Source organism: Cryptomeria japonica, chromosome 7 (assembly GCF_030272615.1).
Source record: "Cryptomeria japonica chromosome 7, Sugi_1.0, whole genome shotgun sequence".
In the NCBI taxonomy this organism is placed as follows: domain Eukaryota; kingdom Viridiplantae; phylum Streptophyta; class Pinopsida; order Cupressales; family Cupressaceae; genus Cryptomeria; species Cryptomeria japonica.
This window is the reverse complement of record NC_081411.1, coordinates 608085199-608229377: the sequence shown is the minus strand read 5'-3', so window position 1 is coordinate 608229377 and position 144179 is coordinate 608085199. Positions and strand designations below refer to the sequence as shown.

At 38.0% G+C, this 144179-nt stretch overlaps 1 pseudogene; it reads left to right on the top strand.

The window, feature by feature from the left end:
• Window positions 1-51076: 51076 nt before the first annotated feature.
• LOC131060637 (uncharacterized) lies at window positions 51077-135175 on the top strand (annotated as a pseudogene).
• The last annotated feature ends 9004 nt before the right edge of the window (window positions 135176-144179 follow it).

The window sequence follows — 144179 nt, the reverse complement described above, 5'->3', positions numbered from 1 at the left end:
GATGACCATAGTGGAATATGAGGATGCCTCAAGTGCATGAAATCAGAGATATGTACTAGTTCAACAAGTGAAAGCATGATGAGCTACCGGCTGAGGTGAGATCTGAGCTAATGAAGGAGAAGGAAAAGCATAGCACTTGCAGACATGGATCTACTTTAAGATGTTGAAGTCAACCAGAATGCAGATGTAGGTTGATGCATGACAATTGAAGTTTGATGGCATGGTATCATCAAGGTTATTACCAATATATAGGAACATGTATTATCAACTAGTAAGTAGGACAATTGGTGAGCTATAAAAGAGGCAAAGTGAAAAGCTCCTATTTGATGAAGATGAGCATGTTGTGTATTGATAAGGTTGGTGACCGGGCTAATGTGATCCCACTAGCAAAATAGATGACTGCATGGTTTGAAGGTTTACCGGTTAGTGTATGTTAGGTCCCGAAGACAACTGAGAGGGGGGGGGGTGAATCAGTTGTCAAATAAATTCAAACCAAAAACAACTTGACCAACTTAATGCTTAATACCGGTAAACCAGTTTAATATGCTGGTAGATAGTTTTAACAATTAATTGCTATACCGGTAAGGATTAGTGTATGAAACATAAAGACAAAGTCATCCACAACACATAACACCAATATTTGTACGTGGAAACCCTGTAAGGGGAAAAACTACAGTGGGAAACCTTACCCACAATTAGATGATACTACTGCAGATAGTAAGTGTACATAAATGGGGTCTGCACATGCAGAAAGGCCAAGCGCCTAGAGCTCACTGCTCAATTACAAAATGGGAGTCACACTGACTATAATTGGATGGTTAAATCCAATAAGAATGTACCGCACAAAATAGCATCTTCATATGCTGGATTCAGTACCGGTGTAGTTCTGATTGTCTTCACAAAAACCCTTCTTCAATCTTCAAATGATGTCTGCATGTATAGCTCTACTTATTCTCGCATATACCTTCACACAATCCTTTTTCGCATTCCACACTTGATCTTACAAATAAGATCTTACATTTATACCATATCCTAAGACCAGTTTTAGTAGGTCAGCTCTACAAGATATTACAATAAAACATTTTACAAATAATACAATATCCAACGCAATAACCGATTCAACATGTTGGCTTAATGCATTTACAACAATAATTAATCATCTCCATAGTGTGTCATGCAGATCTGGAAAAGATAAACTTGCCGGTGTAACTTGGACCTATTTGTCGGTAACAACAAATATGCAAATGCTAATATGCCAATAAACAAAACTCCAAGACAAAGTGTCCACATGATGTCTTCGACATAACCAAGTGTTTTCCATATCATTCCAAGTGTCGGTGATCATTATATCTTGCCGGTGTACTAGATACCAGTGACTATGCATGAGTCACTTGCTTGCCGGTGAATGTTGTTGATTCTCCAAAGTGCCAGAGTTGATAAGTATTTAGTAGGTGTTGACATCAATGACAAAACCATACCAAAATACCAATAGTGTATAACCAGCAAGGTGATATGAACTGGTAGGTATATCTCGGTTGTGTGCTGTGGTCGGTGACCATGCCTGAACCGACACAGGGACCTGAGGTGGATGCTGACAAACAAGACACATAGTCTGCAAGTGGAAAATGTACAGTAGTCAATGAAGAGTGTTTTGGAAAGGTTGGTGATGAGTTGATCGACATTAAATGAAGATCTCGAATATCACGGGTCAATTGCAGGGGTTTGTGGCTCAAGACAGATCAGAGGACAAAGAGTTGATTCATTGGCATCATGATCAATGCTGAGTGTCCAAGTGTAGATCGGATTTGGTGAAGGCAACCAAGAGTTCATTTAATATGATTGACAAATGCAGGTCGAAGATCAATTTGTCCTATTTGCTAAATATAGAAAATGTGTATTGGAAGCAGCAATATTGGTAGTGATGTCTGATTGCTTGCAGGTTGTCAATCCCCATGTAGATCAGATGTGATTTGATACAGTTCATGGTCGATGGAAGGAACCCTAGCGTGCAAAAATTTGATTCTTCATTTTGGCAGGAAAGCTTGGCTATAAATATGCAGGTAGAAGACCTAAGTGATTAATGTTGCCAATTATGTTGTCATGTTGGATAAGAGTGTGTAAGTGTGCATCAGAGAGTAACTAGTCAAAGAGTTCATCAAAGATCATAGTGACTGAGTATTGGAAGGTGTAACTAGTGAGAGGGTTTAGTAGAGGTTTAACTAGTAAGGTTAAAGTAACCAGTAAGCTCCAAAAGAGTATAACAGTTGAGTGAACCGGCAAGGGATAAATGCCAAGATAGTAGCAAAGAGTCAAGAAGAGAAGGGTGAGTACTGGTGTGGATCAAGCAAGGCAGAAATAGAGCAGAAAGTGGGTTGGTAGTGTTAGAACCTTAAGAAGGCATCAGCAGTGAGCAAAGATGAACAAAGTCTAAACCGGTAGCGACAAGTTGCAGTGTGAGCAGAGAACTGGTGGAGATCAGAGAAAAGTGAATTGACAGAGAAGAGATAGAGTAATAGAAAGAGGACTCAACTGGTAAGGTTGTGGTAAAGAGTGAAGAAGAGCAGGAACGGTGTGAGTGGAGAACCGACAGAGAACAAAGAAGAGGTGAACCGGTGAAGAGATAATTACAAAGGTTATATAACTCATTTGTAACCAGGTTATTACTAATGTATTATTTACATTCATTGTAATCATTGAGTCGGTGCTCGGTGCAGGGGTTGGTTCTCCTTTGGGTTGGTGCCCATAAACAATTAGGGGTCGGTGCTCCTTGGGTTGGTGCCCTAAAATTAGAGGTTGGTGCTCCTTGGGTTGGTACCCTAAACTTTGTATTTGGTGTTTATTGTGAGGCTGGATTGGATCATTAGACTCGAGCAGCATTTCTCACTGAGGTTTTTCCCATATTGGTTTTTCCTCATATATCCAATGCTATGTGTTCTGCCCTTTGTGTGTGCTTGCATTTTTGTCTTCTCCTTATCTCACAGGTATATTCACTTTGTGTTAGATCTGCTAACCGGTACACACATTTAGGATTAAAAGGGTTAAGTTAGGAAACCACTGAGTCACCCCCCCCCCCCTCTTAGTGGCATCTTGTGTTCTAAAAAAATATGATTTTTCTTGTGGTGGATTCTCTTTGTTTTTCTTTCTTCTTCGACAGTGAGCCTTTCAGAGCAGTGAGACCATCTATAGTGAGCATATTAGTAGTAAGCCTTTCAGGTCAATGAGCCACCCATTGTAAAAATAACCTTAATCGGTGTTTATATATTGAGAATTAGCATTCTCTATGGTTTTTACATTCTTGGGTTTTCCACGTAAATTCTAGTGTCTAATTTGAATTTTGCATGTGTTTCCCAATTTTGTCAATTCTACTCAATATTTTGGATCTATGCATTAAGGTTGAAATTGTTAAATTTGTTGTTAACTAATTCAACCCCCCTCTTAGTTGCCTATATATTCAACAATTGGTATCAGAGTCATGGTTCCTTGATATAGGGCTTAACCTCTTGAGGTAGATCCTGATCCGATGGTGCACAAGTTATCCATTCCTATCTTTGAAGGATTTGATTACAGTTTTTAGAAAGTGAAGATAAGAGGTTATTTGGTTTCTCTAGGTTACAATACTTGGAAGGTTTTGGAGACTAGGTACTTTGTTCCAGAGAATGGACTCAATATTCTGGATGAAATTCAAGCTTATGAAAAAAATAAAAAAGCAAGGTATACTATATTTAGTGCATTATCAAAAATTGAATTGACTAAGGTTATCTCTTTAAATACTGCTTATGAAGCCTAGCAGAAGTTAAAAGACATCTATGAAGGGAATGAGAGGGTCAAGCTAACAAAGAGACTAACTACTAAGAGAAGATATGAGAACTTGAGGATGGAAGAAGGAGAGGATAATGTGAGCTATTTTGAGAAGGTTGATACTACAGTGAACAAGATCGGATAACTCAGAGGCACTTTGAGTGATGAAGATGTGATTGACAAGATTCTAATGACATTACCTGTAAGATAGAGTGACAAGATCTCTGCAATTGAAGAAACTTATGACCCAAACAAGTTCACCAAAGAGCAACCTATTTGGTACCCTACCTGCATTTGAAGTAAGGAAATTCGGAAAGGACAAAGACAAGTTAGAAACTGCATTCAAGGCATCTAAAGATAGTCTGGATGAGGAGGAAACCCTAGATAAGGTAGAAGAATTTTTTTTAAGTATTTTGAAGAAAGGCACTAGCAAATACAAAGGTATGTTGCCCTTTAAATGTTTTAGATGTGGTAAGATTGGTCATATTGCAACTAGATGTCCAGAAAGGGAAAATAGAAAAAAGTTTAAAGAAAAAAGAAGAAAGTTCAATAAAAAGGCATATTATATTAAGGATGGTGATGGTATCTCAAATGATGAATCAGACTATGAGGATGGTGATTGTTTGTTTTTGGTAGAGGATGTTCCTAAGTATGACATCTCTAAGACTGTTGCTAATGCATTTCATGCTAAAAGAGATAAGAATGAATGGTTGATTGATAGTGGATACTCAAATCATATGACTAGTGATAAAAAGAAGTTCATAAAGCTTGAAAGGTATGATGGAAGTGTTAGGATAATCGGTGGACAAATGGGAGGAGGAGTGAATAAGTTGTCAACAAATTATGAAACGTTAAGCACACAAAACCTTTTATCAGAATACCAGATATATCAATCAAGCACAAACATAAATCATAAACCAAATACCATGCATCCACAACACATAACACCAATATTTGTATGTGGAAAACCCAGTAAAGGGAAAAACTACGGTGGGAAACCTTGCCCACAGTCAGATGATACTTATGAAGTAAGTATGTGATTACAATAAAGGGGTATGCACATGCAGGAAAACAAACTGCCTAGAGCGCACTGCTCATCACAAAAGAGCCTCACTGACTACAGAAATATTCAGACTACAATACGAAAATAAGAGTGAACTGCAAGAATAGCATCTCCTATGCGTGAATATAGTTCCAGTTAAGATCAATACCAGAGGTCTTAAACCTCTTACTCAAACCCAATTCAATCACCTATGATTGACCAAAACCTCTGCATATGATAACAACTTTATTCGCACATATATAATCCCATAACCCATTATCTACAAAGAGATCTTACATCATATAGATATAAAAACGAGACCTAAACAATTAGGTCAACCACCTAAAAGATAATACAATAAATCCATTACATAAACCTATAAACCAATATTAACCCAAGTCGACCAGAGACCGAAACAACATTAACCAAACAATAAATCCAATCGATAACGCATCGAGAGCATCCACCAACACGTTACATAAACCGGTCCATAACCTATGAGAATAACACAAAATAGCACCAGACCTAAAATAAGTCACCATAAACCAAATGCAACACCACCGACCAACTGGAACACGAACATGATAACTATCAGCATCTGGAGAACCTTCTAGAAGCTGCACCAACACCACTTATCAAATCCATCAAAAGATCTTCAACAAATATCTATCGATAAAACCCTTACCGGTAACCAAAAGGCTTACTAGAACATATGATAGCTTCCTGATCACCAAATCCCGAACCAACTGAATGTGACATGCACATAAATGACTAAACCAAACCAATTCCACCAAACTGAACGTACCAAAGAATAGTGGAGATGATCTCCAAATCAACATCACAATCCAACCACTCTATTGGAACCTGGTAGACAACCAAACAAACTATTGTTGATATCAATGACAAACATCAATGCAACACATAATCAATTCCTCCAAATTGCCAACAATATCCCCCTTTGGCATTGATGGCAACACTAGATGTGAAAAATATCCAAATGCTAAGAAATGCCAAATAAGTCTCCCCCAATGGAAAACACCCAACAAAAGATATATCAATGAAGTTCTGAACCAATTAATCATCCATAGACCAAGCTCCCCCTGTGATTGATATCTCAGTTCAGCTCTATTTTTCACATGTATATCTCTCTTCCTTTGACATCAATGCCAGAAATCTGACATAAACATCAAAGAAAAACCATAGATCCTCTAAACCACATAGTCGACTACTCCCCCTGAGTAGTAGCACCAACTCATCAATCCAGAATGAATTATAGTTCTGATAATGCATACCAGATTGATGCCAATCGACATCACTTAAATCTCTACCGAAGGGGCAGAGACCCCAATCTATCTCTAAGACACTCAAATGATTCCTTAGGCAAAGGTTTAGTGAAGATATCTGCAATTTTCTCTTTAGTGTTCACATAAACCAATTTTTGACTTCATTTGATTCTACCTTTTCCTTCAAAAAGTTATACTTGATTGATATGTGCTTTGTCTTTGAATGAAATATCGGATTCTTTGATATGTCAATAGCAGCATAGTTATCATAGTGAATAACTACCAGTTCATCACAATCTACCCTTATATCTTTCAACATTTGCTTCATCCATAGAAATTGTGTATAGCTAGTAGTAGCAACAACATACTCAACTTCAGCAGTAGATAAAAAGTACATGACTGTTTCTTGCTTATCCATGAGACAAGTTTCTTTCCAAGAAAGAAAGCTCCATCGGATGTGCTTTTTCGATCATCTATATCTCCATCCCAATCTACATCTTTATATGCACATAGTGTAAAGTCATCATCTTTAGGATACCACAAACCATAATCAATTGTTCCTTGTAAATATTTGAAGATCCTTTTCACTGCACTCTCATGATTCTCTCTTGGATCACTTTGATATCTTGATACAATACAAACTGCATTCATTATATCCGGTCTAGTCTGAGTCAAATATAACAGACCTCCAATCATAGATTTATACCTTGTAGGATTTACCAGAGTTGATACATCTTTCTTTGTCAATTTCTCACTTGTAACCATAGGAGTATCAACCAGTTTAGAATTTTCCATACCAAATTTCTTCAACAACTCTCTAGCATACTTAGTTTGACAGATGAAAATACCTTTATCAGTCTAAGTAATCTACAAACATAAGAAAAAACGCATTTCTCCATCCATAGACATCTCAAATTCATTCTTCATATTATCAAAGAATTCCATACATAACTTTTCTTCACCTCCAAAAATGATATCATCAACAAAGACCTCAACAATCAATATGTCATCATTAGTGATCTTATAATACAAGTTACTATTAGCATTACCTTTAGTGAAACCAAGTTGCAAATGATATTTGTCCAATCTAGCATACCAAACTCTAGGGGCTTGCTTCAATTCATATAAAGCTTTCCTCAATCTGAAAACCATGTTATTGTTATCTGAAAGACAAAATCCATCAAGCTTCTCAATGTATACTTCCTCTTCAAGATCTCCATTTATAAGTGCACACTTAACATCCATCTAATAAACCTTGTATTTCTTATGGGAAGCATAAGCAAGAAATAATCTCACAGCTTCAATTCTTGCTACCAGAGCAAAAGTTTCATCATAATCAATTCATTCCTTCTAACAATATCATTTGAAGACCAATATAGCTTTTTCCTCACAACTTGTCCATCTTCATTCAATTTATTCCTAAAACCCAATTTAGTTCCAATAACATTCTTATTTTTAGGTCAGGGAACTAAAGTACATATGTTGTTCTTTTCTATCTGATCCAATTCCTCTTCCATAACTTTCATTTAACATTCATCCTTACATGCCTCAACTACTGTTGCCAGTTCAATTTGAGAAATTAAGCATACCTCTTCAGTTGTCAACTTTCTCCTTGTTATCACACCTTTTCTCTTATCTCCAATGATTTGATCTTCTGAATGATTCATCCTTACATACCTGGGAGTCTTCTGACTTTTTGTTTCTCTGCTCTGATCTTCAGTTACTATTGAATTTTGTGATACTGTTGGGGTAACTGGTTCAGCATTTTGTTCTGGTGCAGGCACTACTGGATCAGTTATGATCATTTCCACTTCCGGTTCTCTTTCATAAGTTTTGATTTGACCTTTGTACCGCTCATCCACCTTGACATTAGCACTCTCCACAATTCTCTGCAATCTTTTATTATAACATCTATATGTTTTTCTTTCATTTGAATAACCAAGAAATATCCCTTCATCACATCGATGATTAAACTTTCCAATGGAATCATCTCTTTTGATAGAGCATTTACTACCAAAGATTCTAAAGAACTTAATTGTAGGTGTATGACCAAACCATAACTCATAAGGTGTCTTACCGGTGTCTCCTTTGATATGAACTCTGTTGAATGTGTATACTGTTGTGCTCACAACTTATCTCAAATAGATATGAGGCAAATTGGCGTCCATCATCATAGATCTAGTTGCATCCAAGACAGTTCTGTTCTTTCTTTCCACAACACCATTCTATTAAGGTGTTGGGGGTGCAGACAACTGTCTCCTTATGCCATGTTTCTCACAATACTAGTAAATTCATCAGATGTGAATTAACCACCCTGATCGGATCTTAAGCATTTGATCTTTAACCCTATCTCTGTCTCAACCATAGCTTTAAAGATCTTGGACTTTTCAAAGGCTTCAGATTTTTCCCTTACAAAAGTAACCCACATCATTCTAGAATAATCATCAATGATTAGCTTGAAATATCTATCACCTTGAATGCTTCTTATTCTAGTAGGACCACACAAACTAGTATGAATAAGATCAATAATATCATTATATTTGTCTTGTATACTCTTAAAAGAAGTTCTAACTTGCTTACCCATTTGACATTCCTTACATACCGGATTATGAGGCTTCACAATCTTAGGTATATCTCTAACTGCCTTAGTTTAACTGATCTTTATAATGCAATCAAAATTCACATGACACGACCTCTTATGCCATAGCCAACTCTCATCAATATGTGCAATCAAACATGTCTTCTCACCGAAGTTCAAATGAAAGATGTTACCTCTAGTCTGAGTACCGGTTGCAATCTCCAATCCAGATCCATTGATGAGTTTGCATTTTCCATCCTTGAACTGTAATTGAAATCCCTTATCCACCAGCTATCCTATACTCAAAATATTATGCCTTAAGCCTTCTACATAATAAACATTATCAGTGGTATAGTTCCTCTTCCTCTAATCATGCATGCTTTGTCATCTCCAAATCTGACCAAACCTCCATCAAATTCTTGCAAAGATAGAAACTTCCTTTTATCTCTAGTCATATGATGTGAACATCCACTGTCTATCACCCATTCATCCTTGTCTTCAACTTTAGCAACAAGGGCCTTCTCTTCATTTTGAATGATAGGTTTCGGAGCATCTTCCTTTATAGCTAAGAATACCCATTCCTTTCCATTGTCGGACCTTCATCATCAAAATCATCAATTACACCTTCCCCATAGCATAGTAGAATAATTTGTCTTTGTTCCTCCTATACTTATGCTTGTTCTGATATTCATGGTTAGGCTTAAAATATCTTCTAGCGTTTTCTTCAAATCTTGAATTCCTCTCAGGACATCTAGATGCAAAATGACTTATATTATTACATGCAAAACATTTGAAAGGAGATTTTCCTTCATACTTACTTCCTATCGGACCTTTAGGTACCCTTCTAGCAAATAGGGCTTCAAGTTGCTCAAGCTCTTCATCTTTTATCTTCATATCCTCTAGTTCCTTTTCATATAATGCTTTCCAATCCTTCTTGTCGGTTGATGATGTAGGTGCATTGAAAGCAGATTCAATCTTTGCAACTCCTTGAGGACCGAATTCTTCAAGCTCAAAAGCAGATAACTTTCCAACCAAAATATCCCTATTGAAATAAGGGTTAGACATTGTTCTCAGCTCATTAATTGCAGTAGCCTTCATTTTGTAAGCCGGTGGCAATGCTCTCAATACTTTAGAAATAATCTCATCTTCACTCAAAGATCCACTACATCATTGAATTACCAAGACAATTTCATTGAGTCTTTCTATAAAAGCAATAATTCTTTCATCTTCCTTCATTCCCAAGCTCTCATATCTCACCCAGTAACCATCAAGTTTAGCAATTTTAACAGTAGGGTCACCTTCATTCAGAGTTTCCAACTTATCTCATATAGATTTTGTAGATGATTTATTTGTTAATCCGATTACTTGCTGATTTGAAAGGGCCCTCAAAAGGGCTTCTTTAGCTTTGCAATCATTTTTAATGTTCTTATCCAAGTCTATTGGAGGAGGATTGCCAGATGCCAGATCATAAGGAGTATAGCCTTTCTTAGTGATCTCCCAAATCTCTTTGCTAAGACATCTCAGATGAGTCTCCATCTAAAGATTCCATACTCTATAATTTGTTTCTTCAAGCCCAGGGTTGTTCTTTTGGTAAGCAATTGAAGTTGAATGATTACTAGCCATAGAATCTTCCTCAAGCAGTTAAGCTTCTGCAGAGATGACCAAACTCTAATACCAATTGTTAGGATAACCAGTGGACAATTGAGAGGGGGGGTAAATTAGTTGTCAACAGATTATGAAACTTTAAGCATACAAAACCTTTTACTGGAATGGCAAATATATCAATTAAGCACAAACATAAATCATAAACCAAATACCATGCATCCATAACACAACACCAATATTTGATGTGGAAAACCCAGTAAAGAGAAAAACCACGGTGGGAAACCCTACCCACAGTTAGATGATACTTCTTCAGTAAGTATGTGATTACAATAAAGGGGCCTACACATGCAGGAAGGCACACTGCCTAGAGCGGACTGCTCATCACAAAAGAACCTCACTGACTATAGAAATCTTCGGACTACAATCCAAAAAGAAGAGTGAACTGCAAGAATAGCATCTCCTATGCCTGAGTACAGTTTGAGTTAATCTCACTACCATAGGTCTTAAACCTCTTACTCAAACCCAATTTGATCACTTATGATCGGCCAAAACCTCTGCATATGATTACAATTTTATTCACACACAGATAATCCCATAACCCATGATCTACAAAGAGATCTTACATCATATTTATACAAACTTGGGACCTAAAGAATTAGGTCAGCCACCTAAAAGATAATACAATAAATCCATTACATAAACCCACAAACCAATGTTAAACCAAGTAGGCTAGAGACCGAAACAACATTAACCAAACAATAAATCCAACTGATAATGCATCGAGAGCATCCACCAACACGTTACATAAACTCGTCCATAACCTAGGAGAATAACACAAAATAGCACCAGACCTAAAATAGGTCACCATAAACCAAATGCAACACCACCAATCAATTGGAACACAAACATGATAACCATCAGCATCATGAGAACCTTCTAGAAGCCGCACCAACACCACTTATCTAATCCATCAAAAGATCTTCAACAAAGCTCTGTCGGTAAAACCCTTATTGGTAACCAAAAGGCTAACTAGAACATATGATAGCTTCTAGATCACCAAATCCCTTACCAACTGAATTTGACACACACATGAATGACCGAACCAAACCAATTCCACCAAACTGAAAGTACCAGAGGATACCGAAGATGATTTCTAGATCAACATCACAATCCAACCACTCTACCCAAACCTGGTAGACAACCAAACAAGATAGTGTTGACATCAATGCAACACATAATCAATTCCTCCAAATTGCCAACAAGAGGTTCAGTTAGATTTGGAGATGATCAGACAACACAAATCGTTGGTATTGGTTCAATTACCTTTGATGGAAATCATAGCACTAACATTGTTTATTATGTGAAAGGTTTGCATCATAATCTATTAAGTGTCAGACAGATGTGTGAAAATGGATACAATGTCATCTTTCAGGACAATGGATGTGAGATCTGACAAGATTCTGAAATGATTATTGCAGGTAGAAGAATGACAAATGGAAACATGTACCATTTGGAAGGAGCTACAAAACATTTCTTGATATCACAACTTGATGTCAGTTGGTTATGGCACCAAAGGATGTGCTATATCAACTTTGACAACTTGGTACAAATCAATTCAAAGAGTGCAGTAAGAGATCTTCCTAGATTGTCTAAATAGAAGAACAATATCTGTAGCGAATGTCAAATAGGAAAGCAGACCAGAAGTACATTTAGAGGAAAGAAATACTCATCTACTAGATTACTAGATTTGGTTCACATAGATCTTTGTGGTCCAACTTGGACAAGAAGCCTGTAAGGTAAGAGGTATTTCATGTTACTGATTGATGATTATTCTAGAATGACACGGGTTGAATTTCTTAGAGAAAAAATTGAAGCATTAGAAAAGTTCAAGATATTCAAGGCAAAAGTTGAGAATGAAGTTGGCAGAAAAATCAATTGATTAAGGTTTGACAAAGGAGGATAATTCATCTCAAATGAGTTCAATGACTTTTGTGAAAAGCATGGCATCAAAAGATAGTTATCAGCCCCCCATACACCTCAGTAGAACGATATAGTAGAAATAATGAACCAAACTATACAAGAAGTAGCCAGAGCCATGATAAAAGGTGCAGAGCTACCTAAAGTCTATTGGAAAGAAGCAATTCATTCAACAGCATACACACTCAACATAATTGTATCAGAGGAAGTATGGCAAGACATCTTATGAACTATGGTATGGTAGAACTCCGACAGTAAAATATTTCTTAGTTTTTGGAAGCAAGTGTTATATTAGGAGAGATGAAGATAGTCTTGGAAAGTTTGACAAAAGAGTAGATGAAGGCATGTTCTTGGGTTACTCAACAAAGAGCAAGGCATATCGATGTTTTAACAAAATATTGAATACAATTATTAAAAGTGTGAGTGTAAAAGTTGATGAGAATACTTCAAAAGAGTCTGAAATTGCAGCAGGATATGACTCAGATGAGTCTGAAGAAAAGGAAAGGAAGGAAGAAATCGGGAGTGAAGAAAAGAGTCATAGGATGCTCTAGCATCTGCATCCAAGACTCTAAGGTATGCCAAGAAGAATCACTCAAAAGAACATATCATAAGAGACAAAAGCAAAGGAGTTATCACAAGAAGCAAAGAAACATAAGAACAAGTCTTGTTGTGTATGCTATCTGAAACTGAGCCAAAGAAGGTAGAAGAAGCCTACAAAGATCAAAACTGGATGAAGGAAATGAAAGAGGCATTGGATTAGATTGGGAAAAACAAGACATGGGAATTAGTCAACAGACCAAAAGACAAGAATGTAATCAACACTAAATGGGTATTTCGGAACAAGCCAAATGAAGATGAAAAGGTAGTAAGGAACAAAGCAAGTTTGGTTTGCAAAGGATACACTCAGATTGAAGGCATTGACTTTGATGAAACTTATGCCTTAGTTGTGAGAATGGAGGCAATCCAGATGTTCCTGACATTTGTAGCATTCAAAGATTTCAAAGGTTATCAGATGGATGTGAAATTAGTATTTCTGAATGGAGAATTAAAAGAAGAAGTTGATATTGAACAACCGAAAGGATTCAAGTTGAAGGATGATCTAAACATTGTTTGCAGATTAAAAAAGGCTTTGTATGGACTAAAACAAGTTCCTAGAGCTTGGTGTGAGAGGTTAGACAAGTATCTAACTGATCAAGGATTTTAGAAGGGTTCAACGGACAATAACTTGTATTTCAAGACAAAATCAGGTAAATTTTTTATTGTGGTAGTGTATGTTGATGATATAATCTTTGGAGGAAATGAAGATACATGTAGAAAATTTGTTGTTGAGATGTGGAAAGAATTTGAGATGTCCATGATCGGTGAGTTGAATTTTTTCTTTGGATTGAAATTTAATCAGAATGATAAAGGAATTTTCATTTCTCAGTCTAAGTATGTCAAAGAACCATTGAAGAAGTTTAGGTTGGAGAATTCCAAACCGGTATGTACACCTATAACTACCAGATGCAGGTTAACTAAGGATGATAAATCACCTATGGAAGATGGAAGTTGGTATAGGTCAATGATTGGAGGACTATTATATTTGACTGCTACCAGACTAGATATCATGTATGTAGTATGCTTGGCAGCAAGTTTTCAGCAAGAATCGAAAGAATCACATGTTGTGGCAATAAAACGGATCTTCAAATATCTTAAAGGTACAAAAGAGTTTGGTTTGTGGTATCCTAGAAATTCAGATTTTAACCTCACAACTTACACAAATGCAGATTGGGTTGGAAGTGTCAATGATAGAAAAATCACAAGTGGAGGAGTATTCTTTTTTGGCTCTCGGTTAATTGCTTAGCAAAAATCAAGATTTTGTGTCCTTATCTACAACAGAGGCATAGTACATTGCAAAATCTTCTTGTTGCACTCAAATTTTATGGATGAAGAAGACTTTGGAGGACATTGGTGTGAAATTTGAGGACCCCATTCCAATCATGTGTGATAATACTAGTACAATAAAAATTTCCAAGAATCCAGTACAACATTCCAGATTAAAGCATATATCTATCAGGTATCACTTATTGAGGGAGAAAGTTCTAGATAATGAGGTCAGACTTGAGTATGTGCCTACAAAAGAGTAGATTGGAGACATTTTCACAAAGGCATTGTGCAAAGACACTTTTGACTATCTTTGGAAGAAGTTAGGGGTATTACCCCCTACCAGTTTCAATTAATGTGCATTTCGGGTGTGCATTGCTCCAATGAGCAGCGTGTACATTCTTTTCTGGACTAATTCTAATGTGCTTCCTCTCAGGGGGAGCAGGAGTAAGTTTCTTAGGGGGAGTTTTGACCACCTTTGTCATTGTTGTCAAAGGGGGAGAGAGAGATGGTTGTGCACTCAATGATTATCTTTTATTTTCCATATTATTGTCGATGGATGTTTCTAGCAATGACAAAGGGGGAGATTGTTAGCATTTCCTTATGTGTTGTCATTGATGTCAAATCCTTTGGTCCAAATTAAGTTTGCATTTGGTATGATGAGTAGGAGTGTTTGATTTAGGTATATTGTGCGCTTGAAGGTTCCCCAATTTCACTAGATGTGTTTGGTATCTCAGAAGATGTTTCTCTGTATTATCATTGGGTCTAGAGTGGTCCAGAGCTTGAGGCCTTAGACTGCATATTGAGATTGCATAGCATGTGGATACGTTTTAGGTCTGGCCTTGGTGTTTCATGTAGCGTGTTGATGTGTTCAAGGAGGAACAGTGTGATATGGTTCACTTTTCATTCCTTGCCACCACCGAAATGTTCAATGGAGACCTATTTTAGATCCCTGTTTCAGTCGACATTAAAAATTACAATTTTTGGAGATAGTATATATAGGAGTTTGATTTGATGATTATATGTGTGGCTTTTTGTGTTGAAGACATGTGAGATTGAAGGAATCCAATGATTGTGTGAGATATTTATTGGAAGCAATTTCGAGAGTATAGACTATGTTTTTCTTGTGGTGGATTCTCTTTGTCTTTCATTCTTCTTCAACAGTGAGCCCATCTGTAGTGAGCATATTGGTAGTGAGCCCACCAGCAATGAGCACATTGGTAGTGAGCCACCCATTGTAAAAATCACCTTAACCGATGTTTATATATTGAGAATTAGCATTCTCTGTGGTTTTTCCCTTCTTGGATTTTTCACATAAATTTTGGTGTCTCTTGTGTCTAATTTTAATTCTACACGTGTTTCCTATTCTATCAATTCTGCTCAATATTTCGGATCTATGCATTAAGGTTAAAAATTTTAAATTTACTGTCAATTGATTCACACCCCCCCCCCCCTCTCAGTTACACGGATATTCAACAATAACATTGATCCATCAAGCTGGACAATAGAGAAGGAAGTTTTATAGAGAAGAGTATGTGTGTATGATGAGTTTATAAATGACAAAGCATAAATACAAAGGTTCACTTAGGATCCTTATTATTTAAATCTCAATCATAGGTATACCCATAGTTATCAGGGTTGTAGCCTTGTAATCTAAATTTGGGTTGGTGTCCTATTTGAATGTAATAAGGGAATTGGGGTTTTCTTTGGATTGGTGTCCTAAAAAAAATATTATTATAAAAGGGGATTGGTGTCTCCAAAATATTGGTGTCTTTGAATTTATTGTAAACATTTGACTTATTTGTGAGGCTAGATTTAGATAGTATCCCCAAGCAACATTTTCTCACCATGGTTTTTCCCATCTTGGGTTTTCCACGTATATTCTGGTGTTATCTGTGTTGTGTGTTTGTTATGATGACTTGTATGTTTTATATTTTTGAGATTAGTTATTTGTGAATGATTGAAAATATATATATATATATATATATATATATATATATATATATATATATATATATATATATATATATATTTAAGAAGTTTTGTGATACACTGATTTACCCCCCTCTCAGTGTATTGGTGTATTCAACACTCATTACATGGGCTTATATTGATGATGTGTAAAATGATTCTTGCATGGTAGATCCCAATTGGTTAGTATCTCTCAACACATCACATCCTCTGAGATAAATATATTCAAATCAAGTCAAAGTTATGTTCATCGTCGATCTACCCCACACCAATTCTAATTGATGGTCCACATTCAAAATCAAAGAATGGCTATTTATGAACTCTTACTTCATGAGAACATGTGTAATATCACTATTGATGCCCACAACTCCTCCAACCACCATTTATTAAGGCCCAAGAGTTTTAAACACATCTTGAATACACTATAACATAAATTCAAGGAATGGGATGAGGCCCATGCCTATCTAATGATATGGACATCTCTATTTCTTGAGGTGTCCCATGTCACAGATTTTGTGGGTGATTCCTTCTCTCTTGCACTCAAATCAAGATCATCAATGCTAGGGCATGATTGAGTGACACACATGTCACTTTTGGCCTCCTTAGTAATCCAACATCACATTTGATGGGGATTCCTACTAGACATTCCAAAGGGTGCATGAAGCTAGGGTTTCAAGTTCCTGATTTTCCCTAACTTTCTTATTCACCCAACCATTGGTTAAATAGGTTGTTATTGTAAGGGTTATTCCCTTGTTCTCTGCAAAGACTTTAAATTTTTGCAGCTCCATTACTATAACTAGCTCCATGCCTCTAAATGAATAAAATTTAAATTTTCACCTCTTCTCATCTCTAGCATATTGTGCATGCTTCTTTTCCTCTATGGTTGAATAAATATCTCCATAATTTTAATATGTATATGATGTGCACTATTTATTTTCAAGGACTAATAGAGATTTCTTCTTTTTTAATTAAATTCCTTCCCTCCATATGTGTCTTCAAATATTATGAAACAAAGATAGGTGTGTGATTTATTTTGGCAACCTTCATTGATTCCCTATGTTGTAGTGGGTAGTAAGATACTATCTAATCTTGGTGAATCACCAACCCTTTTCATTTTTTGTATTCTCTCTCTCTCCCCTTTTCCTCTTGCAAGCTAATAGAATAGTATTAGGTTAGGGTTTCTTAGTGTTGGGTTCGACCAATACTGCTACATATAGATTAGAAAGGAAGGTGACCTTCTTTGGAGATTCAACCTCACTTTAGAAAGGTACCACACTTAGAGGTTGTTTTCATTGTGTAAATGGAATATTGGAGTTGGCTCTAATACGGTAAATTTCATGTGACAAGACATCCCACATGGAAAACATTAACTTCTTCCTTGTTTTGTTTCTCATGTGTATATTCTCGCTTACTCCAATCTTTATTTTGTTTATTAAGTTCTTAGTTGTCGTTGCTTTCTCTTTAAATATTATCGCATTTTTCTTCTTCCACATATGCCATATAATTATAGTTGGTATTTTCAACTACAACCCTACCCACAAGGATTCATTGTTAATTTTTGGTCATCTTTGGAAAATATTGAAATGGAATTTAAAGGGGGTCATTCCATTCCAACTTATTGCAAAAGTTAATCCAACAACCTCACACTACAAGAGAAGATGATCGATGAGGACCCTTAAAGCCATTTTTTTATGATTTATCGTTGGTTAGAATGTGATTATGTAAAGCCACCCAAGAAAAGACTCCAACATTAGCAAGTATATTAGCACCCCAACATAGTTCCTTTGACCATAAAGAAGTTGTGATTTCTCTATTGACTATTTCATAGCCAACTGTGGTGGAGATTTTGATCCACACCATACTCATTCATCATTTTTTACTATTACTATAATTTTCCTCATAGAGAGTTACTTGATTTTTGTATCACACATTGGTACATTGAGCATGCTGAATTATTTCCATGTGAAGCCGATTCTACCTTTGATTCAAGTAACTAAGACATATTCCAACACTCTTTCCCCATATATAATCATTATAGTCAAGATGGATTCTCCCAATATGTAGACAACCATCATAGGTGTATACCTATTCCAAGAGTCATGCCAAAAAGATGTGGCCTTACCATTGTTGATCCTCCATGTAAGATATTCAATGATTATTGTTTTGAATTTCATCATGAATTCCTAAATCAATGTTTCACTAGGAGGGTTGGTAGTTATTAATATTTCATCAGGGTCCTCACATTCTAGATACTTGGCTCTGATAATTTTGCTCCATTTTGTGTTGGGGTTTCGGAACATTCTCCATGTTAATTTTTCCCCTAAGGTAATGTTATGCTTCTGAAGGTCACAAATTATTGCACCACTCGAGAAATTTTTCATTTTTAACTTATCCCATGCAATCAATGAGATGAATTTTATCTCATTTTATCCTCCCACATATTTTTTTGTTTTATTCTTTTGATTATGTTAATTTTTCCCCTAAGGTAATGTTATGATTCAAAATGTCGCAAATTGTTCCACCACTCCAAAACTTATTCATTTTTAGCTTATCCCATGCAATCAATGGGATGCATTGTATCTCATTTTATCCCTTTGGCATATTTTTTGTTTTATTCCTTTGACCTTTTTAGCTTCCTTAGTTGTCAAATCTATGTAAGAAAACATGTAAACTAGGATTGCCACAATGACAACCTTAATCATTTCTTTCCAGTGTGAGTCATCGTCCTTTGTAACTTTTGATATTCTTCTTACATTTACTAATGGTATTTGTTCAAAGTTTTGTTCTTATTGATTTGCTAAAGAGAAGGATCCCAAGGTATGTGGCCAAAAGAGTGTCCACAACAAAACATACTGTGGAAGTTATCTTACACTAAGATGATCTTTTGGTGTTGAAGAAGAAGATTTGAGATTTTTCATTATTGATTTTTTGTCTGAATCTCTTAACATCATCAACTAGCATTGTCTTTATTAATTCTATTTCTTGATCTATGGGGGTAACATATAGTAGAGTGTCATCCACAAAGAGTTGATGGGATATATCTAGAATTGTTTGAGAGATTGTAATTCCTTTCCACAAACCTTGCTCCACTTTGTGATCTATTCCCCTATTAAGAGAATTTTCCATAAGTCCAAAGAGGAATGGGGATAGTGGGTCCCCTTATCAAATACCTCTTATTTCTTCAAAAAATTGCATGAGGGAGTTGTTGATCACTACAAAATATTAAGCAATAGATATGCAGTCAAAGATCTAATTTAGATATTTTTGTCAAACCCAAAAATTTCCATTATTTTCAAGAGGAATTACCAATTAATTCCATCATATTCTTTGTTAATATCTAGCTTTAGGATCATTCTCTTTAAATTGTTAGTTTTATTTTCAAATGGATGATCTCATGTGCAATATCTGTGTATAATGTTTTTCCCTGGAATGAAGCCACTTTCTTCTTGGGAAACTAGTTTAGGAAGCATGATTTTAAGTATGTTCACGATCACTCCTGAGATAATCTTGTAAATGCTATTACATAATGAAATTGGTCTATAGTCCATGAAAGAGTTACAATCCTATTTTTTTATCAAAACAATATTGGTGTTGTTGAGGTATTTAAGGATCTTTCCATTTTCCCTAGATTCTTCCACTCATTTCCCTATATCTCATCCCATAAAATCCATCCAACTTGAAAGACCAATGTTGAGAAGCTATCTATCCCTGGGGATTTGTTTTGGTGGAGTTGGAAGGTGGCCGCCACTTTAACTTCCTCTACATTGATTGAAGAATTGAGAAACTCTTTATCTTCATCTATCACCAAATATGGGATTGCTTCTATAAAGTTATTCTATAGTGATCTAGAAGAGTCATTGTTAGCTAGAAATGTTTGAAAAAACTAAACACCTTTTGTTTGAATGTCAACAATTTCAGTAAAGATTATACTATCCCTCAGTTGTACTTGAGTAATCCTATTTTATCTTTGTATTATTATGAAAAAAATTGTATTAAGATCACCTTTTGCAAACCATAATTCACAAGATTTAGCTCACTAATTTAAAACTCTTCCTTGTCAAGTATTTCAATGTACTATGTCATAAGTGCTTTCTCTTTGTGATATTCTTCCTGTGACATGCTCACCTTTATTACATTTTTTGTTTCAATTCTCCATTTAAAATTATATTCTCTCTTTTTTTTTATTGTATCTTAATTACAACTTTTTAATTTTTCTTTCAAGTATTGAAGCCTTTTATGGAACTTAAACACTTTAGATCCACTTATGGGTTGTGGGTCTTTCTGCTATTTTTCCATTAGCCCCATCAATTTGGACTTCTAAACCACATTTTGTTGAACTAAAGCTAAATTTTAAGGTGTGGGTGATCTTCCTTAAGATTCAAAACCACCATTGAAAAATGATACAAGATTGATATTGTTTGAATTTGAGAGGTGGACAATAACAAGGATTGCAACCAATTCATAGGGAGAAAAATATATCCAATCTCTTTACAATGTTTGTGAACTTGACTTTTCTATTGTTCCATGTGTTAATTTAATTTGTTAGGGAAATATCAATTAAGTCATGTTATGATTGACAAAATCTATAAAATCTATCCATGATTGTGAAATTCTTCCAAGTTCACCCAATTTTTTCTTTGCATCAAAAATCACATTAAAATCTCCCCCAACTATAATTTTTTCATGAGATAATACCATTATTTTTATGCTGAGGAAATTCTAGACATTTTCTTCCCTCTAGTTTTGTTGGCATATGTGCAGAGCATGATGACATGATGATATTGTATGTTGTCATTGATGTCAATATGCTGAAGTATGAACCGGTATATTGTAGTAAGTTAATTGGCAATAGAATCAGTATGATGATGTAAACTAGTATATGTGAAAAAGGTGAACCGGTATGTTGGAATAAGAACCGATATATGGAAGTTCTATATCGGGGTTTCATTTGGCATCACTACCGGTTGGTAGTCTCAGCTTCAGGGTTTTTGGTTGATGCATAGCTTGTGTGATTCAACTGATCACATCTTGTGATGAGTTAGCATTGTAATGAAGACCAGATAGAGTTGCCACATCAACCTTGTGCGCGTGAAGGATTTCCTTGAGGATCTTGCATGGAGATTGATCCTATCTACCTTGGGAATGTGCAAATTCTGTAAATGGTGGAGAGTGCGTGATGGGTTATCAACTTCCTAAAGCGACAAAGAATGAATGTTGGAGAATGTCTTGAGATATCTTCAAGACTGTTGTATTCAATGTAGTATGATTAATGCTCAGGATTGAACCGATTGAATTGTTAAACCTAAATGTTTAGGGTTTAGGGTTTATGCTACCGACCTATCTGTTTCCTATAAGGTCGATGATGTTTTTCATTTTGAGGTTGTTGGAAAATGCTATTTGTGTATCCAAGTGAAGAGATACTTGATTCTTGCCAGACCAGAGAAGTGTATTGATACCTGCAGAGTGTGATTGCAAAAGAAAAGGAGCTAAAGTGGATCTGCCTTGGCATTGAGTGTTGTTATCAGATCAGTGTATTACCTGTTCACTTCTAACCATTTCAATAGTTGGAAAATCCCTTAACCAGGTAGCTTTAACAGGATTTTGTGTAAATACTTTAACAAGGTGACTCAATTCAATGAGTTCTTCAAATCCTCTTGCGAGGTAACCTTTAACAGGGTTCTAACCTTTAACCGGGTGATCCCTAACAGGATCGGTTCCTAGCAGAACCTATTGTAAAAGTCTTTAACCGGACTAGGCTCCTAACAAAGCGAACTTCAAAAGAGTTCAAAGAATAGCTTGTGGGTATTCATTCCCACCGTGGTTTTTCCTAGTTGGGTTTCTACGTGAAAAATCTATGTGTCATGGGTGATGCTTTTCATGTGATGCTTTAATATTTTATGTTAAGTGGTAAAGCATGTTGAACCAGCAATCATTATATTTCTAATGATATATTACCTGTTTATGCATAAGGGTGAAGTGGAAATGAGATATTAGATTGTGTAGAGATCTAAGTTTTTACCGGTTTATGCTATTCATACTCTCACTGTGTGTAACCAGTAGTGCCTTGATTTAGACCGGTGTTGCAATTTACTAGTTAAGTGTAGTCCTTGCAATCAAACTGGTTGAGGGAATTTTTTTGTCTGTACTAATTCACCCCCCCCTCTCAGTACTAGTTTGGTACTTATTGTTCATCATTATTCATCAATTGGTATTAGAACATCTTCCAGGTCCTCTGTGTTGTAAGCTTAACTGCTTGAGGAAAAGATTCTACTCTAATGATGAAGAGGGAAGGTCCAAAGTTCAACAGAGATAACTTTAAGATATGGAAGGACAGAATGAAGATCTACATCAGAAGCATGGGTGCTCAACACTGGAGCTATGTTGAGAATGTTTATGTTATTCCTACCGGTACTCTCATCGATGACCAAAAAAGAGAGATTCAAGAGAATGGGCAAGTCATGGAAGCCCTAATCAGTAGTCTATCTGACATTGAGTTTATTGATGTTCAGGATAAAGATAATCCCGAATAAGTATGGGATGCTCTAGAGAATATCTATGGCGGTGATGAGCATGTGAAATAAGCTAAGGAAGAGAGCTTTAGGGAAAAGTTTGACATGCAGATGGTTGAAGGAGAGACCATTCAACAATATGGAATAAGAATCAAAACTGTTGTTGGGGACATCAAGAGTGCAGGTGGTAAAATAGATGATTCCAATGTTGTTAGCAAAGTCTTGAGATCCTTATTACCGGTCTATGCAATAAGGGTTGTTGTTATTCAGGTGTTGAGGTCTATAGACAAGACAAAGGTATCCCTAGAATCCATCATTGCTAAGTTGATAGCTTATGAGCTAAATAATTATGATGGCAGTATTCAGAAGACTGAATCGGCCTTTAGAGCATCTGCAACACCATCTAGAAAGGGTAAAGAAGCTATTACTAGTTGTGAACCAAGACAAAGCAAAGAAATGGATGATGAGGAGATCCTTATGGAATTTGAAGCTCTTCTTGCCAAGAGACTTCCTAAGGGACGTGGTAAATATAGAGGTAATCTCCCTTTGAAATGCTTTTCTTGCAATAGGATAGGACACATTGTTGTAAACTGTCCTAATGGTGATAATAAGGACAAATCGGAGAAGTTCAAGAAGTTTAAAGGAGGAAACAGGAGAAACTGTTTTGTAGCAGTTCTTGAAGGTGTCACTGATGAGGAATCAGAAGATGAAGAAAGTGAAGACATTGTGTTTGTAGTAGTTAAGGAAGATGTGTTAGACAAGAAGGCTCTTGTCTCTCACTTTGATAATTCCAATGAGTGGATTATTGATAGTGGCTGTTCTCACCACATGACTAGTGACCGGAGTAAGTTTCTATCTCTGGAAGAGTATGATGGTGGTGTGGTCCGATTTGGTAATGATGCACCATGTATGGTAAAAGGCAGAGGGTCCATCTCTCTGAATGGAAAAAGCAGTACTGATAATGTGTATTGGGTAGAAGGTCTCAGACACAACCTTTTGAGTGTTGCCCAGCTGAATGATAATGGACTCACACTGGAATTCAAAGATGGAGTGTGCAAAATAAAAGGAAAGAGTGGTGAACTGATGGCCACTGGTATGCAGACCAGAGGTAACTTATTTCAGTTGAATGCAAATATTAGTACATGTCTAATGGCTAAGTTTGATGATAGCTGGATATGGCATAGGAGACTCTGCCATGTAAACTTTGATAATATTATGAAGGCCAGTAAGATCAAGGTAGTTAGAGGATTGTCTGTGCTGAGCAAACCGGAGAATCCTTTGTGCAGAGAGTATCAACTAGGGAAAATGTCTTCCTCAACCTTCAAAGGTAAATCTTTCACTGCAAACAATTTACTTGATCTTGTGCATATTGATTTGTGTGGTCCTATAAAAACTAGGAGTGTGCAGGGAGATAGGTATTTTATGATTCTTACTGATGATTGCTCAACAATGATGTGGGTCACATTCTTGAAAGACAAGTCTGAAGCTTTTGGAAAATTCAAAGCCTTCAGAGCACTAGTTGAAAAAGAAAGCAATAAGAGGATTAAGTGCCTAATAACTGATCAAGGAGGAGAATTTACTTCTGGTGAATTCAACAAGTACTGTGAAGAGAATGACATCAAGAGGCAACTGTCTACCCCCTGGACTCCACAGTAGAATGGCCTAGCAGAGAGGAACAATCAGATTGTAGTTGAAGTAGCCAGAATAATGTTGATTCAAGGGAAGGTTTCTCACACCTTTTGGAGAGAAGCGGTGAGCACTGCAATTGACACAATGAACCAGGTACTCATCAAGAATGGTAAGGATAAAACTCCATATGAGTATTGGATCAGTAAGACACCAGTGGTAAGCTACTTTAGAGTGTTTGGTAGCAAATGTTATATCAAGAGGAGTGAACATCAGAACAAGTTTGATGCAAAATGTGATGAGGGAATATTCTTAGGATATTCCACCAAGAGTAAAGCTCTTAAGTGTTTCAACAATAGGACTCAGAAAATTGTTGAAAGTATTAATGTCAGAGTTGATGAAACCTCTGAGAAATCTGAGGAAATCGACAGTGAGCAAGTGGTAGATGAACTAGTTGTAACCTTCTGGGAACCAGTTGCAAAACAACCTAGCACCAGTAGCAGTGCTCCTACACCGGTAGATGTCGATGCTCATGAAGATGAGGATGAAGAAGAAAAGTAAGAAGAAACAACTAAGATCATTCCTAGGTATGTAAAGCTGAATCATGATCCAAAGCAGATCATAGGAGACAAGGATGCAAGAATTCTTACAAGAAGAAAGGTCAGAGAAAACTCTTGCATGATCTCTAAATTTGAGCCTAAAACATTTAAAGAGGCACATAAAGATGAAGAATGGATCAAGGCAATGGAACAAGAACTTGACCAAATAGAAAAGAATGGTACATGCTCTTTGGTATCCAGACCTGAGCATAAAAATGTCATTGGCACCAAATGGGTTTTCAGAAATAAGTTGAATGAAGATAGCACAGTGGTAAGAAACAAAGCTAGACTAGTGTGTAAGGGATATTCTCAAGAAGAAGGAAAAGACTATGGAGAAACCTTTGCTCCAGTAGCTAGATTGGAAGGAGTTCATATGTTGCTTGCATATGCAGCCTTCAAGGGATTCAAAGTATATCAAATGGATGTAAAATTTGCATTTCTGAATGGAATACTTGAAGAGGAGGTGTATATAGAGCAACCAGATGGGTTTTCCCTATCAGAAGACAGTGACATGGTGTGTAGGCTACATAAAGCCCTGTATGGATTGAAGCAGGCACCTAGAGCATGGTATGAACACTTACACTCCCATCTTGTGAAGATTGGATTTGAAAGAACAAGTGAAGATAACAATATCTATCTGAAGTCAGAAGGAGGTCAGATTCTGATCTATGAGGTATTTGTTAATGACATAATTTTTGGTGGAGATGACAAGATGAGTCATGATTTTGCAGATGAGATGAAGAAGGAATTTGAGATGTCACTTATAGGGGAGATTAAGTTCTTCATTGGACTCCAAATTCAACAAATGAAAGATGGTATCTTTATCACTCAGTCCAATTATGTCAAAGAGGTGTTGAAGACCTTCAGCATGGAAGACAGAAAACTAGTTGGTACACCGATGGTGACCGGTTTTAAACTATCAAAGGAGGATGACTCAACGTTGGTGAATGAGAAGGAATACCGATCAATGATTGGTAAGTTGCACTATGTAGTACATAGTAGACCGGACATTGCACATGCAGTAGGCATTACTGTACGGTTCCAAAAAAGTCCAAGAGAATCCCACTTTGTAATAGTCAAGCGGATTCTTAGATATCTGAAGGGAACTATTGACTATGGATTATGGTATCCATACAGTAATGATTTCAACCTGAAAGTGTTTACAAATGCTGATTGGGCTGGTAATGTGGACGACCGAAAAAGCACAACCGGTGGTGCATTCTTTCTTGGTGGTAGACTGCTCTCATGGATGAGTAAGAAGTAGAGTTGTATCTCTCAGTCTACAACAAAAGCAGAATATGTTGCAGCATTTATGAACTGCACCCAGACAATCTGGATGAAGCATGTATTAAGTGGCTTCAAAGTCCTGTATCTGAACTAGTAAGTATATTTTGTGACAACACAAGTGCAATTAACATTTCCAAGAATCCAGTTTTACATGCTAGAACCAAGCACTTTGAGCTCAAGTATAATTTCTTGAGGGAGAAGGTTCAGAACAAAGAGGTTGTACTTTAACATGTTTCCGGTAAGGAGCAGTTAGCAGACATACTCACCAAGCCTCTACCGAAGGCTACCTTTACCTATTTGAGAGGTGAATTAGGGGTGTTGCCCCTTCAAGAGGTGAACTAAAGGTGTGTGCTCCACATCAGTTAGGTATTGCATTGATAAATCTTTTTCAGGTTTGGTGTGTTGAAGGATGCTACTCCTTAGGGGGAGCAACATAGTGGGACATAGTTGTTTGTGCCTCCTCTTTGGCATTGTTGTCAAAGGGGGAGAAGATGTGAAGCAAAGAAGATATCTGCAGTATTGGGGAGAAGAAGATGTGAAGCAGATATATATCTTTGTATATTTCCATCAATGCCAAAGGGGGAGATTGTTGGCATATGTGCAAAGCATGATGACATGATGATATTGTATGTTGTCATTGATGTCAATATGCTGAAGTATGAACCGATACATTGTAGTAAGCTAATTGGCAATAGAACTGGTATGATGATGTAAACTGGTATATGTGAAAAAGGTGCACCGGTATGTTATAATTAGAACCGATATATAGAAGTTTTGTATCGGGGTTTCATTTGGCATGACTACTGGTTGGTAGTCTCAGCTTCAGGGTTTCCAGTTGATGCATAGCTTGTGTGATTCAACCAATCACATCTTGTGATGAGTTAGCATTATAATGAAGACCAGATAGTGTTGCCACATCAGCCTTGTGCACATGAAGGATTTCCTTGACGATCTTGCATGGAGACTGATCCTATCTACCTTGGGAATGTGTGAAGTCTCTGTAAACGGTGGAGAGTGCGTGATGGGTTATCAACTTCCTGAAGCGACAAAGAATGAACGTTGGAGAATTTCTTGAGATATGTTCAAGACTATTGTATTCAATGTAGTATGATTAACGGTTAGGATTGAATGGATTGAATTGTTAAACCTAAATGTTTAGGGTTTAGGGTTTATGCTACTGACCTATTTGTTTCCTATAAGGTCGATGATGTTTTTCATTTTGAGGTTGTTGGAAAATACTATGTGTATCCAAGTGAAGAGATACTTGATTCTTGCCAGACCGGAGAAGTGTATTGATACCTGCCGAGTGTGATTGCAGAAGAAAAGGAGCTAAAGTGGATCTGCCTTGGCATTGAGTGATGTTATCATATCAGTGTATTACCTATTGACTTCTAACCATTTCAGCAGTTGGAAAATCCCTTAACCGGGTAGCTTTAATAGGCTTTTGTGTAAATCCTTTAACAGAGTGACTCAATTCAATAAGTTCTTCAAATCCTCTTGCGAGGTAACCTTTAACAGGGTTCTAACCTTTAACCGGGTATTTAGCCATCCCTTAACTGGGTGATCCCTAACAGGATCGGTTCCTAGCATAACCTATTGTAAAAATATTTAACCGAACTAGGCTCCTAACAAAGTGAACTTCAAAAGAGTTCAAAGAACATCTTGTGGGTATTCATCCCCGTCGTGGTTTTTCCTAGTTGGGTTTCCACGTGAAAAATTTGTGTGTCATGGGTGATTCTTTTCATGTGATGCTTTAATATTTTATGTTAAGTGGTAAAGCATGTTGAATCGGTAGTCATTATATTTCTGATGATATATTACCTGTTTATGCATAAGGGTGAAGTGGAAATGAGATATTAGATTGTGTAGAGATCTAAGTGTTTACCGATTTATGTTATTCATACTCTCACTGTGTGTAACCGGTACTGCCCTGATTTAGACTAGTGTTATAGTTTACTAGTTAAGTGTAGTCTTTGCAATCAAACTGGTTGAGGGAAAGTTTTTGTCTTTACTGATTCACCCCCCCCTCTCAGTACCGGTTTGGTACTTACTTTTCATCATTATTCATCAAGTTTGACTATACCATAGACATTAAAAATGACAAAATTTAGATATGAATTTAGACTTCATACCTTTGCAATAATCTAGTTAGCTTTGGAATCTTGTGGCTCGACCATGATTTTGTTTAGTCTCCACATTATCCCTAATCCTTCCTTGGATCTCAATATATGAGATTTAATTAAGGCTCAATCACAACAAATAGCTTCTTCTCTTCTTTTTTTTTTTTTTTGTGCCCCAATTTTGAGTTGCTTGGTCTCATGTTCAAAAGGTTTGCAACAGACTAGCTAATACATCTAGCATCAATGATGTCAATTGCATTTTTTGCTTCATCATCCTCATATCGTGACTCCTCATCGACATTATCCCCATTGGGGTTGCTTGCTTCCTCATTCTCAAGATGTGATATTGGAGATCTTGATTTTTCAAAGTGTCGTCGACATTGGTATTGGATGAATTTTTGTTGGCTTTATGGTTGGTGTTGTTTTTTGGTACATCTTCTTCTATTGAGTTTTTGTGGGGAGTTAATGATAGGTATCTTCAAAATGGTTCCTTCCTTTATAATTCAAGCAATAATACTTTGGGATTTATGCTTCAATTCTTGACACAAACACCTAGTGCTGGTGATAAATTTAATTGTTTCCAATATTTCCTTTTGTATCCATGTGTGAACTAAGGTTTCATTGTTGCATAGATCTATTTTCAAAGTTTTCTTGATGTGGTCACTGATCTTTGACAATGATTCACTTGACCGACCAATATTCATAGGGAAAATTATATAGTCTGATCCAAATCGACTCCTCCATAGGTGAAGCACTTAATGGATTAAAATTTGAAACCCATTTCTAAAGGTAAAGATATGAATCACCATAAAACAATTACTCTTTACTCAAAATGTAATTCCTCTACTCTTTAGATTTAAAGACTGCAACAAAAAATGCTTTAGGGAGGAAAAGTTAGGACAACCGGTGAATAACTAAGAGGGGGGGTGAATTAGTTGTTAATAGATTATGAAACTTTAGTCATACAAAACCTTTTACCAGAATGCATAAACCAAATACCAGAATAGTAGATATATCAATTAAGCACAAACATAAATCATAAACCAAATACCATGCATCCATAACACATAACACCAAGATTTGTACATGGAAAACCTGATAAAGGGAAAAACCACGTGTAGCATCCTAAAATTGTGATACTTGCAATTTTGACTGCATTTGGGTCTTCACGATGGCGGCGCAACGTTGAACCTGAATGGAGACCCCGAAACCTGCTTGTGACATCAACAACTGCATATTTCTACACCTTGGCATGATCCTTCCTTGCACCCTGCTATCCCGGGAGGTGGGACCATGGCGCCCAATGCCCTGGTCCTTCTGGACCATGGCGCCTAGCCCTGGTCCCCCAGGACCATGGCGCCCAGCGCCCTGGTCCCTGGCCCTATTTTGGGCCCGGTCTCTTGTTGGGCATCGGGTCTTTAAGTTTGCAATTTGGAAAATGATGTTCCTAGGTCGGCCTAAGGTCAGAAAAATCAGTCTCTCAATGCTAATTGACAAGTATATAAACTACTTTTCCTCTCCTAGAAAGGGAGGAAGAAAATAAGCAAGGGCAAGACACGGAAGCGACATTCAAACATTCAAACATTCAAGCATTCAAGCATTCCTTCAAGCAATTGAGCATTCTAAGTCTCCATTCAAGGCTAGGTGTTGCATTCAAGACAAGGATTCAACCATTGAAGAGGAGATCACTTACAACATACAACATACAACATCATTACACCTTCGCATGTAAGAATACAAACATTCTTACAACAAGGTATCAGTACTTGTTTACATTACAAACATTTACATTTACAACATTCTCATTTCTTGGTTAATTCCAAAATCGGGGTTTGACCTAAAGGAAAACCCCTAATCCCTAACCCCCCAATCGTCCTCTCTTTTCTATGTATAGGTTGCAGGTACGCGACTGTAATTGAAGATCTGGAATCCTTGTGCAGAGACGAACAGATCCCCCTTCGTTTCGTGGATTTTTTGGAGGACCATGTGCACTCCGGGCACCATTGTCCTCACAAATTTCGCTCAAATTTGCAGAACAACACCGTCTCAACATTTTACTGCTGATTTCAGGTCCGTAGCTTCATCCTGTGTCCCTATCTCCGTCTATAAGGGAATCTTTCTTACTTTACATGCATTCCTAGTTCAATCATTCTATCTACATTCTTTACAAAAGAGGGTATCCTTGATGTCTTAACCCTTGAAACTCATTTAGAATCCAGTCTTGCATTGTGTGGGATTGGATCTTGTGGGTTTCAACCCCTCTTTTGAATGTAAAGTCCCTTCTAAGTGAAAACCGTCAACCCTAGTGACCCTCCTTTCTCTGTCCTTGGAGTGGAGTGGGGGAACACCTAGGGTTTGATTTTTCCGCTTTACATTTTGGTGAACCCGACGTGAACATCCTAATTCTGATTATTCATGGTTAGATCTAAAAAATTTGCTTCCTTAATTACATTTCCATGTTTGATCTTTTGCAAATTTTAGAGGTTAATTGCATAAAAACCCTAAAATTTTCTTTTTAATAATTGAGCTTGTGAAATGTTTAATTGTTAATGCTTGTTTCAGATCTACCCTTCTATTGTAAATTGTCAATTCATATTTTTTCTTTTGAAAATTAAGTGGTTAAGTGTCAAAACCCTAATTTTTAAAAACCTTCTTGATTCAACCTTTAACCAATGATTTCACTGATCAAAACACCTCCAAATCGGCTGTAACTTTGGATTCCACAACAAAATCATAATATCTCTCATCCCTGAAAATTTCGAAAAAAGTTGCGAGGACCATGTGCACCCCGAGCGCCATCATCCTCGACATTTTTTCTGAAATTTCAGGAGCTAGATCTTACTGTATTTTTCTGCTAAAATCCAGAATTTTGGCTGATTTTATCAATTTTAACACTTTCAAAATTAAAGTCAAAGTTGGTCTAGTGATTGCTGGGATTAAGGCTTATAATCATTCAAAAATTGTTGAAATTGAAATTTGTGTCAAAATTGTGTTTCTTACTGTCCTAAATCTGAAAAGTGTGTTAGCATTCATTCGAAATTTCAGTGCTTTATTCAAATTGTTGCAGTTTGTGACTTTTAAAATTAAGTGTTTAATTGCAGCAACCTTGATTTCCACTTTCAAAATTGAATTTTGCATGAAATCGAGTTAACTTTTAAATTTCAAAGCTTGCATTGCTTTCAGTATTCCCTCTAAAATCATAAAATTCAAAATTTCAGTTTCCCTCTCTTTTTCAAAATTCAAATTTTGCATTTTTCAACAATCTTGGTAGAGTTCAATTTTGAGATTGCAACTTTAATTTGGCCTAGCTACAGATCGTAAAATCACTCAATTTTTTCAGATTAGCTTTAAAATCATCATAACTTTCACCCCTGAAAATTTCAAAAAAAGTTGCGAGGACCGTGTGCACTCCGTTCGCCATGGTCCCCGACATTTTTTTCCAAAATTTTGGGAGATTGTCCTGTTTGTATTTAACAGCTTAAATTTAGGAGATTGGCTGATTTTATTGAAATTTGCTACCTCTAAAATTCAAAATCTTCTCTCTCTCTTTAGTGCATGAGTTTTACAACAATAAGCCCCACTTACACTATTCCTGTTAGATGAAGCCTTAGAATTAAGTCTTTCCAAGGTGTAATTACCGAGGAGATGGAACCTAATTTGAATGGCCTTTTTAACGAGGACATGGGTAATTCCTCTAATCCTCTTAATGATGAAGAAGCTCTCCATGGGGTTTCTGTAGAACAACTTTCAAAATTGGATAACCAATTTGATGATTTTCGACAATGGATGTCTCAAGAATACCCTGATAGTCAAGCTCTTTCCTTAATTGAGGGTCTAAAACGTATGGTTCAAAGTGATAAGAATGGAATTGATATTTTGCATAGTATTGCACACATTGTGGATTCAATTGTGATGCCTATGAAGAGTTGTGCCGAAACTTTAGGTTATACACAACCTCCTACTCAAGTTAATCATTCTATTCCTTTGACAACTCCTATTGCTAGTATACCTACTTTTACATCAAACATAATGACTACTTCAATACAAGACATTCCACCTATGATCACCAGTCATGGGGGAAATCCCTCTTCTTCAATCAACCCTCTTCCTTCATTCAATCCTACTTCTTCATTCATTCCTTCAATGAGTGTTCCTATTTCATCTCCACAAATAAACACGACGCAAGGGGGCAATTCATTTAATTATTCCATTCCTCCTTGTAGTGTTCCTCCTTTCCAATCATCTCCTATGACTAACTATCATAGTGTCCCACCACCTTACTCTCAATCAATACCTTCTTTCAATAACATAATACCTCCATCACAATCTAACACGTCTAATATGAACTCTTTGACTGAAGCGACCATTAACAATCTTGCACAAATTGTCTCTTCTTTACAGCAACAAATTGCCTCTATGAATCAAGTTAAGTTTAGTGTGCCCACATTTGATGTTGCGAGCCCACTTTCTCTTGACATTGTTCAAGCTATTCCCCCTAAACATGTTGAAATCCCGCAGTTGGAGCTTTATAATGGTAAGGGTGATCCTCTAACACATGTTAAGACCTTTCAAACAATATGTATCGATTTTGCTTATGACCAAAGGTTGCTTGCAAAACTGTTTACTAGAACACTAAGAGATAAAGCCCTACAATGGTATTGCTCATTGCCTTCCTATTCTATTACTTCTTTCCAACAACTTGCAAATGCTTTTAATCAACAATTTCAAAACAATATAAGTCCTAAAGTTACTTTGATTGATTTAATGCATTGTAAACAAGGTGTTAAAGAAAAAGTGACTGATTTCATTGGTAGATATAAGCATTTGTATGCTCAAATTTCTTTTCCAGTACCTGACAATGATATTCAAAGAATCTTTATTTCTAACTTACAAAAAGATATTAGAGAAAAACTTTTGTTTTCTAAGTTTACTTCTTTCCAACAGTTGTGCGCAACTCTTCACAATTATCAACTGACTGTGAGTCAAATGGAACAAGCAAATCCTATGGCTCTGAGTGATAAGGGTGATAGTAGTCAACAACCATTTGGGAAGTTTAAACCGAACAGAGAGTCTATTAAATTCAATGAAAACATCATCAACAACAATGTGAATGCAGCATCAGGTGTGTCTCCTATTTCTAAGTTTTTCAAGAAAGAAAGAAAGTTTACTCCTTTGAATGAATCATTGCATAGTATTATGAATAAGTTATTGGAACAAAATGTGCTTACTCTTCCTCTTATAAGGCAAATAGATCCTGCAAAGATTAATTCACCCTATTTTGATAACAAATCTTTTTGTTAATTTCATCGTCAACCTGGGCATGATACTGAAAAATGTTTTGCTTTAAAGGGTAAAATTCAAGATTTGATTGATAATAATACTATCTCTGTTTCTGGTGTGAATGATAAAGGCAACACATCTGTAACTCCTCCTAACCAAAATCTTAAGATTTTTACTGATCCATTACCTTCTCATACCTCTAATGTGATTGAGACTAATGATTCCTCTTTCTCACCTGATAGTCTTGTGTCTATGACTCCGAATGTGATCAACTTTGTGGAACATCAGAAAATTCCTAAAGAACCTTCTATCACATTTGATTCCATTGAAACTATCAGGGCACCTGATGGTCCTTTATATATAGTTGCAAAAGTCAAGAATACACCTTGTCGTGGAGTGGTTATTGATCCTTCTTGTATGGTTAATATCATTACTGAAGAATTTCTTTTTACTTTGCAATTGAATCAAGTGATCTATGATGAAACAAATGTGGTTGTGAAATTATTTGATGCATTTTCTTCTCCTGCAATTGGTTCTATTACATTACCTATTGAGGTCCATAACAAACCCCTTGATGTAGTCTTTGCTATTATTCCATCATCCGAACAATTTCGTGTGAAGCTAGGCTATCCTTGGCTATCTTCCATGAAAGCTATTGCTTCTCCTATTCACAAGTGTTTGAAATTTCCCCATAATGGTGAAGTTGTTACTATTAATCATAGTCACTTTAAACCAGCTGAAAGAACTTCTAGCATTCCTATTGATTATTTTTGGCCTAAACAATTCCAATCTCTTCCACCGCGGAGTGATCATCTTTTCAAATCTTATCAAAAGTGGAAAAAAGATATGATCCTATCTCTAAGTGAACCTAGAACACCCAAACTTGATATTCCTATTGTTCTTGAGAAGGAAGTTCTTCCTTTGAAAGATAAAACTAATGTCTTTCCTCAAGATGATTCCCAACCTATCCCTATGAATGTGACTACGTCTATGACTAATAAACTTCCTAAAAGTAGACCTATACCTCCTTGTCATGATGGACTTGGTCTCCTTCCTAAACCAGATTATCCTCCCTTATATGGAGCAGTTCCTCCTCCTTCCTCTTATAGAGAGAAGAGACCTTCCTCTTCCCCTATTATTCAACCTAAAAGACTACAACCTAAACACCCAAGTGAAAAGGATGAGAACATTCCTCCTCCTCAATCTTCTCAACTTCCTACTAAGACTAGACGAAATCGTTTTGCACGTGAACGCCGACGAAAGCATCGTCTTAGGGCTCAGGCAGCTGCTTCTCAAACTTTGCAATCCCCAAAAACACCTTCAACTAGTATTATTCCATTTTCTCCTCAGCCAAAAATTGAGCCAAAATCTCCTAAACATAAGATGTATGATGGTCTTGATCCTGTGCGAGTTAAAGATCCTATTTTTATAAATCTTGATGATGATATAGATGAAAATGTTATTCATGATGAAAATGTTACTCCTCTTTCTTCTGATAGTGAGTATGAATATGTTGATGTTGATAACCATTTATCTAACGATTTTTCTAAAGCACTTATCCTAGCTCCTAGACAAGAACAACGTGGCTTGGAACATGAACATAGCCCTTGTTTGGATCTTGTGATAGCTCCATCTGCTCTGTTGGATGTCCCTCCTCTAGCGTGTTTCCTGCCTTCCCGAAATATTGATCAACAAGATCGGGGGGTAGATGACGTGCTAGACTAGTTTCATTAGCATAGCAAACTCTCTCCTCCTCTCTTGATCTCTTTTGTTACCTCTTCTATGTGTTATTCTCATTCTTCTATTTGTTGTCCTTAGTGTTGTCTACTTGAGGACGATGCAAAGCATTGAGATCTCTTTTGGTCTCTCTCATGTTGACTCAAAAGACACATGTGTTCCCTTCTTCTAGGTGACCTTCCTTGATTGGGGAATGAAGAACAATTATGCATACATACATATGATATACATGAATTATCATACAGCATACTGACCCCGAGGAAAGCGAAGTCACCTCGTGATTTGTGTTTTGTGTCTATTATCCTTGGGCTTATCTCACACTTGGGGGCTAAATCCTTGTGATAGCGTGCTCCTTTCCCTTCTCATTTCTTATATGTATCACTACCTTAAAGCAATCACCCCTGATGAGGGGTGTGCAATCGCTTTAACGTAGGGGGGAATACACCCCGTTCATATCTCTTCAAGATACTTAAAAATTTCTTGGCGAACTTAGCTTTGCCTTGAAAATTTTTGGTATTTTTCTTGCATGACTCATAGTGAGGGAACCTTACTACTGACAGTCATGGTTCTCCCTCGTGATCTTCCCTTTTACTTTGTCAATCGAAGTCGTAAGATCCTTAATCCACTAGGGGCTTGGTGTATCTTGCCTCCTTGACGTGGTGAAATTTTTTCAATGTTGTTTCCTTGTACTTTACTGGAAGTATGGGCGTACGCTTATACTCCCACTAAAGTGGGGGCTAAATGTAGCGTCCTAAAATTGTGACACTTGCAATTTCGACTGCATTTGGGTCTTCACGATGGCGGCGCAACGTTGAACCTGAATGGAGACCCCAAAACCTGCTTGTGACATCAAAAACTGCATATTTCTGCACCTTGGCATGATCCTTCCTTGCACCCTGCTGTCCCGGGAGGTGGGACCATGGCGCCCAGCGCCCTGGTTCCTGGCCCTATTTTGGGCCTGGTCTCTTGTTGGGCATCGGGTCTTTAAGTTTGCAATTCGGAAAATGATGTTCCTAGGTCGGCCTAAGGTCGGAAAAATCAGTCTCTCAACCCTAATTGACAAGTATATAAACTACTTTTCCTCTCCTAGAAAGGGAGGAAGAAAATAAGTAAGGGCAAGACGCGGAAGCGACATTCAAACATTCAAACATTCAAGCATTCAAGCGTTCCTTCAAGCAATTGAGCATTCTAAGTCTCCATTCAAGGCTAGGTGTTGCATTCAAGACAAGGATTCAACCATTGAAGAGGAGATCACTTACAACATACAACATACAACATCATTACACCTTCGCATGTAAGAATACAAACATTCTTACAACAAGGTATCAGTACTTGTTTACATTACAAACATTTACATTTACAGCATTCTCATTTCTTGGTTAATTCCAAAACTGGGGTTTGACCTAAAGGCAAACCCCTAATCCCTAACCCCCCAATCGTCCTCTCTTTTCTATGTGTAGGTTGCAAGTATGCGGCTGTAATTGAAGATATGGAATCCTTGTGCAGAGACGAACAGATCCCCCTTCGTTTCGCGGATTTTTCGGAGGACCGTGTGCACTCCGGGCTCCATCGTCCCGACAACTTTTGCTCAAATTTGTAGAACAGCACCGTCTCGACATTTTACTACTAATTTCAGGTCCGTAGCTTCATCCTGTGTCCCTATCTCCGTCTATAAGCGAATCTTTCTTACTTTACATGCATTCCTAGTTCAATCATTCTATCTACATTCTTTACAAAAGAGGGTATCCTTGATGTCTTAACACTTGAAACTCATTTAGAATCCAGTCTTGCATTGTGTGGGATTGGATCTTGTGGGTTTCAGCCCCTCTTTTGAATGTAAAGTCCCTCCTAAGTGAAAACCGTCAACCCTAGTGACCCTCCTTTCTCTCTCCTTGGAGTGGAGTGGGGGAACACCTAGGGTTCAATTTTTTCGCTTTACACCACGGTGGGAAGCCTACCCACAATTAGATGATACTTATGAAGTATGTGATTACAATAAGGGGCTTGCACATGCAGGAAGGCCAATAGCCTAGAGCGCACTTCTCATCACAAAGGAGCCTCACTGACTACAAAAGATATCCAGACTACAATCCAGAATTAAGAATGAGCTACAAGAATAGCATCTCCTATGCTTGAGTACAATTACGGTTAAGCTCAATGTCGGAGGTCTTAAACCTCTTACACAAACCCAATTCGATCACCTATGATTGTCCAAAATCTCTGCATATGATTACAACTTTATTCGCACATAGATAATCCCATAATCATGACCACATACCATGATCTACAAAGAGATCTTACATCATATTTATACCAACCCGGGACCTAAACAATTAGGTCGACCACCTAAAAGATAATACAATAAATCCATTACATAAACCCACAAACCAATGATAATCCAAGTCGGTCTAAGATCGAAACAACAATAACCAAATAATAAATCCAATCGATAACGCATCGAGAGCATCCACCAACACGTTACATAAACCAGTCCATAACCTAACAGAATAACATTAAGTCCAGAATAAAAATAGGTCGCCATAAACCAAATGCAACACCACCGATCAACTGGAACACAAACAAGATAACCATCAGCATCCCAAAGACCTTCTAGAAGCCGCACCAATACCATTTATCAAATCCATCAAAAGATCTTCAACGAAGCTCTACTGGTGGAACCCTTACAGGTAACAAAAGGCTTACTAGAACATATGATAGCTTCTAGATCACTAAATCATGAACCAATTGAATGTGACACGCATCTGAATAACATGAATAACCAAACCAAACCAATTCCACCAATCGGAGCATACCAGAGACAAATCTGTTGATCATCATCAAAGTCCAACCACTCTACGGGAACCTAGTAGACAACTAAAGAAGCTAGTATTGACATCAATGACAAACATCAATGCAACACATAATCAATTCCTCCAAATTGCCAACAATCTCCCCCTTTGGCATTGATGGCAACAATAAATGTGAAAAACATCCAAGTGCCAAGAAGTGACAAACAAGTCTCCCCCAATGGAAGACATCCAATCAAATGATATATCAATGAAGTTCTAAACCAAATAACCAAACCATAGACCAAACTCCCCCTTGTGATTGATATCTCTGTTAAGCTCTATTTTTCACACGTATATCTCTACCCCTTTGACATCAATGCCAGAGATCTGACATAAACATCAAAGAAAAAACATAGAACCTCTGAACCACACAGCTGACTACTCCCCGAGAGTAGTAGCACCAACTCATCAATTTGGAATGAGTAATAGTTCTGATAATGCATACCGGACTGATGCCAATCAACATCACTCAAGTCTCAACTGGAGGGGCAAAGACCCCCAATCTGTCTCTAAAGTACTCAAATGATTTCATTGGGCAAAGGTTTACTGAAGATATCTGCAATTTGTTCTTTAGTGTTCACATAAACCAATTTGGCTTCATTTGCTTCCACCTTTTCCTTCAAAAATTTATACTTGATTAATATGTGCTTTGTCTTAGAATGAAATACTAGATTCTTTGATATGTCAATAGAAGTGGAGTTATCATAGTGAATAACTACCGGTTCATTAAAATCTACCCTTATATCCTTCAACATTTGCTTCAAGTATTATCTGACTGTGGGTAGGTTTCCCACCGTGGTTTTTCCCTTTACTGGGTTTTCCACGTACAAATCTTGGTGTCATGTGGATGGTATTTATTCTTTTATTGTTGTTTATGCTTAATTGGTTTATCTTCTATTTCGGTAATTGGTTTATGCATTTTGGTATTGATCTTTTGGGTTCTAGTATTAAAGTTTTAATTGCTTAAGGTTCCAATAATCTGGTGACAAGTGATTCACCCCCCCTCTTAGTTTTCTTCTGGTTATTTGAACTGTCTAACAATTGGTATCAGATCTCTGGTCCTCTCTATAGAAGATTAACTGCTTGAGGAAGATCCTATGACGACTAACAATTCAAGTTCATCTGGTTCATCTGCTGCTATCTTTTGGAGAGATATTCCTAAGCTTGATGGAACAAATTACAGAGTATGGAAGATTCGAATGGAGACTCATCTAAGATGTCTTGGTAAGAAAATTTAGGAAATTATAGAGAATGGTGTTACATCTTATAATCTGACATCTGGTAACCCTCCTCTGACAAACCTGGATAAGGAGCTTGAGAATGATTGTAGAGCAAGAGAAGCCCTCTTGTGTGCACTTTCTGATCAACAAATAATGGGATTAACTGACAAATTATTTGCAAAGGCTATATGGGACAATTTGGAGACTCTTAATGAAGGTGACCCTACTATGAAGCTTGCTAAACTTGACGGTTACTGGGTGAGATATGAAAACTTGAAGATGGAAGAAGATGAAAGGATTACTGCATTCATGGAAAGGGTAAATAAAATTATTATGGGAATTCAATGTTGTGGTGGAACTCTAAATGAAGATGAAATTGTTTCTAAAGTTTTGAGAGCTTTACCATTAGCTTACAAGATGAAGGCTACTGCAATTAATGAATTGAGAACAATGACTAATACTTATGTCAATAGGGATACCTTGGTTGGGAAATTATCTACTTTTGAGCTTGAAGAATTCGGACCTTCTGGAGTTGTGAAGTCTGAACCTACTTTTCATGCATCTACATCATCAACCGGCAAGCAAGATTGGAAAGCTTTATATGAAAAGGAATTGGATGATATGAAGAGAGAAGATGAATAATTTGAGCAACTGGAAGCCCTATTTTCTAGAAGAGTACCTAAAGGATCTATAGGAAGTAAGTATGAAGGAAAAGCACCTTTTAAATGTTTTGCATGTAATAAGATAGGTCATTTTGCATCTAGATGTCCTGAAAGGAATTCAAGATTTGAAGAGAGAGATGGAAGATATTTTAAGCCTAACCTTGGATATCAGAACAAGTATAAGTACAAGAAAAACAGAGACAAATCATGCTACATAGTAGATGAGGAAGGCGTGACTGATTCTGATGATGAACCAGCACAAGATTTTGCTAGTGGTTCAGACAATAGAAGGGAATGGGTGTTCCTGGCTATCAAGGAAGATGTTTCGGCACTGGAAGAGAATGTACCTGAAGAGAAGGCACTTGCTACTAAAATTGAAGATAAGGATGAATGGTTAATTGATAATGGATGTCCACATCATATGACTGGAGATAAAAGGAAGTTTCTATCTTTGCAAGAATTTGATGGCGGTCTGGTTAGATTTGGAGATGACAAAGCATGTATGATCAAGGGAAAAGGAACTATATCATTGGATGGTAAGCACAATACTGATAATGTTTATTATGTTGAAGGTTTATGGCATAATCTTTTGAGTGTAGGACAATTGGTGGATAAGGGATTTCAATTACAGTTCAAGGATGGAAAATGCAAAATCATTAATAGATTTGGTTTGGAGATTGCAACTGGTACACAGACAAAAGGTAATATATTTCATTTGAATTACGGTGAGAAGACATGTTTAATTGCACAAATTGATGAGAGTTGGCTATGGCATAAAAGGCTATGTCATGTGAATTTTGATTGCATTGTAAACATCAGTTCAACTAAGGCAGTTAGAGATATACCTAAGATTGTGAAGCCCTATAATCCGGTATGCAAATAATATCAAATGGGAAAACAAGTCATAACCTCTTTTAAGAGCATACAAGACAAATCTAATGATGTTCTTGATCTTATTCATGTTGATTTGTGTTGCCCTGCTAGAGTTAAAAGTTTTCAAGGTGATAGATATTTTATGCTAATCATTGATGATTATTCTAGAATGATGTGGGCTACATTTTTAAGGGAGAAATCTGAGGCTTTTGAAAAGTTTAAAATCTTTAAAGCTAAAGTTGAGACCGAGATAGGATTGAAGATTAAATGTTTAAGGTCAAATCATGGTGGAGAATTCACATCCGGTGAGTTTAATAACTTTTGTGAGAAGCATGGTATAAGGAGACAATTTTCTGCTCCCTGGACACCTCAGCAGAATGGAGTTGTGGAAAGGAAGAACATAATAATCTTGGATGCTGCTAGAACAATGATGATGGAAGATAATCTACCTCATATCTAATGGAGAGAAGCAGTGAGCACAATGGTCTATACATTCAATAGAGTACATATCAAAGGAGAAACCGGTAAGACACCTTATGAATTATGGTTTTGCAATACACCTATAGTTAAGTATTTCATAATCTTTGGTAGTAAATGTTATATTAGGAGAGATGATATCATTGGCAAATTTGATCCTAGATGTGATGAAAGAACATTTCTTGGTTATTCTAATGAAAGCAAAGCATATAGATGTTATAACAAGATATTGCAAAGAATTGTGGAGAGTGCTAATGTCAAGGTGGATGAGTTGAATAGAAGTCAAATCAGAGTTTATGAGCAAGAACCGGCAGTGGAAATGATCATAACTAAATCAGTAAAACCTTTACCGGAACAGAATGTTGAACCAGTTACTTTGACAGTATAAGAAAATTCAATAGTAATTGAAGAACTGGGAAGAGGAACAGAGAGTCAGAAGACTCCTAGGTATGTAAGGATGAATCATTTAGAAGATCAGATCATTGGGGATAAGAACAATGGAGTGATGACAAGAAGGAGATTGACATCTAATGAGGTATGTTTAATTTCTCAAGTTGAACCGGTATTAGTAATTGAGGCATATAAAGATGAATATTGGATGAAAGCTATGGAAGAATTAGATTAGATAAAGAAGAATAACACATGGACTTTAGTTCCCCGGCCTAAAAATAAGAATGTTGTTGGAACTAAATGGGTTTTTAGGAACAAATTAAATGAAGATGGACAAGTTGTAAGGAATAAACCTAGATTGGTTTGTAAAGGATATTCTCAGAAGGAAGGAATTGATTATGGTGAAACTTTTTCACCTGTAGCTAGGATTGACGCTATAAGATTATTTCTTGCCTATGTTGTACATAAAAACTACAAGGTTTATCAGATGGATATTAAGTGTGCCTTTTTGAATGGGGATCTTGATGAGGAAGTTTATATTGAGCAACCTGATGGTTTTTCACTTTCAGATGATACAAACATGGTTTGCAAGTTAAAGAAAGCTTTATATGGATTGAAACAGGCACCTAGAGCTTGGTATGCAAGGTTAGATAAATATCTTTTGAAGCTTGATTTCACTAAAGGTAATGTTGATAGTAATCTATATTATAAAGTCATTGATGATGATATACTGATTATTGAAGTTTTTGTTGATGACATCATTTTTGGAGGTAAAGATAAGTTGTTTCTAAAAATATGGAGAAAGATTTTGAAATGTCTATGATTGGGGAAATGGAATTTTTCTTAGGTTTGTAGATTACTCAGACTGATAAAGGTATTTTCATTTGTCAAACTAAGTATGTTGTGGAATTGTTGAAGAAATTTGGTATGGTAGACTCTAAACCGGTAAGTACTCCTATGGTTACAAGTGATAAATTGACAAGGAAAGATGAATCTGCACTGGTAAATCCTACAAGATACAATTCTATGATTGGAGGTATGCTATATTTGACTCAGACTAGGCCTGACATAATAAATGTTGTTTGTATTGCATCTAGATATCAAAGTAATCCGAGAGAAAATCATGAGAATGTGGTGAAAAGAATTTTTAGATACTTGCAAGGTACATCTGAATATGGTTTGTTGTACCCTAAGGATGATGACTTTACTTTATGTGCATATACAGATGCAGATTGGGCAGGTGATGTTGATGACCAGAAAAGTACTTCCGGTGGAGCTTTCTTTCTTGGAAAGAAGTTGGTTTCATGGATCAACAAGAAACAATAATGTACTTCTTTATCTACTGCCGAAGCTGAGTATGTTGCTACTGCTACTAACTGTACACAAGTTCTATGGATGAAGCAAATATTGAAGGACATTAAAGTGCATTGCATTGGACTGATAGTTATTCACCATGATAACTCTATTGCTATTGACATATCAAAGAATCCGGTATTTCACTCTAAGACAAAGCACATATCTATCAAGTATAACTTTCTGAAGGAGAAGATGGAAGAAAATGAGGTTAGACTAGTTGATGTGAACACTAAAGAGCAAATTGCAGAAATTTTCACTAAACCTTTGCCTAAAAAATTATTTGAGTATCTGAGAGACAAATTAGGGGTTTCTGCCCGTCCAACGGAGAACTGATTGATGTTATTTGGCATCAGTTTGGTATGCATTATCAGAGATATCATTCAATTTGGAAAGAATAACATTGATGTGGGGATGCTACTGCTCAGAGGGAGTAGTTAGCCTCATGATTCAGTGGTTTTTGTTTTTGCTTTGATATTTGTATCAGATTTCTGACATTGATGTCAAAGGGGGAGATATATATGTGAAAAATAGAGCTTTACAGAGATATCATTCACAAGGGGAGTTTGGTCTTTGTTTCAGAACTTCATTGCTATATCTTTTTGTGGGAGATTGTTGGTTGTCTTCCATTGGGGGAGACTTGTTTGGTATTTTTTGGCACTTCAATGTTTTTCACATCTAGTGTTGCCATCAATGCCAAAGGGGGAGATTGTTAGCCATTTGGAGGAATCGATTATGTGTTGCATTGATGTCAACACTAGCTATTTTGGTTGCTTTATCAGTATCCTTCTGGTCCTGGTAAGTTGTTTGGTTTCTGGTTGGGTTGGATCATCATGATCCAGTGTGCTCTGGTATGTTTGGGTTATGTAATTGGCTTATTCATGCTACTCAGATTCATGTTCAGTTAGTTGGTTTTCATTTGGTGATTGGATGCTATCTTGTATTTTGGCAAGCTTGGTTTGTTGTTTCGGCGAGGGTTTCACCGGCAAAGCTTTGTTGAAGATATTTGATGATATGCATAAGTGGTGTTGGTGCGGCTTCTGGTGGAGATTCAGGATGTTGATGGTGATCATGTTCGAGACTTAGTTGATTGGGATCATTGCTTTAGAGTGCGTGGACCTATATTGGGTCCTGATATTATCTAGGTTATGGACCAGCTTAATGTAACGTGTGGATTGGACTTCACGATGTGTTTTCGAGATGTCTTATGGGTTGGATATTATTTGTTTGGTCTCAGGCCGACATGTTTTGTAATCATGTAATTGTTTTATTATCTGGTGGCCAACCTTATTGTTTATGATCAAGGGTTTGTATATATATGATGTAAGATCTCATTGTAAATCATGGTATGGAATATATGTATGGGATATGGATATGTAAGGAGTGAATAATGTAATAATCATTCAAGCAGAGGATTTGGTCGATCATTGGTGATCAATTTGGGTTTATGTAAGAGGATTTAGTCCTCCGGTATTGAGCTTAACCGGAACTCTATTCAGGCATAGGAGATGCTATCTTTGCAGTTCATTCTTTCCTCTGGATTGTAGTCTGGATTTCTATGTAGTCAGTGAGACTCCTTTTGTGATGAGAAGTGTGCTTTAGGCTACTGGCCTTCTAGCAAGTGTAGGCCCCTCAATTGTAATTCACATACTTACTGTAGAAGTATTATCTGACTGTGGGTAGGCTTCCCACCGTGGTTTTTCCCTTTAGTGGGTTTTCCATGTACAAATCTTGGTGTCATGTGGATGATATTTATTCTCTGATTGTTATTTATGATTAATTGGTTTATTCAGCTATTTCAGTAATTAGTTTATGCATTCTGGTATTGATCTTTTGGGTTTTGGTATTAAAGTTTTAATTTCTCAAGGTTCCCATAATCTGGTAACAACTGATTCACCCCCCCTCTCAGTTGTCTTCCGATTATTGGAACTGTCTAACACTCTCATGATTCTCTCTAGGATCACTCTGATATTTTGATACAATACAAATTGCATTCATTATATCTGGTCTATTCTGAGTCAAATATAACAGACCTCCAATCATAGATTTATACCTTGTAGGATTTACCGGAGCTGATACATCTTTCTTTGTCAATTTCTCTCTTGTAACCATAGGAGTACCAACTGGTTTAGAATTTTCCATACCAAATTTATTCAACAACTCTTTAGCATACTTAGTTCGACAGATGAAAATACCTTTATTAGTCTGATTAATCTACAAACCTAACAAAAATCTCATTTCTCCAATCATAGACATCTTAAAATTCATTCTTCATATTATCAAAGAATTCCATACATAACTTTTCCTCACCTCCAAAAATGATATCATCCACAAAGACCTCAATAATCAATATTTCATCATTAGTGATCTTATAATATAAGTTACTGTCAGCATTACCTTTAGTGAAACCAAGCTTCAAAATATATTTGTCCAATCTAGCATACCAAGCTCTAGGTGCTTGCTTCAATCCATATAAAGCTTTCCTCAATCTGCAAACCATGTTATTGTCATTTGAAAGAGAAAATCCATCAGGTTGCTCAATGTAGAATTCCTCTTCAAGATCTCCATTTAGAAATGCACACTTAACATCAATATGATAAACCTTGTATTTCTTAAGGGCAGCATAAGCAATAAATAATCTCATAGCTTCAATCCTAGCTACCGGAGCAAAAGTTTCATCATAATCAATTTCTTCCTTCTGAGAACATCCTTTACATACCAATCTATCCTTGTTCCTCATAACTTGTCCATCTTCATTTAATTTATTCCTAAAAACCCATTTAGTTCCAATAACATTCTTATTTTTAGGCCGGGGAACTAAAGTCCATGTGTGGTTCTTTTCTATCTGATCCAATTCCTCTTCCATAGCTTTCATCCAACATTCATCCTTACATGCTTCATCTACTAATGTAGATTCAATTTGAGAAATTAAGCATACCTCTTCAACTGCCAACCTTCTCCTTGTCATCACTCCTTTGCTTTTGTCTCCAATGATTTGATCTTCTGAATGATTCAACCTTACATACCTAGGAGTCTTCTGACTTTCTGTTTCTCTGCTCTGATCTTCAATTACTATTGAATTTTATGATACTGCCAAAGTAACTGGTTCAACATTTTGTTCTGGTACTAGTGTTACCGGTTTAGTTATGATCATTTCCACTTCCGGTTCTCTCTCATAAGTTTTGATTTGACCTCTGTATTGCTCATCCACTTTGACATTAGCGCTCTCCACAATTCTCTGCAATCTTTTGTTATAAAATCTATATGCTTTGCTTTCATTTGAATAACCAAGAAATATTCCTTCATCACATATAGGATCAAACTTTCCAATGGAATCATCTCTTTTGATATAACATTTACTACCAAATATTCTGAAGTACTTAATTGTAGGTGTATGACCAAACCATAACTCATAAGGTGTCTTACCCGTGTCTCCTTTGATATGAACTCCATTGAATGTGTATACTACCGTGCTCATAGCTTCTCTCCAATAGATATGAGGCAAATTAGCTTCCATCATCATAGATCTAGCTGCATCCAGGATAGTTATGTTCTTTCTTTCCATAACACCATTCTGCTAAGGTGTCAACGGTACAGACAACTGTCTCCTCATCCCATTTTTCTCACAATAACTGTTAAATTCACTAGATGTGAATTCACCACCCTGATTGGATCTTAAACGTTTGATCTTCAATCTTGTCTCTGTCTCAACCATAGCTTTAAAGTTCTTGAATTTTTCAAAGGCTTCAAATTTCTCCCTTAGACAAGTAACCCACATCAGTCTAGACTAGTCATCAATGATTAGCATGAAATATCTATCACCCTGAAAACTTCTTATTCTATCAGGACCACATAAATCAGTATGAACAAGATCAAGAACATCATTAGATTTGTTTTGAATACTCTTAAAATAAGTTTTGACTTGCTTTCCCATTTGACATTCCTTACATAATGGATTGTGAGGCTTCACAATCTTAAGTATATCTCTAACTGCCTTAGGTGAACCTTATCTTTACAATGCAATCAAAATTCACATGACACAACCTCTTATGCCATAGCCAACTCTCATCAATATGTGCAATCAAACATGTCTTCTCACTAGAGTTAAAATGAAAGATGTTGCCTCTAGTATGAGTACTGGTTGCAATCTCCAATCCAGATCTATTGATGATTTTGAATTTTCCATCCTTGAACTGTAATTGAAATCCCTTATCCACCAACTATCCTACACTCAAAATATTATGCCTTAAACCTTCAACATAATAAACATTATCAGTGTTATGCTTACCATCCAATGATATAGTTCCTCTTCCTCTGATCATGCATGCTTTGTCATCTCCAAATCTGACCAGACCACCATCAAATTCTTGCAAAGATAGAAACTTCCATTTATCTCCAGTCATATGATGTTAACAACCACTGTCTATCACCCATTCATCCTTGTCTTCAACTTTAGCAGCAAGGGCCTTCTCTTCATTTTCCTTGATAGTTAAGAATACCCATTCCTTTCCATTGCCGGATCCACTAGCCGAATCTTTTGTTCGTTCATTATCAGTTACACCTTCCTCATCAACATAGTAGCATGATTTGTCTTTGTTCCTCCTATACTTATGCTTGTTCTGATATTCATGGTTAGGCTTAAAAGATCTTCTAGCTTTTTATTCAAATCTTGAATTCCTCTCAGGACATCTAGATGCAAAATGACCTATCTTATTACATACAAAATATTTGAAAGGATACTTACTTCCTGTTAGACCTTTAGGTACTCTTCTAGCAAATAGGGCTTCAAGTTCCTCAAGCTCTTCATCTTGTTTCCTCATATCCTCCAGTTCCTTCGCATATAATGCTTTCCAATCACTCTTATCGATTGATGATGTAGATGCCTTGAATGCAGAATCTATCTTTGCAGCTCCTTGAGGATCGAATTCTTCAAGCTCAAAAGAAGATAACTTTCCAACCAAAGTATCCCTATTAACAGAAGTGTTAGACATTATTCTCAACTCATTAATTGTATTAGCCTTCATCTTGTAAGCCAATGGCAAATCTCTCAATACTTTAGAAACAATCTCATCTCCGCTCAGAGATCCACCACAACATTGAATTCCCAAGACAATTTCACCGATTCTTTCCATAAAAGCAATAATTTTCTCAACTTCCTCCATTCTCAGGTTCTCATACCTTACCCGATAACCATCAAGTTTAGCAATTTTAACAATAGGGTCACCTTCATTTAGAGTCTCCAACTTATCCCATATAGCTTTTGTAGATTATTTGTTCATTAATCCCATTACTTGCTGATCTGAAAAGGCACTCAAAAGGGCTTCTCTTGCTCTACAGTCATTTTCAATGTTCTTATCCAAGTCTACCAGAGGAGGATTGCCAGATGCCAGATCATAAGGGATATAGCCTTTTTCAATGATCTCCCAAATCTCCTTGCTAAGACATCTCAGATGAGTCTCCATCCGAAGCTTCCATACTCTGTAATTTGTTCCTTCAAGCCTAGAGCTATCCTTCTGGTAAGCAATTGAAGCTGAATGATTACTCGCCATAGGATCTTCCTCAAGCAGTTAAGCTTCTGCAGAGACGACCAAGCTCTAATACCAATTGTTAGGATAACCGGTGAACAACTGAGAGGGGGGGGGGGGGTGAATCAGTTGTTAAAAGATAATGAAACTTTAAGCACACAAAACCTTTTACTGGAATGCATAAACCAAATATTAGAATAAGAGATATATCAATTAAGCACAAACATAAATCATAAACCCAATACCATGCATCCACAACACATAATACCAAGCTTAGTACGTGGAAAACCCAGTAAAGGAAAAAACCACAGTGGGAAGCCTACCCATAGTTAGATGATACTTTTGCAGTAAGTATGTGATTAAAATAAGGGGCATGCACATGCATGAAGGCCAACAACCTAAAGCGCATTGCTCATCACAAAGGAGCCTCACTGACTACAAAAGACATCTAGACTTCAATCTAGAAATAAGAATGAACTGCAAGAATAACATCTCCTATGCCTGAGTACAATTCCGGTTAAGCTCAATGCCGAAGGCCTTAAACCTCTTACACAAACCCAATTCGATCACCTATGATCGACCAAAACTTCTGCATATGATTACAACTTTATTCGCACATAGATAATACCATAACTACAACCACATACCACGATCTACAAAGAGATCTTACATCATATTTATACCAACCTGAGACCTAAACAATTAGGTCGTCTACCTAAAAGATAATACAATAAATCCATTACATAAACCTGCAAACCAATGGTAATCCAAGTCGTCCTAAGACCGAAACAACAATAACCAAAAAATAAATCCAACCGATTTAACACATCAGGAGCATCCACCAACACATTACATAAACCGGTCCATAATCTAACATAATAGCATTAAGTCCGGACTAAAAATAGGTCGCCATAAACTAAATGCAACACCACCGATCAACTAGAACACGGACAAGATAACCATCAGCATCCTGACGACCTTCTAGAAGCCGCACCAACACCATTTATCAAATCCATCAAAAGATCTTCAATGAAGCTCTGCCGATAGAACCCTTACCGGTAACAAAAGGCTTACTAGAACATATGATAGCTTCCAGATCACCAAATCTCGAACCAACTGAATGTGACACGCATCTGAATAACATGAATAACCGAACCAAACCAATTCCACCAATCAGAGCATACCAGAGACAAATCTCCTAATCATCATCAAAGTCCAACCACTCTACCAGAACCCAACAGACAACCAAAGAAGCTAGTGTTGACATCAATGACAAACATCAATGCAGTTCACATAATCAATTCCTCCAAATTGCCAATAGAAAATTCAGAATTGAGTCCATTTCTGAGTGTAGAGTTGCACATTTGTCGATAGATCTTCTGACAAGTTTTTTCCTAGGGACCTGCCAACCAACTCAATCTTCTACAATTTTACATCATCATTGCATACTACTGATGAGCCATCGATTAAGGGTTCAATACACTCCTTTACTATTTCCTTTTTCTCTTATTTTGCACAATTTGTATAACCACTATTTTCATCATATGCTTTACTCCTTTTTTTGCTCACCATTCAAATTTGCTTAAATGCACTTGTAGATTTTAGTATTTATTTTAAAATGCCCAAATGTTGATGTAGGTATATGATATGATATCAATGTTTTGTAATAAATGTCATAGATATATCTTGAATGCTCTTTTTGATGTTTAGATAATTTGAAATGAATTACATTAAATACAACTCTAAAAGATGAAAACGAAATATTTCATACTTAAGTCATCATACAATGATCATTTTAAAAAAGGTTGTCGTAACCTAATTTAAATTTAAAATTTAAAAATCTAAAAATCATATTTTTCAAATTGCATAACTGAATTAATTCTTTGATGCAAATCTAACGTGTATGAATCACTAAGGTTAAAATCATCCTTAATAATGAATACAAATAAAATCAACTAAAACTTCAATTAAATTAACCATTTATTTTTTACATAGAAACCACACCACATATATATAGGTAGTCGTTGCATGATAGACAACTAAATCAAGCCAGCCTAAATCAAAGGGTAAAAGTACAAAATATATAACAAAGAGTAATTAAAAATTATTATCCAAAAAGACAACTTGGAAGACACCGTTAATTAACTTCCAAAATATTTGATGATGTTTAAATGTTTGCTGCCTGTCCAACGTGAATGATGAACGGGAGACACAGAACGAACAAAGAAAGGTAAAGCAACACAGGTAACAGTGGAGCAGCGTTAAAATTAGGGTTTTCACAGAGAACAATGACATTTTTGAATCTACTGTTATCAAGTAAGGGCTTTCTCTTAATCCTTAATAATATCTCTTACATTCTATGTTTCTTTTGAAATAAAATAAAACAAGTATCAAATAGGCACAAAAGCAGAATCCTCACAACCAATGAAACAGTCAATTGAATCGGCATTAAGGCCAAGACAAGGGAATGAGGTGATCGGATGAATGTGAAGAAGGAAAGCAAATGATACTTGTCTGGCCACCCATTTGTGTTTACAAGATTTAATGAGTCATTTGAAAATTCTTCTATCTGCAGAATTTGCCCACAGCCAAGCAAAAGTTGGAAGAAGACAGTACAGTTATCAGAGAAGAAGTGATAAATCTGCAAAAGCTTGTGGATATCTTCCAACAAGCATGATTACCTTAAGCAAAACACCCATCAACTAGCGTGGACATGCTGTATAATGGCACAGTTGCTGAGAGCTTCCTGTGGTAGGCACAAGGTCACGAGGTTCAGCCTTCGTTGCTCATGTGGTAGTGGAGGGCGTGTCATGCCAGCGCCATCTGTCATGTTAAAAAATTTACCTTGCACACTACAGGTTATAGGAGGAGCTAGGAGGAGCTACCCGATTCCTGCAGTCTAAAAAAAAGCAGCACTAAAAACTATTATAATCAAATAGAACAATTTAAGAAACCGGTTAAATGAGGCTAGAACTTCAAACAGGTAGTGAAAGAATAGTCATATAAGAAAAGAGGTTTTCTTAATTTATTAGAAATGCAGGTAATGAGACATGATAAAAAGAAAGAAATGATAAGTTAGTAGATATAGTCATCAGAGGGTGAAAGGTTGTAGGTGAGGTGAATGCACAAGCAATAAATTTATTACAGGACAGACTACAGAGTGGAAAGGGCGAATTCAATTAAAAAACCCAATTAAGAAGCCACTAAGATAGGACATGTACCAAGAAACAGGTTTTTTGTTTGGAGAGGTTTACAATTCTATTTAGATCAAGGCCTTACATAAAAACAAGTAGAAAAGAGAAAGGGAGAGTGGGAGAAAGCGAAGGCAGAAAATAAATGAAGGCAAAGGAGCATGGCCTAAATTATGAATAGAATTGTGAGCTCTGTTCAATTACTCAGTCCCCATTTGTGCAAATACTCTGTTTCGTATCCCTCTTTTGAAATGGGGATTCCATTTAGCTGTGTGAATTCCATGTAGGGGACCTCTACTTTAGTCGGGGATCAGTCCATTTCTGATTCAAGTTCATCAATGGTTTTGTTTATCAATGAGACAATGCTTGGTATACATTCCTTAATGACATCCTCCAAATGCTTAATGTTGATGTGTATTTTGTACACGACCAAACACAATAAAATACCCAGAGGTATCTTATCCTCTCTTGAGTAAAGTCTCCGAATGCTGAAGATATCGCAAAAAAAAGATCAATCGGAAGGACTTCAAGGTTCTGCTTTGTAGGATCTCTACTCGCGGATAAGCACCAGTGGTCGTTGTGTTTGCTGTTTCTTCAAGGGGCCTTACGTACTTTCAAGGAAAGCTTGTCCGTGCTACTATCTTTCCAAATGAGGAAACATGATTTCCCTAATACTAACAGATTTTCAAAAAAGATCAAAAGATAAGGGTTTCGAGGAAGAGATACTTAAACTAATCCTAAGAATGACTTAATGAAGACTGGTCTTGATAAGATTCTACCAATTTCAGTATCGCCAAAGGATTACAACTCCACTGGAATTGGTGCGATCTTTTAAGGGGATTCAACGATTTTCAAATCACCAAGGAGATAGATACTATTAGGGAGATACATATCAATACTTCTAATGATGATTGAACTCTAAACCAATTTTAATGTTTCCAGTTGACCACACAAGGCGTTCTTACCATTAGTAAGGAGCTAGTGGTTTGGAATGTGAGTCTTATCAAAGATCAGGCACAACATTTGTCCTTCAAACTTGAAATCTAAATGCTATCTTTACTAAGAGTGATTCAAGAAGATAAACAACCATGAAAATAGCCACAAGGATTGCAATAAAACACCATAACTTCAATATTTTATTGATCTCATAGCCAAATAAACAACAATTGTTCAACTTCCTCTCTTCACTACTCAATTCTTTGTTACTAACAAAATTAAACTTGCTTCTCTCCAACTTTCTAACTTTTCTAACCCTCAAAAATGAAATGAGTGAGGGCTTATATAGCATCCTCAAATACAATGAACGGCCCGGATCAAAAGAAGATCGATGGCTGAGATTTTGACACCTAAACCCTAACTAGGGTTTGTTACAAAAAAGTCCCCATTTAGATAAACATTATTAATCCATAGCCAATAAAAATTGGCACAAATAACGAGGAGACATATATCAATAGAAATTAAGCTGCCACATCATCTTATAACAACTTTTCATCTAGAACTTTGTTCTCTTTCCTATGCTCTTTTCTAGCATATTCAATGAATCTGGACACAATTCCCTCAATCTTAGCAATGGGAATCTCAGGAAGATTCTTCATTCGTTCTTCCAAGTGAAGGACTTGATCAAAAGCAGTGAGAAGAGTCGTCTCCCACCCAAGCTCAAGTTCTTTGGTTTTCTCAATCAGGAACATAGTAGCATACATTTGATCTCGCTGCCTTTCTGTAATGATGTTCTCTTCCTTGCAAAAGATGACCTTGATTTTGTCTTCCAACTCTTGGATGTCCACATCTGTCTCGATCTCAATCCGTCTGTCAAGGATGGTACACAACACCTCAAACACCTTGTCTTGAACTGGATGGATGGTGCCTTCAACTCGGCTGCATCTAGTGTTGACGTCTTCGAAAAGAACTTCCTTCATTTGGTGCAGAGCTGACCATTGCAGGAGGCTATGGGTTCCTCCATCCATTATATTTTCTTGTGCCAAAATCCATCTTGGTGTCTCTCTTATCACTTGCAAGACTGGGATGATAACATCTCTAGTGTGAGTGAATGTAGCTACAGTTATCATTAGATTATGGATAATCTCAAGGACTTGGATAGCTCAATGAATTGTCTTCATCATTCTTGTTGCGAATTCAATGGCTACCTTGTAAGATTCATCAATCCAAGAACTCATGAGTTGGACTAGGCTCTTCACCCTCTCTGCCTCACTTATTGATTCAAGAGGAAGTGCATGTAAAGGAGATATTGCTGGATCCTGTCGCCTCAAAGGCTGGTTAAGATGGCTAAAATAATTCCTCCAAGCACTGACCTCTCTTTCGAGCTTCTTATTCCTTTCCACTTCTTCTTTGAGTGCTTTCAGTGAATCAATTGCTTCTTCCATAGCCTGCTCGGAGGTAAGTGGACCAAGATCAAATGTTTCTAGATCATATTCTTCTGCTAGAATCTCATTCTCATACTTGTCCACCACTGGTGTAGCTATCTGCACTTTTCTGGATCCTGTCTCATCTCTAATTACCTTTGACATCTTTGTGGCCTTCTTCTTTTCTATTACTTCATGAGAATTTCCTATAAGGCTTTCCAAGTCAAATACATGTTCTTCTTCTTCAACCACAACTACCCTTGTCAACCTCTCTTTTAGCCAATCTGGAATGGTAGATCTCCTTTCCCTCACTTGTATTTCTTTAGGCAAAGGTCTATCTTCCCTAAAAGGAGATGTTGCTTCATCATCATTCTTTTCTTCTTGTTGCTCATTAGCACCAACCTGGGGAGATTGACTCGATGAATGCTGAGGCGTCTGTCCTTTTCCTTGTTTATCATTCTGTACCATGGATTCCATAGACTCATCAATTTCATACACTTTCTGCCTCTGATCTTCTCCTTGACTTGCTTCCTTTTCATGCCTAGAAGATGTGCTTGGTGGGCGATCAGGATTCATTTTCTGCTTCTTCTTGGAAGGCTCTCTCTTCTTAGGTCCTTCTTTTCTCTTTGAACCTTTGGAATGAGAAGTATTCTCACTCACACTTGCCTCTCCTTCTTCTGGTCTTGTTTCCAAGGTGAATGTGATAGATACATTTTGCTCCTTCAACTTTTGATGCTGTACGTCCACCCATCTACGAGTGCAAGATGAAACAAGAGCCATCAAAGCTCTTAGGTCTAAAACCTCGGGCTCATTCCAATCTACCTTCACTTCTTTATCTTCCTTCTCATAGGATGATTGGAGGTATCTACCACTGTCCCTGGCTTGATCGGCTACTATATAAATTTTGCATTTCCTGATGAGATCCAAGGGTAATTTGGAATGCATCTTTCTTTTGACCTCTACATCATCCTGGACATTCATCCAAAAGTCTTCCACTTGAAACTCATGTTTGTACTTCTTCCTGACTGTCTCTTCTAGATAACCATGAGGATCAAAATTCTCCCTTGAGGCAAAGGATGTGAATGAATATAGAGATAATTCCTTCTCCGCATCTTTCGCGGCCTGAGTATCAGGACACACTTCAATTGAGTTCCCTAGTAGGATGGGTGCGGGAATTCCATTTCTATGCTTGTGTCTTGATGCCTTTGCACAAGTTGCCAACTGCCTAGTCACCTCAAGTAGTATTATCTTGTCTGTAGGATATCTCGGCAACATGTAGGGAGGCAAAAGACATCCATGAACTCTGATGTATGTGAATTTTGGAAACTGAATGAACCATGCACCATGCTTCTTCACGAGCTCCTGTGCATCCAAAGACAGTCGATTGTGAATCCCTCCTTGCAATGTCCTGGTGATATACATCGTGAAGGTGTCATTGACTAGCTTGTAGTCACTCCTTGGCGGATGATGTAGTTGAACATAAGAATCACAAACTCTTATTTCTTCGGGTCCTCTTCCAACAACTCCTCTGTGCGGTAGTCCTGCATACTCAAAACCTCTGATCAAGCCATATATAACATATGAACTCATGTGAAATGACATGGTAGGCCTTAGTCTTCTCAACTGCACGTCCAGGCTATTGCTAATGATTCTAGCCCAATTGAGCATTCCCTTTCCTTGGACGATTAGTTGTATGAAGAAGAACATCCATTTGTCGAAGAAGAAAGCTTGAGAGGCACCCGTGATCCGATTGAGCAAGGTTATCAAGTCCTCAAATTCTTCCTGGAAGTCGATTCTGTGCGGTGTATTGGGAATCTTGTTCAGGCGAGGTCGACTTTTGAGCAACCAATTCTTATTAATGAAGTTCAGATAGGACTCAGGATCATCTTCGTAGATAGACCTAGCTCCTTCCCAGCTCTTGTAGATCATGTCCTTATGCTCTGGGAGATGAAAAGCTTCGCTTATAGCTTCCTCTAAAAGATAGGCCAAGATAGTTCCGTCCTCGGCTACGATCGTCCTTGAGTGTGAATCATAGTGCTGGGCACACTCGATCATCAACTCATGACACTTGACTACGGGAGGGAAACCTGCAACCTTGATGATGCCACTCTCAATTATCCTCTTTGCAACGGGTGACGGCTTGCCGATGTAGGGCGCCTCTCGAAATTTCTTCATATTGAAGTTTCCTAGGTTGGTGTATTTGATATTGCTCCACTTGGACACGATCCTGGTCTCCAATTCGTCATTCCTCTGATCCTCCTTAATGAGAGCCTGTCAAGTAGTGGATCCTCCGGCCTTGGGGCTCGTCATTTGGTACCTACACAAAAGCTTAAAGTTAGGGTTTGAGCATAATATCTTAAGGTATAGGATTTAAGACCTTTCAAGGAAATAACTAAATATTAATTTGAAAATGATATGATAAATCCTAGAATTATGAATTTTCAAATTAATATTAATTATGAATGGAAATCAGATTGCACAAGACTTAGATTTTCAAAGGATTGCTATGGAAATCAAACTAAAATCTTGAACAAACTTTCAAAAATCTGATTATTCATACCTCTCCCTTGCTTTTTAGCTATCAACCTTTGAAAAATGAATGAAGGAAGATGAAAATTTGCTGGACAAGGATGTTTAATTTGAATTTCTGGTCCTTTCTTTGATGAATTCAATCCTCAATCGGCCTTCAAGAAGAAATTCGCCTTCAACTAGCCTTCAAATACCTTCCAAATTCTGGAAATTTGCCTTCAACTAGCTCAATTTCGCACCTCCAAATCTGCTCTTCAAGTTCGCATGAGAGACAATGAATGAATGATTTGAATTTGTCAAAACACACCTCTCTTTATATAGGGCGCTCACCTTGATTTCCCTTCAGGCTGACTTGGTAAAGGTTAAAATAAAATAAAATAAAACACCTCCACAAGCATGGCCGACTTGTTTTGCAAAGGCAAAATAATGAATATTGAGTGCTCAAGCATAATTTTTAATTTTTTAAATTAATTTCCAAGCTAAGGGTGGATTTTTCATTTATTTTAAGGCTTAAAAATTAATTAATCAAATTTTAAGTGCCTTAATTTATGCGAATTTGCCTTAATCTCCCAAATGTGCTTTAATTGGCAAATTTAGTGAAAGGCTATAGGCCAGCTTAAGGAATGTTAAAGTTCGATCAAGGCTTGAGGTATCTTAGGCATTAAAATATTCAAAGTTTAGGTCTCTCCAAGGAGGCTTGCTTGAATTTTTATCTAGGTTGCTTGCTTCACTATTCAACATCCTTACAACCTGGATTTGCCATCTCCCATGTTCTTGCCATCATAATTTTGCAACTTGCCTTCAACTTAGCCTAAACAAGGTGACTAATAGGCGTTTTCAAGAATTTCGCCCTGGACCCTTTGGAAGGGTTAGGAGCGATTTTCTTGATTAGGCCTTGAATACCTCCTTTTCTTCACTCCAAAATCCTCCGGAAGGCGAGCTTACGCTTGTTTTGGTCTGACAAAGCCTAGGATTTCAAATTTTAGCCTTTCACATGGGTAAATTAGGTGCAAATGGGAATTTCGCTCTGGACCCTTTGGAAGGGTCAGGAGCAAAATTCACTTTTTGGGTCAAAATTCACCTTTGCTTGATCATCGACCTTCTCCAAGGCAATCTCCAGGGTCCATTCTCCTTGACCACTGACTTGTCTTAATAATATTTTGAAGGAAACACTGCATTTCAGGAATTTCGCTCTGGACCCTTTGGAAGGGTCAGGAGCGAAATTCACCCTTCAGGCCAAATTTCCAATCTCCTTCGCTTCAATTCATCTAAACTCCTTCAGTTTGAATCCACTTCTTAACTTGCCAGTATTGGTTTGATCCTTACAAGGCGGAAAAGGTCAATTTTGCTCAACAACCTAACCGGGGACAGGACCTATCCAGAATTTCGCTCTGGACCCTTTGGAAGGGTCAGGAGCGAATTTCTCATTTGAGCTCAAAATTCACATTTTGAAAGTCAAACATCTTTCCAAGGCACTCTAAATAGCTTCTTTCACTGTAGTCCAGGCTTGGTTTCACTCAAGTCTTGAAGGAAAAAGTGTTTTTAGGGTTTTTCGCTCTGGACCCTTTGGAAGGGTCAGGAGCGAATTTCTTTGCTTGTAGCTCATTTTTCATCATTTCAACTTCAATTCACCTCACAAGGCTAGGAAATAGTTCTCTTCTTTCATCCAATCCAAGTTTGATTTGATTCTGCAAGGCAAAATAGGTGATTTTAGGATTTTCGCTCTGGACCCTTTGGAAGGGTCAGGAGTGAATTTCTCATTTGGCTTCAAAATTTGGATTCTTGGCGACAATTATCCACTCTAAGGCAATCCAAATGACTTCTCGCACCCTTGTCCAAGCTTGGCTTTGCTCAAATTTTGGAAGAAAAGATGGTTTTTAGGATTTTCGCTCTGGACCCTTTGGAAGGGTCAGGAGCGAAATTCACTCTTAGGCTCAATTCCTTCATCTTTCATGGTTTCTAGCAACTCAAAGTCACTCATAAGGGCAACTTCTCCTTGACCTTACCTTATCCCACACTTGATCTTAGCAAAAAATTGATAGCAAAGAGAAGTTTTGAGAGAATTCGCTCTGGACCCTTTGGAAGGGTCAGGAGCGAAATTCTCATTCTTGACCAAAAATCATCATTTTTTCAACTTGAAACTTCTTTGCAAGGTAGAATTTCATCTTTCATTGCCCTAGGAACAAGGTTTCATGTCCAAGAAAGGTCAGAAGGTAGGCTTATAAGGAATTTCGCTCTGGACCCTTTGGGAGGGTCAGGAGCGAAATTTCCTTTCCTGGCTAAAATCCTTCATTTTCATAACTTCCAAACATCCCCAAGGATTCCAACATGTCAATTCTCTCCTTCAACATGCCTTGGTCATCAAGATTTGGCCAAACAAGGAAAGAAATGCCTCTTAGAGAGATTTTCGCTCTGGACCCTTTGGAAGGGTCAAGAGCGAAAATCTTGACTTGGGCTAGATTCTTCATTTTTTTAATTCAAAACATCTTCAAGAGGCAAAGACAAGCTATCTCCCTTCCATTCAATTCATAAAGACCAAGAACTTGACCTTCTTCAATGCAAAAATAAGAGTTTTTAGGAATTTCGCTCTAGACCCTTTGGAAGGGTCAGGAGCGAAATTTCCTTTTTTGGTCCAAAATCCTTCATTTTTCAATGCTTTCAAACATTTCAAAGGCAACAAGAATGTCCAACCTTCCTTCCAAGATACCTTGCAAATCAAAATTTAGCCAAACTTAAGGAGGAAATGAGCTTTAAGAAGATTTTCGCCCTGGACCCTTCGGAAGGGTCAGGAGCGAAAATCTCATTCTAGGCTAGATTGCTCACTTTTCAAACTTCAAACCACCTCATAAGGCAAAATTAGATCATTTTCCACATTAGGAACAAGGTTTCTAGTCCATTCAAGGCAACAAATAAGGTTTATGATGAATTTCGCTCTGGACCCTTTGGGAGGGTCAGGAGTGAAATTCTCCTTTAGGCCAAAATCTTGTTCTTCAAAATCAATCAACTCCATCTCTAGGCAAAAACATATCAATTCATTCTCAAACATGCCTTAGAAACCAACACTTAGCCAAAATTTGGAAGGAAATGTGAGCTACAAAGATTTTCACTCTGGACCCTTTGGAAGGGTCAGGAACGAAAATCAAGATTTGAGCTTGATTCTTGACCTTTTGAACTCCAATTTTCTTTGAGAGACAAACAAAGACCCTTCTTCACGCATCCCCATCAAGATCCTGCCTTGAGCCAAGTAAAAATGAGAGCTTTCAAGAATTTCGCTTTGGACCCTTTGGAAGGGTTAGGAGCGAAATTCATCCTCTTGACTAAAATCTTTCATCTTACCCATCATCAATCACTTCCCAGGGCTAGAACATATCAATTTGTCTTTACTATGCCTAAGGAAGCTATAATCCTGGCCTTGACAAGTGAAATTTGATGCTAAAGGGGATTTTCGCTCTGGACCCTTTGGAAGGGTCAGGAGCGAAAATCATATTCTTGGCTAGTTCCTCACCTTGGTTCATTTCATTTTCCATCAAACTTGATCAAATCAACTTCCTTCTTTCACTATCAAGACAATTCTCCATCCAATTTGGTCTAGGCAAGGTCCAACTGGGTTTTTAGGGCCAAAGGGAGGCAAGAAAGGGAGATTTCGCTCTGGACCCTTTGGAAGGGTCAAGAGTGAAAATCTCATCCTAAACTGGCTTTCATCATTTCAAAGCCTAAAAACTCATCTCCAAGGCGAAAAATGTATCAACTTTCTCAATTACGCCTCAAAAGTCAACAATCTTGATCATTTCCTTCCAAAACTCCTTAAATCATCATCCAGTGCATTCATTCATCAATTTCTGAAATCACCACTTTCATCCCTCTCTGACCACTGACTCTGCTCAATCGACTCAGACCTGGAAGAAAACATGACTCTAACAAGAAAACCATCAAACTAAACCTATCCTGACTTGAGACCTATTCACCCTCTTCTTCAATCTCACCATCCTGATTCTCCTGAAAGGAAATACTTCATTAAGGTAGACTTAAGGTTCCAGGCAGACAACTAACGACCTCCCAAAACTAGGCTAGACTTAGCTTGAAGGAAACCCTAAAACGAGCTTTCAGAGATTAGCCCTAATCTAGCCAGCCCAGGCAACCACTCACTCACTCAAAACCAAGCAAGTAGAGAGAAAACTAACTAAGGGAAAGCAAACCCCTAAGAAAAAGAGGGGGTCCCCATTCTGATGGGGCGATGTGTGAAATGGTCACAACACTTAGAAAGTAGGTTTGCTAAATATTCTGAACCTATCCAATTTTTTAAGCATCCGTAATCAAAATTGCTTGAAAAATAATCCCATTCCCTTTGTAGAGCAGCTATCATATTAACACTCTTGTTGATAATTTGTTTGTGAGTGATTGACAACTCCAACTATGCTCGAAGGATCATTACCACCAGAACTATAGGCTTCGTCTCCATAGGGATAAGCAGGTGCACCTCCTTGTTTTAATGGGTATAACTAATTTTGTAGTTTCAGATGATGAGGCTGATTCTATCATAAAAAAATTCTTGACAATTTAGACTTGACAAAGAGTGATGTTGTGCAAGTGAAGGCTGAAACGAAACACCATGTACATTGGTGGGATGGCTGGAAAAATGATGAGAATTTAGCTGAAGAAGAAATGTATGAAGAAACAAAGGATAATTACGAGGACGTTGAGGCGAGTGATGATGTGAATGTGGCATATGATGCTAAGGATTGGGTGGATGACTAGGACAACCGCGTTGCGAGGCTGATGGAGGAGAATTTGTGGCTCATAGAGCAACTGTTTTCTATGAAACATGAAATGAAGGATTTGCGTTATCATATGATGAATTTGGAAAATGATAGATGTGATGTCGAACTAGTGGTATATGACGCCATTGCAGCTGAAGAAGATATATATGGGGGAAACAACAGTTTTGAGGGTTATGAGATTCTCATTCCTGTGAATAATGAAGATGCTCTGTTGAGGAAGCAAAGTCCGATGCAGGAGAGGCACAATGAGAAGGAAGAGGTAGAACCATGGGAGAGTGTTTTTGTCAGTGAAGACGAGGAAGAAGAGTCCTCTCATTTTGATAGCAAGGACATAGTTATGGTGTTCGATGAAATCACCACCAAGGTTGTTGTAGATTGGGAGCAGATTGTGTGCAAGCCCTATAGAGAAATTGGGGATTAGTCTTTAAGGAATAAGAAGAAGAGGTCTGGGAACCTTGTGTCTGTACTGGATACCTTGCTGGAGAAGGAATAGCAGGAGCATGAGCATGTCACTTCACTGGATTCCATTGGTAGAGTTGTGGGTGGAACAGAGATAGCCATTTGACTTGATGTGGGAACCTGCGAGTGTTGAGGGGTTTTGTGTTCTTTGCCTATGACACAACTTGATAAGATTCGGGAACCTTACTTGCAATTCGTGAGTCAGAACGGGGTGCCAGTAGAAAAATCGTTTGTGAGGATGCTTTTGGATGTTGGAGCAGATAAAGCCACCAAGGGATTTATTGGGCAAACCCCTCTTTATGTTTTTGCTCGTGGAGCCGCCTACCACCCCTGCCTTGTATGAGGGTGTGAATAGTAATAATAATTGTCTGGGATTGGTGGAAAATTTGATTGCTTATTTGCAGTTTGTGGATGTCGCGTCCATATTGGACTTGGTCATATCTAGTTGGGAGGTGAGCTATGGAGTGGAATTTGTTCCCAGCACAAAATCTGGTTACACATAAATCATTCAAAAGGCCTAAAAATTTGCCCCTAGTGAAGAGCTTGTCTAACATTCGTTTAAATTCGGGGAGCTTGTGAAGGTCTTTGTTGGAGGTGGTATTTCGTGCGAGATCAATGAAGAAACTCTGAAAGAGTACTTCAAGGCATATGGGGAAATGATGGATCTCGTTGCAAAAGCTCAGCACAAGGAGGAAATGGCCATGTTGGCTAGAGAACGTGCTAGGGCTTAGTACTATGATTGGGAGAAGAAAGAGGAAGAGTTCCATTTTGATCAAACTAAAGTGCGGTCAAAGATTAGATTGCGGGAGGGATGAGCCAGGCCTATTGATGTTCTTTCAAAGAACTTAAATCTTTTTGATGCCTTTGACTCCGATTTGATTTGGAGAAGGCTTATTTGAAGTGCACGTGAACAAGAGTTCACAAAGCTAAAATCTTGCAGGCTAGTTGTGTTATGAGTTTAGAACTGGAAATGCAGGGGATTGTACAGTGCATGGTTGTACTCATAGTTGGCAAATTCGCAGAGTACTCGGCGAGTTTTTTTGACTTTTACTTGTTGAAAGACTCGCCCGAGTTTTTGTAAAAAACTCGCCAAGTACTCGCCGAGTTTCTATAAAAAACTCGGGTGCACTAAAAAAAGAGGCCCAAACACGTCAAAAAATTATCTATTTTTGTTTTTTCAGATCAGTTTCATTCTCTTCATCAGAATATATACATGAAATATAACATTTAAGTATAAGAAAGAACTTATACTTTAAGTTATATTTCATGTATATATTGGCAGGATGTTTGAGTGGTTTCAGATCTCTAGGAGTTATAATGCAAATTCTATGTTTTAGAAGATCTTTTAATTTTTCAGACAGTCAAATTTCAGTAATCAGTATGCTCCTATCAACATTCTCTCGCTCTCTCTATCTCACTCACTTTATCTGCCCCGAATTTTAGACCTATCTATCTCCCTATCACGCTTCCTCTATCCCCCTCTCTACCACACTCCATCTCACTCTCTCCTCTCTCTCCCAAGATCTAGACCTATCTCTCTACCCCTCTCTTTCTCACCCTCAGACCCCGACGAGGGGTGCTACTCTCAACCTAATTTTAATTTGCAGATGCTTGGTGCAAAGATGGGGTGGAAATACCCCACATCTCAAAAAATTTGCCCTCAAAATCTTATGTTAGCCTTGTAGTTCATCCAAATGTGAGTGCAATTGGAGCTTGTTTGAAGCAATCCACACGAAGAAGAGGAGCAATTTAGCACAAAAACGTCTCAATCACCTTGTCTTTGTGCAATATAATCTTCAATTGTGCGTAAGGAAGGTAGAGGAAGTAGAAGGTGGTCCAATTGACTTGGATGATATAGATCCTTACAGTGATTGGACATCACAGGAGCAACCTCCATTGTTTTTCGAGGATGACATCAATGATTTGGAGAGACAGGCTATGGAGGAGGAGGAGGGTGGATTTGGTTTCACGCTGGATGACATTGAGGAGGAAGAGGACGAGGATGAGGAGTCATTGCCAGTGCCAGAAGCAGGTGGAGACATAGCTTCATCTAGGATGAGGACGAGCCAACCATACCAAGCAAGGAGGCATAGTCATGGCCACTGCAGACTTCTAGGACTAGACCCTCTAGTTCGACCTCTCCCCTAGTTTTTTGCTAGAGCTGGGAAGAGGAAGTTGTAATTGTAATGATGTATTTACTTTTGGTTTTACAAAAACTATTTACTATTTTGCTTCCAGGCTTCCAACCATCAGCATTCCTCATGAGGATGCGATTTTGTAGACACTTTGCATTTAAATATATCTAGAATTAGCTTGTTTCTTTTGTGTTCTCATTTATTGATTCATTGGATGCATCTTCTCATTAAATTTTGCAAAAAAAATGCATTTTTAATTAAATTTAAGTGTGTTTTTAAGTTGCCGAGTTTTTCGCCAAGTTTTTGCGGAGTTTTTTTTTTCAAGCCTTGGCGAGTTTTGCCGAGTGGCGAGTAGTTCATCTATGGAACTTGTACTGGTTGGCCTTCAAGGGGGAGATTGTTGGGAATGTGAAGTACGGTGACATGACCATTTGTCTTCTCCCAACTCTTCGTTTCATAGATGAATATGATTGTACAAATGACTATGTGTAGTCCATGTATGATGTATTGTTGGACATTGGTTAATAGAGGATTTTCCCTGCTTTCCCGTGGATGTAGCTAGTTTTGGTGAAGCAAGTAATATGCTGTGTTATGTGTTTATTTTGTGTGTTTGTCTCTAGTTTACTTTCTGTAGTTTTGTGTTGTTTATATGTTTTTCTTTGCTCATTTAAATTAACACAAATAGGGGTTTGGGTCTCCTAGGATCATCCAACATTGATAAGGTGGAACTAATGAGGATTGAGGTTATCGTTGGACAAGAGAACCCTAATTGAGTCCCATAGATAATGATAAGGATATAGATAGTACTCACAAAAAGATGAGCATGGTGTGTAATTGTAAAGTACTCATTAAATTGAAGAATATGTAGAAGCATCGATCCAGAATGATAACGACAAAGGATATATGGAAATACTAGTGTTAGTGAAATAAAACTAACTATAAGAGTAGAAAAATAAATGCAAATACACAGTATATATTGATCAAAATTGTGCAAAATGACAAAATGGTGAACATAGTGACATGATACTGTTCTCCCAAAGCTCACTCTTACAAGAAGCATGACTTAGATTGCGAGGATCCATACTTGTTTTTAAAGAACAATTTTTCAGTTTCAACAAACAAAGATAGATAGTACTAGCGAGTGCTTTCAATGCAAGGATGACAACCAAGCAGGCCAAGCCAGTAATGACATAAGCACCAATCTTTTATGGCTAGAGGGGTAAGAAATTTTACAACGTACAAGACTCTCAAAGGATCGGGGAAATCGTCACTACACATTTTGAAAGATCTATAATCCACTTGATTATTTACAATGGAAGGAGGTACATTTCAAATGCTGGAAATTGTCCCATTGAGCACATCAATTTTGGTTCATCCTAATTACAATAAATAGTTCCATATTCTTGTGAAAGCATCCAATTGTGCAACTGGGTATACTTTTGTGCAAGGAGCTATTAAATGAGAACATCCATTATATTTTGCTAGTAGATAATTTCTAAAGCTGAAATGAATTATGGAATGACAAAGAGAAGCCTTGGTTCCACATGAAAATTCAGGCACCGTTTGTTGGTGAATCTATTCTTTTTCTTTCTGGATCTTTAGGTGTTGGTATACTTAAATAAACTGATTTAATTATTTAATAAGATCATTATAAAATTATATCAATGGGCCACTTTATTATTTCCCAAGTTAAAAGTTAAAAATTAAAAGAAAGGGAAATATGAAGAGAGAGGGAAGCTGAAAGGGTGAAATTGAAGGTTTTTTTAGAAGATTATAAAAGAGCAAGTGAAGGTTCATTTGAGGCATGTTGAGTTTATTCTTTCTTCTGGATTGAAACTTTCATGGTTCTGGAGATAGGAATTTGTTCCATCTCAGCCTCTTCAGGACGCAAACCCTCTTGGGAAGATCAGTTTTGGTGGTGAAACTATTCGCCCTAGCTGATGTTGGGTGGAATCATTCAAATTTCACATTGGATTTCAAAGATTGGTTTCAAAAACTGTGAAGTCTTTAGAGAAGACAATTTTCAAAGTTTATCAGATTTGCTTATTCCATTAATAGAAGTTTTGTTGGAGCAGGGTGCTTGTATGCTACAATTAAAGAATATTATTATTGTATGCTGTTGTTTTAATGTTCCAAGCCATGCCAATATAAAAAAAGACTATAAAGGAGTGGGATTATTAAAAGGCAATGCTATTAATAATATTAATTTTAGCCATCTTGTTTGATTCATATTTTTGGCTTGAGACTTTATGGGTCATTCAAATTATCTTTTGTCCTTGGTGGTTCATTTTATATGAAATATAGTGAACAAACATTGTGAGAGGAGCTTCTTTCCCACCGTGGCATTTGCAGGAGTGAAAGGTTACAGACATGGAGTTTCATTGTCAGATGCTCTTACTTTGCAATATGTATGCTTCCATCATACTTGCATGAGCCTTTGCGTGAAACTTTGCTGTTCAGACTTGGGCTTCTATTTCTGCCGTAAGGATCCATTGCGGTGCAATTCCCTGCTGGTTGGCATAAGAAACTCAAGGATATTGTGTGGTTGCTGATTCCGTTTCCTTGAAATTATTTCTTGGACTTGGCGTGAAGAAAGTTCGATTCGAATTGTGATTTATTTTAAGCCATCCTCTTCTGCTTCTGAGGTTCATGAATATCTTGTAGCGCTAAGTATAATAGAATTAAGGGAAGATTCAGATATGAACATTTGCATACTCCAGAAGGGCATGACCGCTTCTTCTTGCACCCATGACTTGTCTTCCATAAGCACGAGACTTCATTTTGAGTATGAGTTTTCTTTGCGTGGTATTGGAAGTCGATTTGACTATCCATTGGTTGTAGCTTGCTAGACATAGCTGTTTAAAAGAATGGTGAAGTCTTCTAAGATTCAGAAATCGTGAATAATTTGTAATTTGCAAGCAAAGCGGTTGAAATTGGTGTTTGGGCATGTGGACTCCATTTCTTCCTAGGTGTTGTCCCTTGCTTCATTGTCATTGGAATTGTGTGGATTTCAATTGCTGTATACCTGTACTCAGTGTGTGGAGTTTCATTAATGGCAGTTTGGTGTGGCAGATTCTTCTGTGTTATGTCGTGGGTACAGGTAGAGTAAAGAAAATCGATTCCTTTTTGTGCATGCCATAGTTGTTTGTGGTTTCTGTGAATAAAATCGTATGATATTGCTATGAGAGCTCCTATGCAATTCTGAAGAGCTACAACAATTAATTGTAGATTGATATTGGTATTCATAGAGTGGACTTTCTTGGCAAGGGTCTTCTATACATTCTCATTCCTGATTGTTGGAGGTTATTATGTTGTTCAACTGTAATATGGTTCAAGGTTATTGCTGCATAATGTATGAAGCTGCAACTTACTGGAAGATTATCAACCAATTTTAAAGTCGTTTCTTGATCGAACAAGGTTAGCATCTGGAAGATTATCAACCAATATTAAAGTCGTTTCTTGATCAAACAAGGTTAGCATCTTGTATTTCAGTTCTCTGAAAATATGAGCAAATGAACACTTTTCAATATTCAATCAATGCTCTTTTAATTCTGAGCTAGAGTGCATAGTAAATATTACATCCTTTACATAACTATATATTCAAGCAAACTGTTTGAAGAAATTATAACAGAATAAAAGGTGAAAACCTCGGGCAAATCCCATAGAGGTTTTTACACCATCCCATGTGGAAGGGGGTGTGGGAGTTCTGTGAGTGAGTTGACTCCCCTTGGGGCTGTTGTTTAAATCTTCATTGCTGGCTGCCACTTCTCAAGCTCTTAATTAATGTTTATTGGAGGTGGTGCTATCTTTGGGAAGGAAATAAGAGGTTAGGAAAGTTGCAGGTCAATCTACCATTTTTGCTGATAAATCATAAACAGCTCCAGCTGTTAATGTATTAAGTTGGTTAAGAGTGCTGCTCCATTTCCTTGTATTTGCTATTCACTACACTCGGAAATATTTTGCCAGCATCTTCTATATCAGCTGAGATGTCAGAAATTATTAATTTGGGCATTGTATATTTGCACATTTGTTTCAGTTAATTGTATGCCAAATGTATGTTGAAATGTCAATGCAATATTCGATGTTCTCAAACAATTTGTGGAAATGTTAATGATATATATGAAGTGCAATTGCTCTACATTGTTAAAACGCAGAAATATTGTTTAGTTTGCTGTCATCCCAACTGTTTGATGAAATGTTTATGAGCTAAAATTCAGAAAAGCACTACAGTGGTATTAGAGCTGGTGATCTTGCCAGCCTGTAGGAGAGAGAACATGGATTGCCGACCTAAATTTTTATCTAAGGAAGAAGATGTAGATCCTATCCAAGAGATACTGATAAGAATATGGAAGGAAAAGATGAATTATGAATGAGAGGCCACCAAAATTGTTGATCAGTATCAGGAATCATCTGATGAATTCAAAGATCAAAGTTTTTTTTTAATGTTTTATTTAAAAAATGTGTAGCATGGAATTAAATTATTAAGATCACTAGGAAAGATTTGTGACTCATTCGCTCGCCTACATTCATTGTACCCAATCTGCCACCATTTTATTCACACTTAAATAGTTAAATTACCCTAAGAAATATTAGTTATCTTCTTATATGAGTAATTAGGAAATTAAAAAAGTAAGCTGTTGTGTAAGCCATTGAATAAGAGTTATCCATGTATTCTGGCCAAGCAGAATGAGTGGTGATGTAATATGGTCAATACGATCAATTTCAAGGCTAGCTTAGGACTCTACAAATTAGGGCTTCCTCCTCTTAGAAAACATATGAGCACATGAGAGTGTGAGGAAACTGTTAGGATTGTTAATTTTGTGTTTTCCTCAAAATTGGTTTATCCCTGATAGGTCTTTCAATTGCAAAATTAAAAAATATATGGCTATATGTTTAAGCCTTATGCACCTTGGGTTCACCCCTTTTCATATTTTGCTAAGATACCAGTTCTTGGCAAAATGGACTGGGTTCGGGTCCTGGTTCTCCCCGGACCAGGTGGCTAGGTTCTTTGTGGATAAGAACCTAGCGACTTGGGTAGGACCCGGGTGGAACCTAGGGAAAACCCGGGCAGACCCGAGAGAACCAAGGCTCGTGGGTTCCCAAAAATGGGGACCACAGGTCATAAAAACACAAGAAACGATAAAAAAACACCTTTTTAAATATTCTTTTAACATCTAAACCCTAATTTTGCCCATTATGAAATTTTGATGTTTGAAAATATATATAATATATATATATATATATATATATATAAAATAAAAAAAATATATATATATAAAATAAAATATATATATATATATATATATATATGTATGGACGTACCCGTACTCATACCCAAGAATTGTTTTTTGCCGAATCCGTACCCGTACCCGAATCAATAACTTAGATATTTTGTTAACTTTTTCAGCCAGTTTAATTTTCTGAGAGGGTCCTTTTATGGGTTTATGTTCGTATCATGACTGGACCCTTATATGCTCCTTAGAATACTCGTATCAATTGATTAAGTCCTAGGGACATGCTATTTTCCTATGCTCGAGCCATACGGTCCCTCGACCCTTTGTTATGACTCGGCTTTCCATGTGGTAAAAAGGCGCCTTATAGGATCACCCCATTTCCCTGTGGCATTCCTCAATGTTTCCAATGTTACATCGCGGGTATGTGGGTTAAGTTCAAAAGGAGAAAGAACGATGCCCTGCAAACCCGCACTGTTGATAAGTACCTCTTGTATCACCATGCAGGTATGCGGGATGGGAAGGATGAAGGAAGCTGAATAAGATATTGATCTCGAATTCCCGTGATGCCATAACATACCGACAAGTTAACTTTGCAGGTGTGCGGAGGGCAAATGAAAGAAAGACACATAAGTGGATGATGACCTTGCACTCCCGAGTGAGTCACATAAGAGGGATAAAGCACTTTGCGGGCATGCGGGGGTGATGAGGATTGACATAAGGTGGTCCCTACCAGATGACTTGGCATGCAGGTGAACTGAGAAGGAGTTCCAATTCAGATTTTAGGCCATATTGGAAAGGTTAGACAGATTGTTTGCTATCATGTGGCACCAAGTTGGACAAGGAAATGCCGATAGAGACAAGTCAAGGTCTTTTGACTCTGTTAAGCAAAGAGGAAGGTTGACAGATGAGAATATAGAAGGTAGCATAAATTTAATATTCAATCAGAAGCTATCATCTTGCACAGGGTCTTGATGATCAATGCAAGCTAAGGTCATTAACCTTGCCATCAAAATTTCAAGAGTATCCCAATGAAATTTTTAAAAGTCCAAGAATGCTGGTGCAAAAGATTTCACAAGTTGGAGAGTCATGTACATGTGTTAGAATTGTGGTCACTATTTGAGAATGAAAGCATGTTTTCACTGGTATTCTATATCCGGAAACAACAGAAAAGTACAACTCACATGAATTGCTGCAGTATGTGGGTAAATCAAAGTTATACCATTGTGCAGATTTGATGTCCAATTGCAATCACTTTGAGGTTTGAAAAGAAAGGAAATCAGATGAGATGGCAAATCAATTACTTCCAGTTATCATTCCTAAATTGGGTGGTCATATTATAAGTCACATTATCGAGCCTTAAGAGATAAGTGTGTCTTTGGAGACAATCTGTTTTTGATAGGAGGTATTCTTGCTTTGTTTGTGAAGATTGCAAGATGAAATACATAAAGGGTGCAACTGAGTCTTGGCATAAAGAAAGATGGTTTGGAAGGATCATGGTCCAGAAGATTTGCAAAGGCATCAATATGAAGCAGATATTAAAATTGCCAAAGGTAGCCAAAGGGATATTAAAAGGCATGAGTGTAATTGTGAGCTTCGGTTGTAGTTGTAAGTAATTCCGATCTCTCTGCCAACTGTCATCTTCCCCTCATGAAGGTTGGATCGTGTAGAGGATATTGGGTGAGAACTCAGAAGATGTGAGTTTGGAGTTAGGTATCCCTGCCTGATTGTGACTCTCAAAGTTCTCCCCTACCAGGAGATACAATGTGAATCTTGCATTGTGGTAACTCTCTGCACAAAGAGCCACAAATGTGTGATAGTGGCATGGCTCAAAAGGTAATTTGTTTCTTTGGAAGCCTTTTGGTTTCTCAACCAAAGCTTTCATGTATCTTTCCATAGTAGCCCGACCATTTTACTAGAGGACAAAGTAAAGGCAATGAGTTTTTACTGGGGAAATATTCTCTTGAAAAGGGATTAATGGCAAATAAAGATGCCACATGTAAACAACCGGTAGCTGGTTGCATTCCTTATTGTTATAAAAGGAATACCATGGCCGTGAAAAGGGGATTCTAGAAAATTTTCTCATCTTCTGGGCAAGTAGAAACAGAGCTTTGTATAGTTTAGGGTTGATAAATTTTCATGGATGATGAATGTATAAATTTCTCAGTAGTTTTCAATTAGTTTATGAAGAAATTGTTACATTGTTGCAGAGACTGTCTCCATTTGTATTTTCAGATTTTACATGAATCATAATATTGAGAATATTTTGATTTGTCTTGGCAATTTCCTTGTCAATGTGTAACTATGTGTATGGGTTTCCTTCAAGGAAGGAATTAAAGTCTGTCTGCAGGTTACAGTGAATCTAAAAATGTATTATGGATCAATAAGAATGTTCTATGTAATAACAAAAGGAGCTGCATTAATGTTAGGCGTTGATGCTTAAAGGGCTCATTAATTTGAAATCTATTGTTTGGGTTTGCATTCATAATCTAGGATTTGACTCTATGCCTTAGGAATAAGCACTGGTTTGTCTAAGTTGCCTGGGATTTGTTTCAGAACACATCAAAGATGATCAAGATACCATTCCCTTTCTTGCTTAATTTATCTCAAATGTTGCATCTCTATGGTCGTTAAATGTTGTAGAGGGTGAATCTGAACATGTATCATTCCCTCACATGTCTGGGAGATGCATAATTTATAGTTCTCAGTTAAATTCAAAGCTCATGGGATTAAGATTGAATAGGAGATTGTGTGAAGGCTCCCTAAATAATCTGAGAACTATCCACCCTTCGTGAACCTGTCTATTGTGGGTTGTTTGTGAATTGTCAAGCACACAGGTATAGAACTAGGAATACCCTCCTGAGCCAGGTGGAGCTCAAAGTGAAGAAGGTTGTTTATCCTTGTTGTGTTGGCCCCATTCAGTTGGAGAGACTAACATAAACATTTCGTGAGACAAATCTACGATGAGAACTTACTCCGGGGCTTATTGATGTAATCCTATTATGCTGTTTTCTAGTCTTTTGAATAAAGATTTTTACCATTTGTTTTGTGTTTACAGTGATTTCTTGCATAAGATATAATCCTTGGCCCTTTTTGAGCAGGTTGTTATTTTCTTGCATTTTTCACATGGCATGAGAGCCTGTATGCCTTTTCTGACAGGTTTTAGAACTTTTCCAACAAAAGGGAGAGTTCTTTAAAATCATTACAAATTAATTAGAATCTATCCAAGTAAATCTGATGTAGTGGATCCAGCTAAATAACCAGTTTTCATATATATTTTATCCACTTTATATATATAGAAATACATCACCATCCTTTGTGAGCAGTTCTTAATGACTTACTGCAAGGGAGAAAGGCATTCCATAGGATTTCTCTTGTCATGTACTTCAGCGAAGATTTAACTGTAATGTAAACTTCCCTCAAGTGTAAAGCTGGTTAGTTGTAAAATGCTAGTGACATAGATCCATAATTTATATCCCTTACTAGATTCGTCTATTTAGCAGTCTGCTGCCTTGTTAATGCTACACATATTTCTTTTATGAAATGAAAGAAAGAAAGAATTTGTATAAATGGCCAAAAATGACCAAAAATAGATCTGAGGCTGGAAGAGTACATACAGTTATATTAGAGAAACTCGGTAGTTGTATAGTTTGCTGCCTTGCATTAATTAGATTTTACTATAGTGTACTATAAGAAGGAAAGAAAAAAAATGTATTAATGGCCAAAAATGACCAAAAATAGGTCAATGGTACTGGCAGAGTACATAAGTTATAATAGAGAAACTTAGTAGTCATAATAGGAAATTGCTGGAACTTGTCAAAGGGTGCTCAAATGGCAAAGCCATAGGGTTCTCATGATGGAGATCCAAGTTTGAATTCTCATAGTGACATCTAAAAGTGGAATTCCAAGTTGCGACTCTTGGACTTCCATTGTGGCTTTTAAGTTGATTAATAAGTTGAATATGTTGTGAGTGGTTGTAAGTTGATTGATGTTGAATAAAGTGGGTGTGTTAGTGTGGAGAAGGTCCCCTTCATGACCACCAGTATGGGGTCAGCCTAAATAGTCCCTATCTTCACCAATCCAAAAAAAAAGGGGAATTGTTGGAACTTTTTCTTTGTTTCAGAAACTAATGATAGGAAATTGCTAGAACTTATGCTCTGCTGCCTTGTTGCATAAACTAAGTAGTTATATGTTTATAACTTAGCACTAAAAAAATTTATTTGATAAAACACAATTCTCATTCTTAGATGGAAATGCAACCATTGAGAAATCAGTGTCTAATAACCTCCAGGGGAACTCTTCCATGGATTTCAAAATTTTACGAGTCTTTTTGTTTAGCTTGGATGTCACATTATTATAGAAATTACAAGAGAAGTGCAGCCAGGCTCAGTGATTTTGCTAAATGTTGAAGTATTGTAATAGGAAACGATCTCTTGTTTTATCCTTTCAAAAATCAATATTTTGTTTGATTCAGATATATATGGACTTTGTTTCTAGATGCATCTCATTTTTTGTATTATTCATCTTTCTTTAATAGAAACTTGAACTTCATCAAAACAGGTATTCTTACATCCAAGGTAAACAAAAATGCAGTGTACTAGTTTTATGCTTGTGAGGTTAATTTGATGTTTCAATTAATGTTTTTCATATTATCAATAATATTTGAACTAGAAGGAAAACTTGCCACCCTTATGCATTTTTATGTTTTGTAGGACTGTTAACAGCATAGCCAGTGCATTTACACAAAAAATGCTTACAGCACCTTCTTGGATGCTTGCTTTTCATTCTGAACTTGAACCTTAAAACTGCCAGATATCAGAAGGTTGAATATTATGAAGAATTTTGAGAAAAATGGACAAACTGGGAAGTCTACTTATGTGCAAAACTCAGTCCAGAATGTCTCTCAAGTGGGCCCAATCTGGGTGGTTATATTGGGTGGGGGGCTATTATGAGTATCTTGTCAGTTAAGCTTGGGCGTAAGTTGAAGTGGGGTATTGAGATTAACTGGAAAAGGGATGATATCAAAACACTAAATGAGCCAGGTATTTAATACTATTCTATTTCTGGCTTGAGCTTTCCCTATCTTTTTTGAAGCACTATTTGACCTTTTCCTTAATCATTCCTACAGACAAAAAGTCTGATGCACAGGGAACATTGGGAGTTCATCTAATGCACTCAATATTATGCTGCTACAGACTGGATAGGGTGGTTCATAATCATTATGTTCCAGGTATGGCAATTAATCTGTGGTTTCTTTTTCATTTTCCTATCTGCATATATTCAATCAATATGTTACCACTCTATAGCTGCAGCAAATAAGTACACTAATCAAATATTTGACTCTGCAGTAAGATTACGATAATTCTAAATTCCTGTTTGTTCTGGATTGTGAATGCCAATTCAACTAACTCAAAACTCTTAAAATTAGAGGCTTCTAGACTTCATTGTCACTGTTGAGCTGCTGGCTCACTTATTTTGTGCTGCATTTCTAAAAGCTTTTTTTTGTAAGTTTGAATTCCATGTTTACCTGATGGAATAAAGTTTGGGATGATTTCATATTCATTTTATTTGTTTGGCTGTATTGTCATTCTGAAATTGCCAGAAGCACTGTGAAAATATTGTCAATGTTAACTGAAATGAGCTGCTTGTTAAAAGCTTACATAATAAGATACTCATTTTTCTAAAAAATAGTGAAAAATGTTAATGCATGATAGCTTCGGTAAGATAAATGATTGAATGAGAGATAAATGAAGTCTCTCATTCAATCATTTATCCTATCGATTAAACCATTAAGAAAAACTTCAAGCTATTCTATTTGATGATTATTCCTCATCGATAACCATGGCATATTGGTAATCAACGATAGTTATCTAATTAATCATCTATCCCGATCTATATCGGATTGGCTCTCAACAAGTGATTATTATATAACTATCGGGTGGCATAGTAATACACCGATCAATGATTAATGAATATAACCATTAGTTAAGTGATCGGTGTCGGTTAACATAGACACCAATTCACTTCGGTTACTTTGCAATACCAAACGACATCATTAATACCGATTGGCATATCGGTTAAACATGTTAATATGTTACGTAAGTCCCGATTAATATCGGGTTGGAAAATATATCATATGTTATGTGATCATCGATTAATATCGGGTTGGCAAATATGTCACATGTTATGTGATCACCGATTAATATTGGGTTGGCAAATATGTTATGTGTTATGTGATCACCGATTAATATTGGGTTGGCAAATATGTTATGTGTTATGTGATCACCGATTAATATCAGGCTGACAAATATGTTTAACACCGGTTGATATTATATACCAAAGGGTGCGGTCAAGTAGTGTCTTGATCGGTCATGTCCATAAGACATGACCGGTCAAGGCACTGCTTGATCCTCCCCTCTCATATATATATATATCATATGGCATATGAGAAAAAGGACATAGAAATCAATAAATGCTCCTCTCACCTGCCATACAAAAGAAGATAATCAGATTTATCATATAAATAGACAATACATAGATCAAGAAAATTATAACTAGAATATATCTTGCATATTGAATTGAGAATTGAACATCATTTACATGGTATTAGAGCTATAGTTAAATCGAACTTGAGGCTGTTCAATTCTGTGGAAAATTCAAACAAGCATATATTCAAACATCAAAATTCTTCTAATGGGTAGCGCCATTAGATTTAAAGATCCTATCAGATTTGTTGAAGCAATCAAACAACTCCTCGTCTAGGTCGGAACTTCTTTGAGCATGGTGATTTGGATATCCCGATTGCCTATTCTAATGCAATCTGGATATTAAGGGAGATCGACTTTACTCTCAGGGAATCAACTGCAGTTTGCACATTAAAGAGCCAAGTTCTTTGTGGAATCACCAGGGAGCAATTCTATGTGAATCGAACAAGGCAATAAGGAAGGTTGCAAGTCAAAGTTTGATGGCGGATATGTGTCTCTAATTGTCCATAAGATCACAGGAGTAACCAGTGCACTCTGGATGAACACTTGTTCGTAGTGCCTTGTTATCATCAGACAACAACGACTGTATGATCAATTGTCGGGCATTCCTACCATGAGACAAGATTATCTTGTCAAGTGCCTTTTTGTACGAGGATGGGTTCCAACATGCCGCAGGTCTATCACATTCATAGAGTAATGAAACATAAATTGATGGATATTATCTCAGGCTGTTTTTGTAGAGGCGATGACATAGTACACACACCCCGTGAACACAGTTACGGATACAGTTGCGCTACAAAGATAATAGAGTATGTAGCGTCAAAATGCGGGAGAGATGATCTTCCATGTTCCAAGCAGACACTGCAAAGCAATGCAAGGTGGAAGAGCAACAACTAGATTGGAAATTATGATCTTCTAAACAAACTCCTAATCGTTATAGCAGGTGGTCATGCTCCTAGTCGGTTGGAAAAGAAGGTAGGACATGTTATATTGGCAGTAATGAGTTTATTAGATTGCGGAGCTTGGGTTGGATCATTCTATTTAATAGATAATGCATTGACAACTCTAGATGTTGTAAAGTGTATTGAAGCTAATGCTATTATGAAAGTTGTAGGATTTTTGCTGGAGGAATGCGATGGAGGAAAACAGTTGATAAATAATCCAAACAAATATGAAGATGGAGAAACTTCTCTTCATCTTGTTTTCTCGGTAGGGTCATGCAAAAATGTTTCATTTGCTTTTGAGAAGAGAGCTGAAGTAGACGTTCAAGATGACCGGAAATAGACACCTCTAGACGATGCAATTACATGTAGACAAGATGCAGTCACAAATGTCTTTATGAAACTAGAGCAAATGAACTGGTAGTTCCATCTATTGAACTGGGCATTAAGGTTTATCCTTAATGTTGTTTGGCGCTAGCGCCACAACATTGGAAACAATACTCATATATTTGCCAGTCAGAGAGAGACATGAGAAGCGACGGTCTTACTGTAGACAAAACCAATTTGATGCTCTCCTTCCATAGCATGTACAGATTTGCAGAGAAGGGTCTTCATTTGAATGAATGGCTGGGAAGATTATTGAGGAAGATCTATGCCACATTGATACTGCTGAGTGTCGTGTGCGTGGCATATGGGCTCAACATCTCACAGATCTTGGTTATATCAGATGAACACAACAACTAAAAATATGTTTATCAAAGAGAAAACATCAAATGAGATCTAAATCATCAAGTGCAAAGAATCAGGAATGAACAATTGTTGGATTGTGAGGAAGACTAATAAACAAAGAGATAAGTAATCCATGTTTGATTAATGGTCATGAATTTCATATGTAGTTATTAATTCATGCAATTACATTATGCATATTATTTGTGAATCAACATTGTCAGTAGGTGTCCGCACACGACAAGCTCAATTTCTTCAACGTACTATGAGAAACTTGCCCCTTACATGCAGGACATCTTTAGAATCACAACAAAAGCAGTTAAAAGTGATGAAGAGCTTGTTGCTCTTTAGGCTATAGAGTTTTGAAGTACTATTTGTGATGAAGAATTCAAGAAGAATATGGAGGGGACTTTAGTGGAGATTCTGAGATTCCGCATTTCCATTCTATAAACAAGTATTTGCCTGCAGAAGTGCAACAGTCCATGAGGAAGCAATGTTGACCATAGGGGCCCTTGCTCATGCTACTGGTGGTGAATTTGCTAAGTACATGCTAGAGTTCTATAAGTCATGTTTTGTAGGTGATCTTTCGAGATAAAGAAAGGATAGACCAAGAAGCATAAGAGATTTCATTCAAGGGAGAAAGAACTCAATGCTTGCAGTCATAGGACTGAGTTGATGGCGGTAAGTATTTATTGAAGAAGAAGAACCCATACAGTTTGTTCTTGTGATTTGGTTCTTCGAAGAGGAGGTCAGATGGTTGATATCAGATTCAGAGGGAGTCTAACATTCCATCAGAAGCAACCTTAGACAAGGAGGTTAGATGGTTGATATCAGATTCAGAGGGAGTCTAACATTTCATCAGAAGCAACCTTAGACAAGGAGGTCAGAAGGTTGATATCAGGTTTAGAGGGAGCCACACCATCATGAAGATATGCTTAATACACTCTTCTCTGTGAGATAGAAGTTTGAGGAGCAAGCCCTTGTTAATACACTCCTCTGTGAGGGAAAAGTTTGAGGTGGAGGCCCTTGTTCCACCCTCTAGGAGTAGCCATGGTGGATGTCATTTCATGACTATATTATTAACAAGGATTCCTCCCTAGCTAAGAGGGAGTGTTGATATTGAAGTGGCCACCCTTGTGAAGAGACATATGGTGTCATTGAGGACCAACCCCTTGCAAAAGGGTGCCTCCCTCAAATATATAGAAGATGCAAACTCATTCTCTAATCCATTCAATTCATTTGAAGAGCAGTTTATATATTAGCTAGAGCAGATCGATCCTGTGAAGAAGGCCAATCAGATTTGTTCTTGTGAAATTTGCCTCAAGGAGTGAAGCAACATATATTGGGCCCGTATCTTGCATTATTGCTAGACATATTTGATATATAAAGAAGACATTTTATGCTGGGTTTTTTTTCCCTCGAGTAGGAGGGTTTTCCCCTGGAGATCAAACTGCAGATATTTTGACCAAACCTCTTTCCAGAGTAAAGGTTGATCACTTCAAAAAAGGTTTAGGTATGATAAAAAGGTAATATGCTTTGTAATCTGTATTTGCATATCAATAAGATGTTTAATGTGTAAACTTCTTTGTCATGAAAGGACATTTTGGATTTTATCCCCTGGGTTCATATCTAAGAAGTGACGATCTCTCAAGATAATGAACACTTGTATGTAGACATTATAAGTATACGATCTTATAATGTCCAAACCAGTTATCATGTTGGATTTCTGGTGTGTCATGGATGTACCATGATTGTGTGGTGGTAAAACATTTGTATAAGGTGTTTTGTGCACATACCACAACTTGGATAAGATGAGAATTTAAATCCTTCTCATATGATTATCCTTAAGTATTGCGTGTTTAGGCAATACTAATATCACATGCTTAGGTGATATCCTGTCATCACAAGATTGACGTGATGGACATTTGTATCACGTGTTTAGGTGATACTTCATATCATGTGATTAGGTGATATGATTTTCTAAAATGAGAATTTAAATCCTTCTCATATGATTATCCTTAAGTATTGCGTGTTTAGGCAATACTGATATCACATGCTTAGGTGATATCTTGTCATCACAAGATTGACGTGATGGACATTTGTATCACGTGTTTAGGTGATACTTCATATCATGTGACTAGGTGATATGATTTTCTAAAATGAGAATTTAAATCTTTCTCATATGATTATCCTTAAGTATTGCGTTTAGGCAATATTGATATCACATGCTTAGGTGATATCCTGTCATCACAAGATTGATGTGATGGACATTTGTATCACATGTTTAAGTGATACTTCATATCATGTGATTAGGTGATGTGATTTTCTCAGAGAGTCAGATTGTGTAAAGAATACTAATCATCATTTGAATTGTGATGCTTGATATATTGTTGGCATTTATCTTACCTAGCTAAGAGGGAGTGTTAATGCATGATAGCTTCGGTAAGATAAATGATTGAATGAGAGATAAATGAAGTCTCTCATTCAATCATTTATCCTATCGATTAAACCATTAAGAAAAACTTCAAGCTATTTTATTTGATGATTATTCCTCATCGATAACCATGGCATATTGGTAATCAACGATAGTTATCTAATTAATCATCTATCCCGATCTATATCAGATTTGTTCTCAACAAGTAATTATTATATAACTATCAGGTGGCATAGTAATACACCGATCAATGATTAATGAATATAACCATTAGTTAAGCAATCGGTGTCGGTTAACATAGACACCGATTCACTTCGGTTACTTTGCAATACCAAACGCCATCATTAATACCGATTGGTATATCGATTAAACATGTTAATATGTTACGTAAGTCCCGATTAATATCGGGTTGGAAAATATGTCATATGTTATGTGATCACCGATTAATATCGGGTTGGCAAATATGTCATATGTTATGTGATCACCGATTAATATTGGGTTGGCAAATATGTTATGTGTTATGTGATCACCGATTAATATCGGACTGACAAATATGTTTAACACCGGTTGATATTATATACCAAAGGGTGCGGTCAAGTAGTGTCTTGATCGGTCATGTCCATAAGACATGACCGGTCAAGGCACTGCTTGATCCTCCCCTCTCATATATATATATCATATGGCATATGAGAAAAAGGACATAGAAATCAATAAATGCTCCTCTCACCTGCCATACAAAAGAAGATAATCAGATTTATCATATAAATAGACAATACATAGATCAAGAAAATTATAACTAGAATATATCTTGCATATTGAATTGAGAATTGAACATCATTTACAAAAAAAACATTGCACAGACCATACAAAAGAGAAGATTATTGTCCACTTTTCTTGAGGGTAGAATATACCCAAAACCATAGATGGAAGACTATGTGAAGACTTGCCAAGTCAAGAAAAACTCGTGATTCTCTTTTGCTCTTGGGTATTTGTGCTAAAAACTTGAAGAGTTGTTTGCGAGTTTTCACCAAAAACTCAGCGAGTCCGAGGGAAAAACTTGGCTGTAGTGAAACAAAGGGTCAGACCTGTCAAAAAATCATCTATTTTTTATCTGATCCCCACTTCTGGCCTGCACGGGAACAAATGTTTCCCCGCACCCCCTCTATCATTGGGTTTTTCTTCCATTTAACACCTTGTGCAACTTGCCATTGCTGCCCCTCAAAGCTATTGGGGTCTCCACTCCCAAAATCCCACTAGTTATTGGGATCTCTTGTCATAAAAGAAATTTGATTACAATGAGGGGTCTAGGAGTGGAGTCCAGGATCAATAACTTAGACAACAAATTTCACACTATGATAATATTATTGGTCAATGATGAAATATCATACTATTAGTATCAAAAGTTCAAATGTAATTATTAGAAATTTAGAACCTCTCCCAAAGTTTTCACTGGACTAGGGTAGTGTTGATGTGTTTTTATGCACTTCAAACACAAAATGAAATACCAAGGTATCTTATCCTCTCTTGAATAAAGTCTCTCAAATGCTTTACTTCGCGATCAAATGAGACAACTCCAAGGTTTCTACTGTTTGGTCTTGACTCGTGGATAAACTCAATGGTTGATGTGATTGCTGGTATTCCAAGGGGACTTATGTTGAATAATTGAATGTTGAACGTTTGGATGTTGCCGGAACTTAGATTCTAACTATTTGCTTGGAAAATAAAGAGCAAAAGAGATAGGTTTCAATAAATATAATCTAATTCTAAGAATGCAAGAGCAATGGACAACCTTTGATGAAACTTCACTAAGCATTGCTTTGACATGCAAAACAACTCCACAAAGCTTAGTGCGATCTTCTAAGGAAAGCAAAATGATGTTCAAATCACTATCAACAACGAGGATACCATCAAGGCAATGCATATCAAAGTGTGAATAGCAATTGAAGTTAAGCTCATTTAAGGATTCCAGTTGACCACACAAGGCAAACTTACAATCAGCATACAATCAACAAATTGCTAGTGGTATGGATATATGATTTTCACCATCGATCATGCACAAGGTTCTTTCATTCATCTAATTATCCTTATCTAACATGAAGATCCAACAATAAACCATGTGATTGTAGAAGAAACAACACATTCCACCATAACTTCAATGAAAAGGATGTTTATTTACAAATTTGACAACAATTTCTGCCTTCTCTTCCTATTCTACTCTAGCTACTATCTACTACTAAAATATTCTTGAACTACTAACTATTAACCATTAACCTGCTATTAACCTTTTATTAACCTTTACAAATGAGAAGATTTGAACCTTTTATAGATAGCTCTTTACAATGAGTGGCTCAGATTGATTCACAATCAATGGCCGAGATTACAAGATGAAAACCCTAATTAGGGTTTGTTACAACAACTCTCTTTGGCCAATGAGAAAATTATGCTCAAGTTCAATATTGAATGTGAACCGATAAAATATGAGGTGAGGTGTCTTGAAGTTTGTGCCTCCATAGGATGAGTCAGATACATTGCATCTGGACATGCTGACATGGAATCTTTTGATTGGTTGGTGATGACAAGGATGCCACCTCAGTTTGCTTGGTAGACTTGATACCTCATCACAAGCAAGTGTTGATGCCTCTAGCAAAATCTCTTGATACTCAATGTCTCAAAGCTTGGTGTGATGATGATGGCACTATCACGATCTAGTCAACCTTCTACCCTTGCTTGCCTATCTTGCCTTGAGATGATTTGCCTTTGCTTTGCTGAAGTATTCCTTATCTTGGGGTGATTGATTTCCCATTGCCCCTTATGTCTGGAATGTCTTGGAGCTACTTCGATGTTCATTTGAATACTTTAGTATAGTAAACTCCGTATGTTAGAGACCGTTAACTTGTGGAGTAACCCCTTGTATTGCCTTTCATCTTGATGTAATCTTGAATATGCATCCTCATTCCCCGCTGTGATTCTCCAATCAAACCTGAAAAAGAAAACATATTGAATCATATTGATAAAATAATATAATGAACTTAATCCAACACACCCTTATCACATCAAAACCTCATCAATTAAGTGTGGAAACCCCCTTTCAAATCTGTAAATGCATTTTACTGTCTGAAATATCTGATTCTGAGTCTGATTTTAGGTGAATTTTCACAAAATTCCGCCTAGATTGCCTTCAAAAGTGGGTTGGAAATGAGTTCAAAATCCTTCTAATCAGAATCTCCTTCTTTGAAAGTGTGTTTTGATCAAATTCGCTGCACTATAAAGGCTTAAATTGCTGCTTTGCACATGAAAAATAAATTTGCTTTGTCTTTCTGATAAAATTATAATGATCAACCTGCCCTTTATAGGCGCTCAAGGGGATGAGGTGTGTCCCTTCACTTGCCTAGGCCGACTTGTTTGCATCTTTTACAAAATTCTTTCCTCCATTCCCTAGGAAGCCAACTTGATTGCACAATTAAACATTTTCTTTAAAGCTTCAAAATTGTACCCTATTCTATGTTGGTGCTAATGATCCCCATTATCTATTGTTGTTTAGCATGATCCATAGGAAGGATTTCAGGCTTTTTGAGGAGCAAAGGAAGAAAATCGGACTTTCTAGGTAGCAAAGGAAGTATTTCGGACTTTCTAGGTAGCAAAGGAAGTATTTTGGACTTTATAGGTTGCAAAGGAAGTCATCTTAAAAGTTTGCTCTCATAAAAATCTTCTTCATCAATGATTTCAAACCCAAACTGTCTGCTGATCATTCATGCTTATGAGCAAAGGAAAGGTTGTGTTCATGACAAGGCAAAAGAAATGCCCAAGGCTCTTGCTTCATTTGCTTAAGGTCTTCCCCTTACTATAAGAATATCAAAGCATCACTATCAATTAACCTTCAAACAACTCTTTATGTACAGATCAGTCCTTGAAGGGATCAAAAGAAATGTGTTCTAGGTCAGATCAGTGCTTGGAAGGATCAAAGACATCACTTAGCAAAGGAAGTAATTCGTGATTCCTAGAGAGCAAAAGAAATTTTTTTCGGACTTTTGGGGGGTCAAAAGAAGAAATTCGGACTTTTGGGAGGGCAAAGGAAGTGATCTATATTTAGTCGAATTTTCATCCAAGTGACTTGCCTCTCAAAAATCCATACCTACTATGCTCAAATTGACATTTCATCTTAGATTTTTGCCTCTTCAAAGATGATGATCAAATGGAGCGATCATCCAAATCATTTATCTCCTAAGCCATGAGAGTAATCTGACCTCATTCCAACCTAAGGAGGGAGAAATAACCCTATCACCGCCTAGCCACCTGAGAAAATGCACTTCTTCAAACAAAAGTCTAATAGCAAAAGACTCTATAACTATCCTAGAAAGTAGAAAAAAAGTGGGGGTCCCCATTTGCAATGGGGTGATGTGTGAAAACGTCACAACCGGTAGGAAAATGTAAAATGTTGTAATATGCAATTTATGAATTATGCTGAGTCATGATGATGTTCAAGGGAAATCATCATAAATTCATAATAGTTTTCAGCTAACTATTATATCAGGATTCCACATAAGGATGATTTTGTACTCAATTTGCATTCAAATCAATCAAATTTAACAGAAAACACTTTTGTATTCATTAGATACATCTTGTCATTGAATTTTGCAAAAAAAACGTTTCCAATGAAATTTAAGCAATTTTTTTAAGTTGCCAAGTTTTTGCTGAGTCTGAGTTTTCCAACTATGCCCAAAACCACTTTAACCTTGAGAGTTGTAACATTGGGGATGACATACTTTTCAAAGAAATATATCTTGGAGATTTGGAGACCAGCAGGAGGTGTCTCCCTGCCACAGGCATGTCTAACTAAGAGGGGCAAGCTTGATGTCTCTTGATACCTCAACAAACATCTCCTACTACAATAAATAAAAGAAAGGTGGAAAAAAAAAGAATAAATGGAACACTTCAGTCCTTAAACTTGAAAAGATCACCTACACCATTTCTTGTTCAAACTAATGTGGAAAGCATGCAAAACACATCAGCATTATTTTGAAGAAATTTGAGATTTGGGTGCATAGGTTTTCAAGAGCGGCAATCACATAGCCCTTACCAAAGAAAATTGTGAAGGATTACCTCATTTTAACGAAGTTGTTAGAAATGGATACAAGTACATGAATTCTCAGATTTTACACGAATCCTTGGAAATGGAACATTGTGGAAACCCTTTGTTTGTGTTTGAAAATATCACCCAGTTCTATCTACAAATTCATGTGACTTGCCTAATGGACAGTGACACTCAATGGACGATGACAATTTGGGAAGGTCACCGGAAACAATGCTATTTCTCTGTCCATTGAAAGTGGCAGCTCCCTTATGCAAAAAACAACCAAAGTTATGTATAGCTAATAGCACTTATAATATTCACAAGCTTTGAACGGGGTGTTCAGAATAATACAAAAAACAAACATCTAATTCAAAACTTTTGGGCCTCTGTACAAGTTTTTAAGTTGTAACAAACATTACCTCTCATAGATTTATGGGTTTTCTGGAAAACGCACACACATGGATTTGTGGGTAAATTGCAGATTATAGGAATTGTTGTCATTTTATGACACCCTTGGTCCATCAGTGAGAACCGATCAGAGATATGTTCCATGGACCAGCGCAGCCCCAGTTGATCAAGGAGAGAGGAACCATGAAGTGTGAAGTGTTGCCTTGTCCGGAGGAAGTTCCTCCCTTGGCCTTTTCTTTTTCCCTGGAACTCCGAAACCCCGAGGTTCCGAAAAGATTGCAATATGTTTTAAAAGTTGGATTTTCAGGTTGTCTTCAGAATTTTGATCTCCATTGTTGACTGCGGAAGGTGTCTTTAGACATTCATCGTTTGAAAACACAAACCTTTCACACTTTTCCTTAGTCATCATCAATTCGGTATACTCCTTTGCATTTTCTTTTTTTTTTGCCCTCTCTTTTCCCTTCTCCGAAACTCCAGAACCCGGAGGTCTTGAAGTTCTTTGCCTTAGCCGCTTTCTTTCCTGCTCCAGAACTTCGGAACCTCGAGGTTCCGAAGTTCTTCTCCCTTTCCCTTCCCTTCTTCGTAACTCCGGAACCTCGAGGTTCCGAAGTTCCCTACTCTAGCTTAGCTCTTCCTTCGAAACTCCGGAACCTCGAGATTCCGAAGTTCCCTCCTAGCCTTTCTTCCTTCTTTTCTTCAGGACTCCGGAACCCCGAGGTTCCGAAGTCCTCTTCCTCGCTTCCCTTTCTTCTCTCTGGAACTTCGAAACCCCGAGGTTCCGAAGTTCCTTCCCCTTTTGCCTTCTCTCTCTAGTTCCTCCGGAACTTCGAAACCCTGAGATTCCGAAGTTCCTTTTCTTCTCTTCCTCTCTCTATCCCGGAACTCTGGAACCCCGAGGTTTCAAAGTTCTTTCCTTAGCCTTTTGAAGTTCTCTGGAACTCCGAAATCCCAAGGTTCTGAAGTTCCTTGCTCCTTCCCTTGTCTTCCTCACTTCGGGAGTTCGAGCTTCTGAAGTCTCCTAGTTTCTTTCTGACTGGCGACACTTCCGGATGGCGTGATCAACACTCAAGGCTTTTAATGCTCTAACAACTTTGGTAACTTGTGCACTTTCTTTTGTGGAGCCACAAGGGTGCATTAAGTGTTTTTGGCAGGATTTCCATCAAGGAGGTACGAGGCCATGCTTGGTGACTATGTCATGTCTGACTTTGGAAGGTTAGTCAATCCACCATCTCAAGATTGCTCTTTATGGGTATGGCTATGTTGCTTGCATATACAAGTCAAGTGCATGCACTTCCCTGCACTTCCAGACTGACATGCAAGGGTCATGATCACCCTTGTAACCATTTTTCTATATCACTCTGTTAAGCCTCATTGTAAAGGGTTCTCTCCCTGCTGCCTTGAGCTTTCCTATGCTCTTTCTCTTCTCTTGAAGACTTGTAGTTATTTTTTGCATTTCTGCAATTTCAAGACTGCTTTTGGCCTTATGATTAATTGAAAATCTCCATTCTTGCCTTCCTTCAACTTATGTATGACGTGTATGTGTTCTTACCTCCATTATAAGTGTATGTTTGTGGTTTCCTTTCACATGTATGCTGTGTTAGCTTGTTTTCTGAGTGTGACTTTGTGGGAATCCTTCTCTCCTCTTGACACTTAGAAAATTCTAACCTCCACACATGCGTTTGGGTCACTCATGCAATTGAAGTTTGTGCATCTCTTGGGCTTTTCAGTTGATTCCTTGTGCCATTTTGGGTGGGGAGAGGAACAATCTCTTGTTGGTGCATCACCTCCTTTTATTTCAAGCAATTCTCTCTTCCCTTTACCTCTGCAAATTGTTAGGGTAGCTTAGGAGTTAGTTTTGAAGTGTTGAGTTGGTTCAACACCTGCACATGGAGTGAGAAGGAAGCCGACCTTCTCTGGAGATTCAACCCCCTCGCGCAAGGTCCCACACTTCGGGGTTGTTTCCATGTTTCACAAGGTTGCTGAGTTGATAGCTTAGCAAGGGTGCAAGCTTTTGTGATAACAGGAATCTGTGCAACAAAATAAAGGATTACACACAAGACTAGACTCCATAAATCAAGTACTCGAGTTTTAGTATTCAAAGCCACAAACACTTGAATTAAAAACAATCACAATACAAAACTTGCAATTATTGATAATCACATAAGATGATATCCAATCGAGATGACAAAATTGCATAAAGCATAAAAAATTTCATCACACAACACAAAGGAAGCTGAAATAAACATTTTTACACAAGGTTTTACGAATCATAGGAGAATGTCAAATTAGACAACAAATACAATCTCATAATCAATCAACCAAATTCAAAGCCTAGATTTATCAATTATCTTCTTTTATACCATCCTAATGATGGATGACAAAGTGTGCTTCAAAACTTGATGAAAATTACCACAAAGTTTTACTTGAAGCTCTCTTATTAACTTTTTATATGGTTACTTTTTAGTTCGTTGTACACCGATCTTCATATCTATGATCTAATCATAGTTAGCAACTTGGCACATCCACAAAGATACAAAATATCCTATCTTCGAGTTTTAGGGATGGGGGAATGTATTTTTTAGGGAGGACAAAAATTTCTTAGACTGGGGTGACAAATATTAATTATAACGAAATAATCATTGTTCCATCAGTATTTGTGCACCACAAAAATGACAGGTTTTTAAGACTACGATGTTTGTGGGATACGTGGATGAGGATGAAATGCTCTTCCTTGCCCCTCCCACTACCACCGGCAAGTGGGGACAACCTGAGGTGTTCCTTAGATGTAGCGGACATTTTAGGTGCATCCCCTTCTATAGTGGACATTGGGGGACACTTTGATGTCCTTAGGATGACCAAGGGATGCTTGGACATTCCTCAACCTTCTTGGGGGTGCTAGGGAGTTCCCATGGCACCTGTTGTGACGTTTTCACACATCACTCCATTGCAAATGGGGACCCTCACTTTTTGCTTAGATTAGGTGTCTTAGTTTGCTTAGCTTGGCATTAGTTTCTTTAGTCGTTAACCTTTGCTAATGAGTAAGAGATGTTAGGTTGTAGTCAGGTTGCAAAATTGCTTGAGTATGTAGGTTGTCAAGAAAGGTCGATTTTGAAAAGGCTATGTTTTCCTTACAAACTAAAAGATAGTTCTTCAAACTGAAGTTGATCAAGTCTAGAAAGCAAAACCATCAAGTTTGAAGGATTAATCAAGAGCATTTCAACTTAGGTCGATAAGGAGTTCTAGAGGAGACCCTGCAGATTGACTTAAGTTGATAGGAAGTAAAAACTTTCTAAGTATGGGAACCTGCGCATCAATTTAGGTTGATAAGAAGTAAAAATTGTCTAAGTATGAGACCCTATGGATCAACTTAGGTTGATAGGAAAGTGAAAGTGCTTAAGTTCAAATGTCAACCTTCAATGATAGGAAAGAGGCTGCGAATCAATCTAGGTTGGTAAGAAAGATTGATGAAGAGCATATGAAGATAATTTCGACTTCAACTAATAGTGAACCTCTTGCGCTCTAGCCTAAGTTGGAAAGAAATAAAGTTTAATCAATAAAGTGCAAATTAACTTGAGTTGATAAGAAGGCAAATTTCTTAAAAGGATGGAAAGATATGAATCAACTTAGGTTCATAAGCAAGGTCGATGTTAAGAGGGTTTTATCTTCTTAGCAACTAAAGAATAACTTTTGCAAATTAAGAAGATTGATCAACCTAAGTTGCTCAGCTCAAGAGATTAATGAAAAAACAAGAACACTTCAACTTAGGATGATAAAGAGCATCATGCAGATCAACTTAGGTTGGTTGGAATTCACAAGCAATAAGAAGAGTTCTTGCACACCAACGTAGGTTGATAAGAAGCTAAAGTTCACTCATATAAACTTAACTCTCAATAATGAGGAGGCTCAAAATCAACTTTGTTTGTTCCCTACTCTGTGAATGGTTTAAGTTCCAGAATGAGTCACAAATAAGCACAAAACGTATACCGACAAAACAACTATGCAAGTAACATTCATATGGCAGAAAGATTTTCCTTTATTGCATTCTCCAAAATATTCCGTTTATCAACCACATTGCCGGGGTTCCCTTACATGGCAATATATACTAACTGGCGGTTGGCGGAAGTACCAACCGTTACAACTAACACGGGAACCCACACGACCGACTCCAAAACATAACAAAAAGACATAATGTAATGTCCCCTTCTCAGTGATGTGCATTCAGTGGTCCATTGGCCTATTTCGGAGACCCGTAGGCTATTTGGAAAGGAGAATTAGAGTTTCCAACTTTTGTGGAGTTTTGCACGAGCTTTTTAGGGTTTGTCAGGAGGGAATTCTTCAGTTTTGCTTATGGTTTCCTTCTGGGTTTTCCATGAACTCCAGGGTGGCACAACATGCATTTGATTATTTGGTGAAGTCAAAACTTACTATTTTTAGTAAGTTAGGGTTTGGCTGTTTGGTTGATGCAGTTCTATTGAGCTTTCCAAGCTTTTTCTCTGGGTGCGAAGATTATGTTTTTCGGAGCAATATTTCTTGACTTACTATTTTTAGTAAGTGGTTGTGTTGAGCATTTCTATTTTTAGCAGTCTTTGACAGGGTCCCGACTCAACACAATTTAGTGGTCTTCATCGCATAGCTTCATCCTTGATTTTGGTATTAATCAGTATTGGAGTTATAAGTTATTTAATTAAATATTGATTCCTTAGCCTAAGGTTTGATATTTAATTATTTTTATTACTGATTAATTGTGTTATGGGGCAACTTAGGAATAATATCTATCTGCTAGCAATATTGTTATTTTCCTAAGTCTATGGCATTAAAAAGGTGGCGTTGAGAAAGATGAAATATTTCATGTTTATATTATTTTATATCGCAAAGTTGTCACCTAGGAAAAAGTTCGAACTTTGCCTAGAGTTTGGGAAAATTAACGCCAAGTCTAGGGGAGGCTAAGACATGAAATGAAATTGAATTTCAATGGTTTTGGGCGCCATTTACATTTGAATTTCAGAGGGAAAAATCTATAAATACAGGTGCTTGGCCTCTCATTTGGTATCTTATGAAATTGCATTGTTATGCTGCCGGTTTGGCGATTGAAAATCTGAGCTTCGAAGTGTGGCTTCCTAGCTAAGTCTCAGTTTCGTACTTGGGAGATAGTACCTAGCTGTGTTTCTGGTATTTCCTTTGCTGTTAGAGAGTTTTTTGCTGAGCGTGGAGTGTTTGGTTTGGATTTTGGAGTGTTTCCTTGCTGCTGGTCGCGGAGTTGCTGAAACCTTATTTTGCTTGTACCTCTTTACCAAGTGGTTTCTTCATTCTGGGTATTGGCTCTATCAAAATGTGGCATGGAGGCGATATAGTTTGCAATTTTTTAGCCGTTGTTTTTGAGAATTGGATTTTTAGTTGCAAATTGTACCTTTCAGCTGGGCCATACCATTCCAGGGGTGCATTGGGATGCATTCTGCTATTTTGAGGCGACTGGACTGCAGGTTTTGTGTTCATGTTTCATCGTCCAGGTTATATATTTCATTTGCATTTGATTTGGTGTGTTTCCGACTTCATTTGAGCGAGTTATGATCATTTTAGTGTTGCCGGTTGAGACTAGTTATGCTTGTTTGACTTCAGATTTTTGGTACAGCAGCAGTAGCATGATTTGAGTTAAATTGTTATTTGTTTCTTGCTGTAATCTGCATTGGATATTATCTCTAATCTTCTCTTTCTGAATTGTAAGGTTAAGTAGTAGTACTACTAACCATTTCTGGTATTGTTTGCCCACTATATAAGTGGAAGAGGCTGGCTTAGCCGCCTATTTGCTCTGTAATTGAGTTATGAAGTTTTGTCCTCCCACTGAGTAAGTGGTTGAGTGATTTCATGTTTGTAATGGTCCTCCCACTGAATAAGCGGTCAAGTTGAGCTTTGATGTGATTCAGTCCTCCTGCTGAAACATTGCGGTTGAGTGATTTATGTCTTGGTGAGTTGTTCGCTTGGCTGATTTACCGCCAAGTTTATTGTTTACCCGCTGGATAAGCGGAAGGGGCTGGCTTGCTGCCCATTATTGTATTCAACTTTCAGCTGGTTTATGGTGCTAACGTTCCCCAGAACACCGTATGCTCTCACCCTCCCAGATTGAGCTCTTGGTGATCAGAAAGTGGAAGGGTTACTTTCAGCAGTATTGAGATTATATTTTCTAACCTTAATGGGTTATGGTGTTTGTTTGTAATCCTTATTGCATTAAAACAAAAAAATTATCCGGGATATTACACATAACAATAACTTAAAAGTTTTATTCCCTAATTACGGCCTAACATCAACCCCCCCCCCAAAAAAAAGAAGTCGTCTTCCAGACGACAAACAAATGGAAACTGACGGAAACAACTTAAACTAATGTGAACTGAGATGTGCCCGCTTGTTGTAGTCGCTGTGTGGCCGCCAATTCCCGCTCTCGTGCCAGCTTGACCATATGAGCAGCCTCAACAATTTTTTTGTAGGTTTTCCGAATCTCGTGGCCCTGCACCTGCAACTGTTGCTCCTTCTTTGCCAATCAGGCCTCCAAGCCTGCTACCTTATCTGTCAGCTCATCCTTTGCCTTACCACTCACTTCCAACTCCTGCACGTGCTTGACAACTGTCTCCTCCAATGTGGTAAGCTGAGAGTGCTCCTGGGCCAATGTTTTCTTGATACTCTTTGCTTCCCGCAGTGCTTGGTCCCGCTGGGTCTTCATAGCTTCCATCCGCACCACTGCCATACACCAATACTTCAGGATTAGGTCTCGAAAAGCCGTCTCTATTCCCCGCATAGAACCATAAAGCCCACTCTCTTCTGTCACTATCATGCTCCTCATCCAGGTATCCGTCATCTCTGGAGTCTCCGTCTTCAGCCATCCTTTGGTCGTGAAGCATCGAAAGAATTCCCCCTCATAGTCTTCCCATACAAAGGACAACATGCGTTCGGCCACTTGAGATATCCTCGGATCCTTGCCAATTTCCACACTCTTCACAATATGGCTGACGCCACTCAGGAACTTCGCCATGCTCTTCAACTGGAGCGTACAACGCTGCAAGGTGCCAATTGGGTCTGTGGGATCAGGTCTCTCCAGCCGAAGTATCAATTCTTTTGTATGAGGCGAGGAAGATTCCCCCCTCCCTTCCCAAACTTCCTTGTGCAATGTAAGTTCTTCTGTAGACCTGGGAATTTGGAGATCCTTCCCTGTAGCAGATTCCATACCACCAATCTGCAGAGTGCTAGTATCAAGTCCTCCATCCCCACCAGGTGACGACGACAGTTCAGGCAATTTCTCCACGCTTACCCCAAGGGTCTCCAACAACCAAGAGTCGATCGTCTGCTCTTGGTAGTCATCAGCACGGGTGGGACTCAAGTGTGGGACGGTCTCCTCCTGCCCAGGGGTCACTCGAAGCGGTGGTGGCGGTGATGCCTCCACGTCCACGACATCAATCACCTGGGTTAATACATCCCTCTGCTCAAGAGGGTTCTCGGCCACCATCATTTCCATGGCCATGCTGTTGTCTCTTGCCCCTTTTGTCACCTCCTCGGCCATTGAAATATCACCACCCTCTGTTCCAACCTCAGCTGGCCGTTGGCTCATGGCTGGAGCCAAGCGAAAACTGTCATCCTCTCCACTCTCATTGTTGTCGAACGAGGATGCCTCCACGACATCTTCCTCACTATCCCCACTGCCTGCACTGGGAGATTGCCCAACATCTTGCCGTCGCCTCTTCCGTTGTGGTTCTCCGTCGGCTGTCATGAAGTCTAGATGCGTCCAATAAAAGATAGGGGGTCTATATGGCTCTAGCTTGGCTAACGGCTGCAAGTTGCCCCTCTTCTTTGATGGCACTCCTGTGCAAACAACATCCAGGAACATGGCGATGGCATGATGCGACATATAAAAAACCTTGTGCTGGAGTCCTAAGCATTCACGAATGCGCTCAAAAAGAAACGACGCCTAGTTGAAGACTGTGCCATTCCGCAGCCCGTTCATCAAATACATCCACACGGCGATGTCCGACCCCCGACTGGCTCTTGTCAGTCTGCTTTTGATGATGTCCATGATGCATCGCCACTCTGCATTGGCCAGAAATGTCTGCTTCACCCCACGGCTACTGCTAGACCTCCATATGCTGTCTTGTTCGCCCTATGTCAGGTCCCCTCGGCAAACCAGTTGGACCAATTCCTGCTTTTGTTCTAATGTCATTTTTCTTTTAATGACAGGGCTGCCTTGGTTAGGAACTTCAAAAATTCTGGCAAACTCAGGGGCAAAATAAGGAATGGTGAGGTTACATCCCCCATACTGTACCATAGACCTGTGTGTATGCCGATCATATCTAGCTACCATTCCCTTTAGTACATGCTCAAATTCCTTAATGGTGAAGACTGGCATGGTTGGAATGTGGTCAACACCTGCTCTCTTTAGATTCATTTTGATGATATTGGTGTCGTTTGTCTCCTCCCACCATGTCCTGCAGTCGCTGCCATTCAACCCCTCCCATGTCAAGGAATGCATTGTTACAGGCTCGTATCGTTGCACATGTGCCCGCACCTTCTTCCCCTTGCTGCTGCCTGGTGTGGCCATGTTTCCAACGAAGATGACTGTTCCTTTGTCGCTGGGGTTTCCAAAACTCAGCCTCGACATATTTGGATTAATTTTTATACAATCAATTTTCTTATCCAATCCACCCATCGAATCTACACTGTCGCTGTCAAAGCCGTTAGTCCAACTAAATTTTGCTAGCTCTTCTTGTCGTATGAAATTGTTTTGTCTTTTCTCCAACCATACCCACCATACGGATGTGTAGTGTATGAATTTTTTCCTTCGGCCAAGGCTGTACGAATTTCCCTTAACTCCATACGGATTTGGGCAACCCACCTTTCCACCTCCTGATGTCGGATTTGAATAGCCATACGGATTCTGTCACCCCCTCTTCTTGTGTGAATTCCGTCCATACGATGCTGTACGAATCCTGGCTGGACGGGCATTACCTGTTTTCTCCAAACTCCGTACGACCACTGTACGAATTCTCTTTCAATTGCTGGTAACTTCCGTACGGTACAAACTCCCCTCCGTACGACGGTCACACAAACTTTTTCCTGCGTGCTTGATTGTGGTGATTTCCGTACGGTATGAACCTTTCTTTGTATGGTCGTGAATGGCTGGTGTTCTTATTTCCATATGGAAGACGTACGAGATGTTTGTCGAGAATTCCGTACAGGGTTGATACGGTGTTGTTTGAGCAATAATATTCTGTGATTTCCATACAACAGCCGTACGGAACTGTCAATGCCTTCGATTCTCCTCTAAATTCCGTACGGTCATGGTACAAACTGCTCTCTCCCGATTGTACAACGACGTATGGCTTGCTGGTGATTGTATCTTTGCAATTCCTTCTATTTCTTTGACTGTATGATTGGGGGAAAGTGGCCACTTGGGGGGATTTATAGAAATTTCTGGCTTTTAGGGTTAGGGTAATTTGTAATAATTTCTTATAAAATAACTTTTTTTTCACTTCCTTTAATTTTTCTCTGATAAGGTTCATAATAATTACCCTTTGTTTTAATTTTTTAATAACTCCTAATCCCTTCCTTTTAATTTCCAAGTCACGCCTTACCTTTTCTATTTTTAGCATTCTCCTTTTAAAATACCTTTTTAATTTCCTAACTTGGCAAGAATATTTAAATCTTATCCTCTGTACCTTTAAGTGGCTATGGTACTGGACTGCTTGCTTCCCCCAACTACTTGTTTTATTGCTTGGCTGTACCTCAGTGGGTCCCACCTTTGTTCTTTGTACGACCGTCTTCTTAGCTTTCTGTGCCACCAATCTTAGTCTCTTTCCTAGCTTTGCTTTATTACTAAGTTCTTTCTTCAATTTTTTCCTTGGTTCATTAGCATCACTGTCGTCATCAAAATCCTCCATTTTCCTCTTTACTTCGGTTGGATCTTCCTGGGGTCAAACTTTGATCATTGAATCGTGAAGCCACGCACACACACTGTAACATTCCTCGGGACAACATGTGCCTACATATTCCAAGTCCCATATTTTATCTACCAGTGATGCCAGTCCCACCCTTGATATCTTCCATCTATGTACCGCCCTCCGTACTGCTAGTACCATGTTACTTTTTCGCCATCCACTTGTGGTGGGCCCGTGGGGTTGGGGATTACCCAGTAAAGTGCATTAGAGCTAGCTTCCTGCTCGCTCGGTTGCAGAGCTATCACGAACAAATCTTTGGCTTTCAAGACCATCTTCAGACACGGTCCCAAGGTGGCACCATACTCTTCCAAGTCTACCTCCTCCTCTAGATCGACTGGCTCCTCTTCCTTCCCTGCCAGTTCCGCCTTCCGTTTTGCCTCAGCCTCCTCATCAATGTCGTACGCAATTAGCCTTCGCGGGGCCTTTTGTAAGGAGCCCTTTTCCTCCAGTGTCCCGTGATCCTTATCCATGTTGCCGGATCACCAAAATAGGCATTGGTCAAGTGCTTGTGAATTGTGGGCACTGCGATACCTTCAACTTGCTTTGGAACCAATCACTCCTCAATGGACGTAAGCGGCTTAGCCCAATCTTTGTCGTGCCTATAAGGTTTTGCAGCAACCACTAGGTCGTCCTCAATTTCCTTGCTCCTTTCGATAGTCCAGTCTCCTCTTGTGGCATATCCCAACATGTTGACTGATAGGATTGGTTTACCCCGCTCTCGATACAATTTCAACTTTGAGCCGTTGACAGGATCACGAATTGGGTTATCATCCAGGGTAGACAGTTTCACTGTTCCATTCTTGCCCACTTCCCTGATCTTATAGGGCCCTGTTGTGACGTATTCACACATCGCCCCATTGCAAATGGGGACCCCTACTTTTTTTTGCTTTTTGGGGTTTGCTTTCTAGGTGTTTAGGGTTTGTCTGTTAGCCTTTGCATTTTGATTGTCGCAAGGGAATCAATAGGATGGTAGGCTTTGCTTGAGCCAGGGGAGTCAGCATGGTGCTCCAGGTTAGGGTTTCTTTGAGAGTCTTCCTTAGGGCCTGGTTTTGCTCTTGTTGCTAATTGTGTCTTGCTTTGTGAGTGGGTATCATTCTTGAAGGTCCGAGCTAGGTCGAGTTGGTGAGTGATGAAGTCTGGAATGTCATCCTGATCTTCAAATGCCTTGAAATTTGGCTAAGTTTGGAATGTCCTGATCCTGAAATTTGGCTAAGTCTGGAATGTCCTGATCCTGAAATTTGACTAAGTCTGGAAAACTGAAGAATCCTCCAAAAACTAGATTTTGCAATATAACTCATGGAGGTCCGAAACCACTCTCAAACATCCTGAAAGTATATATGGAATATAACTTAAAGTATAAGAAACTTATACTTAAATGTTATATTCCATAAAATGATCCTGACGGAGAGTCCAAAATGTCAAATTTCGCTCCTAACCCTTCCAAAGGGTTCAAAGCGAATTTCGCTCCTGACCCTTCCAAAGGGTCCAGAGTGAAATTCTCCATAAGACATTCTACTTTGACCAAAACCTAGAACTAACACATTCCCAAGCTTGAATGAAGGTAAAAACGCTTGTTTGAATGAAGAAATGTGAAAATGAAGTCAGGATCTTGGCCAAGAATAGGGATTTCGCTCTTGACCCTTCCAAAGGGTCCAGAGCGAAAATCCTTGAAGACCTCAAATTCTCACTTATCAAGGCCAAATTTCTAGTTCCTAAGGCATGTTTGGCGGTATTTTTGAATGTTCTGGCCTTGTCAAGATTGAAAGATGAAGGATTTTAGTCAAGAAGATGAATTTCGCTCTTGACCCTTCCAGAGGGTCTAGAGCGAAATTCTTGAGAACACTCATTTTCCCTTTAGCAAGAGTCAAGACCAAGGTGGAGATGCATGAGGAAGGATCTTTGTTTGCCTCCCAAAGAGGGTGAGAGTTGGAAAAGTCAGGAATCAAGCCCAAAAACATGATTTTCGCTCCTGACCCTTCCAAAGGGTCCATAGCGAAAATCTTTGTAGCCCACATTTCCTTCCCAATTTTGGCTAAGTGTTGGTTTCTAAGGCATGTTTGAGGATGAATTGATATGTTTTTGCCTGGAGATGGAGTTGATTGATTTTGAAGAACAAGATTTTGGCCTAAAGGAGAATTTCGCTCCTGACCCTTCTAAAGGGTCCAAAGTGAAATTCATCATAAACCTTATTTGTTGCCTTGAATGGACTAGAAACCTTGTTCCTAATATGGAAAATGATCTAATTTTGCCTTATGAGGTGGTCTGAAGTTTGAAAAGTGAGCAATCTAGCCTGGAATGAGATTTTCGCTCCTGACCCTTCCAAAGGGTCCAGAGCGAAAATCTTCTTAAAGCTCATTTCCTCCTAAGTTTGACTAAATTTTGATTTGCAGGGTATCTTGGAAGGAAGGTTGGACATTCTTGTTGCCTTTGAAATGTTTGAAAGCATTGAAAAATGAAGGATTTTGGACCAAAAAGGAAATTTCGCTCCTGACCCTTCGAAAGGGTCCAGAGCGAAATTCCTAAAAACTCTTATTTTTGCATTGAAGAAGGTCAAGTTCTTGGTCTTTTATGAATTGAATGGAAGGGAGATAGCTTGTCTTTGCCTCTTGAAGATGTTTTGAATTGAAAAAATGAAGAATCTAGCCCAAGTCAAGATTTTCGCTCCTGACCCTTCCAAAGGGTCCAGCGCAAAAATCTCTCTAAGAGGCATTTCTTTCCTTGTTTGGTCAAATCTTGATGACCAAGACATGTTGAAGGAGAGAATTGACATGTTGGAATCCTTGGAGATGCTTGGAAGTTATGAAAATGAAAGATTTTAGCCAAGAAGGTGAATTTCGCTCCTGACCCTTCCAAAAGGTCCAGAGCGAAATTCCTTATAAGCCTACTTTTTGACCTTTCTTGGACATGATACCTTGTTCCTAGGGCAATGAAAGATGAAATTCTACCTTGCAAAGAAGTTTCAAGTTGAAAAAATGATGATTTTTGGTCAAGAATGAGAATTTCGCTCCTGACCCTTCCAAAGGGTCCAGAGCGAATTCTCTCAAAACTTCTCTTTGCTATCATTTTTTTGCTAAGATCAAGTGTGGGATAAGGTAAAATCAAGGAGAAGTTGCCCCTAAGAGTGACTTTAAGTTGCTAGAAACCATGAAAGATGAAGGAATTGAGCCTAAAAGTGATTTTTGCTCTTGACCCTTCCAAATGGTCTAGAGCGAAAATCCTAAAAACCATCTTTTCTTCCAAAATTTGAGCAAAGCCAAGCTTGGACAAGGGTGAGAGAAGTTATTTGGATTGCCTTAGAGTGGATTTTGGTCGCCAAGAATGCAAATTTTGAATCCAAAACTTGAATTTCGCTCCTGACCCTCCCAAAGGGTCCAGAGCAAAATTCTTAAGATCACCCCTTTTTCCTTGCAAATCAAGTCAAGATTTTGATTTTATGGCCTAGAGAGGAGTGAGGAAAGGTGTTCTAAGTCTTGGAGGTAATTTGAAGTTGAAAGGATGGAGAAATAGCCCTAAAACAAGATTTTCACTCCTGACCCTTCCAAAGGGTCCAGAGCGAAAATCCCAAAATCTACCTATTCCTTTCAAATTTTTGCTAAGCTATGCCTAGACCAAGGTAAAAGAGGCCCTTGTGATTGCCCTTGAGTTGATGGTTTTCTCCAGAAATGATGATTTTAGGTCAGAGGAGGAAAATCGCTCCTGACCCTTCTAAAGGGTCTAGGGCAAAAATCCTTCAATCACCTATTTTGCCTTGCAAAATCAAGTTAATCTTGGGTTGGATGAAAGAAGAGAAGTATTTCCTTGCCTTGTGAGGAGAATTCAAGATGAAATGATGAAGAAGGGAGCTACAAAAGTGAAATTCGCTCCTGACCCTTCCAGAGGGTCCAGGGCGAAATTCTTATAGGGCCTGTCCCTGGAAAGGGTCTTGAACTAACTTCATTTTAATATCTTTTGTTGATGATTTAAGGTGTGAAATACTATGTTGAAATGAATTTATTATGTCCTTAATCATCTTTTGATTTGTTTTTGCAGATGAAAGAAGATCAAGCCAAGACAAGGACGACCTTCTCTCCAGTCCACCATCAACAAGGACGGCCTTCTCTGGTCCAGCATCATCAGGGACGACCTCTTCCAGTCCAGCATTCGAAGGAAAGGTACACCATCCATCCTACACATCGAAGACAAAGGAAGTTAAAGCAAGGGTTCATTGAAGAAGCAGACAGTTTCAGAAGAGTTAATTAAAGTTAGCTTCTCAGCATCATCAAATTGAGCATCTACCAAGTTACAAGTGTCAGACAAGGTGGCATCCCAGTCATCACTCCTCTAGTTGGATTGGTCCACCTCAGCGTGTCTAGATTCAATGTACCTGATTCCTCAAAAATGGCACAAACTTCGATGTACCTACCCCAGTTATCCATTGGTCGAATATTCCAGAGAAGACGTGTCCAAATAATGCAATTATTTCATTGGCCAGAATTGAGTTTGTTGTAACAAACCCTAATTAGGGTTTCCATTGTAAAATTTCGGCCATTGATCTCAAGTTGATCTGAGCCATCGAATTGTATTGAGGGCGCTATATAAGCCCTGGCTCCTCATTTGTAAAGGCTAATAGTTAGTCAATAGTTAGAAGGTGAATGGTTAGCTAATAGAGAATAGTTAGTAAATAGTTGATAGTCGGTGAATAAGTAGTAGAATAGCAAATAGAATAGCAATTAGAGTAGACTAGGAAGAGAAGACAAGACATTGTTGCCTTAATTGTAAAGACTTCTTTTTCATTGAAGATATGGTGAAATATGTCGTTTTGTTGCAATATGCATGGTCTCTTGTTGAACCTTCATTTTAGATGATAGATAATTAAATTGAATGAAAGAAGTTGTTGAATGCACCTGTGTGGAATCCATCTAATCCATACCACTAGCCTCTTACTGATTGTAAGTGCGCCCTACGTGGTCAACTGGCATAAAATGAGCTTAATCTCAAGTCGTTACACGTTTATTGTTCATGCATTAACTTGAATGATGATCAATATCTGATGGTGTCCGATTTGAATATATTTGAAGCATCCCCCAGAAGATCGCACTGAGTTGGTGTTGAATTGTTCAACTTGATGGTGAGACCCAACCCAGTAGGACTCCACCTAGTCGTTCATCCATCTTCTCGCATTCTAGGTAGTAGAGTAGACTTCCTGAACCGTGCATCTTTTGCTATTTGTTTGTCTTCCAATTAGTTAATAGGACCTGTGATCCCAGCAAATTAGACGTTTAGGTCATTGAGTGTAAGTCCCCTTGTGATTCCAACAAAATCACATCATACCACAAAGAGCTTATCCACGAGTAGAGAACCTACATACAATAACCTTGGAGTTGCCTCAACTGATCCTTCGGTGAGATCTTCAGCAGTCAGGAAACTTTGCTCAAGAGAGGATAAGATACCTCTGGGTATTTTATTCTGTGTTTGGTCGTGTACAAAATACACATCAACAAGCCCCAACCAATGAATTCTGAACTTTCTAGGGCGGAGTTCGTTGTGGCCGTTAAATTTGAGAATCGACTGTCTGCGATGAAAATTTGTCCGTCGGAGGTGTTTGTCGTGCTAGTACTTCTGCTGGCGTTGGGCCACTTCCGTTGCCCATTGTGCCATCGTCCGATGTTCATGTAGCTTGGTGAGGTTCATTAGTCGAGCATGCAAACTCTCCTCATCTCCCAATCGGTTATCAACAGCAATCTGAAGGTTTGGTACGGTATATTCCGCCGGTACCACCGCCTCTTGGCCGTACATGAGCTAGAACAGTGTATGGCCCGTGGTCACCTTGTATGCGGGTAGGCATTCCTCCCAGTTTGCCTGCTCCACTCCACAGGATTTATAAATGATAGACACGAGTACCTTATTTGTAGCTTCGGCCTTGCCATTCGCTCAGGGGTAGTAGGGGCTAGACAGATTGTGAAATATTTTAAACTCGACCGTCATTGTCCGGATGACCTGGTTAACGAAGTGGACCCCCCTATGACTTGTGATTTGAATTGGAATCCCAAACCTGGTTACAATCTATTCGTACAGGAACCTTGCCGTACTTATGGCAGTGTTGTCCGATAGGGCTTGAGCTTCGGCCCACTTTGTTAGGTACTTGTTGTGATGTTTTCACACATCGCCCCATTGCAAATGGGGACCCATGTTTTTTTGCTCGTTTTCGCTTTGCTTTTTAGGGTTTTGGTTTGATCCAGTCGGTTTTGGGAGTTTTTTGAATTTCCTTTTCTAGAATGCAAATTTTGAATGCAATGAATTCGCCAGAATGGTCTATTTTCAATTAGAATTTTGAATGCAGAGCTTAAATTTGTCTAAGTGTTGAAGATGAAATGCGAATTTTTGTCCAATTGAATATTTTGACCAAATTTTGACTTTTTTGAATTTTGATCCTGGGCATTGGAATTGATTTATTTTCGCCTCGTGAAGTGTTAAAATGTGAAAAATCATGTTATTTTGGCCTGTAGGAGCAAAATCGCTCCTGTCCCTCAGTGAAGGACGGGAGCTCATTTTCAAATATCTCACTATTCCTGCAGAGTCAAGACGAATTTCAAATTGGAAGTGATGGAGAACGGCGAGATCTTTCCATTGAATATAAATTGAAGATTTTCATGAGCACCGAAACGCCTCTAGGAGAAAAATCGCTCCTGTCCCTCAGTGAAGGACCGGAGCTACAAATCAAATTTTGCCTTGTCCTTGCAAGATTTCGTTGACTTGATGATTTGAAGAGGTCCAAAGGAAGATGCTTTACCAAATGAATATAATTTGAAGTGCTAACACAAAGGAGAATGGTCCAGAATGCAAAGTTCGCTCCTGTCCCTCTCCAAGGGACCAGGGCGAAGTACCTTATAGCTCCTGTCCCTCAGGAAGGGACCAGAGCGATGTCCTTCATTGGGCAAAATCCAGGCAAAAATCAAGACAAGTTTACGACCAAAGGCAAGGAAGAACGTGAGATGAACTCATTGAATACGAATTGAAGATTTTTAAACGTCCACAAGGGTCCCAGAATGTCCAGTTCGCTCCTGTCCCTCAGGAAGGGACCAGAGCGATTTTTGTTATAATCAATTTTCTTGCCAAGTTGCAGACGATATCAAGGCATGGATGAATGGAGTGGAGCATGACGAATCCGTTGAATATAAATTTGGAACCTGACAAAATGAAATGAAGGCCACAAGAGATGGATCGCTCCTGTCCCTCTCCAAGGGACCAGGGCGATACAATGGTTATATTGCCTTTTACTTAAGTTTGAAATCGATCTAAGTCAAGACGAAAGGTGGCAAGAACATCTTAAGGCATCTTCATCGAGCACAAGCACTTAAAGGTCATCACAATGAAGAAATTTGCACCCTAAGACCTAGTTCGCTCCTGTCCCTCAGGAAGGGACCAGGGCGATGTTGGATATATTGGCCATTTCATGCAAGATTTACGTAAGATCAAGGGTTTGCAAGATCTTAGAGGGTCCATGGTGCCTTTTGAAGGTAATACACAAAGATTTTGAACGTAAAATGATCACCAAGATGTACATAAGGACCATATCGCTCCTGTCCCTCTCCAAGGGACCAGGGCGATTTGCCTTGGACTCTTCGTTTTGTTTCGAGTTCATGCCAAGTCAAATACTCCACAAGATCATACAAGGTTCGAGACATCGTTTGAAGATCACGTGCAAGAGTCTTGAACGTCCAAACATCGTCAAACATGCTAAAGAGCTCATATCGCTCCTGTCCTTTGGACAAGGACCAAAGCGATCCCATCAAAAGCACTCATAATCCTTCACAGTCAAGGCAAGGCGAGGATGAACAAGGTAAAGGACGGCGTTTGGAAGACATCACAACGAAGATTGAAGTTTAAAGTTGCCAAGATTAAGGAGAAAGACATGGATCGCTCCTGTCCCTCTCCAAGGGACAAGGGCGATGATCCCTCTAAATGTCCAAACACCATACGCAAACAAATGGAACGAGCATAGAAGGAACGAACAAAGATGTTATTCGCTCTACAATGAAGGATCGAAGATCAAAAATGCAAGGTCTACGTGAAAACATGGAGATCGCTCCTGTCCTTTGGACAAGGACCAGGGCGATGAACACCCAAAGGCACTTATGCGCACATGCAAGGCAATCAAATTCGAAGGACCCATCAAAATGATCGATATTGAACATGGAAAGGAAGGAGATGAACGTTGAAGTTGCAAGAATCAAGACAAAAATCATGAATCGCTCCTGTCCCTCTCCAAGGGACCAGGGCGATGAGGTACGTCCCTTTCATTTTCATAATTTTGGCGCCAAATAAACATTTCAAATTTTCCTTAAATGCTAAGTTCGATAAAATTGAAAATCCTATTTAAATTAGCATTTAATATGGCGTTGATCATTTATTAATTATTTTGCCTTTATTTAAAAATCGAAATTTATAAATTAAAACGAAAGGCATTTAATTAATCATCAATTAATTAATAAAAAATCGAATTTGAGCGCTCATATATGGAGGTCGGCCTTGCTATTTAATTAAAAATCATTTTTTAAAAAATTGTTTTATCTCCAAGTCGGCCTAAGGGCATGGAGAGGTGCAAGCGCTATATATGGAGGGTAAAAACTATTGTTTTCACATCATTATTTTTATCCCTCTACATGCGAATTAAGGAGAAGGAAGGAAGTGCGAAGTGTGGGGTGCGAATTCCATTCAAATCCAAGGTGGCGCTATTACATCAAAGGTGGTGCGATACTTCATTTGAGCGAATTTGAAGACCACGCCAAAGGTGAACTTGAAGATCACGTTCAATCCAAAGGTGGCGAAGTTGATCTTTTGAGGAGATAACTTTGAAGATCATTTATACATCAATTTTGCCTAAGCGATCTTTTGTCTTTTTGCATTCTAGAGTTAGCTCTCTATTGAGGTATGGCGATTTGATTTTATTGCTTTATTTATTCATCGTCATATTTTAAGTTTTGAAGTTTTGAATTTTGAATTTCATTGCTCAATCTTTTGTTTTTAGGAAATGATAACTCTAGAGACTTATCATGAGGTTTCCTAAAAACTTTATCTCTCTAATCTATGTTATTTATCGCAAAATCAAGTTCTTATAATGAAATGGTGTGTAGGTATGGCAACTCCGAAGACGGGAGCATCCACCAGCCGTTCAACTCTCATGAAAGAAGATCAGAAGACCGAAGAAGTGGAGACCAAGATCGTGTCCAAGTGGAGCAACATTGGAGATACCAACTTGGGGAACTTTAGCACGAAGAAGTTCCGAGAGGTCCCTTACATCGGCAAGCCATCACCTGTCGCCCGGAGAATAATAGAGAGTGGCATCATCAAGGCGGCCGGTTTTCCTCCAGCCATTCAGTGCCACGAATTGATGATCGAGTGTGCCCGTCATTACAATCCGCAGTCCAGGACAATTGTGTCCAATGAGGGAAACACTTTGGCGTACCTTTCAGAGGAAGCCATAAGTGAAGCCTTCCATCTTCCAGAGCACAGGGACATGATATACAAGAGCATTGAAGGAGCCAGATCAGTGTACGATGATGATCCAGATGCTTGCCTAAGCATAATCAACAAGAACTGGCTACTTAAGAGTCGTCCCCGTCTAAGCAAGGTACCGAACACACCGCACAGGAATGATTTCCAGGAGGAGTACAGAGATTTGATTACTATGCTCAACAGAGTTACAGGAGCACCTCATGCCTTCTATTTTGAGAAGTGGATGTTTTACTTCATCCAGGTGATTGTTCAAGGAAAGGGTACAATACATTGGGCTAGGATAATTAGCCATTGCTTAGACGTACAGTTGAGGAGACTCAGGGCTACTAAGTCCTTCCACATGAGTTCATACGTCATCTATGCTTTGATCAGGAGTGTTGAGTACGCAGGACTACCTCACAGAGGAGTGATTGGAAGAGGACCCGGCGAGGTCAGAGCTTGTGAATCCTATACCTACTTGCATCATCCGCCAGGGAAAAACTACAAGTTAGTCAATGATACCTTCACGATGAACATCACGAGGACGTTGCAAGGAGGGATTCACAATAGATTATCTCAGGACGCCCAGGAATTCATCAAGAGGTACGGTGCTTGGTTCATTCAGTTTCCCAAGTTTACTTACATTAGAGTGCATGGATGTCCTTTACCACCATACATGTTGCCGAAATATCCGACAGACAGAATTGTGTTACTTGAAGTAACAAGGCAGTTGGCAGCATATGTGAAGGCATTCAGACACAGACATCAGAATGGAGTCCAAGTACCTATTATTTTGGGTAATTCAGTTGAGGTATGTCCTAATGTCTTAGCCATGGATGACGCAGAGAAGGAGTTAGCCTTGTATTCTTTTTCATCTTTTGCTTGGAGAGAGAGTTTTGATCCACATGGACATTTAGAGGAGACGGTCGGTAGAAGATTTAGACATGAGCATCAAATTGAAGATTTTATGATGAACCTCCTAGATGATCTTGAAGTGAAACGAAAGACACATTCTAGATTGCCTTTGGATTTCATCAGGAAATGCAGGATTTACAGAGTGGCCGACCAAGCTCAGGACAATGGCAGGCATATCCAGTCTTCCTATGATAGAGAAAGCAAAACAATAAGGTTGGATTGGAATGAGCCCGAGGTCGTGGATTTAGATGCTTTGATGGCACCAGTTTTGTCTTGTACTCGCAGATGGGTAGACGTTCAGCATCAGAAATTGAGAGAACAAGGCATAGCTATGTCTTTTACTTTGGAAGAGAAACCAGCCGAAGGTGGAGCAAGTGTGAGTGAAGGCAATCCTAATCCTAGGAATTCAGGTGAAGGTAACCTTCGATGTGCCAGTGAGGGCAATCTCCATCCGAGAGGTTCGAAGAGAAAGGAAAGATCAGAAAAGAAAGAGTCTTCCAAGAAAAAGCAAGGTGCCAACAAAGATCAAACACCAGGTACTTCTTCCAGACCAGAGGATAGAACAATTCGAGTGGAAGAGTCCATGGAGTCGATGGTACAGAATGACAGGCAGGAGGAAGGACAGGCACAGCATGTTTCATCGGATGGATCTCTCCAAGACTATGATTTAGAAGAAGATAATGAAATAACATCTCCTCCCAGACAAGAAGAAATAGTACATAAAGAAATTCAAGTTCAAGAGACAAGATCGAATATCCCAGATTGGTTGAAGGAAAGATTGACTAGGGTGATCGTAGTTGAGGACGAGGACAGTGCAATTGATTTAGAGAGCCTTGTTGGACGTTCACATGTGATAACAGAGAAGAAGAAGGCTACAAAGATGTCCAAGATGATTCGAGATGAGACTGGATCTAGAAAACTGCAGATAGCTACACCGGCAGCAGATAAATATGAGGGTGAGATCCTAGCAGAGGATTATGATATACAGACTATTGAGTTAGGACCATCCACAGCAGAGCAGACTTTAGATGATGCCACCGACACATTTGAGGCATTGAAGGACAAGCTTAGAGAAGAAGTGGAAAAGAATAGAAAGCTTGAGAGAGAGAGAGGTGCATGGAGGACATATTTCAGTCACATCAATGAACCTTTGGGACGTCAGGATCCAGTTAGATCACCAGTGCAGGCATTGCCCCTTCAATCGATCAATGAAGCAGAAAGATTCAGGAACCTGGTCCAGCGTACATGTAGTTGGATGGATAGATCTCATACAGTGGCCATAGAGTTTGTTACAAGGATGACGAAGATCATTCATCAGGCTATCCAAGTTCTTGAGATAATCCACAGATTGATGGTAACAGTAGCTGCATTTGCCCATACCAAGGACGTTATCATCCCTGTCTTGAAAGTAATAAGACATACATCCAGAAGAATTTTAGCGCAGGAGAGGATCTTGGAAGGTGATTCTCACAGTTAATTTCAGTGGTCAACCTTACTCCATATAAAGAGTGTTCTCTTCGAGGACATCAGTGTTAGATGTAGTCAAGTTGAGGAGGTGATCAATCCGATCCAGGACAGAGTATTTGAGGTACTTCGTACCATTCTTGGCAGAAGGATCGAGGTCGAGACAGATGTGGATATGCAGGAATTTGAGGATAGAATCAAGATCATCTTTCGCAAGGACGCAGATGTTACAGATGAGCAGTATGATCAGATGTTTGCCACCATGCTCCTGATTGATAGAACGAAGGAACTTGAACCTACTTGGGACGCAGCTCTTCTAGATGCATTCGATCAGGTCATCCACTTGGAAGAGAGTATCAAGAATCTTCCCGAGATTCCAATCACAGAAATCGAAGGAATCGTGACAAAATTCATTGCATATGCTAAGAAAGAGAATTGGAAAGGGAATAAGATTCTAGATGAAAGGTTGTTACAGATGACATGACATCTTATTTCTCATTGGTTGATACCTCCTAGGTTTTTGTGCCGAATTTAATATTTGGCTATGTATTTAATATTGTTCAGTAAAAAGGAGGTCATTTGTAACAAACCCTAATTAGGGTTTAGGTGTCATGATCTTGTCCGTTGATTTACTTTCAATTTGGACCTTTCATTGTAACTGGGGATGCTATTTATACCCTCATTTTTCATTTCATTGGGTAATAGATAATAGAGTAATAGTCAGATAATAGTCAATAGTTGATGTAAGAGAGATTAGAGTTAGAAGCAATTTTATTTTGTAGCAAGATTGAGTCTTGAAGAGAGAAATTCAAAGCAATTGTTGTACATGATGACTTGGAAATCAATAAAATATTGAAGTTATGGTGTTTTGTTGCAAATTTCTTGAGTTATCTTCATGGTTGTTTGATACACTTGAATCGTGCTCAATCGAAGTAGTTTGTTAATTTGAAAGACTAAGTGTGAGATTTGATATTTGGTAGGATTCGTAATCCAAACCACTAGCTTCTTGCTGATTGTAGGAACGCCTTGAGTGGTCGACTGGAGAACACTTTGAGTCCTTAATCTTCAATTATCATTGTGTCTTGGATATGTACCTTCGTAGTAGTGTCCTTGATCTTTGATGCATTGAACACCATTATATTACCTTAGAAGATCGCACTAATTTCAATTGAGTTGTTATCTTATGGCAAAATTGAAGTTGGTTGAATCTTGCCAAGTCTCGTCCATACTAAGTCATTCATAGGGTTAGGCTAGATTAGACCTCTTTAAACCCTATCTTTTTGCTATTTTTTGAAAGTTCCTTTTAGTTTAGTAAAATCTTCGAGCTTTAGAATGCGTAAGACCCCTTGGAGGAAACAGCAAATCACATCATACCACTAAAAAGCTTGTCCACACGTAGAGACCCTACTGAAAAGAACCTTGGAGTCTACCTAACTGATCCTTTTTGCAGATCTTCAGCAGTTAGAGACTATTTTCTCAAGAGAGGATAAGATGCCTATTGGTATTTTATTTTGTGTATGATTGTGTATAAAATACACGTCAACAGTACTTCGAGGCTACCACAATGTACCGACATCTATGCATGTTGCTTACTTTGAGAGGTCCTATGAAATCCAGTCCCCATCTTTTAAACAGTTCCTGCAGCTGGGAGGGAAACAGGGGCATGAAGTCCCGTGTAAGAGGCTTCCCCGTACGCTGGCATGTGTCACATCCAACCACCCATTCGCGCGCATCAGTGTGCAAAGTCGACCACCACAGTCCTGCCAACAAAACCTTTCATGCAGTAACATTGGGCCCCATGTGCCCCCCTGCCAATCCATCATTAGCTTCCTTTAGCACACTTGGGATTTCCTCCTCCATGACACATCTCCTCAAGATTTGATCAGGTCCCATTTTATACAAAAGACCATTGATTAGTTGGAAGGTCTTACTCTTCAGTGCCACTCTCCGCCGTTCCTTGGGTGGCATCTCCTGCGGAAATGTGGATACTGGATGATCTTCTCGTACCATGATGGTAGTACTGCAATCTGGAATAAGTGCGCATCCAAAAAGTCCTCGTTTACCCCTTCGGCCAGCTCTCCCGACCTGATCCGTGACAGTTGGCCGGCTACCACATGGGACTTCCCTGGCCGCACAATAATGGTGAAGGTGAATTCTTGCAAGAGCAGCAACCACCTACTTACCTGACCTTGGATGATTGGTTTATTTACCAAGTACATTAGTGCCTGATGGTCCACGTAAAACGTGAACAAGGTAGCCAACAAGTAGTGACGAAACTTCTGAATGACGTACACCATCTTGAGTGCCTCCCCTCCGTTGTACTGCAGTTCCGTTCGACCCTCGACAAAAGTCGGTTGGCGAAGAAGATGGGGTGATCGAGTCCCTACGTCCCCACTTGTGCGAGGGTAGCCCCAATGGCAAAGTTGGAAGCATCTACGTGTACGTGAAACTCTTTATTCCAATCCAGGTACACCAGGATTGGTGCACTCACTAGCTGATCCTTCAGTTCCTTGAAGGATCCTTCCTGCTCCCTACCCCACACGAATGACTCCCCCTTCCTTGTCAGCTTGTCTAGGGGTCAGAAGACTTGCGCAAAGCCTTTGATGAATCTTTGGTAGTAGCCAACGCGGCCTAAAAATGACTTCACCCTTGTTACATTCATTGGACTCTCCATATTGATGATCACCCCTATCTTATTTGGGTTTGTCTTTAGTCCTTCTTTACAAACAATGTGGCCAAGGAGCTTTCCCTGCGGTACCATAAACCTGCACTTCTTCGGGTTAAGAGCTAGCCTAGCTTTCCGACACGTCTCCATGCATTCTCCAAGTGCCTTCAGATGAGTGTCCTGATCACTGAAAATAGACCAGTCATCCAAGAACTCCCTGAAGTTCCCTAAGGACATTTTGTCAAAGATGTGCAAAATTATTCTCTGGAAGGTTGCCGGTGCATTACATAGCCCGAAGGGCATGCAATTGTAGGCCTATAGCCCCTCTTCCACCACAAATGTAGTCTTTAGCTTATCTTCTTCCACAATACTTATCTGATTGTATCCCGAGAACCCATCCAGAAACGTGTATATCTCATGCCCAGCTACTTCCTCCAAGATGCTGTCTGTGAATGGGATTGGGAATGGATCTTTGATTGTTACTGCGTTTAGGTACCTGAAGTCTACGCATATCCTTATTTGGTTAGCCTCCTTCTTGAGAGAAATGACTATTGGGGAGACCTAGTCACTTGTCTCCACCTTAAATATGATCCCAGCCTCCAATATTTTGTTGATTTCCTCATTCACCTTGGCCGCGTAGTTCTTGTTCATTCTGTACAGTTTCCTCCATACGGGTTGGGCTCCTGGTACGAGGGATATGCGGTGTACGCATAGTTCCGGAGGTACCCCCTTCAAGTCCTTGTAAGTCCAAGCAAATACGTCTTTGTACTCCAGGAATATCCTGAAGGCCAGCGCCTTTAGTACGGGGTTCCAATCATCCTTTACGAGTATCACTTGCGGGTCTTTGTCCTTGCCTAGATTGACTTTTTTCACATTAGTTTCCTCGTACTTGATAGGTTTATCCTGTTCAAACCAGTGGGCTGGTGTGTCATCCACCCATGCCACCCCTTCTTGGTACCTACTGTACTCCGGGGGAAATGATTGCTCTTCCGTACTGCCACTTGATTCCCCAATCGCGCATATTTGCACCATGTGGCACTCCGGGTGGAAGACCTCGTAGTCCTCCATCTTCCAATGGAAGAGTTTGGCCAATGAACTAGTTTCATCTTCAGAGCATTCGTCCAGTTCCAACACTCCTTCCCCGTTGGGTTCATGTTGTGACGTATTCACACATCACCCCATTGCAAATGGGGACCCCTACTTTTTGCTTTCTAGGGTTAGTTTTCTTTGCTTAGTTGTCTAGTCTTGGCTATTAGCCTTTGCATTGGAGAGTTGCCAGAGAGATCATTAGGATAGCAGGGTCTGCTTGAGTTGAGGTGGGTCAGTAGGTGGTCCAAGTCAGGGTCTCTTTGAAAGCCTTTTCTAGGTTAGGCCTTGCTCTTGTTTCTAGGTTAAGTCTTGATTGAGTTTGAGGAAGTCCTTATATCCTGTTAGGTGTCTTGCCTTTTGAGACCTATGTCTTTGAGTTAAGGAAGTGAATGAAGGTTTGTGAGTGAGTGTCATCAAGGATTTTCCCTTTGAAGGTTTGAGTTGGTCAAGTCAATGGATGATGATTTCTTGTCCTCGAGGCATTGATTGGTATAAAATTGACCTATTTTACCCTTAGAAATGCCTAGCGACCAAGCCTAGAGTTGAAAATTTGGAGAAAGGTCAAGAATTTGAGCTTTTTTGCAAAATTCGCTCCGGACCCTTCCAAAGGGTCCAGAGCGAATTTCCTTAGACTCCTCTCTTGCCCCTAGTTAAGACCTCAAATCCTTGCTCCTATGCCCTGATTGAATGAGGAATGACCTATTTATGCCTTGTGAGCATATTTAAACAAGATTGGATGATGAAAATGTTAGGAATTTGACCAAAAAGACCAATTTCGTTCCTGACCCTTCCAAAGGGTCAAAGCGAATTTCCTTTGATCTCCTTTCTAGAACAAAATCTTTGGCGTGATTGAGGCAAGATTGATTCATGCAAGCCTTGTGAGTAAGTTGCAACCAAGTGAGGTGAAGTTCTATGAGGAATTTGTGCAAAAGGACAAATTTCGCTCTTGACCCTTCCAAAGGGTCCAGAGCGAAATTCCTAGATAGGTCCTGTCCTTCCAAAGGTACCTAAGTGAAATTGTTAAGATGCACTTTTCATTCAACATTTTGACTAGGCACTTCCTTAAGGTGATTTGTTGGCGTGTCCTAAGGTGAGAACAATGTGATAGAGGGTGAAGTCTGAGTGTTTGGATGGCGTCTAAGACTAATTCCTCAAATTTCGCTCTTGACCCTTCCAAAGGGTCCAAAGCGAATTTCATTATATCTCCCTTCTTGGTCCTAATTTGCCTTAAGAACCTTATCCCTATGGTGTGATTGAGAGAGTATTGATGTCTGAAACAAAGTGAAGTGATGGAAAGTGAAGGATTTGAGCATAATTGCAAATTTTGCTCTTGACCCTTCCAAAGGGTCCAGAGCGAAATTTTTCTAAGCTCCTGACCCTTCCAAAGGGTCCAAAGCGAAATCCTCCAATAGACTTATTTCTTCACTAGGGACATCAAATGGTGGACATACATGGCAAGGAAAGAATTCAAAAAGACAAGTCTAAAGCCAGATGAGTGAAAAGAAGGAAAAATTGGGTCTAGAGGAACAAATTCGCTCCTGACCCTTCCAAAGGGTCCAGAGCGAATTTCTCAAAAACATGTATTTTCCTCACAATTTTAAAGCAAATTGCCCTCAAGGTATTTTCCTAAGATGGTTTGAAGCTAATCAAGCAAGCTAAGAGAAAACTTTATCAAGGACAAGCCCTATTTTCCAAATTTTGCTCCTGACCCTTCCAAAGGGTCCAGAGCGAATTTCTTCATAAAGCATTATACCTTGCTCAAACCTTTGAACTAACTCATTCCCAAGCATTTTTGAAGGCAAAACACTTGTTTTTGATGAGGAAAGGTTGAAAATGAAGTCACTAATGGAAAATTTGAGCCTAAAACATCAATTTCGCTCCTAACCCTTCCAAAGGGTCCAGAGCGAAATTCTTTCTAAGGTCCTGTCCTTGGAGAGTATCCAGAGCGAAATTCTTAGAAAAACTTATTTCCTCACCAAAAGCATTGAGTGGACACCACTTTGAGAGCAAGTTGGCTTGAGTATGATAAGATAAGGGGGAATGGACAAGTGCGAGGCAAATTGAATGAGAATTGATCCTATAAATACAAATTTCGCTCTTGACCCTTCCAAAGGGTCCAGAGCGAAATTTCCTAAACCTCTATTTTGCTCCATGTTTGAGACCAAGATCTTTGTTCCTATGGCGTAGCTGAGGGAAGATTGATGTATTCTTGCCTTGAGAAGTGATTTGAGGCAAAGAGATGATGAATTTGAGGCTAAAAGACAAATTTCGCTTTTAACCCTTCCAGAGGATCCTGAGCGAAAATCTCATTATAGGTCCTGTCCCTGGAGAGCGTCCTGAGTGAAAATCTCATTATAGGGCCTGTCCTTGGAGAGGATTCGGAGCGAAATTGTAACATGCTGAAAATTTTAAAAGAGATATCAATTCAAATAATCTAACCGTTGCAAATATAGCCGTTAACATAAACATAGCAAGAAGGATTTTATTTTTTATTTTTTTATATTCAAAACAAGAACATGAATAACGATAACTGAAAGATTAAGTACATTGAACTAAAAATTAAGCATACATGTAAGATTTAAGAAATAAATAACTTGCATGAAATCAAAGAGAGATAGGGTTTAGAGAGTACTTTTCAACTGATGCTAAATTCTGAACTTCATACTCTATCATGATACTGGTGAGGAGGGAAAGTATCATTAGGGCGCTTTTCCACCCAACCACGGACTATCTAGTCCCCCGTGCCATATCCTTCTGGACTGGCCCGACCCTTCGCAGGGAGGTAAAGGAAAAAGAGAACTCAATGCCATCTGAGACTTGTTGTTAGGACCTACACTCTTAGTCGGTCATACACTAAGGGTAACTCCCAACTAGTATGACGCTCTAACTAGGGGTGTATCTAGTGCTAAAGATCAGACTAGTGCACGCATTACGCATCACCACCTTGGCCAAGGTTTTACACTGTAAGCACGAATTTACGCACTGCCAATGATCTCACCCTTCTCGGCAATAGGTCTAGGTTTTAGGAGTTCTATTGAACTCAAAAGAGGAAACTAAAGCCCAACTTCTCGTGTCAGCATTCAATGGACACAGTTTTTAATATTCAAGTGGTATCATTAATTTATTACTCCTTTAAGACATTAAGACTGCATTGTTTTACAATGAAACCACTGAATCCCTGGTTTGGGAAGTTAGGGGGCATAGAGGACCGTCAATTGTACGTACAATACCTAAGTATGCATTTTAACCTACCGGACATGTCTCTTCTGTCTGGCCTCTTGAGAGTAACCTCCCAATGATGATGCTAACTGCATCATGTACAATCGCGCTCTTCCACCCACTGCCTTCCTAGGCTAGGTATAGGTAAATTCCCTTATTCTAGAGAGGTTAACCTTAATAAAATAAATTTATCTAAGGGTTGTCTTGTCATCTTAGTTAAAGAAATTTCTGAAATCTTGGTTAAGAGGTCAAAATCTTCATTAGGTTGTCTCGGAAAAAGAACACCCTCCCCTGGAATGATACAAATCTGCACCGTTATGTCAGACTATACTTACCAGTGCATGTTAAGATATGCGTACACAGACACGTGAGTACAATTACCTTTGCGTATACATCAAGTATTACCAGTTATAATCACACTGGTACATACTTGCCGATATATGCCCAAGTAAGGTACATACATGCACCTGTATCTGCACCTTCACATGCACAATGAGTATTCTTGGTGTCTACGGTTTACGACTTAATTTACTTTAGACAAAATTAACAATGGCCTTAACCTTTGTGTCACATTGACTTAAATTTCATGAAGAGCAGAGATTTTGTGGGTAAGATTTATTCAAGCCTGTAGTTTAACTGCGGTATGCAAGTGAATCTATTTAATAGACCTGCAGTTTGCTGTTTGGTTTCAAATTTACTAACGAATCTACTGGAGAATTAACTTCCTTGTTTAGAAAGATAACAACAGTATTGTCATATAGAGATGTCTTGCCTTTCCTAAAAAAATTGCCCTCACAAGGTTATACATCTACATATAAGTGTGCACTTCATGGTTATACGGTAAGGAGTAATGACATTCACTCATACCATCTTTAATATTCCAAACAGAGAACAAACTGTTTAATATAAAAAATACTGCAGAAAATAGATATGTATTTTCTTTTTACACAAATTTAACCCTCATCAACAGAGGTATATGTTCTTAATTTCTTTTCTCTCTTTTCAACAAGTTGAAAGTAATTAAATAGATTTTCCAGACCTGCAGGCATCTTTACATACATATTTGTATATATATATAAGTATATATATATGCAAATATATATGTATTCATACCTTCTTCCAAATTTCATTCACAACTACCCAAAACCCTACACAAATTTTATGGTATTTCATCTTGCTGGTAATTATTTACTCTAGCAGAAAATAACAACGTAGGTATTCTTAATAATAATGCAGAAGGGTTTTAATCCCCACATGAAATCCAAGTAATACACTTAACTACAAGCATTTATATATATAACAGAGATTTTACTGCATTTTCCTTTTATAATCTTGAAATTTAAGATGAATGGTAGAAATAAAAACAAATTCGCAGGGTTTAGGAAAAGGTAATATGACCTGATTTCTTAGAAGAAATCTTTCTCCAAATCGTCTCTGCTGAAACCCTTATTTCCATAAACACAGACTAGTGATGGCGATTCTCCAACAATATAAGGAAAATCGCAGCCAGGAGACAAGAAAATGTTGAGCCAAACCCTTTCTCTGCCGTCAAGGTTGAATAATAAGAGAGATATAATTAATGCCCTTCCTTTTCTTATTGCTTAAGTATTTCGCCCAAAACATTGCTACGCCCTAATACCAGGCGGAATTTCCAAACCGCCCAAGGAGTCACGTTAATCCCGTGATCCATTCTCACACTTTCAACATATTTTCCTTCAGCAGAAGCTTCCTTGTGAAAAAATATCTTTCCATGCCTCCTTTAAAATGAATGCATAATAACATTTATATTTGGTGCTTTATTTTCCCTTTTTTATTTGCAAATGAAATCGATATATATTTAGGAGTATTGAAAGTGTTTAATCCATTTTTTTTTGTTTTTTACTTCTTACTCTATACTTTTTCAAATCTCCAAAACTCGATAATTTCCCAAAAGGCAAGATAGAGTGATGAAATAAGGTTAATTAAAAACTATATCCCCCACCATTTTGTCATAATATAATTTAGTCAAAACTTAGCAACTTAAGGAGGGACAAACTTCATATCTCCCTTTCACATAACCCTCACTTGGTTATAGAGATGCCAATTTTAAGTTGGCAAAAGATAATTTATTTAATTAAAAATAAACATTGCCATATAATTATAAATTAATTAAATCTACATGTTTATTTATATTTATATATATGTGACCTATACTCCCTACGAATACTTGACTGCAGTAGTACGTATACGATCATGTATGCATACTCCCATACCTAGGTACTCGTATAGGATATATATTTATATAATAAAAGAACGTTAGTCCAGCCAACTTGATTAATAATTAAAAAAATAACTAATTAATATTAATAATTAATAATTATCACGAGAAGTGATTGCTGGTTGAAAATTTTGTACACTTGGGGAAATATACAAAATTTTGGTTTCAACCACAGTGTGAGTAAAACTCTCCTAATTAATGGAAGGCTCCCCCTATCTATCTACAACTTTAAAAATAAAATGGGATGGGGCAACAATCTTCTTTCAAGAAAACCAATATCCTTTTCTCTTCACAGAAAAGTGATAGCACTTTAACATAAAACAGCAGTAACAACTTTTGAAATGAAATAAGGGAAAGAAAATGAAGTTTTCTGAAAGTTCAAAGACTTCCGTCACTTCCTTCGGGGCGGGACAGCAATATCAAGCTCAAAGTCTTGATTATGTGAAGTCCTATCTACCCTTTTGCTATACTAACGCTATCAAGAACAAATTATAACTGTTCAAAGACTGAAATAGCTTATTCTTTTCTACATAAAACAGTAGGAAATAGTACGAGCTCAAAGACTCACAGCTATTTCTTACAAAATCTGCTTCTAAACTCTCTTAAGAATAAGTGCAAACACAAAGTCTTACAGCTCCTCTCAAAAGAATATTTATTCTAATTTATATTAACCTCAAATACTTGCAGCACAAAGATTGCAAATCAAATTCGATTAAGCTCTTGAAGAAACACGTGCAAGAAAGATAAAATAGAACACAAACTCAAGAATGTAGCACAAAGACTCAAAGCTTGAGCAATTTCCTTCTATTTATTTCAATTCTTGAATTCACACATGAAAGCTCAAAGACTTCTTTGCTGTAAATTTGGCAGAGTTTTTGCTTGTTTTCTAAAAGATAAAGATTACAATAGACCCTTCAAGTATTTATAGAAGAGTCTTGAGAAAAAGGTGAGAGGATCCTAACTAACTTGAGAGATTCCCTCTACCACCAAGACTTATTCAATAACTAACTATGACTTATTCCAACTACAGTCCTAACTGAACACAACTTGTAGTTGCCTTACATGTAATTATAAAAGTGCAGTAAAGACTTGACGTGCAACTTACAAAAGGTTTTTTACATGTAATTTGTCAAAAGAAAAACTACAACTAAGAGATTACAATTCTGGAAAAATACAACTAAGTGTTGAAAAACACTTAAGCTGCAGCATGTGAAGACATGAATCCTTCGAACGTCTGGATGATCATTTGTAGCTCAGCAAGATTTGGTTCGTGGGTGTTCTTGGCAACAACCATGGACTTCATAATGGTATCATGGCATCGAAGAAGCATAGAGTCGTTCTTCTCCAAGATGGACTGGATTTCGTGCAAAAAGATTTGATGTTTCATCAAAACTTGAATCGAGGCACCTGTAAATTGTTCGCTTCTCCATTCATTATGAATTCTCATTTGTAGATCTTCGAGCACTTCTTTTTCTGGTATCTACTCTCCATTCTGACTCATTATGTTGAAAAAGGCCTTCTCACAATGGGAAACAATACCTTGGAATACTTCAATCCGCAATCTCATTGCATCATCAATCTCATCAATGAGGGATTTGAGAACAAGGGCTTTATTCTCCAGAAGTTCTTCAAATTCCAAATACATGACCCTAGAAGGAATAATGGCATGCCCCTGAAGAAACTCAACTGTTGTTGGGGCATTGTGTGCCAAATTGTCAAACTACCTTCAACCCTTTCCAAATTCTGTTTGAAAGTCTCAGAGGTGTGATTCAATTTTTTTTCAATGGTCTCCAACTTAGACATCATTTGGAAAATGTCTTTTAGCACTTGTGCACACAGATAATGAAGTTGATCCACCCAAGAATCCAACGCTTGTACTTTCTGAGCAACTCTTTCAACTCCTCGAATTGATTCTTGGGAACCGGAAGAACTTGTAGGATTACTCCCTTCACCAGCAGGTTTTGTAATTTTATGAACAGCTGCAGCAAGTTTGCGGTTCTCCTCTTCTAGCTTGTCTTTCTTTGCTAGAAGTTCATCATACTGTTGCACTAGTGAGGCTACGGATTGCTGGGCATCATGTTTGACCACTTCATGCGTTTGTTTACCCAATTCTATCCTTGTAACCCTATAATCAGCAGCTTGCATTGCCTCACGTGGCTTATTCGCAAGGGGCTCAACAATTTCTATCACTTTCATCTTATTACTGTCAACAGTTACTCTTGAGATTGTCTTGGCCTTTTTAGCAACCTTGGGCCTAGACTATTTGAGTTGCTAATAGTCAGAGACATTATGAGAGATTTCCCGCTTCTTCCTCTTTGGGGTAAAAGAACTAAGCCATGGAGGTAAAACAACTAGTTCTCCTCTAGTAGCTGCTGAAGGCGAAGGAGAAATAGTTTTTGTTTGAACAACCGTGGTCACCTTGGGAGGAGTATCTATTTGGATGGCGACCATGGTTCGCTCAGTAACCAATGGGCATGAAGATTGCCTCATAAATTCTTCAAAGCTAGAAGTAGAGGTATCAATCTCTGACAAATGGATACATGCAGGAGTATCCTCAGGAATTTCCAACAAACTCTCTTGTTGATGATTAGGAGGCGGCTCAACTGCTGAAATAGGAACGACATTCTGAGGAGACTCTTCCACTATTATGCCAGGAGGAGAAAGAGGCATCTCCATGGAAACTAAGGAAGGAATCTCATGAGGTGAGTCCGAAGCTAAACACTTAGGAGCATCATTTGATTGTTGTCCTTCTTCTGGGTTATCAGGATCGATCACATGAACATGAAGCCGTGACTTTTCTTTTGCATGAATTGTCGCGTCCTCGGGAGGAAGGACTATTGCCCGACTAACCCACAATTTGATCCTGGTGCCTGAAGATGATGCACCTTCTTTGTTGTCAAGAATCTTAGACTTATGTCCAAGAGGCCCCGTAGAGTCATCTTCTTTCCCAACCTTGATCTTGATGAGTCTAACACCATTACCTCTGAGCCAAGTGTTGGTGTTAGCCAAGATAGGCTGAAATCTTTCAAGAATGGATGTGCATTCTTTATGTGACCATTGGATTAAAGGAAGTGGGGCTTCCTCAACCCTTCGTGAAACGTACTCTGGATCGAGCATATGACCATCATCAATCATTCCTTGCGGAATGTCCACCAGGTTCAGGTCAATAACCTGCTCAACAGTAAGCCTGCAGTAGTCCATCTTGAGAACCTCCATTTCTGTACGAAGATCTACCCAGATATCCTCAATACGATGCACGTGCACGAAGGACTTTTTGATCTTTTCCTTCATACCTCGGTAATCAAAATCTGCCTTGGACTTAAACCTTTTGAGTTTAATCTCTTGCATCTCAGTCTCCATAGTTTTGGCTTTGATGGATGTGACAAGAGAATACCGGCCAATTTTCAATGGGTTTGTTGTAGAAATCCCCATTCCAACCTTATATTTGACAGATTGATGAGCGTGCATAGCCATGATCTGTCTTCCCAACTCCATACGAATGATTTTATCGGTCGTGTATCTAGGGAGTATGTATGGCTGCCCACTGTAGCATCCGACTCTCACATAAGTGAAAGTTGGGAATTGGAGAAATAAGCACCCATACTCATTGACTCTTTCCCATGCTTCATTTGACACCCTTTTGTTCTTTAGAGTCTTGTCAAACTGGCACATGAAGTAACCAAAGAATGCATCTTGAACTCTTTTGAAATGTAATCTGTTGGGTCTCAAAGGTAGCTGATCATAATATTTCCACACAGGTATAAGCGAGCAATCACCCTTGGTAGAAAAACCAGGGAAATGTCTGAGTGATGCTGCCAAATACATAGTATGAATTCATGTAGAAAGTCATGGTGGTAGGGATTGCTACAAGTTGCTCACACAAAGCATCACTGATAATCTCTCCCCATGAGATATGATGGGATTGCCTTATGAACATGGTAAACTGATACATCCATGACTCAAAAACATTAGAGTGTTCAAGACCCATCATCCTGCTAAGGAGAGTAATGATGTCTCCAATTTCCCACTTAAAGTCACAACAGTACAACTTAGCCCACCTTGTGAAGGCGGCTTGTGGCTCATGAATCCCCCTGTTAATATGACATTTGCAGTCCTTTTCCCTTTTTACATAGTACTCGGCTGCACTATCCTTTTAAATTTCCATATAAACAGGTGCTGGTGGTATCTTGAAGACTTTCTCAATTGTATCTGCATCAAGACGGATTATTGCCTCACCATCATCATTTTTAATGGTTCTCGTCTCCTTGTCCAAGTGATGGGTGCAAGCGAGAACAAATTCAGGTTCTAGGGCAGCCACTGGAAAAGAAGATGCATGATGGATGTGGCTGTCCAACAAATGCTGCATATTGCTATCCTGCGGATCCTCCACTCTCTTGATGAATTTTGACATGTCCACATGCCCTATCTCCGTGTCCTTAATGTGATCTGAAGGAGAGGAAACTTGCGAAGGTGAAACTTCATTCTGGTACTTGTCATATTTATACTTCATCTTCTTTGGAATAGGAGAGGATGGCAAATCTGACATTGAAGGATAACCTGGTATACTGTGATGAAGACTTAAAAGTGTTAAGGCAACATCATAATCAGCTGCAACTAACATTTTTCCTTCTTCAAATGTGAAGAACTCCAACCCTTGCACTTCACGACTTTGTGAGAGAAAGATGGGAAATAAATGGGAATGGTGGAAATTTGACTTTGACCAATTTCGGATCTTGGGGAAAGTTTTACAAGTATACAAGTTGGGAAGAATGAACATGCAATCAGATTTTTAAAACCCGAATGCAAGTATACTTGTAAAATGGAAAATGGAGAATTGAGTGAAAAATGAGATTTAGACTTGTGGGAAATGACGTGAACGGAAAATATGGATATAGGCAATATGGACGGATAAAAATGGGAAGGTTTTGGGAATGTCATTTTCAAGAAAATGGGAAGAACTTTGGACATGCAATCTGGTTCTAAAAACCCGATTTTGGAAGGATGGGTATTTTTCATCTTTGCAACTTGGAATTTCAACAAAAGATTGTTAAATTCTTATAACCATAAGGGAAGATCAATTATTTTCATCCAACTTGTAATTGGATTTCGCACTTCCTTCTTGCTCCTCAAATCGCACTTGAAATAATGAATTAATGATTATTTAAAATTCGCCCCAACTAGACCAGATTTCGCATCAACTCCACCACCTTTAGTCTTCAACACTTGAGGTAAATTCGCCCCAACTAGACCAGATTTCGCACTTCCTTCTTGCTCCTCAAATCGCACTTGAAATAATGAATGAATGATTGTTTAAAATTGCTCAAAACACCCCTATTATATAGGGCGCTCACCACTTCACCTCCCCATAGGCCGACTTGATGAAATAGGCCTAAAAAAATAAATTTGCAGAAAAAAAAGAGAGGCTGTCTTAATAAAATAAATAAAAATAATACCTCAAGCGCTTCATTTTCAAATTTAATTTCACAAAAATTAATTTTAAATGCCTTAACAATAAAAAAATTCGATTTTCTAAGGCTCAAAATTAATTTATTAAATGCCATGCGCCTTTATTAAATGCCAATTTAATTAATTTTTTCAAATATTTCGAAGTTGGCAATTTTGGCATCTAATGCGATTTGGAGGATATTAATGTTGAAATAAGGTAAAAAATAATGAATGCCAAAGACTTCGCTCTGGTCCCTTGGAGAGGGACAGGAGCACTTTTCTCAATCTAGGCCTTGCATTCCTCATTTTCACGTTCAAAACTTCATCTAGGCATTTTAAAATGACATTTTTGATTGGAGTCTTGAGTTTAATTCACTTGATCTTTAGAAGGAACGTGCCTTAGGACATTTTCGCCCTGGACCCTGGGTGAGGGATAGGAGTGCCTTTTCACTTTTGTCCTCAATCCTTCATCTTTCATTTGTCGATTCTCGTTGTGGAGTAAGCAATGATCTCTTTTACTTGTTCCATGCATGCTTAACTTGTTTTTTGCAAGGCAAAATTGATTTTCCAAAGATTTTCGCCCTGGTCCCTTGGAGAGGGACAGGAGTGCTTTTTGTATTTTAGGCTAGGATTCTCAAATTTTGAAGTCAAATCTTTGTTCACCATGCTTTAGAAGACATCTCTCATCTTGCACAACTTTGCCTTAGCATAATCTCGGAGGGAAATTGTTGATTTCATAAAAATCGCCCTGGTCCTTCAGTGAGGGACAGGAGCGCTTTTGCCAATTGTCATCAAAATTTGCAACTCCTGCATCTCAATTCCACCTTGAAGCATTTTAAACATCATTTCAAACTTGCTCCTTGGCCCCAATTTGTTCAAATTTGGAGAGAAAAGCTAGATAATATGTTTTTCGCCCTGGTCCCTTGGAGAGGGACAGGAGCACTTTTGCAATTTCAAGCTTATCCGTCCTTTGCTAGCTTTCCAAATTATCTTCAATGGGCTACTCATGTCTTCTTCCATTCATTTCAATCACAAACTTGCCTTGTCTTTTGCAAGAAATTTACACTTTTTAGAAAATCGCTCTCGACCCTTGGAGAGGGACAGGAGCGCCTTTTTACTTCATGGTATATTTCCTTGTCTTTTAAACACTCAATCGCGTCTAAGGCATAAAACATCATTCGTCCTTCCCATCCAAGTCAAGTTTTGCCATAAAATCTCAAACAAAGAGGAGAAACTTGAAAAAATGCCATGGTTTTTCAGTGAGGGAGAGGAGCGCCTATTGTCATTTGGGTTGATTTACTCCTTTGTAGACCACTTAAATTATATTCAATGGACAAAACATGCTTCCCTTGACCTCTTCAAATCATAAAATCACTTTAATCTTGCAAAAATAGTGCAAATTTGAAATTCAAGCTCCGGTCCTTCAGTGAGGGACAGGAGCGCTTTTTGCCTTCTAGGCCAAATTGTCTCATTTTTCATCTCGAAATTCCTTTGCTAGGGAAGATTTCATCTTACTTGACGCTATGAATAAGAGGTAATGTCCAAGAAAGGTCTAAAATTGTGCATATAAAAAAAATCGCTCTGGTCCTTCAGTGAGGGACAGGAGCACTTTTGACCTCCTAGGCAAAAACTTCATCATTTCATTGTTTTTAATCAAGTTTGGATGCATTATCATGTTCATTTCGTCCTCCGCCATGCCTTTGATGTTTCAATTTGACCAAACAAAGCCAGGAATGACTCAAATAAGTCTTTTCGCCCTGGTCCCTTGGAGAGGGACAGGAGCGCTTTTCTCTTCAACCTTCAAAATTCACCATTTTTGTGCCTTCAAAATTTTCAAAAGTATCAAGTCACGTTCGATCATCACTCTGGGAGACCCTGCACAAAACAAAATAGAAAAGTCAGTGACAAATATGCATTAAGTAACATTTTCGCCCTGGTCCCTAGGTGAGGGACGAGAGCGATTTTTGTCCTTTCTAGCTAAAATATTCAAAATTTAGATCTCCAATCATTTCACAAGGCAGAGTTAGGTCATCTTCAAGGCCAGGAATCAGTTAGCAAGCCCTCGCAAAATAAGAAATTGCACTTAGAATGAAATTCGCCCTGGGCCTCCAGTGAAGGACAGGGGCGATTTCTCTGTTTCAGGCATCATCTTGCCTCCAAAAAATGATCAAAATTTACCTAGGCAAGAATACACAATTTTATCTTCAAAATGCTAACATTTAGACAAAATTTGGATTTTCCCCAAAAAACCCTGACTAGACCTAACCTGGGACCTATCTGACCTCCTGACAGACTTACCTTATCGACTCAATCTCAATCCTCGGGAGGACGTTTAATAACTTCCAAAATTTGTCTGGACTCAGCTTGAATAATATCCAAAAGAAACCCCTAAGGTTTAGCCCTAGCCCAACCAGACCACTCACTCACTTAAAACCCTAAAAGCAGAGAGAAGAACAGGCAAAACAAAAGCGAAAAAGAGGGGGTCCCCATTTTAATGGGGCGATGTGTGAAATGGTCACAACAGTAGTGTATGCTGAAAATCTCAAGGGGGACTTACACTTATCAACTAGTATCATTCACAAGTTGAACTTAGGCAGATTTAACTATTTATGCTCTATGTTTTTGGATTTTCTGGTTTAGGACTTCAAAAAGAGATAAAAGGGATGAGGGTTTAGGGATTCTATACTATTCTAAGCTATTCCTATGAACTCAAGAGATGGTAAAGACTGAGTGAAGCTGGTAATGGCACTTTGTTTCACCACACTCGGACAACTACACAAAGCGGGTGCAATCTTCTAAGGTTATGCTTAAGATTTTCACACTTGGACAAATATCATTCCAAGTAGAAGTTAAACATCCATATTAAAAGCTTAGGCTAACTTTACACATTGAAAGGAAATCGTCCATCCAACAAAAGTATGAGCAAAATTTCACCAATCAATACTTATTAGATCTATCATTCATCTAACAACTTGAAAACAAATTACGTAAGCAAATCTAATCTAAGTGTTGAAGGGAGTATGCAACCATTTAGCAATAAAAAGATTTCAAGACACTACTGATAATGAACTTTTATTACTCAAATAGCTCTATGCAACAATTTCATAAATCTCTCCACACTGAAATGAAATGAGAGAGCGAGTTTATATAGAGTTTTTAAAAGCAAAATAAATGGCTGAGATCAATCTAAGATTGACGACTGATAATCTAGACAACCAAACCCTAGATAAAGTTTCCTAAATAAAATCCAAGATCAACTTCAAACGAGACAAATGGCAAAAGATGCTATTTTTTAGGATTGTATCCCTTTCTTCTGATATTCAATAAATTTGGACACAATTTGGTCCACTTCCTCCATGGTGACATGTGGCAACATGTTGATCCTAAACTCTAATCCTTCCAAGTCATCTTCACACAAAGAAAAGGTGATCTCCCAGTTCAATTCCTGTTTGTGAAAGACATCTTTAACGGACATGAGGTTTGACGCCTTAACCAAATTATTCTTCAAGATTGGTCCTGTGATGGCAAAGAAGATGTCCTGAACTCTGACCTTCAAATTTTCCAACTGCATATCGCTCTCTCGGATGGTATCCTTCCCAATCATTTTTGTAACTACAAGGAAGATCTTGTCTTGAATCGCCTTTATATGTCCTTCTAGTCTATCAGCATCATCTTTCACCTTCTCCAAGACTTCATTCTGTGTAACCAGTGTCCAGTGCCAACTGTTGAAATCATAGGCAGCCCCTGCTTCAATTATTTTATGATCAACCAACTCTTGAGGTGAGATTCCTTTCAGTTCTCTAAGGGATGGAATGATTCTATCCTGGACATCCTGGAAGTATTTCTGCCATGTTCTCAATCCTGGAAAGCAAAGAAGAAGTTTGATCATATGCTGATGAGATTCTTTCTATGAACTTGACTGCTTCTTCTCTTATACTTTCTATCCAATCTCTAGTTTCTCTGGCTGTTACTGCATCTTCCTTAGAACCTTTGACTACCTTGTGTGAATCCAAAAGTAGGAGAGCTTCTGGATTGGATTGATCAAGTGGCTTAGTAGTCAACTGCCGAATATATTCTTTCAAGCGCTCAACTTCTCTCTTATGTTCATTTTTCTTTTGTGTCTCTTCATCCAGTTTTGCCTTCATGGAAGCAACTGAATTGTCTAAGTCCTCTTTTACTTGGGCCTTTGTGCTTGGGCCTAAGTCAAAAGTGGTGATCTCATACTCATGAGGAGCAATGTCTCCCTTTGCTTTGTTCACCTTTGGCACAACTATCTGCACTGTGCGGTTGCCTGTCTCATCTCTCTGGATGGTAGAAAATCTCTTGGCTGGCTTCTTCATAGCAGTTTGCTCTAGTCTGGCCAAGAAATCTGTCATGTCATCTTCTTCTTGTTCTTCTACTACTGGTGTGTTCATCTTTAATCTCTCCCTCAACCATTCAAGAACAACGGGCTGCTCAATGCCTTCTACCTCTTGGTCATCCTTTGTTTCTTTGTCACGTGCAATACCCCGAAGAGCAGAAATCATCCCTTCTTGAAACTTTCCCTCTTCAATATCCATGTCATGCTCAGATTCTAGGATTTCTGTGCCAGTAGGAGATGGTGGTTTTGCATCTTCCTGATGGACTGATTCTGCATTTTCCTCATGAACTGAAGAAGGAATTTTTATTCCAGCCAATGATTCATCAACAGTTAATATGTATTTCTCATTCCTTGATGTGGCGGAACGAGATGGTTCTATCCTTTGCTTCTTCTGAGCAGGTTCTTCATTCTCAACTGCCTTACCTTTCCTTTTTGCACTCTCGCTTGGTCTGGCATTTTGTGTTGCTTCTTCATTTGAAGAATATCCTTCTGCCACTCCCATCAGATTATAAGTCAAAATCATATTCTTTTGCTTCAGCCTGTGACACTGCTGATTAACCCACCACTTTGTATATGTCATGACTGGCCGCATCAAGGTGGTCAAGTCTGTATGCTCTGGTGCTGACCAATTGATAGGAGGAAGGGGTGCATGCTCATCAAAGCCAGGTTGAGTATGCTCTTCGCTATATTCTAACTGATCTGTTACGAGAAAAGGTTGAGTCTCTCTGATGAAATTTATTGATGGCCTGGAATATAACCTTTTCCTGATTTCATACTCATCAGCAGCATTTGCCCATAAATTTTCTATATCTATTTTATGTGTGAATCTTTCCTCCTTTGCTGATCTGATGTTATTGTGAGGATCATAACTAGTTCTGGATTGGTAGAATGTGAAAGGATACCATTGCATCTCTAGCCTGGCACTTTCAGTTGCCTGCGCAGCTGAACAAGATTCTTCCATATTTCTAATGAAGAATGGGAAAGATATGGCTACCTTCTGCCTTACTATTTGTCTGACTTTGAGCCTTGACGAGCTTGTCTAAGCATCTGCCATTTTTACTTCTCCAACTTAGGCGAAATTTTCAATGTGCCATACCCAAACTCTTCCTCAATACTTGATCAACAGTGTTCATGCCATGTTGATACAATGCTGGTTCATCTGGAACAAAACCCTAATTAGGGTTTCCGCTCTTCTTTTTGCACTTGGAGACCTTATTTTCGAAATCTGAGAACATGGGCACTGATAATATGGCTGATCTTTTGGAATAAAACCCTAACTAGGGTTTGCATTTTGCTTTTTACCCTTAAAGACATAATTTTCAAAATCTGAGAACATGGGTAGTGATAATATGGCATGAAGATCAAAACCCTGATCTCAAAAAAAAGCAAAAATTTCAAACTCTTGCTTTTTATACTTGGAAGCAAAATTTTTCGAATCTGAAGACATGGGTAGGATTGATATGACCTAATGAACAAAACCCTAATCTCAGAAAAAAACAAAAATTTCGAAGCCTTGTTTTTTATACCTTGAGACAAGATTTTCAAATTCCGACAACATGGGCAGAGATGAAATGATCTGAGGAACAAAACCCAGATTCTACTTTCAAAAAAGCAGAAAAAATAGAAATTTCTAAAAATAGAAAGTTGTCAGAAATGACTCAAAGCAATTGCGATCCTCGTCCTTTAGACCTTCTAAGCACTTTGACAACATTCATACATGATTCTGAGCATGATTTCTCAACTTGGCTTGGGATGAATTCTCAAAAACTCTAACTCATTTGCAAAAAGATTGGTGATTAGCAGTTGCGATGCCAAAGCAAAACCCTAAAAAGCAAAAAAAAAGGGGGTCCCCATTTGCAATGGGGCGATGTGTGAAAAAGGTCACAACATGACTTCTCCCTACTTTTTAGTGTATGGACAAGATCTTGTCTTCCCAGTACAATTAAGAATTCCAACGTTAAAATTTATTCAGGATTACATGCAAGGTGAAGATAGGATTCAAGCTCGATTGACACAACTTATGAACTTGGAAGAAAAGAGGGATATGGCCTTAGAGAATTTCGCTAAACATCAAGGGGTGGTAAAAAGATGGTTTGATAGGCAAGCAAGAGTTAAAGCCTTTAGAATCTCTAACCTTGTGCTATATTGGAATAAAGCCCATGAGAAAAGAGGTGAGCATGAAAAATTCGACAAACTTTGGAAGGGTCCTTATTACATCTTAGAAATCTTGGGGGAGAATGCCTTTAAACTGAAGACCTTGATAGGTGAGGATGTCCCATTGCCCGTCAATGGGCAATTCCTTAAACACTATTTTCAAACCCTAAGTTCCTCCCAACGTCTACTTTGTACATAATTAGAATAGGTTTCCTTGCTTTTGGTGCCTTAGTTAGAGTCTTGGTTTTCATTAGTTTAGCTGGCTTTCGGTGTGTTTGGTTTTCCTTAGCTTAGTCTGCTTTTAGTCTTGCTTAGTTTGGTTTGCTTTAAGTGTGCCTTAGCTTAGTTGCTTTGCCTTAGTTTGGTTTTGAGGGATATCCATTTGAGAGAAAGGTGATTGTGTCTTGATGCACTCTGGCATTCCGTTGATCTTGTTCAGTCCATTTCTTGAACGAGCATTCGTGAAAATTGCCCAAAAAAGTCTGTTGTTGAGATTTTTGCAAATGAACAATTGATCTGTAGGTTTTTAGTTGCTCCAGACACAATAATGCAGTCCATTTCGCTCTAGGATGCACATATTTTTTGGTTAAAGTTGGAAGCCACTTTGAATCTTGTGCCCCCCAAAAAGACCCAAAAAGTCAATTGCTCAGATTTTGATGGAACAACAATTGATTTGTGGGTTTTGGGATGTTGCAAATGCAATGGTAATGTCCATTTTGCTCCAAAGTGCCCAAATTTTTTGCTAACCCCTGGATCTTGCCTCAAAATGCATGTCTTCAGAAAAAAAGACCTAAAAACTTAACTCAAATTTTGATGAAACAACAATTGATTTGTAGGTTTTGGGATGCTATGAATGCAATGGTGAGGCCTTTTTGTCTTGAAAGTGGACAAAAGAAATGCCCACTTCCAAATCCACAAAGAAGGCTAGATCTGGGATCTTATAATGCTTGTGAGAAAAGAAACCCTCAAAGATTGAGAAGGGGTTTTCTGAATACATGCTTTGATATGACGTTGTTGATATTTGCAACACAATCTTGCAAGATCAAACAACAAATGAAGAACACCTTACACAAATGAAAGCAACAAGAAAAGAATTGCTATTTCCTCAACAGCAAAGTTTATAGAATGAATAAAACAATGCATAAAGACTTTATTTATAGAAAGCAAGAGAAGCCCTAATGCAAAATTAGGAAACTAAAATTAGCTTAAAGAAACTAAAAATTAGCTCAATTAAGTGAACTTAAGCTAAAAAAGCATTCCTCCTAAATATAGAATGTACTAACTACTAACATGTCCATGACATTGAATCCAGGAAAATCCTCAACTTGCAATCCTCTCTTTGATGAGAGCTATTTATGTCCCATTTTATGCCACATTTTAGCCATTTTCACATGCTAGACTTTTTGTGACAGACTTCTTGTCACACTTGTGACATGATTCCTGTGACTTGTGACAAACTTCCTGTCACACCTGTGACATGGTTCTTGTGACTTGTGATGTGGGTGCATTTTCCAGCGAATTATGTCCAACCAATAAATGTTCACTATATTTTTTTAAGATATATTATAGCATTCTATTGTAATGGCCATAAACTAAACGTAATATATGCTGTCCATAAACAACTCTTATGATACCTATTATTATAGCCATGGGATAAAAATAAATATTGTTAAAACCAATTTGATATATTGGTTATTTATTACCAAACAAACCTAACATGTTAGAAATATCTTGCACGATTCCCTCATTTGAGATCTGATTTTGTGGAGAGATCATAGGGAAGCATTATGTAAATTAGTAAATGTCTTTCTTATATGATACATAAGAAATGGCATGAGAAAGGAGAATGTATTTTTCAGAACAGAAATAATACATAGCAGCTGGTTTGGAGTAAAAGAGTTTGCAGCAAATCATTCTATCACCCAGTAAACCAAGGGGGCAGGGCCCACTTCTTGGGTTACTCGGTGATTTAGTTTAGTTGATTTAATTCAACAAAGTGTGTTAATTTTCTGTAATGCTTTTGTCATTTAATTAGCTGTGATCTGGTTATATTGGTTCCAGGTATTGATAATCTGTTAAATATTAGTTTGTTTGTTGAAATATTTAAAGTGCGAATCTTGTTTTAAGTATACATAGGTTGCTTGTATTTATTAGACTGTGACACTTCCTGTCACAGTTTTTGGTAACAGTTCTTGCTGCTGTAATAGTTTTTGCTACTGTAACAGCATCTGATACTATTCCTGTAATAGTTTGTGTTGTTCTTGTAACAATTTTTGCTACTATTCTTGTAATAGTTTCCACTATTACTGTCATAGACTATTGTTGTTATTGTAACACATTGCTGGACTGTTCTTGTCACTCTATTCATGTTGCAGTTCCTGTCATTCTGTTCCTGTTGCAGTTCCTGTCTTAGAATCAGAAAATAGAAACTAGATTAGATTTTCACTTAAGTAGTTTTCGTGATTTTCGTTAGCTTTATTTTCATCCTCACCCATCTCACTACCTACAAGTTTACAACCCTTGTGCAGATGGCCACGACATCTTTCACAAGTTTACGCCCCAAATTGACATGTAGACCAAACTGAATCTAGTTATTAATTCCTTTTATTCTTTACCTCAGTTTTAGCCTATCACTCTTCACCACTAAACCCTCATCAATGAAATTTTGAGTTGCTCTACTATCAACTAAGCATGTAACTTGCTGTCCCTTCAAGACTGCTCTCACTTTGAAAGGGTGATACTTAGGAACTCTTGATAATGTAGGAATAGTACCATGCGCCATATCTCCTATAGCACTATTATCATGCTCTAATTGCTACTCGTTGTGTTCACTCTTTGAGCTAGTGTCTACTACCTCATCAATATCTGCAACTAATCACCCTTAAAGTCTGCAATAAATCACCTTAAAGATCTGCTTATACTCTTCATAATTTTCTGCTGAAAAGGTCTGAAATAAGCTGCTCACGAGTCTGCTCACAAGTATGAAATCATCTGCACATTAATGTCTGAAATAATCTGCACACTTGAACTCTTCAGTATTGCTCTCGAAGTCTGCTTGAATCTGCCTTGAATGAAAATAATATTCAATGAAATTTTTGCATTTAAAACTCCGAAAGAAACTCTTATTTATATCCACCAAACACCTTTCCACCAACAGTTGCAACTCCTCAAATAGGTTGGCCACACAAGAAGTTATCTATATATATATATATATAATTTTAAATTCCCTTTGTCCAATGTGGTCAGCCCAAACAGCAAGTATTTTATTAACTTTGTTTTAATTCCTTTGCCCAAGGAGGTCGTCCCTCTTAGGGACCCAGACAAAGAATTAATTTCATTTTCTTAAATAAGGACCCAAACAAAAAATTAATTTCATTCCCTTAAATAAGGGAAGCTCTAAAGGGGGTCAACCATATTTGTTTTTGAATTTTATTTAATATTTTTCTCCTTTAGGATGCTTAACATGGGTCAGCCCATGTAGACAAAAAATCAGTTTTCCTTACAAACAAAAACTCTATAAGAAGTGCCATAAATTTGACCTTCATCAAATGCACTTTGACATCAATGACAACCATTTATCAACAGTAATGGTAGCAGTTCCTTAAATGATTGAGATCATTATCAGGGTGCCTTGTATGGCCAATATGGTCTCTTTATTTTGTTGTTCCGAGATTTCTGATGTCTTTATGCTTATTATTGATCATAAGGTCCTACAATTCATTTGCGCATTTTGTAATGACTTTCTAAAAGCAATATTTTTTTTGATTGGAAAATAAAGGTAGAATGGACCCTAGAACACAAATGGGGTCCATTCCCTAGGAATGGAATAGGCACACTTCATTTACTACATTAATGCCTGGCCTAGTGGTTCCTAGGGGGATTTCAACGTAGGAACATCAGTGCAGTCAGCACTTCACATCTACCACTCAATCTAGTGCACTGTACTAAAAAAATATTGGGAAGGATCATTTCTAAAAGAAATATTTATTACCTTCTCTATTATTATTATAATTTAATGAATGATGATATTTATTACCTTTATATACATGCAAGGGTTCCAGTATCTAGAAACAGAAGCAGCTTATGGCTTGGAAATTTGGATGTCATTATTCTACATTAGCAAACCTACTGATAAGATCTTTAGATCTTTGAAATTGTTTTGAGTACTATGAGCACTTGCTATCTCAACATCTGATATTGAAAATATTATTATGAGGATGGTACACTGTTTATTGTGTGTTTGTTTTATGTATTAATAATATTTCAGTTTTAAGAACTTGAGTTGGAGAGATTACGGGCTCTCTTCTGAATCTGCATGAACGATGGATACAGTCTCTCTGGCAAGGTGAGGACTCTGCTTCTATATTACCTCAAATTTTGTGGATTTGGGAGGTGGGGTATGACGATATCTTGGGTATATATGGTGAAGGCACTCCACCCCTAATGATTCTAAGGGACACTGAGGGATGAGTTTCAAGTCATATATTATTATTTTTAGTTAATAATCCCATTACATGTAAACACAATGAAATTAAGAACGAGCAAACTGAAATTGGTTAATCATTGTATCTGGTTACCAAATCAAAATCAAATGCAACGAAGTAGATAGTCCATACAGTAAGATTCAGTAGAAAATATTTCGTCTATGCTGCTGTGAACAGTGAATGCTTTTTTTCCATCTCTTGTTTGTTTGTGCTCTAAAGAAAATTGTTTTGCTTGAGCTTGTTTAATATTTTTTGGGATATAATTTTAAATTATATTTAAAGTCTATGTTGACCCAAGAGGGATTCGATATTATGTCGATTTCTATATGGGAGTCCCCTTTCTGACAAGTAAAAAGAAAGGGACATTTATGAGATATCCCTAATGTCTCAGGGATGGGATGCTGGGATATAATGTGTGCCTGGCTATTACCAATCTGACCACTGTTGGATATGTATCTACAGCAGCCTGTATAATCTTTCTTAACTTGGATATTAAAATTTTAATAGGATATATCAAGGTTGTCACTTAGTTTACAGGTTTCCATATCTGTTAAATAGTACACTGGATTCATTCCTTTTTAGAGGTTTTCCTTAACTTAACACTGATTTTAGCAGCAGCTTTGACGTAGATTCTCTGTGATTCATGTAATATGCTTGTAGGAAAGTTATCTTTCTTTTTATTTAATTACGTTGATAATAGCATGGTATTTTTTTGTAACCAGTCATATGTTATGTTATAAATATTTAACAGTTATTTAGTTTGTATGAATATACCATTGAAACTGTGATTTCGTATGGTATATTCAGATGTAGCCATCAGTTTATATGGCTGATGAAAAACATTTCATGGTTCTTTCACACCATAATTATGTCTATTTCTACATTTTGCAATCCTGAATGCTGAAACATTTATGAATTAAATTTTTCCATGGTTAACTAATTTGAAGATCACTTGCCAATTGTTTTCTTTGTTCAATTACACATGTTTACCTTGCCAATATTTATTTTGAGCATATGAAACATGATTTATTTAATGGTGAGTGCTTGTTCTTGAAGGTGGTTCTCACGGGATGGTACAGATGAAGATAAGGCCTCAGGATGCTATCTGCCAATGTGAAAATGAAGGTTCACACACCCTTGCCTTGCAACAACACAATCTATCAGAAATTTTAATGCCTTCCAACAGTAGAGAAAATATTCTTTTATGGGAGAATATAGAGCAACTTGATTTGTCTAATGAGCATTTACAGCAGTCCAACAGATCAGAATCAGTTTGCACATCAGACACAAGTCTTGATTTGTTTGCTAAGTGTGATTTGGCATGTAGATTGAGGCAGCAGGTAAAAAGAAGAGATGCCTTGATTTTAGAGATGCAGGCTCAAATCACTTATCAGCAGCAAACAATAAGTAGTCAATTCTCGCATGTGGAAAATTTACAGTCATAACTTGATACTGCAAACAGGGATTTATTTGGAGTAGAAAGGGAAATTCAGCGATTGCGCAAAGCACTTGCTTATCACTGTGCAGGTAATGTAGTAGATATGCCTTGTCCCCCTGGACCAGGTCCGGCTGCTAGATCATTCAATAAAGAGATCAATGGAAGATACCTATGGTTCTGCAGTTGGTGATGCCAAGTTCTGCAATGAAGAAAGTCAAAGATTTCAAGAACAGGAGCAGGGACAGAGGTATAATTTGAGAATTACAAATGTTAAAATATGGAATATTGTAGAGGACCTGCAATGCATTTCATCAGACAGAAAGGAAGTGACAGCTACATATGAATATATCATAGGAAGCGTGAAAGACTTGTAGACAGAAATTGCTGAGCTTAAGCAATTAATTAATGGAAAAAACTATCTTCTAGAAGCATATGAGAGGAAACACATTGAAGTATGCTCTCAGGTCAAAGAACTTCAACTGAAATTGGGTACCCAAGTTGCAAGTGTGTTATAGTTATGAAGCTTTGATCTTAAGATTTTATTTGCAGTATCATTCTTGTTTTTCTTTTCTTGAAAGAGCCTGCATATGTGAAGAATCATTTGTGGGGTCTACTCCTGGTTTGGTTTTCATATTGTTTCATTTTTCCTTTGGTTGCCCAAATGGATATATTTTCACTACCAATTTTCCCATTCGTCATGAATGTCAGTGGAAAGTAGGCAGGGTCTATGCTTTAAACTTTGGAGAGGATGCAAAATGTTGAGATATCTATCATTGTATGTTTTATCCAATACCTTCTCAAAAGTTTTGTTCATGTTCTTCGCTCTGATCGTTAGCAGAAGCATGTAATTATGAGTTCTTATTTTTGGAGATTCATACCAGATCTATGGGGTAGGAGTACCTTGTGTAATGATTTTGTAAATATCTCACTCCTATTTTATGTGTAATTCCATATTTCATTAAGAACAACATACTATGTCAAATTATTGTTTTTGATTAAGACAAGCAGCAAAGCAAGGGTGCTGGCCCTGTATACAAACGGACCATTGGCTGCATAAAAGAAAGTTAGCAAAACAAGGGTGCTGACCCGATACAAAAGCAAGACCCACCTTAAGAGTGGGTAGACTCACCCAAAACTCGACACGAAAGAGTTTGGGGAGGGCGTGGGGGGAAGATTTACCTTTACGCCCGTGACAAACAACAATCTAGGCAATACTATTATTAGGTACATCATTGCCAGAGGGCACAAGCGGGTAAAGAGGGGACAAGTGGGGAAATCCCCTTCAAGTGACTGTCAGCACTTGGAGTAGACTGTTGCAGAACAACACTTGGAGCAGACTCAACAAGAGCAGATAGTTGTTGCAGAACAGGAGCAACAGGAGAAAGAGCCTCAAGGTCCGAGGAGGCCACACTAGTAGGATCCAAGGGGGCAACAAAGGCCAAAGTAGTAGAAAGAGGCACAACCTCAACTTGGGAGGAGTCATCATCAACATGTGAAGAGTCATCAGAATCAGGAGCCTTGACAGCCAAATGATCAACATTAGCATCTTTCCACCAAGTAGTAGCACCTTTATGATGGGAGAGAACAATCCAAAGCTAGATGGCCAGTTGAGAAGCATCTACGATAGGGAAAGGGGAGGCTCTCATAATCTAGCGATTGAGTCCATGGCCTATCCCCAACCATAAAAACCACATCTCCCAAGGAGAGGCAAAGAGATGTCAATGCCAATTAAAATGCGAGCCAAAGTAGAATGACCCATGAGGGACGTGAAATCATTAACCTTCAAGAATCGGTCGAGAGAGTTGCCAATGGCCTCGTAACAAGAATCCTCTCAAAAATGGAGAGGAAGATTGAGAAGACGAACCCACACTGAATGCACATTAAGTGATTCAGTAAGAGGGTTAAAAGAAGTTGTCTAGGGTTTGACCGATAGAGAGTTAACTCCCTAGGCCCACAACTTACCCAACACCAAGTCACGATTATCAGAGGAAGCAAAAGAAGCAATGAAAAAACCTCTAGTACAAGGGAAACACTCAATGTTACCAACAACTAAGGGCTTTCAACAATCACTCACCCAATGATGAAGATCAAGGAGAGAAGGCCAAAACCCAACAAATTTGCACACCAACCCACAACGTTGGTAGAAATCAAGATTCACCATATCTTGGTCACAAACCACAATAGGGGAGGTTTTGGCATAGGGAAGAGGGCGAGATTTCCCTATGGGAGGATGATCAACCGTAGATCTGGTAACACGGGCATAGCTCCGCCCACTAGCAATAGTAAAACGTCTAGGAGGTACCTCAACACCCATAGTAGCCTTGGCAAGACCACCACCATTTGAACCCCTGGTATGGCCACCATTTGAAGCAGTGGGAGCAGCAACACTGCCCCCCAAAATCGAAGATGACTTAGGCCCAAACCTAGTCCCACCCGAAAGGGGCACCCCAGGCAGAGAAGGCCCTGAAAAAGACATTGCAGGAGTTGACACCACAACCACAGAGGGATCAGTTGTAGCCAAAGGTGAGCCACACACACAAGGTTGGGTGCCAATACCAACAATTGCAACAAAAGGCGAAATAGAGGGCATAGAGGGGGAGGCCACAACAAAAGCAAGAGCCTTGTTTGAACTCGGTAGAGCAAGAAGAGACGCATGCGAAGTAGATATCACAACGGTCTTTTATTGTTTTTTTTGTGCCATTTTTATGAAGGTTTAATACAAAAGAAGTAAATCTAGCTTTGATATCTGGTAAAACCTTTTTGTTTTCTACTTGAATGCTGTTGCACAATCAAAATAACAATTATAATGTGTTTTTACAGTTTTCTTGAATTTTGTTGTCATGTTCTAGTCACCTCATTTTTTGAAATCATTAGATGCTCAATTGAACTCACAATTTTGTTCTACATGATTTACATTGCTTGATGTTGTTCCTTTTATTCACCTACGTGATGTGGATCCTATTTATTCTCTTAGTTTGGTCTCTAGTTAGTTTTTCTTATTGATATTAAACTTTCCTTTGGAGTTATGATTGCCAATCCTTCCCTTATCAACCTTTGTAAGAAAAGTATCAACGGAATCATTGATACTTTTTTTAACATAACACTACCCTCTCTTCATTCCAATGCACTCCCTTTAAGAGATGATGCATTATTGAATGAGGAATCCCATCTCACATCAAATCCCCCACAAATCAATGTTGAACATATTCCTTCAACCTCTTCTTCAACTAATTCTTCTACAAGTCACAATGAATCTGTTAACATGATTGTTGTCTATGGTATTCTTGATAAGCCTAAGAGACCAATAATCTGTGTTAATAGAGACAATCCTAAACTGAAGAAAGTAATACATTTTTGTGGTGACCCCTCTACAACCCGCCCTTTGAGTTATTACTTGAAACTTTCTTAATCTATAACTTCTAAGAAGCGTGTGGCTACTAATTGTAAAGCAATAGCCCACACTTATCATACTAGAAGAAATAAACAAAACATTAACATTCCAACATCTCTTCCACAAAAACAGAGATTGATCCATAGAGCTGATTCAAGTTATATGTATCCATATTATGACTTTCCTCAATAAAATACGACTTAAGTCTATAGGATCTAGGTAGTGTTCTCATTATTTTTCTCACAATCTCATTTTCTTTCATAGTTTTGCCAATACCTTTGATTGCACTTACCACCTCATTCACTCGGTGCATGTAACTTTCAATGTTCTACTTCAAATTCTGCATCTTGACTTGCTTGATCTTCTGATCTCCTTCATAAATGCTGCTCAACTTCTCTTAAGCTTCCTTTACAAATTTGTAAGACATGACCTTCAAGAGTTCTGAATCACTCAAACCACTGATAAGTGTGTTTCTTGCCTTGGCATTATTTTCATGTAACTTGATCTCATCTTCAGTAGGACCACTAGTTGGAGTATAACCATTCTTAACAACATCCCATATTCCAAACAACATAGAATCCAAATAAGATAACATTTGCTCCTTCCAAAAGGAGTAATTTGAGCCATCAAATTTTGGTACTTTGTGACCATTGTCTTGTGCCATCCCAAACCTTCCTCTAGTGGTTAAGCTTTTCCTAGAGGAATCTTCCTTTGATACCAATTGTTGAACATACCACAAGACTGAGACGGGGGGGTGGAGGGGGGGTGGGGGGGGTTGAATCAATCTTGAGCAAATCCTTAAACTTTTTCAATCACAAACATTTATCAATTATCTTTAGCCATCCAAACACTAATGAAAGATGAAACAATAAACACCAAACACATGAACACCAGATATTTACATGGAAAACCCAACATGGGAAATTTCATGGTTAGAATCACACTCACTATGTGAATAACTGAATTCAATATTTTAGGCACAAGGCGAAGGAAGCTCACCGCTCCTAATTTGCACTTGCAAGCTAAGGCCCACAACCTTGGGGCAAGAGACAATGGACTTGTAGGCTAAGACGCACGATCCTAGGGCAAGATACAAATTTGCACAAGATACCAAAAGGACTCATTATCTTCCGATAGATATAGAGGAATGATGAATTGAAATGAATAAGATCTTCTGATTATGAATCTGTCCTCGAACCTCTGATTCAAGCGACCAATGTCATTGCAAACACAACACATTCAACACCTCAAAAATCTATCATACTGAAAGATATGATCATCAAGGCTCATCATAAACTGATATTTGCACTTTTGCTTCCCACATATACTTCCACATCACTTTCAATCAACCCACACACAAATTCACACACCCACACATCTATTTATACCATCTTATTCATAAAAAATCTCAACTAGGTCAGCCACAAATAGAATAAATATAATTTACACAAAGTCGGCCACCCTAAGCAACTATGCTGAATGCGCTCCACTCTAGGAGATAGAGAAGACCCAAATACATCACAATATGTCTTCCTAAGTTGATTCCAATGAACTACACACAACAACACATTTTCCAAAGCCGACATCAAACATAACATGTAGATAAGCAGTAAATCAAGTTAACCGGTCTACCCAAAAACATTATCCAATGCAAAAGACTTAATGTAGATCTTCACATGCCATAGTGAAACCCATAACAACACCTTAACTCAACCTCCAATGCATATTTGAACGAAAAAAGTTTGATCCAAATAAGGTGAACCAACCGAGTCGGCCAAAGACTAACACAAATGATAAGATTGAGCAATAAAACAACATAACTTCACTTGCAAAGCAACCCAAGACTTGAGTTTTGAACAATATGAACATATCCTCCAAGTTGCAACACATGAAACAACACTGTAGAGCATTCTCTGGACCAATCCTGACAGACAACCTCATTGTCAGCAAATTGCAACAACCAACTTCAACACCTAAACTGTCGAGGACCTAAAACCATAATAGTACAATATTCACAAAACATATCATTAAATCCAGAACCGAAAGCCATCATCTTCAAAAGCGGAGGAATGCTAAATGTTCTCCCATAAAGACTTTAAATACTCTTTTTTGCATATTTCAGCTTCCAATACTATCACCTTCTAGAAACACCACATACTCAATATCACCACTAGACATCATGACAACATTAGAACACTCATTTCAAACCTTTACATATTAGGCAACAATCCACACATGTTAGGTTGACATCAATGAGAACACCGAAGTCACAATGCTTACACCCCATATAGTTGGAATGCAGTTATCTATTTCAAAATTTCTTACATCCCCATCAAAGATGGAAGTCATGAGAGTGCCTTACCAGAGTGCAGTTGGAAGTTTGATGCATGCTATGGTTTGCAATAGACTAGGCATATCCCAAGCAGTGGGAGTTCTTTCTAGATATATGTCTAATCCTAGTAGAGTTACATTGGGATGCAGTTAAAAGAGTCTTCAAATATGTGAAGGGTTCCTCATATTATTCTTTGCGGTATCATGATAATTTGATGGGAGATAATATTTCCTTGATATTCATGATAAAGTGTATTCAGACTGGGTAGGTGATGCTGATAGCAAAAGATCCAACAATGTTTGTGTTTACTTTATTTGGTGGTGTGGTCACTTGGATGAGTAAACAATAGGCTGTGGTTGTTTTGTCCATTATTGAAGAAGATTATATGACAACTACTCATGCTTGTAAATAATCCATTTGGATTAAGAGACCATGTTCAAATATTGAAATAAGACAAGGTGCAATGATAGTTTATCATGTCAATCAAAATGTTATCTGCCCAGCTAAGAACCCAACATTTCATGTCAGGACCAAGCACATTGATGTTATTATCATTTTGTTAGATATATTTTTGAGGATGGTAGGATGAGGCTGGTTAAGGTAAATACTTCAATGAATGTTGTAGATTCTTTAACTAAGCCTATGAGCACAAATAAGTTTAGATGGTGTTCAGAGTCAATGGACCTCTTAGCCCCTAGCAATTAAAACATGATGTTGGTACCCTTTCATTGCTTTTGCAAGGTGTTCAACAAAATGGGAGATTTGTTAGGAAGGTCTCTCAATCTTACAATAATAAAAGGTTATTGTTGATAAATGAGCATGAGGGGTTGCAAGGGGGGTACCCCTCTTGCAAGGTTTGAAGGCCGTGCACTCCAGTGGGGGTTCATGAGCAACACCCTCAAAAGCTACATTTTATGTAAAATTTAATATTGTAAATATTGATCATTTATCATTAGGTCATAGATCTAACAATGTATATTTGTGTGCTTTGCTTGCCTTAGAAATAAACCTATTTTATGAGGGCATTGTATTGCAACTATGTATTGTGATGAATTCTAGGAGTCTTATAGCTACTGAGTTGCCTCTTGGATCTTCGTTGGTGATACTATTGTGAGAAGGTTGCTTTATAAGTATATTGTGATTTATTACTGATTTCTGAATAATATATTGGATGACTTTTGGTCTATGGAGTTTTCCTCTCAAAAGGGTTTGTGTTGTGGTGACAGGGGCTTCATTGTCTAGGCAATATTATATCGCGTGCATTCATATTGGCGGGTCCAAAAAATGAGGGTATAATATATTGCCTATCGGCAAAAATAGAGGGGTTTTAAATTCAAGCTATGAAAAAATACAATATCTGGCAAAAATATGGGGGCTTTTAATTCAGGTTGTGTATTGGGAGGGGGTGACAAAAAATGAGTTTAGGGCAATATTTTTTGAAAATAGAGGGATTCTTTAGTATGCCATGAATGCACGTGCTATAACCCAGGTCCACTAAGTGAAGCCCTCGAGGTTGTGGTATGAATGCTATTTATGTTCATTTCTCTTAAGTCCCTATAATTATTGTTAAGATCTATAAAGTTTTGCATAACCCTCCTCTCAATATTAGTGTAGGAAGTTATTCTGCTACATTAACTTCCTTTCAATAATTTGGTCATCATTTATCCAAATAAAACATTATTATAAAGGCATATGATGATGCTAAATGCCAATTTGAAGTTATAGTCACACTTCCTATATTTTTTAGTCTAACCATAAGGGACACAATATGTCAAGTCGTCAATCTTGATCTTCCCTACAATATGCTTCTATGCCTCCCATCGATATGTGACATGCAAGCTATCTTGTCCACATACAATCAATGCATAAAATTTCCTCACAATGAGATTAAAGTAACCATCTACAAAGATTCTTAATCGTTTTCCTTATTGTATTAACCTAAAAGAACAAACAACTAACAAAGTTCTTGTTAATAGTGAAGCCTCATATTGTTAATCCTACATTGATCCAAACACCCCATCTAAATCATTCACCATGAACACTACCACTTTAGAAGTCAAGATCCAAGTTAAAGAAAAATGATGTGGAGAATACATTTTGAATCCATTCTTTTGCATAGGGAAACTCCCATCCTCACCAAGGTCATGTGGAAAACCCCAACCAATATATGAGTTCTCCATATTAGTTATCAAATGTAAGCCAACCATATTTTTGAAATGGGGTGAACTAAACAATGAAACTATTGAGGAAGATATATCTACATGGCTATAAAAAGAAGAAGATCTAGTTACATTTTCCAATTGAGAAATATAATGAAGGCTTTCAAATGATGGATCATATGGGATATGATGGTCAGACTGGTCTAGGAATTCAAAAACAAGGAATCAAGAAAACAATATCTATGATGAAGAAACCACAATATCAAGGGCTTGGGTATGGGTCACCAGAACATGTGCCCTTATATATCAAGTTTATCCTTATAAAGGTATCAAAATATTTTCCCACTATTAATAATACTAATCTGGGTGCTTCCAAAGACTCCCTTATGCATATCACCAAAATATTCCAAGGGTATTCCATTTAGATGTTATCTTCCATATCCTTCATATATGCCCCTTCAAGCAAACGTCTTCCACTAATCCACCCCAACTTATCAACTGGTACCAAAAAGACCATGAAGTTTAGAATTATTCCAAAACCACAAAGCTATTATTGAATTTACGAGACTTTGAGATTATATACCACTAGGAGATCATAGAAATGGTTTCATCATAGAATTGGACAAATGAGAATACTTTGGTGAGAATTCCAGATCCTCCAGTCTTAAACATATAGAAATACAATAAAAATATCCCCTAGTCAAAGCCACAATGTGACACTTTCAAATCAAGAAAAACTAAAAAGAAAGGATGTACCCAAATGTGCAAACAACTTTGAGGTTCTTTAGGATGGAGGATTTGACATTCCACCTATTTCTACACAAGAGAGATCGCCAGTATTGGTAGAAGAATCCCAATAAATAAACATTAGGACAACATAGAGATTCAAGACGACCTACATTGCAACATCCTTATCATCACATATAAGGGATAAATTCAAAAAATTATTCTAGAATAAATAAGTGAAATTCACATGGTCCTACATATATATGCTAGGTAATTAACCTTCTCTAGTGGTTCATCACTTAATGGTATTTCCAAGAGATAAAATAGTGAAATAAAAGCTATGCTAAATGCATCCCCAAATATAACCCTTGTTAAAAGATGAATTGTAAAATTTTTTAGATGTAGGATTCCTTAGAACAATTCATTATCCAAAGTGGATATCTAATCTTGTCCTTGTTACCAAATCAATTATGGGCATTCACATCTATATAGACTTTAGAGACATATAAAAAGCACACATGAAATATCACTTTCCATTACCAAATATTGACATGATTGTAGATTTGACATCTTGACCTGAGATGCTTTCCTTAATGGAAAATTCTTTTGGATATAATTGGATTCACATAGCACTAGATGATCAACACATAAATTTTCACATATCCCTAGGGTACTTATTTCTAGAATGCCATGCCCTTTAGTCTAAAAAATGTGGGAGCTACATATCAACAAGAAATAATCACTATATTTCACAACCTATTCCACACTATCATTTAAGACTATGTTGATGATCTATTGGGAAAATCAATCACAAGGTCACCTAGAGGTACTTTAGCAAATGTTTAACAGATTGCAAAAATATAATGTGAGGATAAATACAAAGAAATGTGTATTTGATGTCACTTAAGGAAAGCTATTGGGATAAATTTGCTTTGGTAGAGGTATTGAGTTTGACCCTGCCAATGTAAAAGCTATAGTAAACATGCCTCCACCAACTATTGTTACATAGTCATCAATGTATATTTCAGCCAATACAATATTAATTTCTTAGCTAGAAGATAAGTTTCATCCATTCTTTGCACCTATTGCATAAGGGTGTCACATTCAGATGGTATGAAAAGTGCCAACAAGAATTTAACAATTGAAAGACTATCTCACCTTACCTCCAATATTGATGCAACCTATTTAGGGGAAACCACTGATAGTATACATTTCTACCATTATAGATACATTAGGAGATCTTCTTGCACAAAATGATGAT